Source organism: Eurosta solidaginis, chromosome 1 (genome assembly GCF_040869045.1).
Source record: "Eurosta solidaginis isolate ZX-2024a chromosome 1, ASM4086904v1, whole genome shotgun sequence".
NCBI lineage: Eukaryota > Metazoa > Arthropoda > Insecta > Diptera > Tephritidae > Eurosta > Eurosta solidaginis.
This window is the reverse complement of record NC_090319.1, coordinates 260258776-260364728: the sequence shown is the minus strand read 5'-3', so window position 1 is coordinate 260364728 and position 105953 is coordinate 260258776. Positions and strand designations below refer to the sequence as shown.

Sequence of the window (105953 nt, the reverse complement as noted above, 5' to 3'; positions counted from 1 at the left end):
TTAACTATTGTAAGAAGGCTATTTAAAAATGCAATATTTTACCGAATTGAATTAATTAATAAAATTTAGAACGTTTTATAATGTACGTGATTAGTAATCTTTTTAAAAGCAAACAATTAAAATAGAACAAAATTTATAATGAAATTATAATTATTCAAACGTATAAATTTTAAACGGAATTCATACTACCAAATTAAAAGTGAAAATTTTAGCAAAAAATCAAAAGACAATTTATTTCTCCTACAATTTAAAATAAATCCTATAGTACAACAAAATCTCTATATAAATTGCCAAATAAGACTAAATATAAAATAAAGAAATACTAATTAAATCAAGAAATTGTGTCATGTGCTTTTCATGAAGATTATTATAACCAATTTAAACAAAACTTTAAACGCCGAGAGAATACTTGATGCAAAATTTACCAGTAACATTTGGGCTATTTTAAAATCATCAACTTACAACAATCAACATTTCTTTAATTACAAAAAGAATTTGGAGTATCATACAATACAATTATTATTATTAACAGCAATCAAATTTTTGTGGACACATTTACAACAATCAATTTTTAAAAATTTGGAGTTCGCAGCAAGTGTTAAACATTGTTTATTTATTTATATTCATTCATTTTTTCAGATTATATCTTTTATATTTTCAAATTAAATAATTAAATTTTTAAAGATTTAATTTGAAACAATATTTTCATTCTTTAAACCATTCAAATAATTTATTTACTTTATAATTGATTTTGTTTTAAATAATACTAAATTAAAATTACTATTAAATTAAATTAATGTTTATATATTTAATATATTTTCAACATTTTAAACAATAATCAGTTTATTATTTATATTAATTATGTACACTCTTTCTCCAGTTTATATTGAAAAGTATATATTTATCATTTATAAAAATGAGAAATTTTGCAACAACAGACATATAAACTTCACAATACAAGTTAATTCATATTTAACCAACCTCATTTTCAATTAAAGAAAAAAAACAAAAAAAACAACAATCAATAATCAATAATCAATTTTAAAAAATCTCAAAAGATTTCTTAAAACAATTTTTATTGACATATGTCAATGCTTTCATATTGAAATTAAAATCCTATGACAATTTCATATCAATCTCAAACGAATAACGGAATCAAATTTTCCTTCCTTATCAACAACTTGGACATACATTATGCAGAGTACAATTATATATTGAACATATATTCTGCATAATACAAGTTTTTAATTTTTGAGTAATTGTGCACACAAAGTTGCCATCTACTATTACCCAACCTAATTCTAGATTCTTCAATCACAACATGATAAATAACAATATTTCACAAACAGCATAGCAATAACACAACCAAATATTAGTATACATAAATTATTAATACAATAAGTAAACAATAACAACAACTAAAAATAAGCTATCAAGTACATCAAATCATCAAAAGATTGGGTACTTACATCAATACTAACATAAACTTTTAACGCAATTAACACATAATTCAAATGTTCTTCAAACTACAACACAAAATTTTTACAGTACTTAATATACACTGTAAATTAACATCCAAAAAAATTTTTTTTCGTTTCACTGGAGGGGGAGTAAATGTGGAGTTATCTACTTTACTTAGATATACTATATTTTTATAAATTATTTTTGAATTAATTTATTTTGAATAATATTTCAAAACGAAAATTTTCTTCTCAGTGTTTATAAAATTTCAATATGAGTATTAATATTTTAATATAAAAAATTAATAAAATTTTAAAAAATATAGTTTTATTCTAAACTATACTCACTAGTTTTGTTTGGAATAGTGGTCTTGTTTTCTTATGGTAGAAATTGTGTTTGTATTTTGAAATTCCGATAAAGTTTCGTAATTTTTTCTAGCTTGGAATACAAGACAAAATAAAGTTGTGTCATATAGGCATTAACGATCAGAGACAGAAACCTATCTAAGGCCTGGCTTACATATAACAAGGTCATCTTCATTTTCGTACTTAACTCCTAATCATTAGTCGGAAATTATTAACAAATTTTAAGGATGCTCATCAGAGAACGTATAACTATAGAGATCCACCAACAGAACGAATGGTGGGAAACAGTAAACCATCAAATCGGGGATAGTGTTACATAGCCGACTGTTGGGGTAAGGCGGATGTGGCATGTGGTATGCTGGCAAGCCCCTGCTCGCCGGATGGGGTGAGTTTTTGCTCACCAGCCTTACCTATAGTTAAATAAACAAAAAGGTGAGTTCATGCCTGAAATGTTATGTTAATAAAGGAGAGCAAAAGGAAAAGGTTAGGTGGAGTCATCCCTTCCCTTCTGCGTAATACCTCGACACAGCCTTGTCTGTCCGTTACGGATGTTCCCAGCGGGTCTAGTCTGTCACATTCGCCTTACATTCACATCCCCTATATTGTACTCGTGCAACACCCACACCAATTGAGTGTCTTAGCCTGACGTCTTTAGGGTAAACTTAGCCCATGAAAATCAAAATAACCAAAAAAATCCAATGATACTATCTATTATTAATAGCTTATCATCAGGGTTAGGATTTTGGGGCATTTGCCTATTGTGTCTGTTTGGTCCTATCTGTAAATGAAATCAAGAATTACGCGTTTGACATCTTTTTTATTAAAAATATAAATTTTTATTTTGCCTTGTTTGTGCCTTTTTTTTTATTTTATCGCCTTTTTCCGCCTTTTCTGGGTGTTTTTCCTTTTTCTTGCCTTTTTATATTCAAAGCCTGGCAAAGTACCTTGGAAATATATGAGGTAAAAATTATAATAGCTGTGTTTTTTTACATCTATAGACGTTTACGCTTAAACTTTATATGGACTGCTAATCGTGAAATTTTAAATACACCTCTGAAATTGCTGCGCATAAAATATGTACTACTAAATTTCAATACGCATTATACAGAGACGTAACTGAAATATATTTCACCTTCTACACTAATTATATGTATTCTATGCGTGTATGCTATTCATTGCAACTGATTCAGCTATGTGTTATACATTATGGTCACCAGAGGTTTGTGTCTCCGATTTTAGGTACACCCTATTCTGTAGCTAATTATTTAACCACTGCCGCTAGATGGGTCTTCTAAGCATTATCTAAGCGAGGATAAGCGTTTTTTTACGCGCAAACGTAAACGTGTACGCTTGTAAAAAAGACACCGCTAATATCACGTACTCGTACTATTAGAAAAATTTCTTATCATACTAAAAACATATAACCATATTACTTTGTTACCGTTTGGCACAGCTTTTATGTTTTAAAACACTGGTCTCTACCAATCAGCTAATTGCTATTTCTTCTTCAGCAGCTGTTTTTTTGTAGATAAAACTTGATCTTTTCAAATTCGTGCGTTAATTATGTATGTGAGTTAAATATTTGCGATAATTTAAAGTGCTTAAAGCAGATTCTGTGAAAATCTGCGGCTATATAAAAGAATTTGGGGAATACATACTTTCGACTGACGGAAAGATTCTCATTTGTTCATGCTGTGGAATAAGAGTAAATCACTACAAAAACATCATATTCAACAACATCTTTCAAACGGAAAAACACAAAAAGCGGCGACATTGAAACTAGCCCCGAAGGCACAACCTATAACTTCATTTTTAAATAATGCCACATCGAACGAGTTTTCAGAGATTTCACCAAAATAATGGTAGCTTACGATATACCTTCAATAAAAGCCAATCATAGAGTTCAGATCGTTTATGGAAAAATATGTCCAGAAAAAATTTCGTGATCAATCTAATATGCGGAAGCACTATTTACAATAAATTTATGAAAATGTGTTGGAAGAAATACGGTCGCATATTGGAGACAGCAGCATTTTAGTGTCAATTGATGAGACTACGGTCAAAGCAGACAGATTCGTTTGCAATGTCATTGTCGGTCCTTTACGGCAAGATGTCTGAGGCTTTCTTCTAACATCGGAGGTAATACAAAAAGTAAACGCTTCGGAAATTGCTAAACTCTTTGATGATGCCTTAAAAATTCTATGGCCAGAAAAAGTAAAACGTGGATGTCGAGAGGATGTTTAGTTCATTCAAAACAATGCTTCGCGATAATCGCATGAGATTTTAAAATGCACTTATTGGCACTGTGCTACTATGATAGCAAGGGCAAAAAATCACAGTCAAACTCTGTATATATTTTTAATTATATTGTCACGGATATTAGCATCACTAAATTATCCCATCACTAAGGCGATGCTAAGGCCATGCCAAGCAGTATTTACGTTAATAATTAAATCAAGTATACACATATATAAGGCAGCCCAGAGAGATGTCACACACAGATGCATTTACTTATATGCCTATGTGCGCGCGAGAGACTGTAAACTACAAACATTCACATCAATAATTCAATCTTTATGTATCTACATAAACGAATAAATAATTGCGTCTACACATATGTACGTATACGAGCAGCGGAGCGGCAATGCACAAACACATGCATATATCTTATCTCAGTGGTCACAAGAGAGGGCAATAATTTGTGCACGTAGTTGTGGCTGGCAATTTTGTAGCCGAAACAACTAGTAACTTCTGGAAATCGAAGAGCCTAGAAGTATGCAGCGTAAACTATAAAAGCGGTGCAGGCGAGTAAGAAGTAATTCAGTTTGATTTGAGTTGTCAAGCAGTTGCGATTAAGACGATATCTAGCGAGCAATAGCAGTATTATTTTGAATAGTAGAGTTTCATTGAGCTATCAATCAGTGTGGTTATTAAGCAAGCTATTCGTTGCACAGTTTGAGTGTATTGTGAAGTACTTTAATAAAGGCCATTTTGCATTATTACAAATTGGAGTTATTTATTCAACAGTTTAGTGATTCGAACTTAGCAGAGGATTGCAAATAAGAGGATTTGCAAGCAAATTCGTTACAATTGGTGTCAGAAGAGGAATTGTTGAATAAATTCTAGAGGACAACAAGGACATGGCAAAGTTAAGTGAATTGAAGATCCCGCAACTGAAGAAGGAGTTGGAGAGCCGTGGATTGAATACAAGCGGCGTTAAACTCGAACTTCAGGCACGGCTACGAGAAGCAATGGAAGCAGAAGGAATTGATGTGGAAGAGCATGTCTTTCATCTTGATGGCGAGGAGACAACAAAAATTGAAGAGAAGAACGAAACATCGCAGACGGTTACCAGTACAGACTTGAACCTGATTTTAGCTGCAATATCTGCTCAAACATCGACAGTGTCATCTCAACTGGCGGAACAGAAGACATATATGGCATCACAACTAGAATCGCAGGAGACACTTTTAACATCCAAGATGGAAGCACAAGAGGCACGTATAACAGAAATGTCATCACAAATATCCACAAATATGTCATCACAGCTGGAAGAACAAAAGACATATATGGCAACCCAACTGAAAGAACAAGAGACACGCATAACAGTACAACTAGAAGCACAAGAGGCGCGTATATCATCAAAACTCGAAGCGCGCATGGACGAAAAAATAATGCAGTTTGAACAAAAATTCGAGGCAGAGGTGGATGCGTTGAGAGGTCGTATACAGGAATTGCAACTTAATCGGCCGGCTGCTTCAGCGAGTAATACAAAGGTAAAAACTCCATCTTTTGACGGTTCTGTTCCTTTCCAGGTCTTCAAGCTTCAGTTTGAGAAGACCGCAGCAGTGAACAACTGGAATGCGGAAGATAAAGTTGCTGCATTGTTCGTGGCATTGAAGGGGCCAGCAGCGGAAATCCTACAGACGATTCCCGAAGGAGAGCGGAACAATTATGAAGCATTGATGGCTGCTGTAGAACGACGTTATGGAAGCGAGCATAGAAAACAGATATTCCAAATTGAGTTGCAAAACCGCTACCAAAAAGCAAATGAGACATTGCAGGAGTTTGCTTCAGATGTTGAAAGGTTGGCTCATCTCGCAAATGCGGACGCACCCGTGGAATACACCGAGAGGGTAAAAATCCAGAGTTTTATAAATGGCATACGAGACGTGGAAACGAAGCGAGCTACATACGCGAACCCAAAACTGACATTTGCTGAAACGGTATCACATGCATTGACTCAGGAAACTGCCTCCCTATTAAGTAAACCAGCATATAAGGCTCATCGTGTAGAAGTAGAAAGGCCAGAATGGGTAGACACAATTTTGGAAGCACTGAAGGGATCACAACAGAAAAATGCCGGAGTTATTAAATGTTTCAAGTGCGGCAACCCAGGTCATATTGCACGACATTGCAGCACCGGTCCCAATAGCTCCAACAATGTGGGTGGCCGTAAACGCAGAGCTGAAGGAGATGAGCAAATCTCCAAGTCCACTCAATCGTTAAACTAAAGCGAGTCAGCCGCAAGGGGCGACAGCTGGCTCCCTCAATTGAATGCCCCATAATCTCTATCTCACAAATTGGAAGAAGGTCAAACAATCTTACTGTCGGAGGACATGTGGATGGAAAGGAACGTTTACTGACTGTAGATACGGGTGCATCTCATTCCATCATTCGAGCGGATTTAGTCAACAAGAAGATAACACCATTGCATGGAGCAAGATTGCGTACAGCCACTGGAGAAGACAGCACGGTTCTAGGAGAAGTATCATGTGAAGTCGCAATTGGGAACGTCACGGTAGTACACAATTTTATAGTGGCAGAGATTGTTGATGAAATCATAATTGGAGTGGACTTCTTAATCGACCAGGGCATCAAGATCGACATGCAAAGCAAGACGATGCGATATAAGAACATGGATGTACCACTTAATTTCGGCTACGAGAGAGGCTACAGCAGTAAACGAGTGCTGGTGGAAGAGAGTCAGCGAATACCACCAAAATCCGAAGCAGTCATCTGGGCAAAGGTTGATGGAGATTGTGGGACAAACAAATTGTGGGTTGTCGAAGCAGCAAACAAATCAGCACTGAACATACTTGTAGGAAAAACCCTGGCTATGACAAAACAAGATGGACGTGTTCCGGTAAGAGTACTCAATGAGTTCAATTCACCACTCAAACTGACTAAAGGAGCTATTTTGGGAAGATGCCAAGAGGCTGAAGTAGTTATTAACTGTGAACAGCTCCAGGAACACATTTCAGCTAGTAATACTAATCTTTCAAATGACATCACGGCATGGACGCAGGGGCTGGAGGAAGCATATCAGAGTAAGGCAAAACAACTGCTCCTAAAGTACGCGAACATATTTGACCAGGATGGTTCTAAACCAGGCCGCACCAACGTTGTGAAACATCAAATTGACACTGGAGATGCGAGGCCGATCCGTCAAGCTCCACGTAGTGTTCCACTGGCGAAGCGGCAAGTTGTGAGTCAAATTATACAAGAAATGAGCGACAGCGGCGTCATCGAACCATCAGCTAGTCCCTGGAGCTCACCGGTAGTACTTGTAAAGAAGAAGGATGGAAAAATGAGGTTTTGCGTGGACTACCGGAAGTTGAATGACGTTACGAAAAAGGATAGCTACCCATTGCCAAGAATTGACGACACTCTGGACTCGCTCTCTGGTACGAAATGGTTTTCCACACTGGACTTGAAAAGCGGCTACTGGCAAGTGGAGGTAAAGGAGGAAGACAAAGAGAAAACAGCCTTCAGCGTCGGAGATGGTCTTTGGCAATTTACAGTGATGCCTTTTGGACTTTGTAATGCACCAGCTACTTTTGAGAGACTCATGGACCAGGTACTGAAAGGACTACATTGGAAAACATGCTTGGTGTACCTGGACGACATCATCGTATTGGGCAAGAACTTTGATGAACATCTTAAGAACTTGGAGGAAGTTTTCCAGAGAATAGCTGGCGCTGGTCTGAAGTTAAGTCCCAAAAAGTGTGCGCTGTTTAAAAAGGAAGTCAATTATTTGGGTCACAAGGTAACGACAGAGGGTATCTGCACTGCGAACGAAAAAATAGAGGCTGTAAAGGATTGGCCAAGACCACAGAACCTACATGAATTGAGAAGTTTTCTTGGGCTGTGCACATATTACCGCCGATTTGTACCAAATTTTTCCAGCGTAGCCCATAGCCTCCATGAGCTTACAAGAAAAAACAAAGCTTTTGAATGGAAGAAGGAGCAAGAAGTGGCTTTCCAAACATTGAAGGAGCGTTTGTGCACTGCCCCAATGTTAGCATATCCGATTCCAGGAGCAACATTTATTCTGGATACAGATGCGAGTGGATATGCTATAGGAGGCGTTTTATCACAACTGGTCGATGGACAGGAGAAGGTAGTTGCATATTACAGCCGTTCGATTGGAAAACCAGAGAGGAACTACTGTGTTACGCGGAGAGAGCTGTTGGCATTGGTAGACTGCATTAAACATTTTCACAAATACCTCTACGGCCAGCGATTCCGTGTCAGGACAGATCACGCAGCGTTGAAATGGCTTCTGCAGTTCCGTAATCCGGAAGGACAATTGGCACGGTGGATCGAGCGACTACAAAGCTACGACTTTTCCATTGAGCATCGAAAAGGTAGTACCCATGGAAATGCTGATGCAATGTCACGAAGACCATGTAGTTTGGAATGCAAGCACTGTTCAAAAGCCGAGGCTAAAGAAGACATTATAGATGTCCGGCTAATGAATATAACATGTACAGATGAATGGGACAAGGAACAGCTAAGAAAGTGCCAGCTAGAAGATGCAGATCTGTCACGTGTTATGCAAGGGCTCGAACGAAATGAAAGACCAAACAGAGAAGAGATGTCAGCAGAGAGTCCCATTGCGAAGTCATATTGGGCACAGTGGAACAGTTTAGAATTAATATCCGGTTGCCTTCATCGAGTATGGGAGAGTGAGGATGGTAAATACAAGAATAAACTGATAGTTGTTCCCAGAAAGAGGATTCCTGATGTGCTCAGCGAGCTGCATAATGGTCCAAGCGGAGGTCATCTTGGAATCACGAAGACGCTCGAGAAGATTAAACAGAGATTCTATTGGGTTGGTTGCCGTCAGTCGGTCACTGAGTGGATTGCGAACTGCGAGGTTTGCAGCAGAGCGAAAGGGCCCAGAACACGAAGTCATGGCCAGATGAAGCAATATAACTCAGGTGCGCCATTTGAAAGGATCGCTATGGATGTTGCCGGTCCATTTCCTACTAGCAACGGCGGAAACAAATATGTACTGGTAGTTATGGATTATTTCAGCAAATGGCCAGAGGTATACCCAATCCCAAATCAAGAAGCGGAAACGGTAGCAGAAGTGTTTATAAACAATTGGGTTGCAAGGTATGGTGTACCAATGGAGTTACATTCTGACCAAGGCAGGAATTTCGAATCAGCTGTGTTCCAGGAAATGTGTAAGTCATTGGGCATTCGAAAAACACGGACAACTGCATTGCATCCTCAATCCGATGGTATGGTAGAACGATTCAATAGAACATTGGAGGAGCACTTAAGGAAAGTAGTGGACAAGTACCATAAAGAATGGGATACCCGCATACCATTATTCTTGATGGCTTACCGATCAGCAGTGCATGAGACAACGGGCCAAACCCCTGCAAAAGTAATTTTTGGCAATGACCTTAGACTGCCAGCTGATTTGAAGTTTGGGATAGATGCCAATGCGGAGAGAAATGTCAGGAAATCCACTAGTGATTTGGAAGAAGAGCTAAGAGAAATACATGGTCTAATAAGGCAACGAACAAAGATTATGAGTGACAAGATGAAAGCCAGATACGATAAAGCAATTAATTCAGAAGGTTTTCAGGAAGGAGATTTGGTGCTGTTATACAACCCACAACGTAAAAAAGGTTTGTCCCCGAAATTGCAGTGTAATTGGGAAGGCCCATACAAAGTTGTAAAACGGATCAACGATGTAGTGTACCGCATACAGACCATCGGTAAACCACGAACCAAAATGAAGGTGGTCCATTTGGAAAGGCTAGCAACATTTAGATCGAAAGATTTGTCTGATCGGGACGATCAGACTTAGGTGGAGGGCAGTGTCACGGATATTAGCATCACTAAATTATCCCATCACTAAGGCGATGCTAAGGCCATGCCAAGCAGTATTTACGTTAATAATTAAATCAAGTATACACATATATAAGGCAGCCCAGAGAGATGTCACACACAGATGCATTTACTTATATGCCTATGTGCGCGCGAGAGACTGTAAACTACAAACATTCACATCAATAATTCAATCTTTATGTATCTACATAAACGAATAAATAATTGCGTCTACACATATGTACGTATACGAGCAGCGGAGCGGCAATGCACAAACACATGCATATATCTTATCTCAGTGGTCACAAGAGAGGGCAATAATTTGTGCACGTAGTTGTGGCTGGCAATTTTGTAGCCGAAACAACTAGTAACTTCTGGAAATCGAAGAGCCTAGAAGTATGCAGCGTAAACTATAAAAGCGGTGCAGGCGAGTAAGAAGTAATTCAGTTTGATTTGAGTTGTCAAGCAGTTGCGATTAAGACGATATCTAGCGAGCAATAGCAGTATTATTTTGAATAGTAGAGTTTCATTGAGCTATCAATCAGTGTGGTTATTAAGCAAGCTATTCGTTGCACAGTTTGAGTGTATTGTGAAGTACTTTAATAAAGGCCATTTTGCATTATTACAAATTGGAGTTATTTATTCAACAGTTTAGTGATTCGAACTTAGCAGAGGATTGCAAATAAGAGGATTTGCAAGCAAATTCGTTACAATATTTAACTGTACGTAAAGGTGTGTATTTAAAAAAATGAAAAATAAATGCCTTTTTTGCCATTTTTGAAAACTCATTTTGCCTATTTTCAAAATTTTCTGCCTTTAAATCCTAACCCTGCTTATCATATATATTTTTCTAATTGCTGTTTTTTTATGTACGGGTCTTTTTCGCTCTTATTTGGAATCCAAATCTTTTTTTGGTCGTAGTGCTTTTGTTAAGCTATATTTTATTAAAATAATTTGTTAAAAATAAACGATTGTGAGCACACAAAGAAATTTATTTGTACTATGGCACTATTGTGAATATTTTCATTGCATTACAGGCAGTTGCTACCCTACGCTAGATGGCAGCGCAAGCTATATGTTTTAATTGGTTGCGCAAGATGCGCACGGGTCCGGCTCGTTTAATTAAATACAAAGGGAAAAAAATATAAAAGCAAAAAAGGAATTGATTTCCGTGAAAAGTCTCTTAAAAATTCCGAGAATGTATATAAAAATCGATTAAAAATAAATAGGTTACTTACTAATTGAAAGGGAAGAATTCATTGGAAACTTCAAAAAAAAATATAATCCAAATATATAATAATATAATAGCCGTGTTTTTTTCTTTACAAGCGTATACGTTTACGTTTGCGCGTAAAAAACGCTTATCCTCGCTTAGATAATGCTTAGGAGACCCAGTGGTTAAATAACTAGCTACAGAACAGGGTGTACCTAAAATCGGAGACACAAACCTCTGGTGGCCATAGTGTATAACATATAGCTGAATCAGTTGCGATGAATAGCGGACACGCAGCATTTTAAGAAATGATACATAGAATTAGTGTAGAAGTGGAACATAGACACATATTTCAGTTACATCTGAGTATAATGCCTATTGAAATTTAGTAGTGCTAATTTTATGCGCAGCAATTTCCAAGGTGTATTTAAAGTTTGACGCTTAGCAGCCCATATAAAGTTTAAGAGTAAACGTCTATAGATGTAAGAAAAAAACACAGCTAATATAATAATAAGCCATTGCAAACGCAACGGGCATTTAGAAAGTAAATAAAAAGAACAAGTAAGGAAGGCTAAGTTCGGGTGTAACCGAACATTACATACTCAGTTGAGAGCTGTGGAGACAAAGTAAGGGAAAATCACCATGTTGTAAAAAGAACCTAGGGTAACCCTGGAATGTGTTTGTATGACATGTGTATCAAATGGAAGGTATTAAAGAGTATTTTAAGAGGAAGTGGGCCATAGCTCTATAGATGGACGCCATTTAGGGATATCGCCATAAAGGTAGACCAGGCCTGCCTCTAGAATTTGTTTGTACGATATGGGTATCAAATGAAATGTGTTAATGATAATTTTAAAAGGGAGTGGGCCTAAGTTCTATAGGTGGACGCCTTTTCGAGATATCGCCATAAAGGTGGACCAGGGGTGACTCTAGAATTTATTTTGTACGATATGGGTATCAAATGAAAGGTATTAATGAGTATTTTAAAAGGGCGTGGGCCTCAGTTCTATAGATGGACGCCTTTTCGAGATATCGCCATAAAGATGGACCAGGGGTGACTCCAGAATTTGTTTGTACCATATGGGTATCAAATGAAAGGATGAGTATTTTAAAAGGGATTGGGCCTTAGTTCTATAGGTGGACGCCTTTTCGGAATATCGTTATAAAAGTGGACCGGGGTTGACTCTAGAATGCGTTTGTACAATATGGGTATCAAACGAAAGGGGTTAATAAGTGGTTTAAAAGGGAGTGGGCCTTAGTTCTATGGGTGGACGCCCTTTTCGGATATCGCCATAAACGTGGACCAGGGGTGACTCTAGAATGCGTTTGTACAATATGGGTATCAAATGAAAGGTGTTAATGAGTATTTTAAAAGGGCGTGGGCCTTAGTTCTATAGGTGGACGCCTTTTCGAGATATCGCCATAAAGGTGGAACAGGGGTGACTCTAGAATTTGTTTGTACGATATGGGTATGAAATGAAAGGTGTTAATGAGTATTTTAAAAAGGAGTGGGCCTTAGTTCTATATGTGGACGCCTTTTCGAGATATCGCCATAAAAGTGGACCAGGGGTGACTCTAGAATGTGTTTGTACGATATGGGTATCAAATTAAAGGTATTAATGAGGGTTTTAAAAGGGAGTGGCCCTTAGTTGTATATGTGAAGGCGTTTTCGAGATATCGACCAAAATGTGGACCAGGGTGATCCAGAACATCATCTGTCGGGTACCGCTAATTTATTTATATATGTAATACCACGAACAGTATTCCTTCCAAGATTCCAAGTGCTTTTGATTTCGCCCTGCAAAACTTTTTCATTTTCTTCTACTTAATATGGTAGGTGTCACACCCATTTTACCAAGTTTTTTTCTAAAGTTATATTTTGCGTCAATAGACCAATACAATTACCATGTTTCATCCCTTTTTTCGTATTTGGTATATAATTATGGAATTTTTTTCATTTTTCGTAATTTTCGATATCGAAAAAGTGGGCGTGGTCATAGTCGGATTTCGTCCATTTTTTACACCAATACAAAGTGAGTTCAGATAAGTACGTGAACTGAGTTTAGTAAAGATATATCGATTTTTGCTCAAGTTATCGTGTTAACGGCCGAGCGTAAGGACAGACGGTCGACTGTGTATAAAAACTGGGCGTGACTTCAACCGATTTCGCCCTTTTTCACAGAAAACAGTTATCGTCCTAGAGTCTAAGCCTCTACCAAATTTCACAAGGATTGGTAAATTTGTGTTCGACTTATGGCATTAAAAGTATCCTAGACAAATTAAATGAAAAAGGGCGGAGCCGCCCCCATTTTGAAATTTTCTTTTATTTTTGTATTTTGTTGCAACATATCATTAATGGAGTTGAATGTTGACATAATTTACTTATATACTGTAAAGATATTAACTTTTCTTTTAAAATTTTAATTAAAAAATTTTTTTTTTTAAAACTGGGCGTGGTCGTTTTCCGATTTTGCTAATTTTTATTAAGCAGACATATAGTAATAAGAGTAACGTTCCTGCCAAATTTCGTCATAATATCTTCAACGACTGCCAAATTACAGCTTGCAAAACTTCTAAATTACCTTCCTTTAAAAGTGGGCGTTGCCACGCCCATTGTCCAAAATTTTTCACTATTTTTCTATTCTGTGTCATAAGTTCAACTCACCTACCAAGTTTCATCGTTTAATCCGTATTTGGTAATGAATTATCGCACTTTTTGGATTTTTCGAAATTTTCGATATCGAAAAAGTGAGCGTGGTTATTGTCCGATATCGTTCATTTTAAATAGCGATCTGAGATGAGTGCCCAGGAACCTACATACCAAATTTCATCAAGATACCTCAAAATTTACTCAAGTTATCGTGTTAACGGGCAGACGGACGGACGGATGGACGGACGGACATGGCTCAATCGAATTTTTTTTCGATACTTATGATTTTGATATATGGAAGTCTATATCTATCTCGATTCCTTTATACCTGTACAACCAACCGTTATCCAATCAAAGTTAATATACTCTGTGAGCTCTGCTCAACTGAGTATAAAAATATGTAAGCAAAAGTTTAATTGAATAAGTGAATTCAATTATCAGACCGCCGCTGTAGCCCACTGATCCATTAGCCTCTACTGGAAAAGAGGATAAATGTAACAAGAGCTATTAAAAAAATTGATGCCTAATGTTTTCTGAGAGGGACATTTTTAATTGTCTCACATTTATCCATGCCGTGTAGGCACCTTGTGCAACTGCGAATTAAATACAGTCGGAAAAATAAACACAAATACCCCACGAAAATGTATAGAAGACATTTTATGCACATATCGCCCAAAAAAACCAGCGACTACCTAGAAGAAAACATTTAGCAACTAGCTACAAGTAACGAGTGAGGTATCTTATTATGGAAAGCGGGTAATTAAACCTTTTAAAATTAATTTTAACAAATTTTATAATCGACAATTTTATACACATTTATTGAAAAGCAAGGTTTTAACCAAGGATTACATTGAAAAACTTATAGACCTTAGATGGACGAGGCAAGCTGCAGTTCGGATGCAGTCAAATTAGGTGAAATTATGCGAACGTGAGTCCCATAGATACTACCCAATACTCCTGGGAATCCTGTTTTAGAGTAAAATGCGATTTTTGAAGCGCTTTGCTCCTTTGCAGTCATTTGGGTTTTAATACACTTCACACAAAGCGTAGCCTTCCTTTCTCACCACTTTCACTCATAGACGGAATACGACGGACATTGTTACGGTCTGCTGCTACGGTCTACGGCTACGATCCACTTGGGAGCGTGTTCGCGCGAACACACATAGCGATGTGGCGAAAGTTGCGATAAAAAGATATCGAAAAAACAAGAAAAAGACAGACCGGCGATCACTACGGAAAAAATCGGCCCCTTTTAAGATTGAGTTTCCGCCGTATACACATAAGGAAAGAAAAAAAATTGGTAAGGGAAACTAAATCAAGAAAAATCGCCGAGTTGCCGGCCAAATCGACACCAAATTAGATGATGGTGGTAAAACGTATTCACCGATGGTGTTTTTAAATGATTATTGGGACTTACAACGTGAACATTTTCCCATCAATGAAACAACGCCAGAATTAGATCTGCATTTTAACCTATCAACCATTAGGCATGTTCAAGTGGCAATTGTATGCAAGAAGGAAATTGGGTGGTAATATATCTTAACCTAGGAGGACACTACCACCGGCATAAAGGCCAGCACGAAGCTTTATCGCCACCTGGGTATTTTGTTCACCTCGGACCACCGCGCCAACCACCACCAACGGTGCCTACTATTACCACGGGCATCACCATCGGTAGTACCTCCCCCAACTCCTTCATAAGCGCAACCACGAGCGCAACAACCATCAGACGTACCGCCACACCAGTTGCAACGCACGTAGCGGGGCCACGTACATAGGCTTGAGGCCATTAAGGTTAACACCAACAACAGGCGGTTCCACCGACCCCAAGACTAGCGCACCTTTATTAACTGCGCTCATACCGGCAATAATACCAGCCGCAACCTTACTAGCCGCGCTCATACCGGCAATAACACTACTAGCGCATCTTTATTAACTGCGTCCATACCGGCAATAACACTACTAGCGCATCTTTATTAACTGCGTCCATACCGGCACTAACACTACTAGCGCAACCCCTACCAACTACGACCAGATTGGGCTACAATAAACCTGCTACAATGACAATCACAGGACAGCGAATATAGGCCTGCGGGCATTCCAATTGCGATAACGAACATCAGCGGTTAAAGCGGTGAGTTCGTTCCACTACTGAACTAAAATTATGTATTTGTAGCCTTAACCTTTTTTTTTAAATTATATTTTTGACTCCGCAACATTATATAATGTTAATGTAACCACAACTAAATTAAAAGTGAATTGTTTATATAAAACACAAAGACCAATGTGCTAAATACCTTTGCACTGTAAATAGGATTGCAATTTGGTAGAAAAATGGAAAAATGAATTCCCTGTAGTTAAAGGCACTAATATTAAAAAAGCATAAAAACAACTCAAGATTGATAGTAATGTAAAGTTTATGGCCTATAACTAAAAACCACGAAGATCAATTTAACGTAACTATTTAGTGTTGCAAAAAAGGGTATAAAGCTAATTAAAAGAAAAAAACCCCTATTCGAGTATATATCTATGTAATGTTTAAGTCATAGTAAATTGCTTTTTTTCTACAAGAAAAATTTTAACCAACAAACAAACAAAGCATATTTTAATGGTCATGTGTGTGCAATTTATACTGCCTGTGAAACAAATAAAAAGGTGTTTCAGGTATTAAAATCTGCTTTGCGTTGTGGTAAAATTTTACTAATACATTTTTTTTATTGATGCCATCGTGGCGAATATGATTTTGGAGTGAGCAAAAGTGTTGATATTGTTTCGGTAAGGAATAAAGTTTTATTGGTAATTCAAGCTCAGTTGCATTATCAGTAAAATGCATTAACTCTATATTAAGAGACGCAAATAACAAGTAATGCGGGTTGGCTTGCGCTAGCAAAACAAAACTTTTTGTTGTATACATTTTTTTTTGGGTGACTTAGTCGAACTAAACCCGAAACAATACCAACCCTAACTCTTACTTGGAAAACAGTTTACGTTTCACTTGAACAAGTAAAACGATTTCAGTAATTGTACTATAAGTTTAAAAGGTTCATGTTTTACCTGAACAGGTGAATGACTTCGGTAATTTTTCCATGAAGCTAAAAGCTTACGTTTTGCTTGAGCTTGTGAAACAATATTTTTTGAGGGGTGGAATTTACCCCAAGTTTAGTCCTAGTTGCGTTTATGACTAATTTCTCAGCGCATAGTACATATTACTGTCATTATACTATGTGTAATACCGAATTGATGTTTAGTTAAACTCAAAGTAATTTTAATACAACAACTATTAATTTTGTAAGGGGGCCCCAATTAGCAGAGTTGTATCCAAACTGTACAGCCCTAAGATAGATTTGTAAAAAAAAAAAAAAAAAAAAAAGAGGAGAAAAAAGGGCATTTGACCAAAGTTCTACAAAAAAAAATTTTCTTTCATTACATATATAGTATATTTTTATTTTAGTACATATATAGCCTTTTTGATTGCTATAAAATTTTTTCAAAAAAATTTGTTTATAAGCTTAAATAGGTTCCAAAACCCTTGTAGTAAGAAGTAAGAGAAAACAAAAGAGAAATCTATGTTAGTAGTAATAATGAGCATTGAATAAATTTGTTAACAATATGGGAGTGCTGACTTCCTTACTTGTTTAGAAGGCACTTAGGGCACACAGGTAAGGGGCCACCGAAATACAGGTGCGTCGGTGGCCATGGTTATTGAGGATGGGACAAGCACCGGGCGTCGCAACACCACCCGCGGCGCCCCCTATATATATTCGGCCCTTTATGTTTATTTTCCCTTTGGTTATTTTATTTTAATTTCAGCAGTTTTTTTTGAATTTGGGTTTTAGAGTTAGTAACCGGTCATGTCCGGTTCGGTAATTTTTTTTTTTTTGCGCCAGTTTTTTTTTGAATTTTAGATTTTTGAATTTTTTTGGAATGTCTAACGGTCTGTCCGTGGCATCCGGTTCGACCGGATGTCGTTTTAGCTTGAATTTATAAGCGTTTTGAGTTGTCTCTGCGCTTCTGTCAGGTTTTTTGAATTTGACAGCTGGTAGTTTTGAATAGGCATGATATGACCATTTTCTCTATTTATGGCGCAGGAACAGTAAGGTTGGCAAGGACCCGCCCCAGCCGACAATGACTAGCCACTGTGCACCAACACATCATGCCGACCGCCTTCCTTACTGCTTCCCTTGTAAATGCGTTTCCATAACAGATGGCGCCCAACGTGGTTCCTGAGGCGTCGGGTACGAGGGTCACTCCTGGTCAAACTGTGAGGTTGACCATCCCACCAGTCCGGGGTGAGCAGCCGCAGGAGCAGCCACCTGCGTTGCGGTGGGATGGTTGGACGGATCAGGGTGTCCGGAATGATCATCGTCTCCGGTAGCTGAGGGATCCACGAGACTTTACGTCAGTCTCCGGATTTTTTTTTATTATTTCACCCAGTGAGGCAGTGCTAAACGCACTTGATTTTTTTGTAAGTGGGGTTTTGTGTTTCCGGAATGTTGTCCGTTAGTCGGTTTGGTAATAATATGTCCGCTAACTTGGGTTTCAATTTTTTTTTAATGTTAAAATTTTTTTTTCTTTCAATAAATTTTTTTTATGCCGAATTTGTTTTGTTTTGTGTTGTCTGGAGTGTGTGTATGTGTTGATAGGACCCCAGCTAATCCCACGTCTCAGGTGGCAACGTACAATGCCACCTGGATTGTGACGGGTTGAGCTGGGATTCATAGTGGCACTCCTTCCTGTCCCACCAGACTGGGGGAGCGGTTCCGAAACCGCTCCACCCATTGCGGCGGAGGCAGGAGGGGTGTCCAGCGAGAATGGACGGGAGGCCTCAACACCCCCAACCAGTCCCAGGGGCAAGCCCCTGGAGACTGCCCCTGCGTTGCGGCTGGACGTGTTGAGACCAACCCGTGTGTGCCTGGAGTGACCCTAGTGACCCCAACCAGTCTCGGAGGGGGGCCTTAAGACCCCCTCGCACTGCGGTTGGGAGCACTAGGGACAAGTATGAATGAGTCTATGTAATTTTTTTCTCGCCTGTAGCCCGAGTGCCTTCGGGAAGGGATGCCAGCATTCCCATTGATTGCACGACACATTTGAATTGCTTCGTCGCTTTTGTTTTTTTCAGCTTTTGAAAGTTTTACTTATTTTTTTGTTGTGTATAAATTTATATACCCAAACCTTTTTTTGAATTCTTAACTGCCTTACGTGGCAAAAGTTTTTTGACCTATAACTGACCTTTTTTTCTTTAATATGTCGCGCGACCAGTCGTTCGGGCAACCGGGCCGGAATACCCCGTTTGGGAGTGCAGGGAATTACCGGGGAAACCAGAACCGGGGCAGTAAAAATAGAAGGGCCTTCTCTCAGGCCAGGCGTCCCTTGGTGGTGCACACCCCAGTAGGCGGACAATATGGAGACCCCGCGTTAATAAACATGGGCTTGGACCTGAATGACCCTCGCGAGAAACTGGACGGACCTGTAAGCACCAGTCACGTGAACGCGCACGATATCTCGGGGCTAATGCCCAATGTGCAGATCTACGCACCAGAAGGAGCTGGTGCTTTACCACCAAATCAGGAGATTGGAAATTTCAGAGACGCTACAAGTGATCGGGCGAATACCTTAGGAATGCAGGACGAAGCCATTCGTGGAGGCTCGTGGGTGGACGTGCTACACCAACTGTTCCAGGCTTCGCAGGAGGAAATGCGGAGAGAGATGGGCTCAATTAGAGCCAATATGGCCCAGCTCAACGCCGCTATCGAATCCACGCAGCAAGCGAATCAGCAAAATAGGAACGCAAGTAGGATGGACCGTAACCCATTTCCAACGGGAGTACCACCAATGTACCCGACTCCAAGCAGTAAAACCGCAGGAGTGGAAAATCTCATTTGACGGCACTGGGAGCGTAGCCGATTTCCTCTTCAAACTGAACACCTTGTGTGAGCGCACACAATGCCCTGACGAACAAATAATGGCTAGTTTCCACCTGTTTCTTTCCGGGCGGGCCGAAGAATGGTACTGGCTGTTCACAAAACAAAACCCTAATGCGACATATGCCTTTTTGTGCTACTCATTGAAAAGAGAGTTTGGCACTTTGAAAACTGACCACGAGATCATGATGGAGATCTCCATGCGAAAGCAGAAAGCAAGTGAGTGCTATGACGTGTTTCACACGGACATAATCTCCTTGAACGCGCGCTTAAGAGAGCCAATGTCGGAGCTTCTACTGATTGACATAATAAAAAGAAACGTCAGCAGTAGCCTTAAGCTGATGCTTTTCAACGCAGATGTAAGGAACCTTCATGATCTACGGGATGTAGCACGCAGAGGTGAACAAGTGCTGAAAGAAAGCAAGCTGTTGGGAGCTACTTACCCAGGACGGCATGTAAACGAAGCACGCGTGACAACCCCGGACATGAGGATGGAAAACGAAGACGGCGAGACGGATCCGCAGATAGAGGCGCTGGAATATCGACGCAGCAGAAGACCGGACTATTCGGGACCCCAATGCTGGAATTGCCAGGGAATGGGGCACTCCTATATATATTGTGAGGAACCCATAAAAAATCCTTTTTGTTTCAAATGTGGGTATAAGGGGGTATTTACTCCTAAATGCCCTAGGGACCATCGTAGGCAGGGAAACCAGTACCCGAGCGAGAAGATGGGGGAACCTCGTTCGGCTTCATAGCTCCCACACCAGCCGGTGCTCGAGGCGTCGTCCCAGGCACCGAACCAGAGGGCGAACCTCTGCATGGAGATGGTGAGCTTCCGAGGTGCAGTAGTACCCTGGCGGAAGAACCCTCAAACGTAATAATAACCTTCCCTGACAGTACTGACAATTCGAATAGTTCTGAAGCCGAGAGTCAAACGTCTTCATCCGTGATGGGCGAGCCGATTAGAATTCTGCGACACCAGCATAGGGATGTCGCTTGCCAAACGCAACTTTCACCAAACCTAGAAGAAAGGGAACATAGGTATAAACAAATAAGACATACCATTTTTGAACAATATCCGGTATCGGACAATATTTTGAAGTGTAGGAAGAGATACCACAAGAGAGTACAGGAGCGTAGACTGCTGCAAGCCACCACGTTAACGCTTACCGAGGATGAAAGGCCTTTAATTAAGGCTAAAATTAAAGACAGTTTCCTTGTAGGGTTGTTGGACTCGGGAGCCAACGTCTCCATCTTAGGGAAAAATGGAGTAGAATTCTTAGAGGATAACGGCTTCGAATATCAGCCCTTACACGCGTTCGTATATACCGCGGGCGGCAACAAGCAAAAAATTTTAGACTCTGTATCCCTACCAGTCACCTTCAAAAATATCAGAAAGGTTATTCGTTTTTATCTTGTTCCCTCATTGCTCCAAGAAGCTTAATTCGAGGTAGATTTTTGGAGAGCATTTGCGTTAGCTCCCGAAATATTCCCAAACGTAGAGTGTTTAGAGGTTAGACTTGAGAAGGAAGAAGAACTTAACCTGCACGAATTGTCACCAACAAAAAAATTAGAATTGCAAAAGGTCATCGAGACGTTCCCTTCGTACGAGAAGTTAGGCCTAGGACAAACCAAATTAGTGGAGCATCACATCGACACCGATGATGCTGTACCTATAAAAAGCAAACATTTCCCTCTTTCGCCACCGAGGCAAGCCGAAGCTTTTAGAGAACTAGACAGGTTACTCGAATTAGGAGTTATAGAAGAATCCAACTCCCCGTGGTGTAGTCCTGTAGTACTGGTCCGGAAACCAGGTAAAGTTAGGCTGTGCATAGATTCGAGGAAGGTCAACGCGGTGACTAAGAAGGACTCGCACCCCCTGCCTCATATCAACGGCTTATTGAGCAGACTGAAAGATACGCATTTTATTAGTGGCATTGATCTGAAGGACGCGTTCTTCCAGATCAAATTGACAGAGTCCTCTAAGGAAAAAACAGCATTCGCAGTTCCGGGGAGGCCTCTGTACCACTTCAAAGTAATGCCATTTGGTCTGTGCAACGGACCGCAGACTATGAGTAGGCTGATGGACAAGGCAATCCCTTCGCGTCTGCGAGAGAACGTCTTTGTCTACCTGGACGATCTGATGGTATGTAGCACTAATTTTGAGGATCACCTGAAATTGCTAGCGGAAGTGGCCCACTGTTTGAGAGGCGCAGGGCTGACAATCAACGTGGAAAAAAGTAAATTTTGTCAGAAGGAAATACGCTACTTAGGATACTTGATAGGCAGCGGGTGTCTGAAAGTGGATCCGGGAAAAGTAGAAGCAATGCAAAACTTCCCGATCCCTAAATCCCCTCGGCAAGTGCGTATGTTTGTGGGCATGGCGAATTGGTACAGGGCATTTATTACCAATTTTGCTGACTTGGCAGGTCCCTTGACCGACTGTCTTCGTAAGTCAGCAGGCCCGTTCAAGCTTACCTCTGGAGCTATAGAGGCCTTCGAAAAGCTAAAAGTAGCTTTGAGTTCCGCCCCTGTTTTGGCCCAACCAGACTTTTCAAGGGAATTCGTAATACAATGCGACGCTTCCAAAGTAGGTGTTGGCGGAGTGTGTTCCAGGTCGATGATGAGGGCGCTGAGCATCCAATCGCATTCGTGTCGAAAAAGCTGAATAATGCTCAACGCAATTATACAGTAACCGAGCTGGAATGTCTTGCAGCCATAATCAGCGTGAAGCGCTTCCGACCCTATGTCGAAGGATTACCTTTTCAGATTATTACGGACCACTCCAGTCTCAAGTGGTTGATGACACAGAAAGACTTAAGCGGGAGGTTAGCGAGATGGTCGCTCTTACTGCAAAGATACGATTTTAAAATGGAACATCGTAAGGGCGCCCTGAATGTAGTACCAGATGCGCTGTCGCGGTTTGATGCCGATGAGTTGTCTTTCAATACCACACCCGGGGAAATAGACTTAGTCTCTCCCGAATTTAGCAGCAACGAATATTTAGACTTAATTCGGACCGTCACCGAAAACGAGGAATCACTTCCGGATTTGCGAGTTGTGGACGGTGTAATTTTCAAAAGAGTTAAGTTTCGTAAGCGGATGGAAGGGGAAGAAGACTCGCTGTGGCGTTTATGGTTGCCAAAAGGGTTGACTAAGGAAGCAGTGAGATTAGCACATGACGCTAACAGGAGTTACCATGGCGGATGGCAGAAAACCTTAGAACGTGTTAGGCAGAAGTACTTCTGGCCGCAGCAGGCTAAGGACGTCAGGGACTACGTCCAGCGTTGCGACACCTGCAAAACGATAAAACCCACCAATCAGCAGTCGAGACCACCTATAGGGAGTACCTTTGAATCCGAAAGGCCATTTCAGCGGTTATATTGCGACTTTCTAGGGCCGTATCCGAGATCTAAGCGGCGAAATCAATTTCTTTTCATAGTACTAGACCATTTTTCAAAATACGTTTGGCTAAAGCCCATGCAGAGAGCCACCACTGTTAACGTTATAAATTACTTCGCTTCAGAAATTTTTCCGGCTGTAGGGGTCCCTGAGTTTATTCACAGTGACAATGGCAAACAGTTTATATCGAAGGAAATGAACCAATTTTTTGCAAATTACGGGGTGACGCACGTGAGGACGGGGTTATATTCTCCCCAAGCAAACGCATCCAAGCGCGTTAATAGAGAGATTGTTTCGAAGATTAGGATTTTCCTGAAAGATAAACCTGACCATACCGATTGGGATAAGCATATACCCGAAATCTTATCAGTTTTGAGGAGTGATTTTCATACGGCGATTCAGTGTTCTCCGTACTTTGCATTATATGGCCAAAATATGGTCCAACATGCCCCAACGTACAACATTTTAGGGAAACTCAGCAGCCTTCGGGAAGACCAGGTTACGGTAGTAAGCAGAACTGACAAGTTGACTAATATCCGTGAGCAAATCCGTAAAAATTTAGATCAAGCTAAGGATAGGGGAGTAACCACCTATACCAAGCGCTCTAGACAAGTCAACTACAAGGCAGGTCAGGAAGTTTTCCGAAGAAACTTTGCCTTAAGTAACTTTAAACAGGGCATTAACGCCAAATTACTACCCAAATACCTGAAGTGTCGCGTGCTTCGAAAAATAGGCAATGCATTGTATGATCTTGAGGACCTAAACGGGAAATTGAAAGGTCGCTTCCATGCTTCGGATATTCGTCCGCAATGAACCAACAAGGGCGTTTCTTTTGCCAATTTACAATTTGATTTTTTTTCTATACCCACCAATTGGACCTTTTTTTTTGTCTGGGCGTTTTGGCGGTCGGGGACATCTCGCCCAGTATTCTCCCCGAGCACTGACCTAATAGGATGTTCACGCGCGTACTCACCGAGGACGGTGAACACCCTGGCAGTCCACACTTAGGTCGGACTAGCCTTTCGGAGTTTTGACGAGTTCTCCATATCAAAATGTCTACACTTTTTTTTATTTTGCATTCCTGTGGGAGCGAAACCCACTAGGAATCATCTTTCGGAGTTTTGACGAGTTCTCCATAACAAATGTCTAATTGCCGCAAAGCCCTTTTAACTAGGAAACAGAAATATTCCCAACTTAAATTTTTTTTGATAGACCTATGTTGCCCGGCTGGCTTCGTAGTAGGACTTTGAGACTCTTATCTCAGAGGTGAGTCGTGCCCCACGTTGCTTGTCGTCGGAGATCCCTGTCAATAGCTTCCCACAGATGATCCGGTTTCCTGTTCGCTTCATCGTCAGGTCTTCAAAGCGAAGCAGGTTTGTTACGGTCTGCTGCTACGGTCTACGGCTACGATCCACTTGGGAGCGTGTTCGCGCGAACACACCTAGCGATGTGGCGAAAGTTGCGATAAAAAGATATCGAAAAAACAAGAAAAAGACAGACCGGCGATCACTACGGAAAAAATCGGCCCCTTTTAAAGGGCAAATTAATGGTGACTTATAACCATAAAGCCATAACCATATAAAACAGCTGATCGAACCTGCCTTATGGAAATCAATGTAATCGATTAATGGTGCCATACCATAACGCTAACGCCATAACCATACCATAGCCAACCAATTGGTTTTTGGTTTCTCGCCATATCCATAACCTAAAAATATTTGAGGTGGTGAATTTAATAACTTTTTGTAGATTTTATAAATTGTTTTGGATACGTTATGACTAAGAAACTTATTTTTTCTGGAATATGTTTGTAATTTTTTGCGATTTCGTCATTTTTAAGAAATTTTCACGACTTTTAAGTTAAGGCACCATTAATCCATTGGAGATGGTTATGGATATGGGTATGGTTACGACTATGGCGTTAGGGTTAAGGAAGTTTAATTCACACTATAGATCGGCACGTTTGTTGACAAAACAATCAAGCAGCAGCAAAACTAGTGGCGCTGTATGCAAAACTGCTGCACATATGTTTTTTGGAAACAAAATTTGCCCTATCTAAACATGGTCTAACGGATCACTATGTGTCCGTTTTCTTTGCCGCCATTTTTATTAGTAATTTTTTTTATGTTTGTCACATGGTGGAAACATGCGGATGATCGCCGAAATTCAGCGGAATATTTTTTTACCATGATTTGACATTTAAACTTTCTGCGAAGTACCATTTGGACATTAGTCCATCGAACTACAAAAACAATGTCATGGCATTTTTATTTATGTTTGTATTACGTTATCCTACTTCCACCTTGTGTGGTTGCGCCATGGCTTGACATTTGAATAGCTGCTAAGCTACTGGCATAATTTGTCATTCTATTTCATCGCTTTCTTTTCAACAAACTTTCGCAGTGCGTAAGGTTTTGGTTTCTCGTACTTCATTTTGCACGTGTAGGTTTCGTACAAAATTATTAAATCATTTTATCTTCACAAAGAAGCCCAATAACACATAAAACATGGAGCGCGAAGAATTCTACGGTAGGAAACGTTAAACATTTTTGAAACTCGCCAGCTCTCTAAAATAATTGAATTAACCGCAGCTTCCATTATCTTATAACTTAATTAAATTTTCATTTGTATCTTAGGAGTGACGCTAAATGAAAAAGAACCTCTGGCACAATTCGAAATGGAGGAACCTCACACACAAGCCGAAGATCAAAAATTGGTGATCAAACAGATATGCTTGGGTGCTGAAGCAAAAGAGGGAGAATTCAATGTAGTACAGGTGAGTGCACGTTTAATGAGTACATTCCTAGGGCACGGGCAAGAAGAATGAGCAAATGTAGAAAATGTGCTGCTTATTTCGCGTGTGTATATAGCAGTGGTGCATTCGAGAGCTTCGGGACTATTAGGCGGGACAGAGATTCAGCAGTCTATCACTTAGCTTGTCCTTCAAGCAAAAAACACCTCATGCGTTAATTCTATGCTTTAACATTCATGTAAACCTATACTACTACAAAAAAAGTAATGTTTCGAAGCTCTACCGGCGTTCTGCACTACTGGTGTATAGTATCATCCCGGTGATCTTCAATTGTTGGTATGTAAAAATGCGATATAAATGTATCGTATACAAATAACGATATTTGTTTGCATTGAAAGGAAAATAACCGAACGCGGGTTTACAATATACTAAGCTAATTTCCACAAACATTTTCAATATTCCTTTATATAGTACAGTGCTACAAGAAAATATTTAAATCATTTGTTCAATTCAATATGCTTTCGAACCTTTTTTTTTTTGTTTTAGGTCATAACAGTCTTTTCCAAACATAAAATACCAAAACCAGTTTGCATTGCGACAGAAATTGATTAGTACATATCTATTCTAAATTATTTTCCTTTTTGAACTACTCAAATAGAGAAAAACTGCAAGCGTCATAACGCACTTTATATAAAAATATTTTTATTTGCAATAAAATAGTAATTAGATTATTTATTATTTTTCAGGAGAGCCATTCAAAGAGTTAACACCCAAATTAAGCGCATATAAAGGCAGATTTTAATTTGTTAGCACGTGCTTAATTTTTAACGGATTCCAAAGGTTTTTTATATAACATAGATCATGATATTGAGTACGTTTATATGTTATTAACAGATTCGGTACGCTCCGGTAACACAGCACCATTAAGGTGCTAGCCCGACCATCTCGGGAACGATTTATATGGCCACATTAAACCTTCAGGCCATCCCTCCCTCCCCACCATCAAGTTCCATGAGGAGCGTGGGGTCGCCAGAGCCTCGTCTGTTAGTGAAACAGGATTCGCCGCGGATAGGTGAGGTTGACAATTGGGTTTGTAGAAGCTGTATATTGCGCTGGAAACCTGAGGGGTTGCGCTACACAGCTTCTTGAATCTGGTATTTTAGTCGCCTCTTAGGACAGGCATACCTGCCGCGGGTATATTCTGACACCCTAACACGCTGGGGGTTAGGCAGGTGTCATTTGATTGTATGCCCAATTCCTACATATGGCTGTTGATTCTTCAATGTCCTGTAAGAATAACTGTTAGAATTCTTAGGTTGTTTTTCGAAAGGCCTATGATTGCCCTTTAGCGGATTTTCCTATCGAGTGTTGAACTCCCTACTCTATGTTATTGGATTGATCTGATATAACAGCCCTTGAACTAGAAAACCCTTTTTGAATATCAGCTCTATTAAAAATTTACTACAACAGTGTTTTTGTTTTGGCTTAGTACGGTACGTCCCGGTAGCAAGCACCATTAAGGTATAAGCCAGACTATCTCGGGAGGGATTTGATATGACCACATTGGGCCGTCTAGGCCATCATCCGCCGCCCCCTTCCATGAGGAACTTGGGGTAGGCTGCTAAAGAAACAGGCTTCGCTACGGGTAGATGAGGGTTATAACCAATATAGACATTTTCAACCTCTTCATATATGTAAGCACATGCAGATCGAATTTTGAAATACACGAACCTTTTCGTTGTCTATGTACTGATTTCAATAAGCACTGCAAAACATTGTGACTCACTCGTAATAAAAAAGAAATCTGCTGACTACCTTAAATACGCAATGATTTGGGTGGGTGGCTTGAAAGCACGTACTTGCCAACATACCAGACAACGCAGCCCTGCACTAATAATCAGTTCCCGTGGCTCGGCATCACAGTCCATCCCGACAACTGATTTAATAATATATATACATACTTTATAATATAAATTTTGTTCACCTTGTAGCACCTTGCATCTGTATAGTAAATCCGTAACTATATTTAGTCTGATTAATTTTTAAATTTGTAGACTAAATAAATAAATTGCGCTGGCATATCCTTCAAAGGGTTACACAGCCCCTTGAATCAATAGCGTGTTTTAGGCGCCTCCGTCGAAAAGCATACCTGCCCCTTAAGCCGCTGAGGGTTACAACCAAATTATCGCCTGTTTTTGTGAGAACAAAAAAATCAAACCACGTCTATCGAAGAAAACTTGATGTTGAGATGTATGGCATATCGAAACAGTTTTTGATTAATTTGTCAGTCCTATCTCGTGCATCGTGTTAGGGTTTTTGAGGGCTTCGGTTTGATTGTAGATGTGTTGCATGGAGGCTACGATAGGTTGAACTGGCGGATTCTCCGTAAGATTTTGACATAGACTGAGTGTGTCCAGAGTGTTCCCGGAAGTTGGACCAAACTGAAGCGCTCTATCTTGTAGCAATCACACATAGATATCATCTAACAGAAGTTAAAGGAAATTTGCAGTTTCAATAGGGTTGGACAAAGAGAGTTGGGTGTTAGAGGAGTGGGCTCTACATTGCAGTTGAAGACTTCCATGATGTTAAAAGGTAGCTCCGCCTCTTCAAATACCTACAAGAAAGTTTTAGGAGCTACCATACTTGATGCTTTCAGATCAGAAAACTGTATCATTCTTAGTTGAAAAGAGCCTTTAAGTCTTACTTACATTCTATCCCACCCATTTTGGTTGGGGCATCTACCGAAACTTCTCAATATTTCAAAGGGATTTTATGGATAGGGGCAGTCGTTTGCTTTATATGAAGTCGATGCTCTTCAAAACTACCTCCTCCTGCTACATACTCTCGGAAAATTTAGGGAGGGGAACCAATTTGCTTAAATTCAATGAAATGGATATAAAAGAGGCGAACAGCTAAAGACAACAACCACTGGGTTATATCAGAGGAAAATAACGTAATACAGTATTAGGTCAAGGAACTTGCTGAGGACTAAGCCGAATGATTATGAGGTCTCAAACTTTAATCTATTCGACGTATCTGTAGTGAGAGTATCTACGTGTTGTTGTTGTAGCGAAAAAGCCACTCCATGAAGGCTTTTTGAGTGCTATCAATGTTGATGGTCCTTTGCCGGCTGCAGATCCGGAACGTTCCAGTAACAACCACCATTAAGGTACTAGCCCGACCACTTCGGAAACGACTTAGTATGACCAAAAAAACCTTCTAGGCGATCCCGCCCTCCCACACCCTAGATCTATGAGGAACTTGGGTTGACATATCCTCGACTGTTAAAGAAACAGGATTTGCCACGGGTAGATTAGCAGCACTCTTGTAAGCTTTCGGAGTGTTTTTCCCGTTACTTCAATAACAATTAACTCTGTCCATACACGATTACTACAGTGGAACTTTTTTTATATTAAATTTGTATAGTTAGTTGCCATTCAAGCAATAAAAGTTCATAAATTTCTGTTATCAAAATCCAATATTTTATGCAGGTCGAGGCAAGACTAAACCATAAGGAAACATTGAAAATCCCAATAGCCGTCCTTAAAGCTGGTGAAACAAGAGCATTACGTCCAAATGTTGAATTCCTCAATACTTCAGTTACATTCAAATTAATTCAAGGTACTGGCCCCGTACATATGTATGGACAAAATTTATATGGTCAAATTTCGATGGATGAGACTGGCGAACAAGGTTGGTATGATGGTGAAATGGATGAGGAAGAAGAGGAGGATGATGATGATTATGAAGATGGGTCACCGCCACCACCACAAACGAATGGTAAAAATAGCAGTAAAAGGAAATAAAAACGGAATAAAATATAATAACTAAAAACACACAAAGTACATAACAAAATCAAATGTTTTGAGAGAAAAACTTATATTTTGTGCACCTAAGCTAAGAGAAAATGACCATGTAGGTATTTCTACAGATAAATAATTTTAAAATAACAAAAAAATTAGTTGTTAAAATTTTTGCGAAATGATTTATAGAAAAACAATCCTTGCTCCGAAAAATGTCCATCCACAATGATGTGATATATATACATACATATATATGTGGGGTTCAAAAGGATTAACTCGCTCTTTTTCTTTAAAAATACATCCAATTGTTTATATTTCGTTTATTTTGGTCTGGGCCCACTGCTTTGGATGGTTTAGCATCACCGATGACATCCTCAACCTCTCTGGCGGTGATGGTAATTGGTGACGCGCTGAATTTATGTTTATGTGCGTGTCTGTTGGCCCTCCGTCTATCTTTGTCTCCGTCTATATTGTCGGCAGAAAGCGCTCGCGCATTTTTTCGCATCCGACAGCACTTTATCGCCAAAGGCGATGGAAACTTTGTCATTGTGCCTAGACGGATTCGATAGGGACTTTACGGTGGACCAAAGTTTACCTACACCGGCAGAGAGGTTACAACCGCTTAGGTGCTCCTCCCATTTCGCCCGCTTGTGTTCATCCACAAGCAATCTGATGCGTTGGTTTATATCCCTTATTTGGGGGCGCCGGGACCGAGCTGTCTTATAAGGTCACATTCTCTCGCTAAACTTGCGGCCTCCGCCGGGAAGTGGGGCCGAATTTCGGGAATTCTACCGGCGGGAATGAAACGAGCCGAGGCGGATTCAATGACCTTGCGGAAAGCACGCTCTTCTTGGTGGGCATCAGTTGGGTTAGGGAGGGCAGCAAAGCGGAGACGGTAGGAGGTTTAGTGCGGTTAAAGTCCCACACTGACTATGAGTCTTTCGATGCTTCCTCGTAAAAAAAATCTTTGCTTGCTTACGGCGCGGGTGTTCAAGCCGATGACATAAATGTGGTCAGTAATTGCACTCTTTTTAAATGGTTTTATTTTATAGAATATTGTTCCATTTGTTAAGTTTTGCAGCTTATATCAGCGTCAGCATCAAATTAAAGAAATCACACGATAGGGGTTACCCTGTGTTAAACCCCGTTAAGTTTCGAACGTCTCGGAGAGGTCACTGCCAATTCCAAGCTGGTGACGTTGCTCAACTTCAACATTCAAACCAAATTCAGACATAGCGGCATATAGTTAAGCAGCTCCTTTTTGTAATGCCTAGGGCGCCTTTAAAATTAAAGAAGAGGTGATGTGTGTCAATTCTGTTTTCGTGGGGTTTTTTCCAAAAAATGGCGCTTAGTGAAATTCTGTTCGATGGTAGATTTACGAGGTCTGAATCCGCACATAAGGTCCAATCAGCCAATTCGGTTTCGGCGTTTTGATGTTTTAGTAAATACACTGAATAAGTATTACATTAAAGAAAAAAAATATATATACTGTATTTACAATTTCCATTTATTTTTCCTTTTTTTATATAGTAATATAGAAATTCTATTTAGTAAGAGATTTTCATTCAAAACGTAAACTTTTGTTGTTTTCTTTCGCTAGAGAACTTGGTTTCTCATCGCATTTACCACTAACTCTTATGCTCTAAATGCAAGACTATGTCATGATACAATTAAATTAATAATAATTAAAAAAATAGACAAAATTCAAATAATAAAAGATATTTTCGTAATACTTTTTTTGAACACGATTTACAAAATGTTTTCTTCTTTACATACATTTGTATGTATATACAATATACATATTAAATATAGCCTTGACTAATAAGTATTTGTATCATATTAACACATATGTACATATATATACATATATAAATATATATATATATATATATTATTTTTTTTTTTGATATCTCATTATACCTGAAGACAATTTAGCTACCGAAATTTTAATTATGAGATAATAATGTAACCAAACACAGTTGCAGTCAGCATAATAGGACAGGCTTTTTTCTAATAGCTGTGTAGTATCAAATTTGAAATATTCACAAAATGTATGTTTTTTTAAAGACAGAATGAATGATGGTCTTAACCGCACTATTTCGCACCAACGTTTCCAGGTTTTAACGCTGACTAATTTTATTATCAATTTCAGTTGCACTTAGGGTGTGTTCGAGCTGCAGTTGTTGCAGCAGTGTTAGTTTTTATGACAGGGCATCACGTTATTCGCCAAAGTTTGAGCAGTAAGTAAGTTTTATTTATAAATAAAAGCTCTTTCGCGCGTTCGTTGAATGAAATGTTGACAATCTATTGATCATCATTACCAAATCAAACGCAACATAAAAATGTTCACTGAGATCTTGCAGGGAGCTGTTGTTGTTGTAGCTGTAAAGTCACCCCGAAGGTTTTGTGGAGTGTTATCAATACTGGTGGCCCTTTGCCGGATATAAATCCGGTGCGTACCGGAAACAAGCACCATTAAGGTACAAGCCCGAGGGAACGATTTAATATGACCACACTGAAGCTTCTAGGCCATCCCGACTCAGTCCCGAGTTCCATGAGGAACATTCGGTTCGCAGACCCTGGCCTACTAAAGAAACATTATTCGCCCGGGTTAGTTGAGGTTGACAATTGGGTTTGAGAAGCTAAAAACTGCGCTGGAAACCCCTTAAAAGGATTGCGCTACAAAAAGGTTGTCACTATAGATGAACTGGAGGATTCCATGGTGGAACAAGCAGCTGAGTCTTCTTAGAAGAAAGGTAAAATAAATGTTTAAGATGGAAAAGTTCGCGGAAAGCGAAGTGTGCAGGGACGAGTAAAGAGGTATGTTGAAGATCTTAAAGGGCGAAATCCGAAGGGCGAAGAGAGCTTCATAGAAAAACTTCTTGGCGGGCATCGAGTGCTGCAGGGAAACAGAGAAAAGTCTTAGCTGGGGGAAATATAGTCCAGGGAGTCATAAAGAAATAGAACGGGAAGTGGTCGGAAGAGTCCCTTGAAGCGCTTCATTTCCCATAGGGAGATGATGCAGAAGAGCCAGCAGACAACACTCACACTTATCACGGAGCGGGTAGTGCCGGGCTTGGTGACCGATAGCAAGGTAGAATGGGCGGTAAAGACTTTCTAATGCTGGGGTGTACGTGGGGTCCAACACTCTCTCTATCTCTGTTAATGGATATTTACAGCGATTGTAAATCTTTTCCTGTACTATGGAGTCCTTGTTTGTACATACATATATAAATGCTCAGCATAACGGGAGCCCTGAAAACAACCTGGACGGCTGTACTGTATGCCGTTCTGCACATTTCACCTGCAGACGAAGAAGATAGCGTTAACAACTGTAACGAAGCTGCTCAATGCCTCGGGGCACAGAGCACAGACCAAACATCAAATACTGAACGAACAGACTACCTTATTTTATATTTTCTCTTCGAAATGGCGTTTAGAGCCATAATACAAGACAGTAATGGAAGTATTAGGGTCTGCGGAATACTGCGCTGATCCGGAAATAAACATATCTAACAAGCTGCCAGATCACGGTAGTGTTTTTGAGGGGGAAGCAGTAGCCGTAACCAAAGCAGTAGAAACACTGAAAGTAAATAGCTTAAACAGCAGCGGTTTCAACTTTAATATTGACAGCCAAGCAGCAATTAAAGCAATAATCTCTCATAGCAGAACATCTAAAAGTGTGTTAGATGGTAAGAAATCCATCGGGATAGAGCGAAGCATACATCTATATTTGGTCGCTGGGCATATGGGAATAGATGGAAATGAAAAAGCGGATGAGCTAGCTAAACAGGGCTACATCCCTCGAAGCTTGTACCGTAGAAGTCCCAATCAGATTGGGCGAGAGTTGCATATGTTAGACCAAGCAGGAAAGGCGTGAGACCAAGCGCGCGGCTGCAAAGTGTCAAAGAGATCATGTGTAGGTCTTACAACCTTAGACTAACAAAGTGAATCGTATCATTAAAAATAAGGAACTGTAGGGTCATGATGGTTATTCTGACCGGACACTGCCTTCTGGCGTCACATGCCATTAAATTAGAGGGCCTATTACGGTACACAACTCAACTTTGTTGGGTTGTAATTAAAACAACTCAACTTTCAGACAACTCAACTCCTGTTTGGTATTACGAATTACAACTTATTTCAGTTGAAGTTGAATTGGTGCTGCCAAGCTAAGAAAGTGATGATTTGACAGATAAATGAACAGCTGATCAATTTGTGGCAGAAATTTAAGCATTTTCAAATGTGATTTTTTTATTAATGTTATATGAAATCTATTTTAAACTGGCGAAAATGTTGGTGATTGACATGTCGCGAATACGGAAACATTCGCGTGATCATTCCAATCCCTTGGAACTACCAAGCACCAAGTAAGAAAATGTTTAAGTGACAAATAATGAGCTTCATATGAAGTTATTTTGCAGATTGGAAAAGAAGCATTTTACTCAGTACTAAACAAAATTAAGAACCATTTCCGCATACGCGTTCGTATTTTAAAATTATGCGCCACACTCCGATTCCTTGCTGACGGCAGCTATCAAATATGCTGTGGAAATGATTTTGGTGTTGGACTGGTATTAGATATAATTGAGGAGCGTATTTGTGCGAAGTAAATTAAAACCCTAACAGAAAAAACTGTATTTTACTCAAATAGGATTCCCAGGAGTAGTGATTAGTATCAATGGGACTCGCATAATTTCACCTATTTTGGCTGCATCCAAACTGCGACCAGCCTCGTCCAACTATGGAATGTCACTACATAAAGTCAAAAAGTTATTCAATGTAATTCGTTTAAACGTTGGTTTCTGTACAAAATTGTTGATTATTGTTTGATTAAAAAAGGTTTAACTACCGGCTTTAAATTTTTTGTTTTTTTTTGGTAACGTTTTATAAGCCCGTGCACCATCTAACTCTTATCAAAGGTGGTATCAAAAGACGGGTTTCCATCTCCGTTTTTAGGATTCGAAAGCGAAAATTAAAAATTTTATTTCTTTCGAAAGATATTTACAAAGACCCACAAAATGGCCCGAGAGGGTCCGAAATATGAGGCCCGGTCCACAGTTTTTTTTGCACAGAACATCTTTCTGCGTTGGCAGCCTTTGGCCGCGATTCGTAAAAATAATCCTGGTTGGGTCCAACACCTTTCTGCATTGCTGTATACAAAAAATCTGGCAAAATACAACAACCACATGAAATTAGATTTTATTAGAATTAATGTTTGTGGTAATTCTTTACGACAGCATGACACTGCTAATACGTGTCCAAAAATATCGAGAGAGGTATTAAACGACGCGTCTTGACATCAGTATTAATAATCCGAAGGCGGAAAATACAAATTTTAACCCGTTCAAAAGATATTAAACACAAACCGAAAAAAGACAACAACATTACAACAACCACATGAAAATCGCCAACTTCAACTGAAAATATCTCCGGACAGAGATAAAATGTTTATTTTCCGCTTTCGGATTATTGTTCTCGAGATTAATAGCGTCTTTTGGCACCTCTCTCGATATTTTTGGACGCGTATTAGCAGTGTCATGCTGTCGTAAAGAATTACAATTTTTGTTTTCGGATTCTTAAATCGGAGGTCGAAACGTGTCTTTTGATACCAACTTTGAAAATTGTTGTTAAAAATTAGGTGGTGAACCGTCTTCTAAAACGTAACATTTTTTCAAAACAACTGCAAAATTGTGTGAGACAACTGCTAGTAAGCAGTTGTAAGATTTTGACGTCTTTGACAACTACACCAACACAAGGTTGTAAACGGCAATGCCACAAAAAGTTGTAAGGCTAGACAACTCAACCGAAATTTTTTTTGACAGGTTGAGTTGTAATCTGTAATACCAAATTGCGAAATTTCAACCCAACCAGAGTTGAGTTGTAAACGGTAATAGGGGCATATGCCTTGTCAGTGATAGGAGACGATCGAGCACGTTTTGTGTACGTGCCGTGTGCTGTTGTTGTTGTTGTTGTAGTAGTAGTGCTTCGCCCCACCTTACAGCCGTGCCGTGTGTTCGACTCCAGTTATTAGGAGTGGCACAGTTATCAGATCTAGCTTATTCAGTCTATGTGAGGGCCTTACGGACCGACCAGTGCAACCTAACCTAACCTAAAAAGCACTTCAGCAGTTCTGCTATTATTATTTAACGGGTCGAACACAGCCTTAATTCAGCAGTCCATATCGAAATGGCATATAGCCTGACGACTAGCTCTTGTTGTATAATAAATAGTGCGTAGCTTTATCGCACGAAGAGGATCGCCCAGAACATTTTTTAGCGATAACGGGACTAACCTAAGGCAACTGAAAAAGAGCTTCGTAATGCCTTGTCCCAAGTAAATTTTGAAGATTTAACAGCCGAATTCATCAGCTGTACCAACGCCTGGACATTTATTCCTCCAGCTGGACATTTATTCCTCCGCATATGGGAGGAGCCTGGGACCGTCTCATTCGTTCAATTAAGACCGTTCTGTACCACATAGTAACACCCGAAGCAAAGCTAACCGACGAAAAGTTATCTAATCTGCTGATCGAAGTAGAGCAAATTGATAATAGTCGACCACTCACTTATCTCTCGGTAGAGACCGCAGAGCAAAAGGCCCTAACGCCAAATCATTTTTTGTTGGGCTCATCTTCCGGACCTAAGCCAGTAGGCGAATGCAATCCCACTAATCAATATGTGCGCGCATCATGGAGACACTCACAATATCTCGCTGAACAATTCTGGAAAAGATGGGTTGTAGAAGTACTACCACTACTCACTAGAAAAACTAAATGGCATGAAAAAGTGAACCATATCAACGTTGGTGACGTGGTCGTGATTGTCGTTTCAACCATACCAGCAAGAGATGCTCAAGTAAGAAGCGCTGTTATCAAGACAAGTCCAGAACAGTACCATCGACCCGTTACGAAGATAGCAGTACTGGATGTGCGAGGTGACGGCTTTCAAGATCGTTAGGTATTCCCACTTCATGGGAGATACCGGGGAAGAATCTTAGAAACTCCGCCACCAATAATTTTAATCCCAAAAATGTTAACGTAATATAAGCATACATTTGGTTTTATTCGTCTCTATTGGCAACCCTCGCTCATATCAGAATGTAAACTTGTTCGAATTGTTGGGAAAAAACCAAATGTAAGTAGGTATTTTAATTCAAACTCTTCAATATGTAACAATTTTCTTCTTTAATTTATTTAATTAATATATTAAAGATTTAAAAGCCTTCGGCTATTTTATACGATGAAAAATACGCTGTGCTAAACAATTGGTTGGATCGCCAACAAGGACGTTTAAAAAACAAATTCCGCTCTGTAATAGAAAATTCGGAGGTAAGGAATTTTCAAACAGCTAGCAAAGATATGGCGGTATTAAAAACGTTATAAAAGATCGTAACCACACTGTGTGTACTGGAGGAGCTAAGCAAAGTTTTTAAACCACTAGAAATTTAATCCATGAATTATCGGAATCGACGTACTGCACAAATGAGCTACAAAGAATTCAAAACGAGAAGACTTCTTCCAGAAGCCTTTATACCTGTAGACTAGATATATGTACATCAGTTTTGCATTTCTCAAACTATAGCACTACGTTTGGAAATTTAAGGATTTACTCAAATCGTTCCCACTACAAACTTTTTATTTCGATTGGCGATAGTACTTTAAAAAAAATGACTTTTGCACAATTCTTTAAAAAATTAAAAAAAAAAAAACAAATAGGATTAGTTTGATTTTTTTTCGTGCTACGCATACGATATTGAATAACTTTTTCACATAAAATGTATTATTTTTTAAGAAATGGCTTTATTCAAGCAACACTAAAAAGAAAAAACATCGCATCTTTCACAACACCCTACCCTAGAAATGGGAATTTAAAAGAAAGGAAACCAAATCTGAAAAAAAGCGAGTTTAAATTATTTGGAGCATTGTGCTTCTTATCATTGCATTGGAACCCAAGCAAAAAGTATAGGACGTTTGAAAACAACGAGATAGCATGCTTCAAAAATTCAGAGGTAAGGCATTTTCGAACTGGCAGCCAAGGCAGTCGTTACACTGTTAGCAATTCTTGCGATGATATTTGGCCAGCGCCGAGTTTTGTGGTCGAGAAGAATACTGTGCGAATTTTGTTGCAAATTTCTGCATAGTTTTTTTTTTTAATCAGCAATTAAAAATTTTGGGATTGTTTTGGGAAATTAACTGTTTATCCGAAAGTAAGCGTCCGAACGGGACAATTTTTTAGATAAGATTCCAAAGACATTCACGTACAGAGTAAAACTATTTTTTGTGCAAAAATTGTTTTTGTTTTTGGTTTCCAATAAATTTTCTATAAACAATTTATTAAGTTAATTTAGTGACCTTTAATAATGTATCTGTGAGTTAAGCTGGCTCGAGGTCAGGTGTAATAAAACACTAGAAGTTCTTGTATAACCGATATATTTCGATTACCTTCGGTAATCGTCCTCAGGGTAACTATTAACAATAAAAAACAACATGAAAATTATAATCAAACAATATATCACAAATAACAATAATTTTTCTAATTACATACATTTATTTCACTTTTTCACTGTCTGACGTGGAGTATTATACTGTTTATTTTTTGTCAACAAGTGTCTGTACGACTGTGCAGTATTATCAATATCTGTTTTGTAGTTAATTCGTATGTTTGAAGGTGTGTTAACGATATGTAACATTTCTAATGTGTACCTCTTCTTCCATTTATCTTCTTTCTCAATAACTGAAGCGTCGTCGAAGTTCGGACTGTGATAACTGCTGGCACAGTGGGCCATGAGAGCTGTTTTATGGTTCTTAGTAGAATAACACTGTTTGTAATCAGATTTGTGTTGTGACAGTCGAGTTTTTAATTTTGCTTTGGTTGTGCCCACATAAATCTTATTGCACGATTCTTTATCATTACCTTTGCAAGGAATTTTATATACAACATCGCTTTTTTCGGTGTTTGGTATTTTTGATTTTGTTTTATTGAAAATATGTTTTAGAGTGTTTATTGGTTTATGGGCAATTTTTGTTTCTTCGCTATTATAGCAATCTGATTTGGCAAGTCGCTCTGATAAACCAGGTACGTAAATAACAGATTTAAATGTTTTTGGGGTTTTTGGTATAATATCTCGGTTTGTTGATCCCGTTCTTCTTATTAAACTTTTTACAATATTCTCTGGAAAATCATTATTTCTTAATAGTAATTTAATTTCTTCTATAGTTTCTTTGTGGTAAGTGTCGTCCGATATTTGTAGCATTCGTCTTATACAGCCCGTTGCTGTATTGATAATCATCGTCTTTGGGTGTTTGGAGTTAAAATTGATGATGCGTCCTGATGATATTGATTTCTTATACCACTTCAATTTAATTTTATTGCCTTCTCTTATTACAAGTGAGTCCAGGTATGGTAATTTTCCATCTTCGAATTCCATAGTAAATTTTATATGTCGATCAAAGGAGTTTAATACGTCAAGTGTGTTTTGTACCTCGGTTTCTTTTACTATCGCAAAAATGTCATCAACATATTTTGCTACAGATCTTGGCTTTTGTATTAGCTTTTCAATGCTATTTTCCAACAACTTTTCCATTAATATGTCTGCTATGATAGGTGAGGTCGGTGATCCCATTGGTAATCCTTGGAGTTGAGTATATATCTTGTCATTAAATTTAAAATATCTATTTTCCTCAATGCAGAACTTTACTATTTCCATAAACATTTTTCTATGTATTTTAGTGTACTCTTCTATTATTGTCCATTTTTCTCTTATTACGTCAAGTGCAAGTTGTGTAGGTATGCTAGGGAACAGTGATACAACATCGAAGGAAATAAGTTTTTCATCGTCACAAATAAATGTATTGTTTATCTTTTCTTTAAAATCAATGGTATTTTTTACGTTGTAGCTCGAATTTAATGTTAATTTCTTTAAAATGTTTGAAATATATGTACAAAGGCCGTAGGATGGCGATGTTATAGTTGAACATATGGGCCTGAGAGGTGTACCTTCTTTATGAATTTTAGGTAGCCCGTAAATCCTCGGTGGTAATGCCGTTGTTGTAATCATCTTGTTCCTCTCAGGCTTTGAAATAAGTCCCATTTTAAACAATCCGTCAACTAAAAGATTATTTTTAGTTTGAATTCTAGACGTAGGATCTTGCCTTTGTACTCTGTACATGGTCAAGTTGTTAAGTATATCGTTCATTTTATTGTTGTAATCGTTAATTTCCATTGCTACTGTTTTATTGCCTTTGTCAGATGTTAGAATTCTAATATTGTCATTTTGCCTAAGAAATTTACGTGTTCGTTCCACTGTGTCCACTATTGCACGATCTATTGCACTTGGTTTGCTTTTTGCTCTATATTCTTTTATTAATAGAGACAACTTTGTGCGAGCTTCTTCTTGCTGCTCTTTGATTTTGTGTGTTTGTATGAGCTCTTCCCCATCCGCGATATATTTAAATATAGGAAAACTCTTGTTTTCAATTGGTAGCGCGAATTTTGGACCCTTAGCTAAGAGCGATTTTATGTCCGATGGGAAATCCACTTTCGTTTTGTTTATAAAGCAATCTTGTTTATTGTCGCCTAAAATGTTGCTGTACTCATTTTTTAGTCTCTCATATTTACTCTCTTGTTTTTTCTTTAATGTTGCTGTTAGCCCGCTAGTTACATATTTTTCACTCTTCAAAAATTCTTCAAAATCATGCGTGTTTAATCGTTTCTCAAGATATTTTGTAATTCCCTCCAACTGTTGTTGTTGTCTTGTTAGTAATGTGTGCTTGTGTTTAATCAGCAAATTTAGTATTTTTGTATGGTAGTTAAATGTATGTGTATCTAAGATGCTATCAATATCTCTGTTTATGTCGTGGTCAAATACAATTAATTTATTAAATATAGTTGCATTTTTTATAAAATTGGGGATTAATCTAGATTTTCTGCACTTTAATAGGAATTTTATACTCGATTTAGTTTTTACCAGTTTCTTTGATATATATTGGAACTTGTTTATCGTTGTTTTTGAGTTGCTGTTGTTGTTTTTTATTTCCGCATATCCCATTTTGTTATTTTGCTTTACGGCGTTCCTTCCGTCTTTGTATTAAGTTAATTTAGTGACCTTTAATAATGTATCTGTGATTTAAGCTGGCTCGAGGTCAGGTGTAATAAAACACTAGAAGTTCTTGTATAACCGATATATTTCGATTACCTTCGGTAATCGTCCTCAGGGTAACTATTAACAATAAAAAACAACATGAAAATTATAATCAAACAATATATCACAAATAACAATAATTTTTCTAATTACATACATTTATTTCACTTTTTCACTGTCTGACGTGGAGTATTATACTGTTTATTTTTTGTCAACAAGTGTCTGTACGACTGTGCAGTATTATCAATATCTGTTTTGTAGTTAATTCGTATGTTTGAAGGTGTGTTAACGATATGTAACATTTCTAATGTGTACCTCTTCTTCCATTTATCTTCTTTCTCAATAACTGAAGCGTCGTCGAAGTTCGGACTGTGATAACTGCTGGCACAGTGGGCCATGAGAGCTGTTTTATGGTTCTTAGTAGAATAACATTGTTTGTAATCAGATTTGTGTTGTGACAGTCGAGTTTTTAATTTTGCTTTGGTTGTGCCCACATAAATCTTATTGCACGATACCTTGCAAAGGTAATGATAAAGAATCGTGCAATAAGATTTATGTGGGCATAACCAAAGCAAAATTAAAAACTCGACTGTCACAACACAAATCTGATTACAAACAATGTTATTCTACTAAGAACCATAAAACAGCTCTCATGGCCCACTGTGCCAGCAGTTATCACAGTCCGAACTTCGACGACGCTTCAGTTATTGAGAAAGAAGATAAATGGAAGAAGAGGTACACATTAGAAATGTTACATATCGTTAACACACCTTCAAACATACGAATTAACTACAAAACAGATATTGATAATACTGCACAGTCGTACAGACACTTGTTGACAAAAAATAAACAGTATAATACTCCACGTCAGACAGTGAAAAAGTGAAATAAATGTATGTAATTAGAAAAATTATTGTTATTTGTGATATATTGTTTGATTATAATTTTCATGTTGTTTTTTATTGTTAATAGTTACCCTGAGGACGATTACCGAAGGTAATCGAAATATATCGGTTATACAAGAACTTCTAGTGTTTTATTACACCTGACCTCGAGCCAGCTTAACTCACAGATACATTATTAAAGGTCACTAAATTAACTTAATACAAATACGGAAGGCACGCCGTAAAGCAAAATAACAAAATGGGATATGCGGAAATAAAAAACAACAACAGCAACTCAAAAACAACGATAAACAAGTTCCAATATATATCAAAGAAACTGGTAAAAACTAAATCGAGTATAAAATTCCTATTAAAGTGCAGAAAATCTAGATTAATCCCCAATTTTATAAAAAATGCAACTAAATTTAATAAATTAATTTTATTTGACCACGACATAAACAGAGATATTGATAGCATCTTAGATACACATACATTTAACTACCATACAAAAATACTAAATTTGCTGATTAAACACAAGCACACATTACTAACAAGACAACAACAACAGTTGGAGGGAATTACAAAATATCTTGAGAAACGATTAAACACGCATGATTTTGAAGAATTTTTGAAGAGTGAAAAATATGTAACTAGCGGGCTAACAGCAACATTAAAGAAAAAACAAGAGAGTAAATATGAGAGACTAAAAAATGAGTACAGCAACATTTTAGGCGACAATAAACAAGATTGCTTTATAAACAAAACGAAAGTGGATTTCCCATCGGACATAAAATCGCTCTTAGCTAAGGGTCCAAAATTCGCGCTACCAATTGAAAACAAGAGTTTTCCTATATTTAAATATATCGCGGATGGGGAAGAGCTCATACAAACACACAAAATCAAAGAGCAGCAAGAAGAAGCTCGCACAAAGTTTTCTCTATTAATAAAAGAATATAGAGCAAAAAGCAAACCAAGTGCAATAGATCGTGCAATAGTGGACACAGTGGAACGAACACGTAAATTTTTTAGGCAAAATGACAATATTAGAATTCTAACCTCTGACAAAGGCAATAAAACAGTAGCAATGGAAAGTAACGATTACAACAATAAAATGAACGATATACTTAACAACTTGACCATGTACAGAGTACAAAAGCAAGATCCTACGTCTAGACTTCAAACTAAAAATAATCTTTTAGTTGACGGATTGTTTAAAATGGGACTTATTTCAAAGCCTGAGAGGAACAAGATGATTACAACAACGGCATTACCACCGAGGATTTACGGGCTACCTAAAATTCATAAAGAAGGTACACCTCTCAGGCCCATATGTTCAACTATAACATCGCCATCCTACGGCCTTTGTACATATATTTCAAACATTTTAAAGAAATTAACATTAAATTCGAGCTACAACGTAAAAAATACCATTGATTTTAAAGAAAAGATAAACAATACATTTATTTGTGACGATGAAAAACTTATTTCCTTCGATGTTGTATCACTGTTCCCTAGCATACCCACACAACTTGCACTTGACGTAATAAGAGAAAAATGGACAATAATAGAAGAGTACACTAAAATACCTAGAAAAATGTTTATGGAAATAGTAAAGTTCTGCATTGAGGAAAATAGATATTTTAAATTTAATGACAAGATATATACTCAACTCTAAGGATTACCAATGGGATCACCGACCTCACCTATCATAGCAGACATATTAATGGAAGTTGTTGGAAAATAGCATTGAAAAGCTAATACAAAAGCCAAGATCTGTAGCAAAATATGTTGATGACATTTTTGCGATAGTAAAAGAAACCGAGGTACAAAACACACTTGACGTATTAAACTCCTTTGATCGACATATAAAATTTACTATGGAATTCGAAGAAGATGGAAAATTACCATACCTGGACTCACTTGTAATAACAGAAGGCAATAAAATTAAATTGAAGTGGTATAAGAAATCAATATCATCAGGACGCATCATCAATTTTAACTCCAAACACCCAAAGACGATGATTATCAATACAGCAACGGGCTGTATAAGACGAATGCTACAAATATCGGACGACACTTACCACAAAGAAACTATAGAAGAAATTAAATTAATATTAAGAAATAATGATTTTCCAGAGAATATTGTAAAAAGTTTAATAAGAAGAACGGGATCAACAAACCGAGATATTATACCAAAAACATTTAAATCTGTTATTTACGTACCTGGTTTATCAGAGCGACTTGCCAAATCAGATTGCTATAATAGCGAAGAAACAAAAATTGCCCATAAACCAATAAACATTCTAAAACATATTTTCAATAAAACAAAATCAAAAATACCAAACACCGAAAAAAGCGATGTTGTATATAAAATTCCTTGCAAAGGTAATGATAAAGAATCGTGCAATAAGATTTATGTGGGCACAACCAAAGCAAAATTAAAAACTCGACTGTCACAACACAAATCTGATTACAAACAATGTTATTCTACTAAGAACCATAAAACAGCTCTCATGGCCCACTGTGCCAGCAGTTATCACAGTCCGAACTTCGACGACGCTTCAGTTATTGAGAAAGAAGATAAATGGAAGAAGAGATACACATTAGAAATGTTACATATCGTTAACACACCTTCAAACATACGAATTAACTACAAAACAGATATTGATAATACTGCACAGTCGTACAGACACTTGTTGACAAAAAATAAACAGTATAATACTCCACGTCAGACAGTGAAAAAGTGAAATAAATGTATGTAATTAGAAAAATTATTGTTATTTGTGATATATTGTTTGATTATAATTTTCATGTTGTTTTTTATTGTTAATAGTTACCCTGAGGACGATTACCGAAGGTAATCGAAATATATCGGTTATACAAGAACTTCTAGTGTTTTATTACACCTGACCTCGAGCCAGCTTAACTCACAGATATAAACAATTTAATATTTAAACAATTTCTGCGGCTTGCAGACGGAAATTTTAATGAACAGCTTATGTAAAAACCATTTCAGGATAATCCACGAAAAAAATGCTTGAGATCTGATATAGTTTGAAAACATTGCTTTGTTTTATGAAGCCATTAGTACTAAAAAATATGTTTCCAATAAGGCAAAAAATAAAAATAGTTATTAATAATTATTTTGTTGGCATTGATATTAAATACGAGCATATTGGTGAACAAAAGGCCGAATTCAAATCACTGCTGAACCCTTTTCAAAAAAAGAACCATAATACAGTGTACACAAATTTAGTTGGAATAAGTGCTGAAAATATTAAACTTAGCGAGCTAGCCGGACAGTCCGTGGGTCGAACGTGTTGAAAATATTTATACAACGGAAAATTACATTCATCTCCTAATGTAAATACTAGTCATAAATTCCACTGTTAACGGCTCGCAAAATATTGTGGAAGCCCCTACGGACGACAACTAATCAATTAACTATTACTGGGTATAAGAGATCGTTGCCATACTGTGTTATATATAAGATTGTAAATTATGACTTCAAATTTTAGCTGAATTCGCGTAATTCTCACAAACTATTTTTACTTGCAAGATGCTATTTTCTGACTGTAACTGTATTTTAAATACTAAGTTTAATCACATATTTGAAATGATGAAGGTGTTAACGAGTGTTGCAACATTACGACATGTCGAGTAGTATCAACACTATTTTTTTTAACAAATGTATCTTAGCAGAACTTAAAATATTCAACATAAATACATACATATAAACAATTAACAATTAAGTACAAATACCTTTAGTCAAAGCTCTACGCTATTTACATGTACAATATGTTTGTTTGTGTGTGTGTTTGTTTGGTTTTATGAGCCTGTGTGCGTTTCATCTGTGAGCCCTATTGTCATATTGGTGTTTGTTTGATAACTTGGCAATCATCATCATATGGCAATGTTTGTTGAGTTTGGAACAAAACTCATTTTTTTCTTTTTTCAACAAAATCTTTTTTTCGCCCTCGCTTAACATGCGCCCACGATTTCTACATTCGCGTCACAGATATGTTTTGACGCGGCACTCTGTAAGCAATAATAAATAAGTTTACATATTCAAACTATTTAAGTTACGTGTCTCTTAATAAATTAGTAAGGTATTTTTGTATGTACATATGTATGTTAATTGCTTTCGCATGCAGGCGGCGGTGGCGCATGCGCATGTGCACACACGCACTTGATGTGTATAACACGTCGGCCGTCGCTGGGATGTATTAATTCGATTCGTCGACTCCATTCTAATTGTTCCTTATCATAACGTCGCTTTTTTCGATCGAAATATGAAATCACACAGCTCGCAGGTATCCAAAATATGGATGTGACAAGTACAACAGCCACTGAAAAATTTTAAAATTTCAAACTTGATTATATATTCGAAATCATTTCTTAAATCGGTTTACATGGCTTTCGCTCTACAATTAATTTAAGTCTTTCTTAAATTAACGAAAACTTATTGAAAAAATTTGTTTTTTGCTGCTATTTTCGTATTCACAACATTGACATATTTCACTATTCGACAAAAAATTATTTTTTTCTTTATATTGAACCAAACCAGTTATTTTGTAGAGACTGATCCATTAGTGTGACCGCAAGTTATATGGACATTTTTTTTTTTCGTATTTTCACTTGGCAAACCACTTATATTTATTCCAAATTAGAAAAAAATTGTATATAAAAATTGTAGATCGTTTGCATAATTATTGGGCGTGCCTTGAGCCCACAAAGTTAGCTAAAAATGCGATTTTTCTCACTATGGATCGCTTTAATTGTTCTTAACTTCAGTAATATTTATTTTATAGAAAAACTTCATTCAAAAATATTCTAGGGACATATCTGTTGAACAATGTTGCTCTGTATTAGTTTTCTTTAACATTAATATTTAATTCAGAAAAAAACCAAATTAAAAAATAACAGCGAAATTTTCACATATCTCGCATTCTTTGCGTGATGATTATTTATTTTATTAAATGGTGTAATTATAAAAAATTTTGTAATACAATCTCCTTCGTGCTCATAGGAAATGGTTTTTGATAGTTTTTGACTGCTTGCAATATATATTCTTTTTGTTCCTCGTCTTTTGTGAGCATTGGGTTGTAGTCTTGCATCAATTTCACCGCTCGTTCAGCTGTATCGTTTACCACGTGAATGTCATTAACAATTTGAAGAGCAGTTTTAAAATTAATATACGCAGGCCATAAAATTGGGTCATTTTTCTAAAATGCTGTATTGATTTAAAGCGAAGAAAAACATTGTTTGGCTTAGAAGAAATGAACTGATCCATTCCGCCTTCAATAACATGCATAACATTTAAATTTTGAACTGAGGCGCGTTTTACGTCTTTATCTAAAGTCTCACGACTCAATGCCTTCATCATCTCTTTTTTTGACTCAACAGAAACACTGTTATCAAAAAATGCTAAAGCCACACATTCAGGACTCAAGTACCATGAGTGGTTTTTAAATTTTTGTAATGCAACTTGAGATATATCAGCATCAATTTTTTTTAAAAGAATCCAGTTTTTTCAAAAGCTGGAAATCTTTGTATGGTGCTTGTGCAACAGAAGGGGCGGAGAACCACATCTCAACGTATATTTAAACAATAAAAATACATATATTACGTAAAGCTTTCTTATCTTTTACTGACAAATCAAATTCACGTCGAAATATAAAAATATTTTAAAGCAGTATATAGCTTTGCCATCCATCTCGCGTGGTGGACAGCCCCAGGGGCGCGAATAGGTGGAGTCTCGCCAAGAAATATTAGTGTTAGCTCAACAAACTCCCTGTAATCATCTCTTGGCTGTTTAGTTTCGATCGCATCGTTCACAAATTCAATTAGTTTACCTTTATCTACTGTTAAATATTTTTTGACATCATTATCTTCCATTCCAGACTGATAAATTGCTCAAACATTTTAACATTTGGGCTTTCGGTTTTGCTCATCTTAACTTCAAAGGCGCGCTTTAATACGACTTCCAAAATGTGGTGACGGCAAGTTAGCCAAACTAGCTGCTTTTGAAGACTGTGTTCAATAGTCGTACATGTTCTATTAAAACGACCTGTATTTACGGCAGTTGTGTCGAACACCAAGGCTTTTATATGATCTTGAAGTCCCCATTCAAATAAAGCTTTACAAACAGCAGACGCCTGCTCTCTGCCAGTTCCACTTTTAAGTGCGGGCACTTCAAGTAGTTGCTCCGTACGCCCGCATGAAATCATGATTGGAAGTCTGTCAACTTTTTCATTCCCAGTAAGAGCTGGTAACAGCTTTCCGTCCCAGTGCAAACAAATTGCGCCAAGTTCGTTCTTGTTGAAACGTTCCTTTATATTTTTGAACTGTTCTGCTCGTATTTTTTCCCTTGCATTATGTGTAGACGTTTTATTTATAATACAGTTTTGTACTTCAAGACCGACTGCTTCCACCACAGATATAATTAAATGCACGGCTTTGGCATTACAGCTTCTGCTCCCAAAACCTGCTAAAAAGGAATTAAGTGTTCTGGTTACAGTTTTGTTAGGAACCCTGTGTGTTTCAATTATTTCTCATCTTCGTTTTATATAGTTTCATTCTCACGTTTTACTTATAATTTATAACCTTGAACTTACCTCATAGCTAGCAGCAGTTCAGCTGTTTCATCTCAATAAAGAGAGTAGAAATAAATATATGTTATACTATATTAAAAATAATATACAATGTCTTCTTACTAGAAGCAGCTAATGCACGATCATTCTGTTCTTCCCGTTTTAAATGATTTTGCTGACGTTCTTCCATTCTTTCTTCACTTACTGCTGTTTTGTAATCGATGCCATACATAAACCCCGGTCTACCTTTCTTGCTTTGGTTCTCCAAAAATAATTTGTCCTCTAAATTTTTAATAAGTTCCAGTGCATTTGCACTTGCTATATCAAATAAGTCATCTAACTTCGGCGTCCACGCCTCTTCTCTTTCTCTTTGCGTTTCCGATTTAATTTTAGAATTTTTATTCACTTTCCTCTATGCATTATATAAATCTTCAAGTTTTGTTATGCAGTGTTGCTTGGTTCTAGTGGGGATTCGAGCTTTATCCCAAAAAATATTCACTTCTTCGATGTCTAATTTAGCACTCTCACGTAAATTTAATTATACTGATCTCAGAATGAGATCGAAATATCGACCAAATAAAATTGAAATATAAAAATTTAAACTGTGTTTCAATTTTTTAAACTGCCTCGAGCTCATCAAAATTTAATAAATTATAATTTTTGAAGGCAAATAAAAATATTTAAAAAAAAAATAATACCTACATAACTTCTTTGTTAGAAGGTAGTTTTCACCCACTTAAGGAAGGCGAAAAATAGCTTAACAAATGAATTTTTTCACGCAAAATTCTTGATGACATGTCTAATTACTTTCAATGCACGACAATAAGTGAAATATAGTCGTCGTTAAGTAACAACAAAAATAATATTCTGCTCTGCTACTCAGTAAGAACTAACGGTAAACTGTTGCACTAATTTCGCTGTTATTTTTTAATTTGGTTTTTCTGGATTAAATATTAATGTTAAAGAAAACTAATACAAAGCAACATTGTTCATCAGATATGTCCCTAGAATATTTGTGAATAAAGTTTTTCTATAAAATAAATATTGCTGAAGTTAAGAACAATTAAAGCGAGCCATGGTGAGAAAAATAGCATTTTAACAAACTTTGTGGGCTCAAGGCACGCCCAATAATTAATTTTTTTTTTTTTTATATAATTTTTTTCTAATTTGGAATAAATCTAAGGAGTTTGCCAAGTGAAAATACGAAAAAAAATAACGGTTACTGATCCATAAACAAAGAAAAAATTTCCCGGTTTTTTGAAGTTACCCTCCAAAATAGATATTGACTTTCGAACTTCGAAAATGGGCCCTTTTTAACACGTATTATTTATTTATTTGATTTAAAAAGTAAAAATGTAGGGATTTCCTGCTTTGTTTGCTTATTTGAATTGTATAAATTTTTAGGCAAAGTCCGCCCATTTATTATTTGAACTTGACAATTTTGTTTTCTTTTTAATGCAAATTTCATACAGAGGGCTAACGAAATAATTAGTCAAGTTTTCTACATTAAAGCCCTTATTTAACTCAGTCTTCCATACAAGATACAAATTCGTAATTATCTCAGTAGTGATAGTTTATTAAATGCCTAAAAGAGTAAAAAATCTAGTCGGATTTGGTTGGTGTTTCGGATTTTATTACGAATGTAATTAACAATAGAAATCAAAAAAATTTAAAGTCTTATTTCCCCAGCATTTGCAACAAAGAATGATGGCATGGCTTTTTTAAGAATTGGCACATATTTGGTTAGGTGCAACATATATGAATAGTTGCGCATGCATTTTGATTGTCTTAAAAGCGAGGCTTGACCGTTTCATTTCTTTGAAGCGAAGCCGAAACCGTTATTTTTATTTTAAAAGAGCGAGACTGAAGCCAATACAAATTCTAGAACCGGTTTGATTCGGTTTTAGAAAAAATTATCCACATTTTTGCTATGAACAAAGTTATGTTCGAAATCATTTAATTTGAACTTGGCGCAAGCATCTGTAACGGCGATTGCCACTGTCTTAAGCGCTGTTCAAGTATCGATGTATGTAACTCGATTATGTATGTATGTATATTAGGCCGGGTCGATTTGTGGGGAGGCAAAAAATCGCCCATTGCTCTGCGAAAATCATATTCTAGGGATCAAAATACGGAACTTTGCCGAAGGAACCATACCTCTAAAACGAATTCTGATGTCCCCCCCCCCCTTTTTTTCTTTTTGGAGTTTATTTTTCTCTTTAGAAATTTATTTAGTAGAACATATGTAAATGAAAAAATGAATTTAACTTAGTAATAGCGTTAAATTAGCGTTTTTACAACCCCCTTTTAAAACCAAGGCATCACTGTGATGCATTTGCATGTCGTAAACATAGTTGTGTGGGTTTTTTATTCAACCGTTTTAAAAAATGAAGGTATCACTGTGACACAATTGCAGATCGTAAAATTGCTTGTGTTGTTTTTTTTAAGCCACCACAAGACACAGCATGTAGAATTGAAATTGCCCCTACCCAAAAGTTCGAGCCAAAGGGAGGGGGGGGGGGGGGGGGGTGGCATCAGAATTCGTTTTAGAGGTATGGTTCCTTCGGCAAAGTTTCTTATTTTGATCCCTAGAATACGATTTTCACAGAGCAATGAGCAATTTTTAAAACGACCCGCCCTAATATATATCCAGATATATCAATTATTCCCTATGTGTATAGTTATTGATTTCTGCATTTGAAAGATCAGCAAATACAATATTACAATACTACAGCCATGATGAATATAAAAATAAATAAATGTAAAGCGCGATAACCTCCGAAGAGATTTTAGGCCGGGCTTCTCCTCCAATTTGCGTCGTTTCGTACTGCTTTACGTTTTTCCTACAAATTGGCGGGACGGGACCTACTTGTTTAATGCTGAACGGCATCTGCAAGGTAGATGAGTTTTCACTGAGAAGCTTTTCATGGCAGAAACACACTCGGAGTGCTTGTCAAACACTGCCGAGAGGCGACCGCGATTAGAAAAATTTTCTTCTAATTGAAAAAACTTGTTTCTAAAATCTTGATGTTGCTTTTCCCGGGGCGTGAACCCAGGATCTTGCTTTAAAGTTAAAGAGGAAACGGTTCTTATCCGCTTTAACTATTTTTTGTAAGCAGACATTTATTTTGGGCTGCTGACTGATGTTCGTTAATGAAGTAAAAGGCTCAGTGTGAACAGAAAAAATTATTTCACTAAACGAAATTGTGATTCCATTAAGTTTCTGTGTGAAATTGGTATAAGCTTATATAACAGGTGTTACATGTTACTGATGCCCGAGAACCCATTCTAACAAAACCTGGTTTTCGATTCCCAGATCATTTAGGACTCCAATGCTTTCACCTCAAATTCCGCGAAATTTTGAGCCTAGAGGTCATTCCATCACGTAGTTGTATTACGGGATTTCCCATGAATTTTTTTATTACTTTCATATGAAATATTTTAAAATCTTAGCGCAGCAAGTTTGCGTCTTTCTTTATGAGAATATAAGGAAGGGAAGACTTCTCATCGTATATGCCAATACATACCAGTTTACGTAAATCCGCCTTTACTTCCTTTCTGTGGATCAATCGTTTGAAAAAGTGGTAATAAATACTGGGTTTACTTACTGACGATATTGTCCTTCAAGAAACGCAGAACGCGATTTATATTTATCTCCTCAATAATATCCCAAAAGCGTTCTACTACATCTTGGATTGTTTTCTCACACACACCCTATACACAAAAAATAATAGCTAATTTATTAAATTCATAATTATTATTGAGCAAAAATAGCTTATCAGTAATATACCTTATTACAGAATCCCTGTATACATGGAGTACCATCTGGCAGCATGTCAGGCGGCTCTACTGGAAAACAAGTTTCGTTTATGCTCATGCGGCAGCAACTGGAATATCAGATACAAAAATAAATAATTAGAATATTATGTATGTGTATAATTGATATATGTATGTAGGCGTGTTTGCTTTCTTACCGTTTACACGCATCCTGTATGATATCGCACATACAGCTTTGTAATCCCTGCGTCTCGCAATATGGAATACATTTGCCATTGCGACATTGGCCACGCTCTTGGCATATTGTGCCATCAGCCATTGGTGGAGATTTCGGGCACTCAGCATGTGTGCCCGAACAGCGTGCCTCCTGTTCACAGGTGGCATATTGTGCGTCACGACAATTCATACCAGCGGGCATGAATTGACAATTTTGGCAGCATGGCGAATTTTTATCGCTACACATAGCGCCTTGATTACGACGCAGTTTGCAATTCTTATCACAGCAAGCGTCATTGTCTTCTGTGCCCAATAAGCCCGCATCGCATTGCTCATCACCTTCGACGCGTAAATTCCCACAAAAGGATTCTTCAGGTTCGGAAAAGCAACGACCCGATTTGGCTTGTAATACTTTGCGTATTGAACGTAGCGAACACGGTGAAAATTTCTATTTAAACAATCAAATAAAATAATATGTTAGGGTAAACACGAAATAGATGTGAAAACGAAGGTAACAGCAAACATTATTAACGGTAAAAGTCTAGAACAGGGGTCGACTACTAATACGCGGCCAAAAATATCGAGAGAAAAACGCGTATTGACCTCGACAACAATAATCCGGCGGAAAAGAAAAATTATATCTCTGTCCGAAGATATTTGCAGTTGAAGTTGGCAATTTTCATGTGGTTGTTGTAATGTTGTTGTGCACTGAAAAAATGTGTGTGCAAAGGGATTTTGCACGCATTTAACTTTGATCCCACCCCATTGGTGGACCGGACAAGGTAATTTTTTATTAACGCAAATATACTATATATACTATAGATCCCACCCCGGTTTCGGAGGGACCCGGAGTCATTTTTCGGTTTTTCGTTAATATCTTTTAAACGACTTTCCGACTTCGGATTATTGTTGTCGATGTCAATACTCGTCTTTTGAAACCGCTCTCGATATATTTGGACGCGTATTAGCTGTCGACCCCTGTTCTAGACTCTTACCTTATTAGCATATTTTATCAGTTATTTTCTTATTTTATTTATTATACTCAGCGTGCTTTGCACACGGAGTAACTTTGATTGGATAACCGTTGGTTGTACAGGTATACAGGAATCGAGAAAGATATAGACTTGCATATATCAAAATCATCAGTATCGAAAATTTGATTGAGCCATGTCCGTCCGTCTGTCCGTTAACACGATAACTTGAGTAAATATTGAGATATATCCACCGAATTTGGTACACAAGCTTACCTGGACCCAGAATAGATTTGTGTTGAAAATGAGCGAAATCGGATGATAACCACGCCCACTTTTTATATATATAACATTTTGGAAAACACAAAAAACCTGGTTATTTAGTAAATAGTACACCTAGATTACAGTACACCACAATTTTATTTAGTACACCAAAATTTTAACATTTTTTTTAATGGGCGTGGCACCGCCCCTTTTATGACTAAGCAATTTTCTATGTTTCGGGAGCCATAGCTCGAAGAAAAATTTACATATCGTAACAAAATTGGGTACACATATTTTCCTTATAGCAGAAAATATTTCTAGTAAAAATGGACGGAATCAGTTAAAGACCACGGCAGTTTAGATATAAAACAAGTTTAAAAGGGTCGTAGACTGGAATAATAAGCTATAACTTGCAAAAAATAGTTTTGAATCAATGATATTTCACTTATCAAGTTTTATTGTAAGAGGAAATGTGGAGACATTTTTTTTAAACGGGCGGTGCCACGTGTTATGTAGAAAAGTAATTTATCTGAAATGAAATGTACAATTGAAGCTCACGCTGAGTGTATAATGTTCGGTTACACCCGAACTTAGACACCTTTACTTTTTTTCGCTTGTTTTAGAACGAATTTATTGTTTAAAGGAAACTGTGCGAACCAATTTGGATCTATTAATGCACCGACCGGGCTACAAGAGTGTTCGTAGATCGTTCTTCGTATTAAGTATAGTATATATATAGATTATTTCTTTCCTTTCTGTCTCTTTTCCTCCTCCACCTCCACCTTCATATGCCATATCAAATTGCCTTTAATCAAAAGCAGTGCAAAGATTATAACCAAACTTTTTTATAACTCTGGTGCTAAATTATTATAAGTCCTCGAGTTTCAAAGACTGCTCTCGTACGTTACTGCGCATACTTCGCAGACGTGCTAAAGGTATAAATATCATACACATCAACGAGCAAAGCCTCTATAGAAAACTTGATGAGTTAAGATATCTCTGCGAGGCCTCCGATACAGATATTATCTGCATCTTGGAAACCTGGTTTTCTGCAGGCCATAACGATGAGATAGTGAAACTAAATGGCTATCCGCTTTTCAGAGCTGAGAGAAGTGGTCATGGTGGTGGTGTCGCTATATATGTGAAAAGTAGCTTGTCCTGTAAATTATGTTGTAGTTCTTGTACCGGGATTCTGTAGACTTTGTGTTCGTTGATGTTTTTTCTGCAAAGGGTGATATCTCCTTGTCGGATGTGCATATAGACGTAATCGCCAAGAAAGTTTTGCTGGCTTTACTGATTTGCTACAACCTCTACTCTGAAATTACGAAAATATTGTCCTAGCAGGAGACTTCAACAGCAACCTGCTCGTAAATTCTAGTCTTAAGCTAAGTATGGAGTCTCTGGGACTCTTCCCTGCTAACATTACCGTACCAACACATTTTACTAACACTTGTTCCTCGCTGCTAGACTTTTTTATAAACGACTCATAGAAAGTACTTCTTTACGACCAGCTGTCTATAGAGAAGCTTAATGTTGCCTACAATAACATTGCTAGATACGTTTACGGGCTGAATTGACTTGATCACGTTTCCTGTTATTCTGAAAAGTTGTTAGACATTTCTTTTGACAACCTTTTAAAGGTTAGAGCACTTATTACCTTACACAAGATAATCTACACGAAGGAACCTTATTACCTATATCGAAGGCTTCAATTTCTTCATTCTACGAGGACAATGGTTCTTGCACATGTTAAATACCGTGTGCTAATATCTGAACGACAATTCTTAGTTACTTCGATCCGTCTTTGGAACTCTCTTCCAGCTAGAATAAGACAAATAAGTAATGCACTGCATTTCAAAAATGATTTAATCTTGTTTTATAACTGACTCACCTCTCCCTCTTCAACTGACTCTCTTTACTGATCTTCTATCCATTTTTCTCGCCACCTTCCTATTTTCTCTGAGGATAGAACCTAATAATTATTACCGTACTACCATTACAACTTCTCCTTTATTCTTATTTCTGTTCTGCGTCCCTGGGCTAAGCTCTATAAATTTATAGAGTTTTAGTTATTGAAATATTATTGAATTTTCGCTTTTGTTCTCTATTACTGTTCTGACTAGCACTATAAAATAATTTTGCCAAATTTTTGTGCTAGGAAAATTTAATAAAATACAAATATAAACACAATTTCTAAAATGTTTTCGAACAAATTCGAAAATTGTTTAAAAATCTTAATGAAAATCGCGAAATTTTCATTTAGATTTTCACTCTTTAAGGGGTTCCACTCGTTGTCATGAAAAGATTTTCAATCATGATTTTTTCTACGCATAACGTTTATTTTAATTGAACAAAAGCACATTTATTAGAAGATGTAATAAGGTAATTGTACAATTATTCTCAATCGCTTTTAATGAAAAATGGTAGAAACACGTCCGTCGTACAAAAACACACTTTGTTCCGGTGAGCAAGATAAGTTGGCAACGGCATATTTGAAATTGAAAATATGAAGAGGTTTTGATGAATAAACTCAAAACCGACTTCGTGAACGAAGGAGACAACATAGAACAGTACTCGTAGCGCTAGACCTATCAAAAGCTCTTGATACGGTCAACCATGGCACGTTACTGCAAGACTTGGAAGGGTCTACCCTTCCCCCATGTCTTAAAAGGTGGATCGCAAATTATCTGGGTGGTCGGCAGGCATCGGTGCAATTCAGAAACGAAATATCAAAGCCAAGAAGAATTAAACAAGGGGTGCCTCAGGGTGGTGTCCTATCCCCACTTTTGTTTAATTTTTACATATCAAAACTACCTTCGCCACCAGAAGGAGTTACTATCGTTTCTTACGCCGATGACTGCACAATAATGGCCACAGGCCCGGGCCCAAAGATCGATGAGCTTTGCAACAGAATAAACGGCTACCTCCCTCATCTCTTCAGTTTTTTCGCCTCGCGAAACCTGGCATTATCACCGACTAAATCATCCGCGACCCTATTTACAACTTGGACGTCCCAAATGTCGACCATTTTGAACATCCACGTCGATGGCACTAAGCTACCGAATGTCAAAATCTTGGGTGTGACGTTTGATCAGGATGTACATTTTGGTGAGCACGCAGACGCAAATGTTCCGAAAATCCAGAGCCGTAATAAAATCCTCGAATCCCTTGTTGGCAGTACTTGGGTAAAAGACAAAGAAACGCTCATTACCACATACAAAGCAATTGGCCAGCCGTTTGCGTGCTACGCGTCCCCTATATGGTCGCCAAGCCTAAAAACTACCCACTGGAAGAAGCTACAGGCCTGCCAAAATACTGCGCTCAGAACCGCCACGGGCTGTCTTCTTATGTCCCCAGAACACCATCTACATAATGAGGCGAGAATACTCCCCATCAGGGAGAGAAATGAGATGCTAACCAAACAGTTCCTGTTGAATACCCAGAAACCTGGGCATCCCAACAGACATCTGATTGATGAGCCAGCACCGCCTAGGGACTTAAGGAGTCATCTCCGTAAGCATTTTAAGGAAATACGGCACCTGAGAACTCAGCCGTATGAAGCAAAAAAAACAAGCAGGTCCTTGGTGAACTCCACAAACAGGCGTCGGACCTTTATGCCGGGAATTGCCCGGTGAATCCAGTACTCGGGGAACAGTACCCAAAACTTGCGGAAGAGGAACGCATACTCCCCAGGGAAACGCGAGTCACTCTGGCTCAACTTCGTTCTGGATACTGTAACAGGTTAAACTCTTACATATCCATAATCAACCCCGACATACAAAATGTATGCCCCGCTTGCAATGTGTCCGCACATGACACCAACCATTTAATTGTAATGTGGAACCAACGCCTCTTACACCCCTCTCATTATGGTCCACCCCTGTCGAAACAGCAAGTTTCCTTGGACTCCCGTTAGAGGATATTGATGACAATTTCTGATCGGTTGCAGCTATTAGGTGGGGCGAAACATTGCTACAACAACAACAACGAGACACACTGACCAGAGTATGGCCGTCCTAAAAAAATTCTTTTCCGGCAGATGCAGCAAACCGCATTGGGTTCGATACTTTCCCGGAGCAAGAGAATATGGAACAGTCCTGCTGCAAAGAGCTGCTGGGAGGATGACAATTTGTGAGAGGAACGCAACAAATTAAATGGGGTTACACTGAAATGGCAGTCCTTGGTCGGGAAAAATCCCGAGTCGCTCCGGTACATAGAACCGAAGGCCTTGGGAAGCGTCTCCCTCCTCACACTCACCCCCTACTGCCCATGATTTTTTGTACCTGTAAAGGCGTCTCGCCACCATGGTGTGCTGGTAGCGTGCTCCGCCTACCACACCGTATGCCCTGGGTTCACACCCCGGGCAAAGCAACATCAAAATTTTAGAAATAAGGTTTTTCAATTAGAAGAAAATTTTTCTAAGCGGGGTCGCCCCTCGGTAGTGTTTGGCAAGCGCTTCGAGTGTATTTTTGCCATGAAAAGCTCTCAGTGAAAACTCATCTGCCTTGCAGATACCGTTCGGAGTCGGCATAAAACATTTCGGTCCCGTCCGGCCAATTTGTAGGGAAAATCAAGAGGAGCACGACGCAAATTGGAAGAGAAGCTCGGCCTTAGATCTCTTCGGACGTTATCGCGCCTTACATTTATTTTTTATTTTAAAGGCGTCTCGCCTCTCTCGCGTTAGCGTTCACACACTGTTCTTGTTGCAGGCAGCGTCCTTTCTTTCGGCTGCAATGGGGCATTCTCCATCGCACTACTTGTTTTTCCATGGTCGCTGGTAATCAATTTTTTCGGTAGTGCCAAGTGCTTTAGGTATATACTCCCACCTGGCCTATATACCGTCGGGTTGACTTGTGCTCCCAGAGCAGAAAAATCTTCATGTAAATTCAGATACTTTTATTTAGAATTTTATTTTTTATACACAGCTGAGCAGAGCACACAGAGTATATTAATTTTGTTCGCATAACGTTACCCCGTAACGGCATAAAATAATCGAGATAGATATAGACTTCTATATATCAAAATGATCTGGGCCAAAAAAGAAATTCATTTAGCCATGTCCGTCCCTCCGTCTGTCCGTAAGTAAATTTTGAGAAAATTTGGCATGTAAGTTCCTGGGCACACATCCTAGATCGCTATTTAAAATGAACGAAATCGGACTATAACCACGCTCACCTTTTCGACATCGAAAATTTCCAAAAACCGAAAAAGTGCGGTAATTCATTACCAAAGAGGGGTAACGCGATGAAACTTCGTAGGTGGGTTGACCTTATGACGCAGAATAGAAAATTAGTAAAATTTTAGACAATGGGTGTGGCACCGCCCACTTTTAGAAGGTAATTTAAAAGTTTTGCAAGCTGTAATTTGGCAGCTGAGTATATAATGTTCGGTTACACCTGACTTTAGCCTTCCTTACTTGTTATTTCTGACAAAGTACAAATTTGAAGTTTTTCAAAAGATTTTGAAACTTTTGTTTGTGTTTTCCAGATTTTACCGACACATATTTAACAATAGTTTAAGTTCAAATTTTATCGAAAACTTTTCGAAATTGAGGTACAAACTTTTTATTAGAGATATTTTTTAACTAACAAAAATTCAAAAAATGACTGATAAAATTTGCAAATTATTTTTGTTGTTACCTTTTTGAGTTGGCTGTGTATGTCTGAATGAATGTAAATTAATTTTTTAACAGAATACTTTACCTTATTATTAACATCATACCCACTCACAGAATAGGTATACATGAGAAAACTACCACCTTGTGAGGCACTTGGCGAACACTCTGGTATATCGGGATCATGCTCGGATCCCCAATTGTGACCAAACTCGTGCGCAGTCACTAAATCCGCTTCGCGTGTAATTACACGTTGTCCATAGTGATTGCGCGAACTGCTTAACCCCGAGTTTAAATATAATGTGTAGCCATTTTTGAAATACTCTGTTGAAGAGAAATTTTAAAAATAATATGAAAAATTGCATTTTAATTGCTACGACATTTCATTTAAGTTCGCAAATTACTCGTAATCATGGAAACCTCGTAACAAAAAACGTGTCTCAAATATGATCACGAAATTTTGCACAGTTTCGCAAAATTTGCGAATTTGAATGAGTTGCCTTATTTTTTTTATAGAAAAAAAAAACTTTGAAACCAGAAAAACTAGGAAAAACATTAGAAAATTAGAATCATATTCAAAAAAGTAATTAAATTTAAAAACCAAAAATTAGAACTAGGGCAATTCACAAGATTGTCGTATTGATGTAAAATTTTAAGATTTGTGTTGTTTCCATTGTTTCGAATATAAAATTTGATTAAACCATAGCGCATACAGCGGATAGAATACCTTTTGAATTGCCTAATTAACTATTCGATCTACGCCGAACATTATTATATTATACCCAGCTGTGTTTAGAAATTAAACTATAAATCTCTCACCTACTTCATAACTTCACCTCGTCAACTACTCTAATTTTCCAATTTCAATAATACGACCGCCACTGTAACTTCAAATACACATTAAACCATTTTCGCGTTCCATTGGACAGTGCTCCAGATCCCAACAGATATATAATATGCAAATACAACCAGAAATTGATCCATACGGAACATTGTTGTTGCATTTGTATGTTATATTTTGATCGGCATCTGGATCAATGTCCATTGGAAGGCGGGGCATACTACAGTCAATATTGCCGTTTTGTGGAAAATTCCCCAAATTTGGGTAATTTCGAACGTTTGTATGGTAAGTTTGGAAAACGTTGTATCCATAAAAAGTTTCGCAATTAATTTTATAATTTCATTTGTTCGTGTACATCCGGTCGGTAAAAATTGTTTTAAATTTTAGCAGTGAAGTCACTACCACAATTTTGGTAGAGCAAACCATTTTTGGTAAATTTTCCCTTCTACCTCTTTTTTTGAAAATCTTTCACAATTTTATTTGCCAACATGTTTATATCAAACAATGTCTGAAATTTTCATTACGCTGCTTCTATCACCTCAGAAGTTACTGCTCAAAAAGCACCCTGAAAACAGTCTACCACTCATTATTTTACTCTAAATTCCTATATGGTATCATTTGCTGGGGAGGTGCTAGCCTAAACAAGATCCAACCTTTATTAATATTGCAGTGTGCTATTCGCAAAATATGCAATCTAAATCGGACGCATCCCTCAAGAGGGCTCTTTAAGAGTTTACAGATTCTTCCAGTAAGAGACCTTTATTATTTCAAAGTCTTACAATTTTTTTTATTAGGTGTGGTTACCTGGAAAGCATGACATCGGAAATTTATAGTCTGAGGATAAACTCGCACAACACCGTAATAGTACCTTCTTGGAGAACCACACTTTATAGCAGGTTTTATACCAACTTGTCGCGTAAGCTATTTAACGCGCTACCTGCCGGCATTCGAGCCATAAGAAATATGAATAAATTTTTAAAGAATGTGAAATCCTTCTTTTTAGAACAATCATACGACGAAATAGAAGTTTTGCTGCGGACCAATACTTAATATTTGTATGCTCAAGTTCTTTCTATAAACCTTAAAAATGTTACCCACGTACCTGATGTACATTTTTTATTTTTAAGTTTTTTTTCCTTCTTTTTTACTTTGAATTTTAATTTGAGTTTTACAATTTATTTAACTTTTTGAAGCCACCCCACTGTATTTTTTTAACTAGTAGATATTGGCATTTAGCGCTATGTTAAGCTTAACTTATAAAATGCCTTAACTTTTCTTATACCTATAGTATTTTTATATTCGTTGTAATATTGTTTTTTATTTTGTATTTTGGAATATTATTCACTATGTACATAGGTGTAAGCAAAATGATTGAGAAAATTTAATTGAATTGAATTGAATTTCCGGAAGAGACTATTTTCGCAAATACGAGTTTCATAAAATTAGTTTTGTCACCCGAAAATTATTTAATGTTGAATTTTATATTGAAAAAACCATATTTTGCAGATCTCGGTTAACATTTTTCGGGTACAATGAAAATCATTCGACTTTATCAGAACCAAATCGTCTTTCAAATCTCTGCCCCGTTTTTATCGCCGAATTTTTTTGAAATATACCACCAAGTTGGTTTTTGGCAGCAATGTATTATAACAACAACTTCGTTGACAGAGTTTATTAACAGAGTCTCTGAGATATGTACGTCGTTTTTAACAAAACTTTAGAGCTTTCGGCGGCCACCGTGGTGTGATGGTAGCGTGCTCCGCCTGCCGTATGCCCTGGGTTCGCCCCCCGGGCAAAGCAACATCAAAATTTTAGAAATAAGGTTTTTAAATTAGAAGAAAAATTTTCTTAGCGGGGTCGCCCCTCGGCAGTGTTTGGCAAGCGCTCCGGGTGTATTTCTGCCATGAAAAGCTCTCAGTGAAAACTCATCTGCCTTGCAGATGCTGTTCGGAGTCGGCATAAAACATGTAGGTCCCTTGCGGCCAATTTGTAGGGAAAATCAAGAGGAGCACGACGCAAATTGGAAGAGCAGCTCGGCCTTAGATCTCTTCGGAGGTTATCGCGCCTTACATTATACATTTAGAACTTTGACTACAGCTTATATTGAATGTTATGTGAAAGCTCCTCCACATGTTTAAAAAATACAAGGCGCTATATACCTCCGAAAAGAATTCAGGCCGAGCTTCTCCTCGAATTTGCGTAGCGCTCCTTTTTTAATTTTTCCAAAAAAAGGTGGGACAGGACCAACATATTTTACGCCGACTCCGATCTGAATCTGCAAGGCAGATGATTTTTGGCTGAGAAGCTTTCCAGAGCAGAAATACAATCGCAGTGTTTGCCAAATCACTGCCGAGGGGAGGCCCCGCTTAGAAAACTTTGAATTGAGAAACTGAATTTCATCGCATTTGGCCTGCACATGCAATTCACATGAGTTTTTGGCGTTTTCTTACTTAAAGAAGGCCGGCGAGAAAACTATGGCTAAACGACGTATCAAACAAAATCTTAAGTGTTGGACCGGACTTATAAATAGCAATTTGATATTTTTTTGGAAGTACGCATTTGAGGCCAGTGTAAATGTAATATAAGTGCCAAAATTATCATTTTATTTTTGGGTTTTTTGAAAATGTGTTATGGGGAATTTGTATTTGGTTTTTGGGATATCGAGAGAATTTTATTCATTAATTGAGAGGACAAGCCATCAATGTACCGAAATGACTCGAGTTCTACCCGACAAAGGCTATAAAAGTATTGTAGTGTTTTCGTTTATAACAACAGCTGGGTATAACATCACTTTCAAACGTCATTGGCAATAAATTAAATATATTCTATGTATATTAGAGTGATTTTTTAGCAGTTTGGTTCCTTTTTAGTCTACGCGGCAGCTGGAAAGCTCAAAAAATATTAACATTGAATTTTTTAAATATTTCTTTTAGAATTCGTTTATACATTTCTGCATTACACATTTACATTATACATTTGCAGAACTTTCCTTTCTTTAAAATTTGTAAGACTTTGGAACAACTCAGTTTATCAGTAAACATTTAAGCAACATTTAGGGTCGAGCTCAGTTTAACCTTAAAAAGACCGGCGGCATTTTCGTGACATCAAAATTACGATTTGCGGCTTTTTATGACATAGTGAGCATATCTGTTTAGACAAAATACAGCGCCAGGATGTCACATCTCTCAACGGGCTGAGATTGACTAGCTTCGCCGACGCTCGAAATTTGGTCGCTTGCAATACTGGTTCCACAAAAACAGATTGATCACGTCGTGACAGACTCGATGGGAGTCCGAGGATACTAGAAGATTCAATAGGGTTGTACCAAAGGGATGTTACTGTCTTAGGTTCCACATTACAATTGAATGCAGGACACATGACGTATGTCGGGGTTTATTTTCAACAATTCTTTGTTTTATAAGGTTTAGGGCTCTTTCTTATGCTTATTTGGGTTAAACGGCTAAGTAGGCTGGTGCCGGATCTTATCATAGTGCTTACGGAGATATTTCCTTGCCTCTCTTGGAGACGGGGTTAGATCAGCATTTCATTATGTAACGATCAAGTCCTAGTGTTGTTGTTATTGTAGCCAAAAATCCTGGCCGCGTAGGTTTTGGGGAGGTGGTATTGAAGTGTCCTCTGCGGGATATATATACGGCACGTTGCAGTATCAAGCACCATTAAGGTACAAACCCGACCTTCTCGGGAACTTGCCGAATGACGTTGAGTGGCCTCGTAAGGATTGCAAACGACTATTCAAAGCAAACGAGCATGTACAGGTAAACCAGCATTTTCAGCGATAACAATATATTTGGATTGAGTAGACAATTGTAAAGTAAAATTCTCTCGACGAACAAAAATAGCTCGCAGTCAAGCACCGCGCCGAAAGATGGGATGACCCTTGGAGTTGTCAAGAGCATAGGCTTTACGCAAGTATGAACATAATGCAAGAAATAAAAGCCCAAAGACTTCGTTAAACTAGCCCCTAGCTTCAATATACATATAAAAGTTTCAGCATAAACTAGCTGCGATAGAAGACACTACCAACCGATAAGGTAGCCATCCGCTTCCCAAGGCAACCGGTTCTATGTACAGGAGCTACTTGGTACATTTCCCGACCAAGGGCCGTCATTTCAGTGTAACCCCATTTAATTTATGCTACAACAACAACATATCCTACAAATTCAAATAAGTCCAAAAATCACCCTAATATATATACATCTTTATATGTGTATGTACACACCTTCTCAAAATAATAGGTACACAGCAGTACTTCAATTTCAAAACAAGAAAAATCCATTTCTTTAAATCAATATTATGAAAGTAAACACACACTTTTATCCTTGTCCTATTTATTAATGAAAATAAGCAAACTTCACATTAAAGTAACGAAAAACATATTGGTTATTATTTAAAAACATTATTTGGCCGAAATTAACCTGCTCATAAAAATAGGTACAATTTTGATGAGATAGTATGTATAAAAAAATATATATGAAACAAAACTTTTCTTTTACACATTTAACATTGCTTAGTTAATAACCAGTATATCCACCTTCATTCTGAACTATTTTACCCATTCTTTTGACCATATTATTGATTAAAGTATAATTGGTTTTTGTTGGAGAAAGTTTGACCTGCCAATTTCTTTCTTAAATCTCCCCACATGTTTTCAATCGGATTTAAGTCCGGGGATTGACTAGGCCACTTCAAAACACTAGCATCATGGTCCTCAAAGGATTCCTTTTAAGACATCAAAGGTGATAGCAGCAGAAATAGGCAACGTAGTTAGTGCACAAACTGTTAACATCCGCTTACACAAGGCTAATCTACCCGGATGAATAGCCAGAAAAGTTCCACTAATGCCAGGGAAAAATATAAAATCAAGGTTAACATTTGCAAACGAGCTTTTGGATTAGTCAGGACCTGAAGGATCGAAAATGTGGAGAAATATACTCTGGAACGACGACACAAAAATAAATTTGTTTGGAAATGATGCGGAAAGATATGTACGTCGCCTAAAAGGAAACGAGTTCCGCTTCCGTTTCACAAAAAAACTGTCAAACATAGAGGTGGAAATGTTATGGAATGATGGTGTTTTTCTTGGTATGGGGTAGATCCTATACGCAGAACAACCAATAAATTGACAGCTGTGGATTACAAGGACATACTAGAAAATGCCATGCTACCCTATGCTCAGGTAAACATTGCCATTACGCTGGGTGTATGAGGAAGACAACGACACAAAACATACATCTAAGCTGGTCAAGAAATCCTTTGAGGACCATGATGTTAATGTTTTGAAGTGGCCTAGTCAATCCCCGGACTTAAATCCAATTGAAAACCTGCGGGGAGATTTAAGAAAGAAATTGGCAGGTCAAACTTTCTCCAACAAAAACCCAGTTATGGGAATGTGTTCAAAAAACTTGGTTTGATATAACCGTAGAAACCTGCCAGACTTTAATCAAAAGAACTGGTAAAGTAGTTCAGAATGAAGGTGGATATACTGGTTATTAACTGAGTAATGTTAAATGTGTAAAAGAAAAGTTTTGTTTCATATATTTTTTTTTATACTTACTATCTCATCAAAATTGTACCTATTTTTATGAGCAGGTTAATTTTGGCCAAATAATGTTTTTAAATAATAACTAATATGTTTTTCGTTACTTTAATGTGAAGTTTGCTTATTTTCATTAATAAATAGGACAAGGATAAAAGTGTGTTTTATTTGCATAATATTGATTTAATAAAATGGATTTATCTTGTTTTGAAATTGAAGGACTGCTGTGTAACTATTATTTTGAGCAGGTGTGTATGTATAAATTAAATTTTGCTTAAAGAAATAAAAAAAATATCTTTAACTTTAAAATGAAATTATTAAAAAAAAAATTTTTCCAAAGTTTAGTTAATTAACCTGGTGTACAAATTCCACCAACGGAATTTCGACGTGGAGAACCCACATAAGCCAAGCCTAGTATACCTCCTTCAAATTTAAGATCAGTAAATAGATGTGCTAAGCAAAAATCTTTATGACTATATTCCCGCGAAAACACCTACAGAATATCCATACATGATGTACATATAAGTGATTTAATAAGATGAGAAGAAAGAGCAGAGAAAGCATATACAATGAGATTTTTACCACTAAAGTAAATAATTCAAATCTACAATTAGCTAAAGTCTACATTAATGCATTGTGTATACACTCATGTATTGTATTGTATTTTATTGTAGCAAAGGAAAAATTAAATGCACTTACTTCTAATAAATTGCGCACATCCCACTTTTCGCGTATCATATTGTAATGTGCTTCACCACCGCGTAAACGCGTTGGTTCCGAGTGCACAACAATTTTCTTTATCACGAAACCCATGCCTTTAAATCCTTCCTGATCCTATACAATAAAGTAGATAGAATTAAATGTTCAGTAAATTCAATTATTCAATACATTATAAAAATTGTTATGCTTACTGTTCTGTCTTGCCAAACGGTGTCGTTATATATTTTGTGAACACGATCTATCAGACTTATCTGCATATAAAATAGCGAACAATTTAATAGTTTCAACTTAAAGTTGATTTTAATTTATTAGATCATACCAAATAATTTATTGTTGTTTTGGTGTTTCCGCCTCCCATTTCTTGAAAGAAGCGATAATCAGCAACTAACAAAAGTGGACAACGAGTTTTTGTTGGCGTATATTCATACTGATCCGCTTGTCGTTTTCTTCTTTTATGTGCATTATTTTTGCTGTTGCTATATTTTAAGCGCTCTTGGCTATATGGCAGTTGACTATCGAAGTATTCTGCATCATCTTCGTCATTATCATTTTCTAATTCTGCGGGGAGAAAATTATAAGAAATTCACAGTAATTTTATTTATCTTATCTATTCGCACCTAAACCCTCCTTAATATAGCCGCATGTTTTGGGCGCTACACCAACACTATTACTATTTTTATTCCCATTCAATTTCACATCAGACGTTCTATACGCCACCATGGTTTTCCCCGCTGAAGTTGGTATATGTCGCCAGGAAGGCTTTTGAAACAAAAAAATAAAAATGCATGCATTCAACACTGTTAAAAATATTAACATTTATATTTATTTACCTCAACGTGATATGTTTCGTCCGGTAGATTTATGGACATGGTCATCAAACCATCATCGAAATGCGCTCGCACAGACGATTCTAATTCACCGAACACGCGTCCAGTGTAAAAACTATCATGATCTAAAATAAAAAAAATTATATTAACAAGTCCAGCGGCGGGTTTGTTTTGAGAGTGCCCACTCACCTAAATGCACCACCGTCTCATTTCCGTCTCCATCCACAGTATACGCCTTAAATTTACTGTGTAATACTTCCCGATGCGGATGAAGTATAAGGCGAAAATTTTTACCTAACGTCTTGAATTCAACCTCTTTTATCACGTTATAGGGGTGTGAGCTGTGTTTAATACCCCGCTTAATAATTTTGTGTCTGCAATCTTCGCTTTTGAGTATCTCATAATATCGCAGGGTTCTGTGAAGTGTGGCTACAAAATATATTCATTATTTTTTGTGTTTATTGATATCCACCGTCTTCACTTACATGCATTTTGGAGAAAAATTATTAATAAAATTACTAATAAAGCACAATTTTTATGAAAACCTCTAAAAACTGTTGTCATTTTCACTAATTTTCGCACAATATTGATTTTTTGCGCAAATACCTTCGTTGCCATATTTTCACTTGAGGTGTATAAAGTGTGAAAATAAGATACGGCAGCACTTGCATAACTCTACACAAAATATTAGATTAGCGTAAGTGGCAAAGTTTTAAGACCCACCATACGACAATTGTATTTTGGTTAACTTGAATGTAAACAATCGAACCGAAAGCTAAATTGACAAAAGGAACCGAAGTACACATAAACATAGGACTTGGTATAAATGTCAAAACAAAAGCAAATCAGCTGCGACGGCACATACAGAATAGAGTGGTGGCTAAAAAGTGAGGACAGAGGCATATTTTTTTAAAGAAAACACACAAGCTGTTCAAAAACCGCGAGTACCCATAAATAGTGTAAGGAATACTCCTTTAGGAGTATAGGAGTGTTCCAAAACTAATCTGTATTCATACAGAAAATGTGCTCCAATTAACATTGCGATGTCCTAGGAGAGGAGTAGTTGGTCCCACTCTCGCTTTGTTTGTGAGTATCCCATAGAGTATATACGTGAGAGTACTTTCCAAAGTACTTTCACTGTAGTACTCCATGGAGCACCCACAGAGGATCATATGCCAAAGTACTAAAGAGGAATTGTGTCGGAAAGAGTTATCAAAGTGAATTTAATTTAAAATGAAAGTAAATGAAGAGGGGCAATACAACTTTTATATTTTATACTACGAATATTCTTATGTTATTTAGCATTTGAGTGAATAAAGAAACTAATATTTCTCTATACAAGTTAAATTACTAAAAGTTATTTAGTTGAAAAAAATGTTTTTTTTGGGAGCTATGGCTCCTATATTACTCAATGTCAGAACTAACTTTTACAAATATTTTCTTACAACCATTGTTTACTATATAGTTTGGCAGCTTAATTCGAGGTTATGTTGCGAATAGAGTGGAAGTCACTCGCAGGCCGTGAAAGTAGGCACTCGAATGGAGTGGAATGAAGAACAGTAGGAAGACCAGAGTATTGGATCGTTCATTGCATCAATATTAAAGATAAATTTAGAAAAAATAATTAAATACTTGAGTATAAGCAAACATTTTCTTTCAATTACTGCAATTAAGGTGTCCTAGATGCTATATATTCCAAAATTATAACATTTTATGTCTGTTTAAAAATATAACTTCAATTTCCCTAAGATTTCCGTAATACGGCCATTAGTGATGTTTGTGTGTGTACAAATTTTGAGCGATCAGCTGTTAGTTGCGCTACTTGGTAAAGTTTACAATGCTTACAACTAACTTATTTTGTCGCCGCTCTACCGACTGCGCTGCTGTTGCCGCTTTGTGAATTCGCTGACGATGCGCTTCCCACCTTTGCTGCATTCCATGGCGTGCGTCGTGCTAACAGCTCACAAGGCCCCCCCCCCCCCCCCCCTGAAAGTCAAACGGCCGATTTTGAGGTGCTGGGTTTTTGAAATATTTGATTTAGCCCCTCTACTGCAGCCTCTGTCAGTTCGATGGGCTGCTGCTGGTTGACCTTTTTGAGGGGTAATCTTGAACTTGTAATGGATATCATAATGATTATAGCTACCAGTGTGGTACTGATATTAGTAGCATAGTTGATATGATTTGCAGATTTTGTGTATTCTTTTGTTTCGTATTATTTATGTTTATCTGCTTTAGCATTTGTAGGGACAATATTTGTTCGGTTCTATTTGATTCTGAAAATGGCTGGAGTACAGCGGGTAGGGGCTTGCTTACGCGCTTTTCTATATTGGAAAATTTTTTCCCGTTGATTATAATTGTAGCGTTGTTGTAGTGTATTATAAATGTGCCGTTAAGGGATGTAGTTTCTTCGTTTATTACGATTTCTCCTTTAAAGTCGTTCAAAAATAGGATGTCTGGTGAGAGTGCTTCAACTTCCGGTATATGTTGACTGTTGGTCACTGTGCAGTCCGGCAAGCGGCTGTTTAGGAGATTACTTATATAATAGTCCCTACTTAAATCTAACAAATTATTTTTTGAACATATTTGAATTGAGTTGTATTGTTTACATTCTTTTTGTATGCCATAAAGGTTTCTTTCACAGGTAAGTATTGATTCGAAATTTATTTTATTAATCTTATTGTTTTTCTTTATTGCTCTAATTTCTATTGTTTTACAAGTTTGTTCTTCTACCGTGGGGAGACTTATGATATAAATGATAATTTTGCCATTTGTTGCTATTTTAATTTGTGAAAACTCTAAAGCTTCATCCAAATTTATAAACGGAATATTATCTTTTTCGAAAATCTGTTTGGCAATGTCTACTTCTTCACTTGACATAATATATGAGTTTACTATATTGGCTTTAGCCCAATGAATTGCATATGCTATATTTATGATTTCTTCCTTCAAAATTTCTAATTTGTATTTCAATTTCAAAAATGCTTCCATTTCCCTGCGTTTGTCATTTTGCAATTCATTGGTAATATTGTTTGTAATATTTGTAATTTCATTTATCTTTTTTATTGTTAGTTTGTTAATAATAACCTGATTATTATTATTTTCAAGGACGTTATTTAATTTATTCAAAACTATTTCGTGATCCTCGTGGTCTGGATTTCCTGCGATCCATTACCACGCACTACCTATGAAATTTAGTGACCTTTTCGATCTTCCTTCTATTTTTAGATTATTTAGATGAGCCTTAATTTGTGATATGAGAAGGGGTAAGAAGGGATAATTCGGATTTTTATAGAGTTCTTCTGCTTGTGTTTTCAGTTCTATATGCTCCAGGATTTCGTTGTATTTATCAATGTCGATTTCGTGTATTATTCTAAATGTTCCGGTCTGTAGTTTGGCCGTTCCTTTTTCTATTGTTACAAGTTGGGAGTTAGAGTAGTCGAGTATTTGTACCTCTGCTAGGCAGAGCGGTATGAAAAATCTGCAAAGAAGAAGTTTTACACATCGTTTAATTAGTTGCGTATCCTACTTTTGTGTACTATTTGTCCTTTTTCGGTAATTACTGTACTATTTCGATCCTCCTTAACTATTTCCTTAGTATATGGCTTACTTAATTTAGTCCCTAACCTCCTGTTTTTCTTGACGTAAATGATTTGACCTGGTAAATATGATTTTACGTTATGTTTCTTTCTGTTGTGGTATTCTATGTCCTTTCTCTGTTTAAGTGCCAGTTTCTCTAAGTTACTTTGCCTACCTCTTTCTATATCTTCTGTAGCAAACGTAACGTTTCTACCGAAATATAAATCTACTGGCCTCTTTTTAGTCACAGAATGGATAGTATGATTGTATTCCGACACAGCTCTTTCTAGGAGCTCGTCAAAGTTCCTGTGTCCTCCATTCTCTTTGAGGCAACGCATTATTTCCACCAGAGTAGAATGGAACCTTTCTACTTGCCCGTTTGCCTGGCTTTTGTATGGTGGTGTTGTAAAAACTTCTATTCCCAACTCGTCCGTCATCATAAATTTAATTGAACTAGAATTCAATGAAGGTTCGGTGTCGATTACAATCAGTTTTGGCACTCCGAAATAGAAAATCAAGTCTCTTGAAGGACCTCTCACGTCCACTATTGCCCTGCTTGAAAGCTTCCTTGTTTGTGCGTATTTCGTAAATTTGTCCAGGGCAGTACTAATTACTTTACCTTCTGTTAAAAAAAATGTCTATGTGTACCGTGTGTCCGGGATATGTGGGTAATGGCGTCTTGCCAATTTTGGGTTGGTTGGGATGGCGTTCGTATTCGTTTTCTTTGCAAGTTGTGCAATTAGTTACAATTCTTTTTATTTTGCTGAACATTCCTGGGAAATAGCTTTTTTCCAGAATCTGTACTTTGTTTTCAACTGCATTTCTGTGTGCGCGTTTATGGATGTCTAAAATGGTGTTTTCATGGTCCTGTTCGTTGGTGATGTCGTCAACTAATTTTTGGGTATAGCGTATCTTATAGTTACTAAAATGTAGTGGACAGATGTTTTGGATCATGCCCATTATCCTTTCATCTGTGTTGATTCCGTTGATGACGGAGGGGTTAAGGTATCGTTTTAGGTGCGTAGTGAGAATTTGATCGTCATATTGGGGTTCTGTAATTATGTGACGATGGATTGTTGGAAATATTATTTTAAATTGATATGAAGATGTTTCGTCTTGCTTGAAGAATATTTGATTTTTATAAACGTTTATTGGGGCCTCTGTACATGGTATGAGGTTATGGCTTGAGCTCTCGTCACCGTGGATTGTGGGAGTGAGGGAATTTATTTGGGGAGGTATCCTTGATAAGGCGTCTGCGACCACGTTGGAGTACCCTGGTTTATACTTCAGTTCGTAATTATATTTCTCCAGGATTGCTTTCCATCGTTTCATTTTGCTATTCGTATTCCTTGTACTTAAAGCATATGTAAGCGGTTGGTGGTCGGTAAATATATTTACTTTTCTTGACCCGTACAAGTAGTTCCTTAAGGAGCTTAAGGACCATATAATGGCCAGCATCTCCTTCTCATTGGTTGCATAAGATTCTTCGGTTTTGTTGAGGGTCCTAGATATATATGTTACGGCTTTTTTATTTTGTGATAGTACGGCACCTATTGCGAAGTCGGATGCGTCCGTGGTCAGTTCGAAGTCCTTTTCAAAATTCGGATGGGACAGAACGATGTCCGGTGAAGTAAGCGTGTTTTTTATTTTGTCGAATGCATTTAATGCTTCCTGATCTAGGGTAATGAATTGCTTCCTTGATGCGTTTTTGGAAATATTTCCAAATTCGCCTCGCAAAATGGCCGTAAGTGGCTTAGCGATCTTGGCAAAGTCCTGAATAAATCTTCTATAATAGCCTGCCATACCAAGGAACGAACGAAGTTCCTTCAGATTTTTAGGAGGAGGCATATTAACTATGGCTTCTACCTTTTTGGGGTTTGTTTTTATTCCTTCCGGAGTAACAACGTACCCCAGGAATTCTACTTCCTGTTTAGCAAACTCACACTTGTCTAGCTGTATTTTCATGTTTGCTCTCTCTAGGGTTCTGAACACTAATTCAATATTTTTTAAGTGCTCCTCTTCGTTTTTCCCAAGATGTAGACGAACATCTTACACCGATATGTTGCCGGAGGAAATTAACCAATTCCCCGTTGAAATGTGGAAGGGGCATTCTTAAGCCCAAATGGCAATCGGAGAAATTCGTACTTTCCGTTGTTCACGGAAAATGCCGTTTTCTCGATATCGGACTCACGAAGTGGAATCTGATGAAATCCGCTTTTAAGATCAACAACGGTAAATAGTGAATTATTTCCGAGGTTGGCAAGAACCTCATTTATTTCTGGTATAGGGTACTTATCGGGGATTGTAACTGAATTGAGCTTTCGATAGTCGATCACCATCCGGTATTTCTTTTTACCAGAGGCGTCCAACTTTTTGTCGACTATCCAGACTGGTGAGTTATAGGGAGATTTTGATCTCCTAATTATCCCGTTGTCTAGGAGTTCCTCTATTTGCCTTTCTATTTCCTCTTTAAGCGCCATTGGATAAGGATAAGGCTTGGAATATACGGGTGTGTCGCTGGTAGTGCGGATTTCGCCCTTCACTAAAGTAGTATATGTTAGTTTTTCGTCGGGATCCGAGAACAGATTGGGACATTTCCCAATTATGCCATTAATTTTTGATTGAATTTCGGCAGAAAGATGTGGTATTTTTATTCCTACATTATTCACTTCTTGTGACACCCTTTGTTTTAGGGGGATAACTATATTTTCGAAAATTGTCATCAAATTTTTACCATGAAAGGAGTTTAATGTTGGTAAAATGAAAAATTTAATTTTGCCTATGCCGTGTCCGAAAATATCCACGTACGTTTGGTGAGTGATCTCTATGTCTCCTGCGACAGAGTTAACTTTAAAAGTATGCTCATTAGGAATCGGATTTCTTATCCTAGAGGATTGTATGTAATTTTTATTCGAGCCGGTATCTATCAAAAGTCTAGTCCATCTCCGCTCCTCGCAATGAACTCGTAATAGGGGAGTGAAGATGGAGTTAGTCTAAAAAATGAATAGTATCTAGTTCGGTGCAATCCTGCTCGTTCAGTGCCGGATTGTTATTTGTGATTAAATTAAGGTTACTTTTTGGTACGTGGTCTAGTTGATTTTCATTTCCATAATTATTTAGGACGGGATTATCCTCGTAGATTTGGTGAGGATCTGCCTGATCGTAGTATTCATCCGGTTTAGTGTAGTCCGTATTGGCGTAAAAAGTTCTTTGCATTTTATTTGGTGCGTGAGGATGTTGGGTAGAAGGGGGACGCTTCTGCGCAAAATTGTTTTGGTTATTCTGCGGCCAGTTTTGATAGTTGACCTTCCTGGAATGTATGGACTGGTCTACATCCATGGGTACTGGTGGTTTTGGTGGTAGATTGTTTCTGTTATTATTGGAGTAATTATTTTGATTGTTGTATCCTGTTGGGTTCGAACGGAAATTTGGGTTATACTGGGGATAATTGGTTTGGCCGTAGTATCCCGTGCGGAATCCTTGGCCATATCCGGGGTAATTGTAGTTGCTAGGACGATTTGTCTGTGGAATGAATGGATTATTTGGGTACCTATTTGGTTGTCGATTAAACTGTTGCGACCTCGGTGCAAAACTAGGTTTTGGTGATACGGAATAAGTCAGCTCGGGATAGAAGGGTCTGTTATTGTTATAATTTGTGGTATTTCGTGGAGGTCGTGGCGGTCCGTTGTTAATTGATCTATTCACAGTGTTCGCGTGGTTCATTCGGAAGGACATGTTATCAAGTTTTTGACACAGGTGCAATGCCTGTGGCAGGGTGGTTGGCTCACGGATACTGAGGAGACGGGGTAAGTCTCCATTAAGCCCGCGAATAAACGTATCCAGAGCTTTCTCTCTGTAGGAGTTTGTCATGGCTCTGATGGACTCTTCGCCCAAGTAGAGACAGGAAATTTTGTCAATGATTAGTGAAAGATGTTGATAGACCTTCTGATAGAAGGTAGAAATATCATTGTGGCGCTGGGCCAGTATGGTCATTTGGTATTCTAAAGTACCAATATCTCTCTTGTCGGAATAGTGCATCATAAGGCACTTTCTAATATGCGTCCAATCTAGTGGAGTACTATAGGATTCGAGAGCCGTGTCGGCATCGCCGACAATTTTTTGTCTGATTGTATGTAGTATGGCGAAATATTTAGGTGTGTCTTTCAAAGATTCATATGCTTTTAGTATTCTGTCGACACTTTTTCTCCAGGAGCTAAATTCCCCTGTTCGTCCTTAGAATTCTCTCAGGCATTTTACCATATCTGGTACCCTATCTAGATCGTTTATATTTTGCGCATTTAATGTAACATTATGGTCTGGTGGCAAATCATTAAGGGAAGTCCTATTCATTCTATCTAACGCTTCTATAGCTGCTGATTCTACTGCCGTCGTATTAGCGACGGGGGGATTTCCCTGACGAGTATTTCCGTATTCCAACCTAAGCTGGTTCAATTGATCAACTAGTTCCTCCGCGGATCCTGGCATTTTCCTAAAGATTTTTTTTTATATTTGATTGCTAATTTCTTTTAGTTCTTCTTTTATTTCACAAGGCCCAACTCAGTTTACTTTTTACAATGATTTCTGTATAATATTTTCTTTAGATTTTATGGATTTGTTTCCTAATTTCTTGTTAATTTTTCTTTTGTTTCACAAAAAGCAATTAAAGTTACTTTTCACAATAATTTCCTTTTCTTTTTTGTTTCACAAGCGCAACTCAATTTACTTTCTCGCAATGATTTCTGTGTAAATTTTTATCTTAGATTTAATAGATTTGTATGCTAATTTCTCTTTTAATTTTTCCTTTCTTTCACAAAGCGCAATTAGATCTACTTTTCATAATAATTCCCTTTTCTCTTTTTTTTAATTGTTATTATTATTTTTGTTTCCAATTATTTATTTATTACTATTTAATCTTACGCTAGTATCATGTCCAACGCTGGATGTGGGGTTTTCGCCGCTTCGGTGTTCGTCCTTTTCCCTCCTGGTACTTGGGTACCTCGGTCGTACTGCTTATTCCACTTCCCGGTGCCGCTGTAGACGCGTGGCCTTACTTGTTATTTTTCAGGCACTTTTAACGTTTTTTTTTATATACGTCACTCGCGTGGCCTTACTTTTTGGTTTTCAGGCACTACTACTTTCTGACACTCGCGCTGGTCCTGCTCGGGCGCCAGTTAAATTACTAAAAGTTATTTAGTTGAAAAAAAAATGTTTTTATTGGGAGCTATGGCTCCTTTATTACTCAATGTCAGAATTAGAACTAACTTTTACAAATATTATTTTCTTACAACTAACTTATTTTGTCGCCGCTCTACCGACTGCGCTGCTGTTGCCGCTTTGTGAATTCGCTGACGATGCGCTTCCCACCGCTTGCTGCATTCCTACTTATTTTCGTGATGTTATGACTTGGTTGAAATTGTTGACGATGCATTTCCCACCGCTTGCTGCATTCTTAATTATTTTCGTGGTGTTATGTTTCGCTATGGAAATTTGTTTACCAGCTTGTGCAACAAGTGTCTTCTTGCTTTACTATTTGGCGTGCGTCGTGCTAACATACATACTATAGTATATATACATAAAACCAGTGCGCGGTTGCATTTTAGCAGAGTTGCCATAGTAAAATTTTATTATCAGTTATTTGCATGCAATATTTTACTTTTGGCAACTCTATTCGATCGTCATCGTGTCGTGATCGCGGTCGTTAAAAGACGAGCAATGATCGGCTGATAGTGGTCCGCAAACGCATTTCAAAGGAGTATTGCTAGATTATAAACTTTTTTTATTTGATTTGATACGTCAACTTCCGGCGCAGAACGATTTTGACATTTGTCAAACGAATTTACAAAAACGAAGTACATAGAATTTTTAGGGGGACTCATGTAACCGTATAAATGCCTTATAAAGTGTGTAAACGTATAAATTTATCTAGTGCGTAAACGAGCTGTCAAATTTTTTATGAAAAATCATATACACAACTTGCATAAATTTACGCGCACATTTCATTGTGTAAACGCGGTAAACTCAAAGGAATGCAACCTTGCAGACATTACAGCCGGCATTTTCACCAGAAATCTCCAAAATCAGCAAGTAAAGGCGTTTTAGTTTTGATTTTTTACTTAATTTTGGTATTTTTTAATTTGTATAACAATCAAAAAAATTTGTTGGCAATAATACAGCTGAAAAACAATCAAGTTTATCAAGAGTATTACTAGGTGCGTTCATATAACCGCGTGTGTAAATGGATATAATTTTACACCTTATAAGTTTATATGCTATCATGAGTCCCCCTTTTATATATGTTTGTAGGTATATGTAACCATTCTGCCACCTTGTATCGTTTCGCTATGGAGTACTCCAACATGAAGAAAATGGAACACGTAATCCAACAAATTTTGCAGGGAGCTATTCGCAACCCATAACTAAAGGCCGCGGCACAATTAAATTTTTCATATAGATGCGTTTAACACAAGCTTATGCATTCCAATAACATGGCCACAATCAACCAAGATGTTGCGTTTGTAAATATGAAGGAACTTCAGCCTTGGCAATTGAAGTTTATTACGCCTTGCCCCTTCACATACAATATTTCGCGAAGCACTGTTATAAACATACTCCCTATACAACAAAAATATTTGGTAACATATTTTGTGTTGTTATTGTTGTAGCAATTTTCGCCCCTCCTAATAGCTGCGACCGATCACAAATTGTCATCAATATCCTCTAACGGGAGTCCAAGGAAACTTGCTGTTTCAACAGGGGTGGACCATAATGAAAGGGGTTTTAGAGGCGTTGGTTCCACATTACAGTTAAAGAGATGGTTGGTGTCATGTGGGGACACATTGCAAGCGGGGCATACATTTTGTATGTCGGGGTTGATTCTGGATATGTAAGAGTTTAACCTGTTACAGTATCCAGAACGAAGTTGAGCCAGAGTTACTCGCGTTTCCCTGGGGAGTATGCGTTCCTCTTCCGCAAGTTTTGGGTACTGTTCCCCGAGTACTAGATTCACCCGGCAATTCCCGGCATAAAGGTCCGACGCCTGTTTGTGGAGTTCACCAAGGATCTGCTTGTGTTTTTTTGCTTCATACGACTGAGTTCTCAGGTGCCGTATTTCCTCAAAATGCTTACGGAGATGACTCCTTAAGTCCCTAGGCGGTACTGGCTCATCAATCAGATGTCTGTTGGGATGCCCAGGTTTCTGGGTATTTAACAGGAAATGTTTGATTAGCATCTCATTTCTCTCCCTGATGCGGAGTATTCTCGCTCATTATGTAGATGTTGTTCTGGGGACATAAGAAGACAGCCCGTGGCGGTTCTGAGCGCAGTATTTTGGCAGGCCTGTAGCTTCTTCCAGTGGGTAGTTTTTAGGCTTGGCGACCATATAGGGGACGCGTAGCACGCAAACGGCTGGCCAATTGCTTTTTATGTAGTAATGAGCGTTTCTTTGCCTTTTCCCCAAGTACTGCCAGCAAGGGATTTGAAGAGTTTATTACGGCTCTGGATTTTCGGAACCATTGCGGCTGCGTGCTCACCAAAATGTAGATCCTGATCAAACGTCACACCCAAGATTTTGGGGTGTAGGACAGTCGGTAACGTAGTGCCATCGACGTGGATGTTCAAAATGGTCGATATTTGGGACGTCCAGGTTGTAAATAGGGTCGCGGATGATTTAGTCGGTGATAATGCCAGGTTTCGCGAGGCGAAAAAAAACTGGAGAGATCAGGGAGGTAGCCGTTTGTTTTGTTGCAAAGCTCATCGATCTTTGGGCCCGGGCCTGTGGCCATTATTGTGCAGTCATCGGAGTAAGAAACGATAGTAACTCCTTCTGGTGGCGAAGGTAGTTTTGATATGTAAAAATTAAACAAAAGTGGGGATAGGACACCCCTTTTTTAATTCTTCTTGGCTTTGATATTTCGTTTCTGAATTGCACCGATGCCTGCCGACCACCCAGATAATTTGCGATCCACCTTTTAAAACATGGGGGAAGGGTAGACCCTTCCAAGTCTTGCAGTACGTGCCATGGTTGACCGTATCAAGAGCTTTTGATAGATCTAGCGCTACGAGTACTGTTCTATGGTGGGGCTTCTGATTTAAACCACAATTTATCTGGGAATTAAACAGGGGGTGCCACAGGGTGGTGTCCTATCCCCACTTTTGTTTAATTTCTACTTATCTAAGCTACCTTCGCCACCAGAAGAAGTTACGAAATGATATCGGTTCGTTGGTTAAGCATGCCTGGTTTACTTTTTTGCGTTTTCTTTTCTGGCTAAAATGTTACGCTTTTTGTACGCCGCGCAAGGGTTGTTGTTCTATTCTGAAAAACAGGCAACGCCTTTACGGGGTATTTCGTTCTTTTGTGAAAATTGTTGCCTGCTTTTACCCTGTATAAAATGACGGTGTGGCAGTGCAACTCTGTGAAACTTTCAATTCGCTCTTAAGTTCCACATATAAGCGCCGTATGCAGATCAAAAGTAAATGCTCAAGAAATCTTTTGAATTATTTCTTTTGCCTTCAAATAGGAGTAGGCAAGAATTTTTGACATTTGACGATGCATGGTGAATAACAATAGTATAAGAAGAAGAGTTGCAAAATATAGAGAAAGAAATTAATTGAATGAAATAAATAAGAAGTGGGTGCGTTTTTTAAATAAATTAATTAAAACTAAAGAAAAACAAAATAAAATAGATACCTCTACATTGAAGAGGAAGTTAGCTGACAATTTGAAGACATGAGCACTTGGTAAGTTCAGTGATATTCTTTATATTGCGAAAGTGCTAAAAGTATTTGTATTTTGCGTGTCCAACTTCTCCCTTCGTGGCCAGGAGTTTCGGAATGAAAAAATAAGAAGGCTCAAACTCCGACTAAGTAATCCTGTGCCAAGTTTATTAAGAAAATTACACCAGCTATTCTTGTTTCGCGATAAGTGACAAATTTCAAGCCTTTCGCCACCAGTTTTAACAACTCTGTGGAAATTGCTCCTTCCTTTGCTGCCAAATACGATTGCCGATAGAAATACTTTACGGGTCGTAACGTTGTCATACATTCGCATAACATGACCTAGTCAACGAAGCCTCTGTGCTTTTTATTCGCTTCACAATGTTTATATCTACGAAAAGCTGGTATAGCTTAACATTGAACTTCTTTAATACCCTCGACTGGAATCTCCTATGCTTTATCATGCACCTATGCACTATGATTATCACTGACCAATTTCTCGACCACCCTGTTCACATCGCGGGACAAGCAGATGTTGGAACAACTATTCATATCGATAGTACCATGCTCCCGGCAATCAGCCACTCAAAGATCTTAGGCGTGCTTCAACGCACATGTAACCGCAATTGTCTAAAAAGGCTGAAGTTGAATTGAATGTAGAACTCTCTACTTGGACGATAAGAAGGCTTGCTAGGGTCAGGACTTCATGGGTGCATTGCACAAACAAAAACCGTATGTATCAAAAAAAATATTACGAAGCGTTTACGGTTTGCAAAGGAAATGCTTAGCAAATATCAACTATACTGAAACAGAGTTCTCTGGCGTGAAGAATTTGAGTAACATTGTTTGCGAGGCGTCCTCCAAGCAAAGCTTTAAATCCCAGGTATAGTTTAAAAACGATGAAACGCGGTGGGGAGCACTTTCTTGGTGTGGTGTGGGCCCCTTTGTGTGAATTCAAGGGATAATGGACCAACTGATGCTGGAGAATGTAATGAAACCATATTATTGTGAGAATATGGCAGTCCACTACATTTTCCACACAGTGACAGTGACCCAAAGTACACTTCACGGTTAGTGAAGCATTGGCTTTCGGATCAAATTATTGATGTTTTGAGCTGGCCCCCGCAAAGTTCTGATCTGAACCCAATTGAGAACTTCTGGACAATAGTGAAGAGAGACAAAAATTCGCGAAATAGCCAGGATTTTTTTCAACTGGTGCAGCAAAAATGGCATGTCATATTTGTTCAAACATGCCAGCAGTTGGTAAGAAATATACCTAAAACTTTAAAAATGTTATCAAAAATAGAGATTATCCTACAAAGTATAAACGGTTATGTTGATTTGGTCAAATTTTTTGAAGATATCTTTAAGTTTTTGTCGTTGTCGTTTCTAATTATGTAGCCAAACTGAAATCGGTGCTTTTTGTATTTAGTTCATTTTCACGAATATTGTATTAATGGTGAAGACCATTTACTGTTGAGCTCAAAGATAACATGTTTCATTATTATTACTCAATAATAGTTTTGAGGTGGCGAAATAAATTTCAAAAACATATTTTTCAAATTATATGTTCCAAACTCGTTTCTAATTATAAGGCCACCAATGTACATAAATTTCAAAAAGGCCAAGTGGGACCTCTTTACTGCATTCACGGAAACATCCTTCGCTGATCTCCCCATTCCCACTGATGCCTGAGAAGGTGAACGTGCTTTCCGCAAAATCATCGATTCAGCCTCCCCATTAGTGTTCAGTTTTTACATCTCTAAAATCCCTTCACCCCCAGAATGAGTAACGATCGTTTCCTACGCCGACGATCGCTCTGTACTGGCAGCGGGACCAGGCCCGCCAGTATATGAGCTTTGCTCAACAGTTATCTCCCATGTGCCTTTAGTTTCTTCGCCTCGCGCAACCTGAAACTCTCCCCTCACTCTCTCCAAAATGCCGCGCTGAGAACTGCCACGGGATGTCCCCTCATGACGCCTGACTGGATCATAACAGATAGACGTCCTAAGGTATTGTCCTTACTTCGATGTCGGAAAGTACCTGCTCGACAGTTTTACTGCGTCGTCCCCTATTGAGGTTTTGTTTATCTTTGCGGGGAATAGATGTTTGCTCTGTTTAGTCCGTACATCCACTCATAGAAATGAAGCTTCTCGGATTAAACAGGGATATGATGAAATAGCAGCAAGGTCATTCCGGTACATAGACCCAGCTCTTGTGTACTAAAGTTTACTGCCAACTCCACAAATTTTTTTCTTCCGTTATGTTACAGGAATGATTTCCTTATCATTTTAAATACAGGGGTCTTTATGGCGGGCGCGGAGCTTGCTCTTATGGAAGGTGCAAGGAGCAGCAAAAAAGTTCCAAGCTGTCGCTTAAGTCCGTACCTCCGAGAAAGAGATGAAAAGGGTAGGTTCGAAACCGACTTCGAAAACCTAAAAAGCTCACCTTCCCTTTTCCAAGAGAATTTCGGGATGACTCCCGCTACCTTTGAGAAGCTTTATGAAATTTTACTACCGTTCCTGATGCGTAAACGAAATACAAGACCGGATGATTTCATCAGCGAGAAAGCTAAACTAGCAATGGTTTTGGAGTAAGTGTGCTCAAATCAGAAAATTTTCTTAAAAATAATTAATAATTGAATTTAATAGGTACTTTGCAAGTGGAGATTTATGTCGACACATAGCTTCTTGCTATAGAATAAGCAAGCAGCATTTTGGCAGTATAGTGTCGCATGTTTCGCAAGCTATTTGCAAAGCTTTAAAATGCCAAGTAGCGGAATGCAATGAGGAACAGCTGTTGCCAAAGGCTACAAAGAAAAATGGAATTTTCCTAATTGCATCGGAGCTATCGATGGCAAACATATTCAAATTAGAGCGCCACCGAAAAGTGGTAGTATTTTCTATAACTACAAGGCAAGTTAAAGACAAATGAACATACAAGCTAAACACAAATAAACGTACATACATAATTCGGTTATGGCAAGCACAACAGTCTGTGAGTTGTTAGAACGACGGATATGAGTAGCCATTAACTCGCATACTCTAAAATTGGCATAAATACTCGTTGTATATGTTATACTCGTATATTGTAAATCGGACTTCATGCAATCCCACACGCATTTGCCTTCACCGACCGCCAACCGGTTTCGAACGTATCGGAATTGGAAACGCAATCCAAAACGGGTTGAATGCAAATTTGTGGGGAATTGCATTAGGCCCGTCCCACATAGAATGCTTTGCTTAGAGCTTGACTTTGGTATTTATTATTTATATATTAATAAATCTTTATAACTGACAAACTATGTGTGAATTGTTTTGGTGCTCGCAGGTGTATGTACGTAATTCCTATGTTGATCAACTTGAATAACAAATGTTTTATTTTCCAAACAGGGATTTCATTCAATTGTTCTTTTGGCTTCTTGCGATGTGTCGTATAAGTTTACGCACATAGATATGGGCGCTTACGGCAGTGAAGGCGACTCGAACATTTTTAAGAATTCGACATTTGGTTCGAAGGTACTAAGTGATCAATTACCATTTCCTGCCGACACCCTAATAGATGGAAAGAAAGTGCCGCATTTCATCGTAGCGGACGATGCCTTCCCGCTTGGTAAGAGAATAATCAAGCCATTTGCTCAAAAAACGCTCACAACAGAAGAGCGGATATTTAACTACCGCCTCAGCCGAGCTCGAAGATGCATTGAGAATGCTGTCGGTATATTAAGTACAAAATGGCTTTGTTTGCGCAAAATATTATTTTGTTCTCCTGATCGTGCCCAAGAAATAGTGTCAGCATGCTGTTTGCTACACAATTTCCTCTTAAACGAGGTTCGAGAAGAGTACTGTCCAGATACATTTTCTGGGTATGAAACCAACAATGGCGAGTGGGTTATAGGAGAAGCCGAAAATTGGGATAGTGATCGAAACGAAACAAGATTTTATCGCGGAAGATCGTCTGATTATGGAAAGTATGTGCGTAACGTTTTAAAAGAATACGTGAATTCAGCACAGGGAGCCGTTCCGTGGCAAAATGTTGCGGCTTTTGTATAAGCATAATTTTATTTGTAGGAGTAGTTACACGCGAGATTGTTATACTGATAAATAATTATGTGATTAATAAGTAAATTTACATATTTAAAGGTATTATGAAATTATGATTACTGTAATCGTATGTGCAATCAATTACACACGTAATCCTTATCTCCCAGCGCTGATATGTATGTATGCACATTTGCAAGCACGTTTAAATATGCATTCATATACGCTTGAATATGTAAATTAACTTATAAATCTCATAATTCATCATCAGTATAAATTTTTTCAGTATTTTATTGCTTCCCAATAAATTGTTTAAAAAAAAACCTACCCAGAAAAAATTTACTCAATATTAAAATATAACAGATATACCAAAAAGAGCATTACAGTAGAATGGAAAACTATAAAAGCATTCAACGTAACGCAGATGGCACAGAACGAAAATGGCACAGCGCCGAAACCGCCTTGTCTCCAAACCAAATTGACAAGGGATGAAGGAAAATCGTTCCAAAACAACTCAAATTCTTACCCTGTCGGAAAGACCAACATTAGAAAAGGATAAAAATGGAATTATTTGCAATTTTTCTTTTGTTTTTATATAATTTTCATTAATAACATAATTTATGTAAAAAACCGCATAAATACTGGCGACCAAGAAAATAGAATCAACCTCAGATTTTTAAGAGCTTTTTGAGTATGCAGTTTTGTAGTCCGATTGCAATCATCAGCACCTGAAGGTAATAGTTGTTTTTTGGAACTTTGTGGGCCGTTCTAAACTTAAAGTAGATTCAATTTTCTAGGTCACTAGTGCAGCTGCTCTCAAAATACCTGCATAAAAACATAAATTTAAATAAATTAGTAAATGAATTCATAACATAATTTTCGCGTTTACATTTATTAACTTATCAATATTACGAACTTTACACTGCCGATCAACTGAATAGTTTCAAAATTAAAAATGGTTTTATTCGAAACTTATATTTATTTATGAGTTTTCAATAATTTTCATTTAAAGTATAGCGGAATATAACAGATATATGATATAAATAAAAATTTCAAAACTTACACAGAGTTCAGAAAAGTTAATCAGAGTTTGAAAGCCCGTCATCAAATTAGAATTACCACAAAACTTGTACGGAAAAAAAACGCAACAAACTCATAAATAAATATAAGACTAAAACCATTTTAAATTTTTATCCTATCCTGTTGATTGATAGTTTATGAAGGTATATAAAAACTTAAAGTAGAGAACTATTTTTATGATTCCCCGGCTGAGTGGAGGTTTTCCCTATCTTTACTACCGATTCCAAAGCGCTTCAAAAACTATTTCAAAATTTTATTGAAGAACTCTCTAAGAATTTTTTTCGGAAACGGCAAATCTCGATAAAAGATATTTTCAACTGAGATAGAGCTTTGTTGATACAACTTCTAACATTGGGCATTCTTGAAAAAAAGTTTGGAAGAAGACGCTCTTCAAAAGTTTGCATTTTAGGTACGCTTTTGTGGCATTTTCGAATCGGCATTCCAAATAAATTGTTGTTCCACTCAGCCGTCGACATATGAAAATAGTTCTTTAGTTTGAACTGGCTTATGAATTAATAGGTCTAGGAAGACTTTTCTCTTTCCGCGCCAACTTTTTGTAACAGCGTGTACATAAAGTTGCAGCATGCTTCATCAGCTAGCTTCTTCGGAAGCTGCTTCAGTAGAAATTCGAAGCCTGCAAAAGCTTCCTTAAATGGAGACTCCGACTCCGATTCCCGCAACTTCAACGCATTGCCTTGTTTTTCCAAAAGGTCATCGAACTTCTGCCATATTTCCTGATTTTGGGGCTGGCTAGCTAAACAGGAACGTTTCGGTGGTGTGGGAGTCTTTGAATAAACAATAATTAGCAAATCAGTATTGGTATTATCTAAAATCGTAGCAATTATAAATGCTTGTGCCCCTACCTCTACCCTCACGTCTATCACTGACACTAAACCTACATCTACCCCTCCTCTAATACTACCCCTTCCTTTAACCATATCTCTACTTCTACCCCTTTCTCTTTACCTACCTCTGCTCTTGTTGTTGTTGTAGCGGTGCTTCGCCCCGTTCAATCAGGTTGTCATCGCATTTTTTTCTTACAAATGCAGCAGTACCAATCCCGTGGACCGGGGTTAGCCTCAATGCCTTCCCGGAGCAGGAGGGTAAGGAGCAGTCCCGTTGCGAGGTGCTGCTCCATTGATGACAACTTTTGAGTGTTGTGTACTGGGTTATACCATGACGACAGCCCTTGGTCAGGAAAAAAAAATTCCGAGTAACTCCGGTAGCTGAGAACCTGCTGAATTGGGAGTTGCCTACCTCTATCTCCGCCCCTACATCTACCTGTAAACCTACCTCTCCCTCTATCACTGCTCCTATCTCTACCCCTGCTTAGCATCCCATCCACCGCATGTTGTTGTTATTCGCCCCCGTTCATGCAAAACCACCACCACTTATGGGTTTTCATCAAGATCATCAATCATAGTTCAAGGAAAACAGCTGTTTCGACAGGGTTGGGCCATAGAGAGTGAGTCGTTAGATCTGTTGGTCCACATCGCAATAAAAAAGTGGTTTGTCATGTGGGGACTCATCGCAGGCTACACACATATCGGACATGTCCAGGTTGATTCTGGATAAGTAGGCGTTTGTTCTACTACAGTATACAGAACGAAGTTGAATCAGAAAGATGCGCGCCTCCCTCGGTAGTAGGCTACCGTTTGCCGTTCCGGATAACTCCACCAATAACGATGTTCACCGGGCGCAACTCCTCCAATTTTTTGTATCATGGATAAGCTTGCGAGTCTCGAATGTTTCAATTTGTCAAACGGCGGTGGAGGCACAAGTTGACGGGCTTCCTTCATATACTTGCGGAGATGTTTTGTCACGTTTCTGGGAGGCGGAGCAGTGTCTAATAATTGTCGACCTGGATATCCGGGTTGATGACAATTCATTAGATGCTGTTTAGTGAACATTTCATTGCGCTCTTTGATGATTATCGTCTTTGCAGTTGCAGTTTTGGGTGCGGTATTTTGACAGGCGACTACATTGGCTAATTGCCTTATATGTACTCAGCAACGTTTCTTTGCCTTTACCCCAGATGCTGCCAGCAAGGGACTTGAGAATTTTGTTGCGACTTTGTACTTTAGAGGCGACTGCGGTGTCATGTTCGTGGAAGCAGAGGCCACCATCGAATGTCACACCAAGGATCTTGCGTTGGGTGACTGTCGGTAACCTAGTACCGTCGATGTATATATCTAGTTCGTCATTAATCTGCTTATTCCCCGTCGTGAATAGGGTTTCTGAAGATTTGGTTGTCTGCATAGGATACTATTGTAACTACTTCTCTTCTTAGATGTTGCGTTCCTAAATTGAAGAACCCACCGCATTTTTCATCTCGGCACCAATAGCTATTTATTTATAATATAGAAGATACATACGTATGTATATACATAACTTACATATTCATATTGAGAACCAGGGCGTTTTGATGTACTCGCTTCCTCATTTTGGGAATCATCACTGGTAGTGAAAGTTCTGCAAAGAAAAGGAAATTGAATATGATTACTTAAAATTTAATGATATTGTGTGTATATGTACCTTCTCTTTTGGGATACATTTGGCAGGAAGGACATCTCCTCCGCAAACTCCCAATCGATATCCTCATTAAAATATGGCTCACTGAGCTGCTCCCCACCGGCACTTCCACTCTTAAATTTGTTCGTTGCCTTCGCCCGGTAGCGGTAGCTTTCCCTCAAGCTCACACACGCAGCTTTGCACTCTTCCACTGAATAAAAATACTATAAGTTTTCAAATTGGTATGAATATACAACGTGTTATACATACTTACCCGATTTACCAAGCGTAGAACCTATTTCATTCCACGCCTGATCCACTGCATTTTTATGTGAATACAGCGGATCGCCGATATTCCAAATCCGATCTTTTGATCTAACGACTGAAATAATGTTGCGCTTTTCCTCGCTGGAAAAGTGCAATATGCGCTTCTGACGCTTGGAGGCTTTTGTGGTGTTTTCCATTCCTGAGTCAGTCGATAGTATTTTTGAAAGTCCAAATGTCACTTTTTCTTCAAGAAATAATGCACAACCATTTATTTCTTGGCAAAGAAAGAGTTTACGTGTACACTTTTTCTAAAAAAATCTTTAGAAAATAGTAGTAGAAAATGTATGAAATTTCTTCAGAGCTGCGTACTGCAAAAGAAAATTTCACTCATAAAATTTTTCTTGAGCATTTCTTGGCTGTCATTTTATATGGAATTTTTGGTTTTCTTAAGAGCTGCATACGGCCCTATACTCTGTTCATATGAGTACCCAGATTGCGTATTCACGAGTTCAAAATTGCTACGTTTTGCGCAAGTACGTCACAGTTGACTGTTTAAGTGAATGAAAGAAAGAGAGAAAAAAACAAGAGCTAAAGAAAATGACGTAAGAATAGCCCATAAAAAGAACTGACCTAATGTTTACATGTGCAATGCGCAGTCTTCTAGTGTGATTTGTGATATGAGTGAATATGGTGAGTTGAAATGTTCTTTGTATGCACTATCATGCCAACCTAATAAATCCGAATTGCGTTTTTTTAGCGCACGCAAACAACCGGCGTTTTTTGCCCGAACCCAAATAAGTAGAGTTGGGTCGTTTTGTTCTGAACTTGTTCAATTGACCGGGTCTTTGAACTGAACAAGTGAACTAGATCTTCGATTTCGGTTCTATTTGTTCTTTTAGTTCATTTGTTCTTTTAGTTCGTTTTATCTAATGTTATTCTTTCCATTGTTTACTGTATAGTTTGGCAGCTTAAGTAGAGGTTATGTTGCGAATAGAGTGGAAGGCAGTGGACTAGGCAGTCGAATGTCATATAATGAAGGAATGGTGTTCGGAGATTTTCCAAAGTTAAAAAAAAAAAATGATAAAAGCTTTAATATAAATAAAACTATTGTTTTAATAACAAGAAAAACGCCATATATATTCTGTATACATAAATTTGTAAGGATTATCTCACTTTAAAATTTGAATTAAATAATCTAAAGTTTTTTTTGAAACTGAGTCGAGAACTGTGCGTGTGAATGTGCGAATTTTCACCGATCAGCTGTTAGTTGCGCTACTTGGTAAAATTTACAATGATTCTTTCTCTCATCTCGTTTGCGAACATACATACGTAAATTCATACATACTGTCGATGATGCCACTTACCCTAAAGATATGTGTGGTCAACTTTGTGTGTGGTACTGCTACAACAATATATGTATGTACTATTTATGAAAAACATGTTTTGTAAAAAACTAATTATTACATTTATTAAACTTAAAAAGTTCATATTTACAATTTGTGTCTGTACTCTTTCAATTTCCTGGATCTTCCGAAATTTGTAACTTTTTTTTTGAAGTTAATTATACATTAGGCCGGGTCGATTTGTGTGGAGGCAAAAAAATCGCCCATTGCTCTGTGAAAATCATATTCTAGGGATCAAAATAAGAAACTTTGCCGAAGGAATCATACCTCTAAAACGAATTCTGATATCCCCCCCCCCCCTTTGGGTCGTAGGGGCAAATTTTAAAAATTCCCACTTTGAAATGCCTGTTTTTTTTTTTAAAAAAGCTATTAGAAATTAGCGTTTTTATAACCCCCTTTTAAAACCAAGGCATCACTGTGATGCATTTGCATGTCATAAACATAGTTGTGTGGGTTTTTTATTCAACCGTTTTAAAAAATGAAGGTATCACTGTGACACAATTGCAGATCGTAAAATTGCTTGTGTTGTTTTTTTTAAGCCACCACAAGACACAGCAGGTAGAATTGAAATTGCCCCTACCCAAAAGTTCGACCCAAGGTAGGGGACATCAGAATTCGTTTTAGAGGTATGGTTCCTTCGGCAAAGTTTCTTGAGTTTTGATCCCTAGAATACGATTTTCACAGAGCAATGAGCGATTTTTAAATCGACCCGCCCTATTATACATATATATATATATATTAACTTATTTATTCATAACACATTTAAATATACCTACACAAAGCATTGCTGCATACACACCTTCATCTATACTTGTTGGCTTTTTCCGCGGGGCAAGCAGCAGTGAACAAATTTGCTTGAAAAAAAAGAACAAATGAACAAAAAGAACAACTTGTTCGTTCATCAGAAAAAGAACGAAAGATTCGAATCTCTGAAATGAGCGAAAAAGCACAACTCTACAAATAAGCATGCGTTGCGACAATGTAAAGCACATTGTAAATTTTACCAAGTAGCGCAACTAACAGATGATCGGTGAAAATTCGCACATTCACACGAACAGTTCTCGACTCAGTTTCAAAACAAAACTTTAGATTATTTAACTCAAATTTTAAAGTGAGATAATCCTTACGAATTTTTGTATATAGAATATATAAGGCGTTTTTGTTGTTATTAAAACAATAGTTTTATTTTTATTAAAGCTTTTATCATTTTTTTTTAACTTTGAAAAAACTCCGAACACCATTCCTTCATTTTATGACATTGGACTGCCTAGTCCACTGCCTTCCACTCTATTCGCAACATAACCTCTATTTAAGTTGCCAAACTATATAGTAAACAATGGTAAAGCATGTGTGCAAACGTCAAATCTAAATGTCACGCAGAACAAAAATTGGAAATCGAGTTAGGTTTTCACGCAGCAAATTCAATTTGGGTTGCTCTCATACAAGTTGTATGTGCATGAGGCATTTTTGACAAAATATGACTTGCGTGCGTTTATATTAGGTTGGCATGTAAATGTTGACAATTTTCTGGGGAGTAACTCTATTAAGGCTTTACCATTTACTTAGGCAACAATTTATTTCAGAAAAGAAAACGCTATTAGACGCATTATTGAATTTTACTACTCATCGCAGTTTAAGTTTTTAATTTTATTCAATGCTTAAAGTAATATAAGTTCGTACTGGTCCTGTGTATCCCTTTTGTATTGGCATTAGGCTGCACTGATATGCTGAAAAAAACAGTCTGTAATGGCTTTCGTAGCAAGGCATTTGTTTTTCTACTCCTACTTTTCCAAAACGGGTAAACATTTTACCCTCTTCGGACCGTTGAAAATACATCCCTACCGTTTCAGATAGCGTACATTTTCTATCTCTTTTTATTTACTTCACCTGGTGATTCCACCATGTACTTCACCTGGTTATACCACCATGACAGCAGTGTTGTATTTAGTTTGTGTCGACATTCAAAATGAACAGCAATTCATATTAAAAATTATTGAAAATTATCAATGTTTACCAGCTTTATGGAATGTAAATCTTTTATTATTATTTAATAAAATTTTTATTAATTTTTTTATTATTTAATAAAAATGCTGTAAATAAATCATCATCCGATGACGACATATTCACGTCCGAACGCTACGGTTTCACAATGCAAATATTGATTGATGGCTTTTGATTTGATAGTCGCGGGACAAGCGTCAAATACCCGACACGCACACATACAAAAATTCAGTCAATCTCGTTGTAAATCGCAGGAGGCCTTTATCTTTAGCTTGGCAACGCTGCCTTTAAGCTGGAGACATTGGTGCTTTATCGGTAACCGTATCGGTAACCTTTTAACAGCTGATTCGACCAACCTTATGAGAATCAATGCAATCGATTATTGGTGCCGCTAAGTTCGTAACCGTATCGTAGCCAACCAATTGGGTTTTGGTTCACCGTCGTAACGATAAACAGCTGATTACGTTAGGAATACGGATACAGCGATACGACATACGGCACCAATGACTCCGGCTTTAATAAACCTACTTTCAAAAATAGATGGCGCTGCTTGGCCTTTAGCATGGATTTCATGCGTGGCGAAGACGGAGGATACGCTGCCCCTTCTGTAGAGCCAGAAACCGAGTTTTCCGACACACGACACACTACATCTACAGATAACTTAAAAATAATTGCAATTTCTACAAATATATACTTTTGTTACGATGTAAGCTTAATTTACATTTTGCATGAAATCGATTTGAAGAATTGCATAGGATCTTACTTGATTGCATGAATTTTGGTCAAGCAGCCGGTCTCGGTATCTTAAGTTTACCTTTTTAGCTCGAAAATGTTTATCACTTCTTAAATTAAGCGTTTATAAATATATATGTATAGCTTTTGTTTATATACGAAAGTACCCCGTTATCCATCTTTATAAATAACCGGATGAGTCACCACAAATTACGTGCAAGTCTGTAAGATTTATAGGATCATCATATCTTTTAAGTATAATTTTTCTAGTCGCACAGCTCAGAAGCTCAAAACGTTGAAAAAACTGGCAGCATGATTGCATGCATTTATTATAATTATTTATTACGGCTCTGGATTTTCGGAACCATTGCGGCTGCGTGCTCACCAAAATGTAGATCCTGATCAAACGTCACACCCAAGATTTTGGGGTGTAGGACAGTCGGCAGCGTAGTGCCATCGACGTGGATGTTCAAAATGGGCGACATTTGGGACGTCCAGGTTGTAAATAGGGTCGCGTATGATTTAGTCGGTGATAATGCCAGGTTTCGCGAGGCGAAAAAAACTGGAGAGATCAGGGAGGTAGCCGTTTATTTTGTTGCAAAGCTCATCGATCTTTAGGCCCGGGCCTGTGGCCATTATTGTGCAGTCATCGGCGTAAGAAACGATAGTAACTCCTTCTGGTGGCGAAGGTAGTTTTGATATGTAAAAATTTAACAAAAGTGGGGATAGGACACCACCCTGAGGCACCCCTTGTTTAATTCTTCTTGGCTTTGATATTTCGTTTCTGAATTGCACCGATGCCTGACGACCACCCAGATAATTTGCGCTCCATCTTTTAAGACATGGTAGACCCTTCCAAGTCTTGCAGTAACGTGCCATGGTTGACCGTATCAAAAGCTTTTGATAGGTCTAGCGCTACGAGTACTGTGTCATAGCTTTGTAGTCGCTCGATCCACCGTACCAATTGTCCTTCCGGATTACGAAACTGCAGAAGCGATTTTAACGCTGCGTGATCTGTCCTGACACGGAATCGCTGGCCATAGAGGTATTTGTGAAAGTGTTTAATGCACTCTACCAATGCCAACAGCTCTCTCCGCGTAACGCAGTAGTTCATATCTGGTTTTCCAATCGAACGGCTGTAATATGCAACAACCTTCTCCTGTACGTCGACCAGTTGTGATAAAACGCCTCCTATAGCATATCCACTCGCATCTGTGTCTAGAATAAATGTTGCTCCTGGAATCGGATATGCTAACATTGGGGCAGTGCACAACCGCTCCTTCAATGTTTGGAAAGCTACTTCTTGCTCCTTCTTCCATTCAAAAGCTTTATCTTTTCTTGTAAGCTCATGGAGGCTATGGGCTACGCTGGAAAAATTTGGTACAAATCGGCGGTAATATGTGCACAGCCCGAGGAAACTTCTCAATTCATGTAGGTTCTGTGGTCTTGGCCAATCCTTTACAGCCTCTATCTTTTCGTTTGCAGTGCAGATGGCCTTTGTCGTCACCTTGTGACCCATTTACTTCCTTTTTAAACAGCGCACACTTTTTGGGACTGAACTTCAGACCAGCGCCAGCTATTCTCTGGAAAACTTCCTCCAAGTTCTTAAGATGTTCATCAAAGTTCTTGCCAAATACGATGATGTCGTCCAGGTACGCCAAGCATGTTTTCCAATGTAGACCTTTCAGTACCTGGTCTATGAGTCTCTCAAAAGTAGCTGGTGCATTACAAAGTCCAAAAGGCATCACTGTAAATTGCCAAAGACCATCACCGACACTGATGGCTGTTTTCTCTTTGTCTTCCTCCTTCACCTCCACTTGCCAGTAGCCGATTTTCAAGTCCAGTGTGAAAAACCATTTCGTACCAGATAGCGACTCCAGAGTATCGTCAATTCTTGACAATGGGTAGCTATCCTTTTTAGTAACGTCGTTCAACGTTCGATAGTCCATGCAAAACCTCATTTTTCCATCCTTCTTCTTCGGAAGCACCACAGGTGAGCTTCATGGACTAGCTGATTGTTCGATGACGCCGCTGTCGCTCATTTCTTGTACCATTTGACTCACAACTTCCCGCTTCGCCTGTGGAACACTACTAGGAGCTTGACGTATCGGCCTCGCGTCTCCAGTGTCAATTTGATGTTTCACAACATTGGTGCGGCCTGGTTTGGAACCATCCTGGTCAAATATGTTCGCGTACTTTGGGAGCAGTTGTTTTGCTTTACTCTGGTAGGCTTCCTCTAGCCCCTGCATCCATGCCGTGATGTCATTTGAAAGATCAGTATTACTAGATGAAACGTGTTCCCGGAGCTGTTCACAGTTAATAACTACTTCAGCCTCTTGGCATCTTCCCAAAACAGCTCCTTTGGTCAGTTTGAGTGGTGACTTGAACTCATTGAGTACTCTTACCGGAATACGTCCATCTTGTTTTGTCATAGCCAGGGTTTTTCCTACAAGTATGTTCAGTGCTGATTTGTTTGCTGCTTCGACAACCCACAATTTGTTTGTCCCACAATCTCCATCAACCTTTGCCCAGATGACTTTCGGATTTTGGTGGTATTTGCTGACTCTCTTCCACCAGCACTCGTTTACTGCTGTAGCCTCTCTCATAGCTGAAATTAAGTGACACATCCATGTTCTTATATCGCATCGTCTTGCTTTGCATATCGATCTTGATGCCTTGGTTGATTAAGAAGTCCACTCCAATTATGATTTCATCAACAATATCTGCCACTATAAAATTGTGTAGTACCGTGACGTTCCTAATTGCTACTTCACATTCTACTTCTCCAATTACCTGGGTGTCCTCCCCCGTGGCTGTACGTAATCTTGCTCCAAGCAATGGTCTTATCTTTTTGTTGACTAAATCCGCTCGAATGATGGAATGAGATGCATCCGTATCTACAGTCAGTAAACGTTCCTTTCCATCCACATGTCTTCCAATAGTAAGATTGCTCGATCTTCTTCCAACCTGCGAGATTGAGATTATGGGGCATTCAATTGCGGGAGCCAGCTGTCGCCCCTCGCGGCTGACTCGATTTAGTTTAACGATTGAGTGCTCTTGGAGATTTGCTCATCTCCTTCTGCTCTGCGTTTACGACCACCCACATTGTTGGAACTGTTAGGGTTGGTGTTGCAATAACGCGCAATATGCCCTGGGTTGCCGCACTGGAAACATTTCATAACTTCAGAGTTTTTCTGTTGTGATCCCTTCAGTGCTTCCAAAATTGTGTCCACCCAATCTGGTCTTTCCACCTCCACACGATGGGCTTTGTACGCTGGCTTACTCAAAAGTGACGCTGTTTCCTCAGCAAATGTTTGCTTTGGGCTTGCGTATGTAGCTCGCTTTGTTTCGACGTCCCGTATGCGGTTTATAAAGCTCTGAATCTTTACCCTTTCAGTGTATTCCACGGGTCCGTCCGCATTTGCAAGATGAGCCAATCTTTCAACATCCGAAGCAAACTCCTGCAAAGTCTCATTTGCTTTTTGGTAACGGTTTTGCAACTCAATTTGGAATATCTGTTTTCTATGCTCGCTTCCATAACGTCTCTCGACAGCGGCCATCAATACTTCATAGTTGTTCCGCTCTCCTTCGGGAATCGTCTGTAGGATTTCGGCTGCTGGCCCCTTCAATGCTACGAATAGAGCTGCAACTTTGTCTTCAGCATTCCAGTTGTTCTTTGCTGCGGTATTCTAAAACTGTAGCTTAAAGACAGAACAGAACCGTCAAACGATGGTGTTTTTACCTTTGGATTGCTTGCTGAAACTGCTGGGCGATTTAATTGCAATTGCTCCATACGACCTTTTAAATCCTCGACTTCTGCCTGAAATTGAGCGATTTTTGTATCCTGTGCTTCTAGCTTTGATGATATACGGACTTCCTGCTCTTCAAGTTGTATAGATATCTGCGATGATATCTGTGCTGAAATTTGCGCCGACATTTCGGATATTCGTGCCTCTTGTGCTTCAATCTTCGCTGTTATTTCAGATGACATTTCTGCAATACGTGTCTCCTGTGATTCCATCTTGGATGCCATATATGTCTTCTGTTCTTCCATCTTGGACGTTATGCGTGTCTCCTGCGATTCCAGTTGTGATGCAATTGATGTTACTGTCGATGTTTGTGCAGATATTGCAGCCAAAATCATGTTCAAGTCTGTGCTCGTGACTGTCTGCGTAACTGTCTCTTCCATTTTTGTTGTTTCCTCGCCATCAAGATGAAAGACATACCCTTCCACGTCAATTCCTTCTAATTCCATTGCCTATCGTAGTCGTTCCTGAAGTTCTAGTTTAATGCCGGTTGTATTCGGCTCTCCAACTCCTTCTTCAGTTGCTGGGTCTTCAATTCGCTTAACTTTGGCATGTCCAAGTTGTATTCGAAGTCTTCGGAATTTATTCAACAATTCCTCTTCTGACACCAATTGTAACGTATTTACTTGCCATTTCCCTTATTTGCAATCTTCTGCTAACGTTCGAATCACTAAACTGTTGAATAAATAACTCCAATATTGAATAATGGAAAAATGGCCTTTATTAAAGTACTTCACAATAACACTTATACTTTGCAACGAATAGCTTGCTTAATTAAACCAAACTGATTGATAGCTCATATGAAACTGATTAATCGCCTCCACTGTTGTCGCCCTTTTATACTGTCCGACCTCCTCGTTGCATATTTCTAGGATTTCTAATTCCAGAACTTACTAGTTAGTTATAGATTTCTCAGCTACAACTACAGATGTATAATTTTTATAGCTTATCTCATACCCCAAGCGCTTGTATGTGTAAGCGACACTTCCACAATCACAATTGCATACCTTTAGGAGCATTTCAGATAAGATATATGCATGTGCTTGTGCATGAACACTCCAACTGTTTGTCTGAGACGATATTTTCAGGAATTCGTTCCCAATTTGATTGCGAGTGATACATTTATTTGACCTGATGCATAAAGTTCCTCTGTGCCTATTTGGATTACCATGTACGTTCATGGATTAGTAACATGAAATACAGATACAAAATATTTTATCTTATTGGAAGGGTTTTGCAATATTCTAATAAACTTTTTTTTGAAGGTGTTTAAGTTTTCACAATTTTTAACATTATTAGGTAGTTCATTAAAACATTTCAGGCCTTGTGCATTTCTGTTTTGAGAAGAGGTAATCTAAAATTATTATTTTCCCTGATTATGTAAGAATGGGTTTCATTCACATAAACAAGTTTTTCACTTAGGTAGGCTGGTAATTTACCATGCTTGATATAAAATACAAATTTCATACTATGGTAAAATATCAACTGTTTCACACTCAACCAGTTTAGTGCATCAATCATACTCTTTTTGGAAGTGTCGTACCACTTTCAATATAAATCTCATAACTTTGTTTTGCATAATTTGTAACCTGTCTACTTGTGTTTCATTGGCAATAAAGAATATTGTAGGGCAATATAAGAAGTGCGGTTCTATGATGGATCTATAAACTTTCAACTTATATTTCTTACTAATAAGTTTACATGATCTCTTCCAAAATCCAATTTTTTTGCCCATTTTGGCAACAATATAATCAATATGATCCGTAAACCTCAGTTTATTGTCAATCAGGATCCCTAAGTACTTAAATATTTTGACATCCTCAATGCTCGTATTCATTATTTTTAGATCTAAATTAAGTGATTATTTATTGTTCGTCCTAGATAAAACCATCAACTTAGTTTCGTTAACGTTAAGCGTGAGTTTATTAATGCAAAGCCATCTATACAATGAGTCCAAATCTTCTTGAATTTTTCTCCTTGCTATTGAAATGTCCGTTTCATTTACTTCAAGTAGCGCATCATCTGCAAACAACCTGATTTTACTATATTTCAGTGCTGATGATATATCGTTTATGTAAATGTTGAACAGGATTGGTGCTTATACCGACCCTTGTGGTAAACCTATGTCCACTTGTGCCTCGGATAAGACTCCTGACTCGATGGTTGTTCTTTGTTTCCGGTCTGATAAGAAGCTTCTAAACCACTGCAATTCATTTTCCTTAATACCAATTTTTTGTAGTTTATCGAGCATTATATTCCTATCAATTGTGCCGAACGCTCTTTTCAGGTCAATCAAAACTCCTACTATATGTTTTTTTAGGCTCAGCTCTTCCTTCCAGCTAGATATGACGCAATTTAATGCCGTCTTGTAAGAGTGCCTTTCTCGGAAACCGGATTGTTCCTTTATAAGGATTTTATTATTTTCTAAGTAATTAAGCAGTTGATTTTTTATTACAATGTCCAGAATTTTTTATATGTTCGGCAATATATTTATCGGCCTTAGTTCGCCTGCCATTATTGAATCTTTTACTTTCCTAATTGGTACTATTGTCGAAATTTTCCACATGTCTGGCACTATTCCACTAGTCATGGATTTGTTTATAGCGGTTGCATAGAAGAAACCCATGTACGATACCGAATCGTTAATTGCGCCTTCTGAAAGTAAATTTTTCCCCCAAGCAAAATATATTTTCACCTTTATATTTAAATTAAATATAATTGAATCTCACAAGAAAGGCACTTTATTAATGCTGGGGCATCACCTGTAACTACTTTGCTAGTTTCACCAATTTTAGTGCTTAACAGACTAAGCACACAGACTTAATAATGTTTATTCTATTAACGAGCTCCAAATACACGTCCGTTCGCACGCAATTCACCCGTAAAATGGGAAAATGATTGCTAACTTATCATAAATCGAATAATAAGTCGAAAAAATGTGTTATTGACAAAACACTTTAATAATATCGTGTTGAAGATAATTTCATTACCTTTAATTTGGTATATATATATCTTTATATTGGAAGGTATAACTTGATTATTTAGGGGGAAAAACAAAGGTGTCATATGAGTTCAATTATTTTTATCGATGTAGGTATATATATGATGTTATTTATGTATGTATGGGTTTATGTATTGTATTAACTAATTGCAAAAATACATAATGTATAACATTGCTAATTTTTTATTGCTAAAATATACATCAAAGGTAAACTATTTAAAATTTTGCATTCGTGAACGAGCTGATATTACCTTATAACTCTTATGTTTATTGTTATGTATTTTCTTGGCAACTCTAGAATAAAGCTTTTAATAAATGTAAAAAGCCCGTTTTTATCAAAAGTGGAATTTAATTGTGCGTGATACATTGATAACTTAAACTTATTAAAATTTTTTAAAATCTTGGGTTGTAACGAAAGTGGTCCATTAACAAGAGATGCACTAGCAGCTCTTCAGTAGTGAGGTTTGGTGCCTTATGAAGGTACATATTTATGTCAGATGGCCATGAAATGAAATTGGTCGAGTGCGCCCAGAACATTGACGGGTTTGTTTGGAGGTGAGTTTTTATTTTAGTTTTCTTGTTGCCGGTGTCGGATCGGTTAAGGGTAATTTTTTTAAAGGTGTTCTACGCAGAATTACTGTGCACGGCGTAGCCGGTGTTGGATCGGCTAAGGGTTATTTTTTTTAGGTGCGGCCGAAGGCCGCCTACGCAGAAGGGTGTACTACGCAGAAGGACATCACCGCGGCGGTAGGCCGCCTATGCAGAAAGGTGTTCTACGTAGAATTACTATGCATGACGCAGCCGGTGTTGGATCGGCTAAGGGTGTTCTACGCAGAATTACTGTGCATGGCGTAGCCAGTTTTGGATCGGCTAAGGGCTATTTTTAATAATAATTTGTAGATTAAGTACACTAGGTTATAAGAAAGCTAATTTATTATATATGTTTAAAATTTGTAGACTAAGTTAACTAGGTTAAAAGGAAGCTGTGTTTAATATGGGAATAGATAAGACTAGTTTTAGATAGTTTTGGTTAAGCCTTTTTTGAAAAAAAATTATATTTAAAAAATTTCCACCAAAAAAGAGCTTTTTAAAATTTTTGGTAAATAAAGACTAGAAAAATTAAAGATATATATACATCAGATGAAAGGTATTTTTAAAAGTTATTTTTCGACTTTTAATTTTTGAAATCCATCCACTAGTTTCGGAGATATTTTGATTTGAAAAATTCATAATTTCGCCTTTTGACATGGAATTACCCCAAACCTTTCATTTGCACCAAACAATAAATATACTGTAGGAATCAGCATAAAAATCTCTATAAAGTCTGATTTTTTATTTATTTTTTTAAATATGTATGTATTCTGGCACTTGTTCCAAAACTTCATTTGATGAGCAATATCATTATATTTATTTATATCACTATATTTATTTCACTAACAAGTTTATTTTTATTTCACTTATTTTATAACCTTTATGGACGTGCGTAAAAAAAACAGAGTTGCAAGTTTGACCCTTGATATCGTGTAGTTGACGAACGACGTAAAGCTACACGATAAACGGCAACGTAAGATTCAGAATACCATGAGCACACGATATCGTCCAAGCAGGTCAAGTTTGGCTTAGAAGAGAAAAACAATAAAATACTTTAATCGTTCTTCTGTGACTTGAATATCGCGATGAAACGAAATCTAAACAAAAAAAAGGACGTGTGGCACTCGGGGACTGCCGCGGTAAAGCTATTGCATATTATCAACTTATGCAATTATAATATTTATGCAACATTTTGTTTTCTTTGATATTAATTCAAGTTAAATTTCATTTTAACTTTAACATTCACTTTAACTTTATTTTTAACTTTATTTTTAACTTTAACTTTAACATTCACTTTAACTTTAACTTTAACTGTAACTTTAAATTTAACATTAACTTTAACTTTAACCTTAACTTTAACTTTGACTTTAACTGTAACTTTAACTTTAACCTTAACTTTGACTTTGACTTTAACTTTAACTTTCATTTTAACTTTAACTTTAACTTTATTTTTAACTTTAACTTTCTCTTTAACTTTAACATTCACTTTAACTTTAACTTTAACTATAACTTTAACTTTAACTTTAACTTTAACATTCATTTTAACTTTAACTTTAACCTTAACTTTAACTTTAACTTTAACATTCATTTTAACTTTAACTTTAACTTTAACCTTAACTTTAACTTTAACTTTAATTTTAACTTTAACTTTAACTTTAACTTTAACTTTAACCTTAACTTTAACTTTAACCTTAACTTTAACTTTAACCTTAACTTTAACTTTAACTTTAACTTTCACTTTAACTTTAACTTTAACTTTAACTTTAACCTTAACTTTTACTTTAACTTTAACATTCATCTTAACTTTAACTTTAACTTTAACCTTAACTTTAACTTTCACTTTATTTTTAACTTTAACTTTAACCTTAACCTTAACTTTAACTTTAACTTTCACTTTAACTTTAACATTCATTTTAACTTTAACTTTAACTATAACTTTAACTTTAACTTTAACTTTAACCTTAACCTTAACTTTAACTTTAACTTTCACTTTAACTTTAACATTCATTTTAACTTTAACTTTAACTATAACTTTAACCTTAACTTTAACTTTAACTTTCACTTTAATTTTAACTTTATTTTTAGCTTTAATTTTAACATTCATTTTAACTTTAACTTTAACCTTAACTTTAACTTTAACTTCAACTTTAATTTTAACTTTAACATTAACTTTAACTTTAACTTTATTTTTAACTTTAACTTTAACATTCACTTTAACTTTAACTTTAACTTCAACTTTAACATTCATTTTAACTTTAACTTTAACCTTAACTTTAACTTTAACTTCAACTTTAACTTTAACTTTAATTTTAACTTTAACATTAACTTTCACTTTAACTTTAATTTTAACTTTAATTTTAACTTTAACTTTAATTTTAACTTTAACTTTAACTTTATTTTTAACTTTAACTTTAACATTCACTTTAACTTTAAATTTCACTTTAACTTTAACTTTATTTTTAACTTTAATTTTAACATTCACTTTAACTTTAACTTTAACTTCAACTTTAACTTTAATTTTAACTTTAACTTTGACTTTAACTTTAACTTTAACTTCAACTTTAACTTTAACTTTAATTTTAACTTTAACTTTAACTTTAACTTTAACTTCAACTTCAACTTTAACTTTAATTTTAACTTTAACATTAACTTTAACTTTAACTTTAGCTTTAACTTTAACTTTAATTTTAACTTTAACTTTAACTTTGACTGTAACTTCAACTTTAACTTTAATTTTAACCTTAATTTTAACTTTAACTTTCACTTTAACTTCATTTTTAACTTTAATTTTCGCTTTAACTTTAACATTCACTTTAACTTTATGATCCGGGGGGGGCGTGAGCTTAGCACCTGCTAACAAGCCAACCTAATATAAACGCACGCAAGTCATTTTCTGTCAAAAATGTCTCATGCACATTCAACTTGTATGAGAGCAACTCAAATTGAATTTGCTGCGTGAAAACCGAACTCGATTTCCAATTTTTGTTCTGCGTGACATTTAGATTTGACGTTTGCACACATGCTTTACATTGTCGCAACGCATGCTTATTTGGGTTAGGGCAAAAAACGCCGGTTGTTTGTGTGCGCTAAAAAAACGCAGTGCGGCTTTATTAGGTTGGCTTGTAAGCGACCATATATGTATACGATAAGCAATGGCTACTTCGTGAAAATCAACGAAAGCTCTTTTAGTTTGATTTCGATGGTTGTACGGTAAGGAAGTGTTGCACGCGCGCTTAAAACAGAGTACCAAAGAGTGCGTCTGACACGTGTTGACGGTTCAAGCATTGAAATCAAACTAAATAAATTATTGATTTTGCTTTCGTGCTCGCTACGCTCGTGTTTACTAGCACATAAAGCTGGAGACATTGGTGCTTTATCAGTAACCGTATCGGTAACCTTTTAACAGCTGATTCGACCAACCTTATGAGAATCAATGCAATCGATTATTGGTGCCGCTAAGGTCGTAACCGTATCGTAGCCAACCAATTGGGTTTTGGTTTACCGTCGTAACGATAAACAGCTGATTACGTTAGGGATACGGATACAGCGATACGACATACGGCACCAATGACTCCGGCTTTAGGCCTGGCCACATTCAACACGGCGGATACAGACCACAGCTACAGCAAAGCAAAACTTGACCACAATCGTAGCCATGCATTGGCTACTTGGTTACAATGGCAACCACAGCTACAGTGGCAGCGCTGTTTCGAACAGCTGATGTATTTTAACATTTCATTGGCAAAACAAGCGTCCCGCCAAGTTGGTTGAAATTCTGCAAATAAAATTAAAAAGCCAGCTACATGAATTAATGGAAATAAAATAACTCGTTCTGTATACTGTATAAATCTGATATATTTCTACGATCATCCTACAATCAACAAATTCATTATACTCTTAATAGCAAGCTGGAAAAATTTGGTAAAAATCGGCGGTAATATGTGCACAGCCCGAGGAAACTTCTCAATTCATGTAGGTTCTGTGGTCTTGGCCAATCCTTTACAGCCTCTATCTTTTCGTTTGCAGTGCAGATGGCCTTTGTCGTCACCTTGTGACCCATTTACTTCCTTTTTAAACAGCGCACACTTTTTGGGACTGAACTTCAGACCAGCGCCAGCTATTCTCTGGAAAACTTCCTCCAAGTTCTTAAGATGTTCATCAAAGTTCTTGCCAAATACGATGATGTCGTCCAGGTACACCAAGCATGTTTTCCAATGTAGGCCTTTCAGTACCTGGTCTATGAGTCTCTCAAAAGTAGCTGGTGCATTACAAAGTCCAAAAGGCATCACTGTAAATTGCCAAAGACCATCACCGACACTGATGGCTGTTTTCTCTTTGTCTTCCTCCTTCACCTCCACTTGCCAGTAGCCGATTTTCAAGTCCAGTGTGAAAAACCATTTCGTACCAGATAGCGACTCCAGAGTATCGTCAATTCTTGACAATGGGTAGCTATCCTTTTTAGTAACGTCGTTCAACGTTCGATAATCCATGCAAAACCTCATTTTTTTATCCTTCTTCTTCGGAAGCACCACAGGTGAGCTTCATGGACTAGCTGATTGTTCGATGACGCCGCTGTCGCTCATTTCTTGTACCATTTGACTCACAACTTCCCGCTTCGCCTGTGGAACACTACTAGGAGCTTGACGTATCGGCCTCGCGTCTCCAGTGTCAATTTGATGTTTCACAACATTGGTGCGGCCTGGTTTGGAACCATCCTGGTCAAATATGTTCGCGTACTTTGGGAGCAGTTGTTTTGCTTTACTCTGGTAGGCTTCCTCTAGCCCCTGCATCCATGCCGTGATGTCATTTGAAAGATCAGTATTACTAGATGAAACGTGTTCCCGGAGCTGTTCACAGTTAATAACTACTTCAGCCTCTTGGCATCTTCCCAAAACAGCTCCTTTGGTCAGTTTGAGTGGTGACTTGAACTCATTGAGTACTCTTACCGGAATACGTCCATCTTGTTTTGTCATAGCCAGGGTTTTTCCTACAAGTATGTTCAGTGTTGATTTGTTTGCTGCTTCGACAACCCACAATTTGTTTGTCCCACAATCTCCATCAACCTTTGCCCAGATGACTTTCGGATTTTGGTGGTATTTGCTGACTCTCTTCCACCAGCACTCGTTTACTGCTGTAGCCTCTCTCATAGCTGAAATTAAGTGACACATCCATGTTCTTATATCGCATCGTCTTGCTTTGCATATCGATCTTGATGCCTTGGTTGATTAAGAAGTCCACTCCAATTATGATTTCATCAACAATATCTGCCACTATAAAATTGTGTAGTACCGTGACGTTCCTAATTGCTACTTCACATTCTACTTCTCCAATTACCTGGGTGTCCTCCCCCGTAGCTGTACGTAATCTTGCTCCAAGCAATGGTCTTATCTTTTTGTTGACTAAATCCGCTCGAATGATGGAATGAGATGCATCCGTATCTACAGTCAGTAAACGTTCCTTTCCATCCACATGTCTTCCAATAGTAAGATTGCTCGATCTTCTTCCAACCTGCGAGATAGAGATTATGGGGCATTCAATTGCGGGAGCCAGCTGTCGCCCCTCGCGGCTGACTCGATTTAGTTTAACGATTGAGTGCTCTTGGAGATTTGCTCATCTCCTTCTGCTCTGCGTTTACGACCACCCACATTGTTGGAACTGTTAGGGTTGGTGTTGCAATAAAGCGCAATATGCCCTGGGTTGCCGCACTGGAAACATTTCATAACTTCAGAGTTTTTCTGTTGTGATCCCTTCAGTGCTTCCAAAATTGTGTCCACCCAATCTGGCCTTTCCACCTCCACACGATGGGCTTTGTACGCTGGCTTACTCAAAAGTGACGCTGTTTCCTCAGCAAATGTTTGCTTTGGGCTTGCGTATGTAGCTCGCTTTGTTTCGACGTCCCGTATGCGGTTTATAAAGCTCTGAATCTTTACCCTTTCAGTGTATTCCACGGGTCCGTCCGCATTTGCAAGATGAGCCAATCTTTCAACATCCGAATCAAACTCCTGCAAAGTCTCATTTGCTTTTTGGTAACGGTTTTGCAACTCAATTTGGAATATCTGTTTTCTATGCTCGCTTCCATAACGTCTCTCGACAGCGGCCATCAATACTTCATAGTTGTTCCGCTCTCCTTCGGGAATCGTCTGTAGGATTTCGGCTGCTGGCCCCTTCAATGCTACGAATAGAGCTGCAACTTTGTCTTCAGCATTCCAGTTGTTCTTTGCTGCGGTATTCTAAAACTGTAGCTTAAAGACAGAACAGAACCGTCAAACGATGGTGTTTTTACCTTTGGATTGCTTGCTGAAACTGCTGGGCGATTTAATTGCAATTGCTCCATACGACCTTTTAAATCCTCGACTTCTGCCTGAAATTGAGCGATTTTTGTATCCTGTGCTTCTAGCTTTGATGATATACGGACTTCCTGCTCTTCAAGTTGTATAGATATCTGCGATGATATCTGTGCTGAAATTTGCGCCGACATTTCGGATATTCGTGCCTCTTGTGCTTCAATCTTCGCTGTTATTTCAGATGACATTTCTGCAATACGTGTCTCCTGTGATTCCATCTTGGATGCCATATATGTCTTCTGTTCTTCCATCTTGGACGTTATGCGTGTCTCCTGCGATTCCAGTTGTGATGCAATTTGCGACGACATTGATGTTACTGTCGATGTTTGTGCAGATATTGCAGCCAAAATCATGTTCAAGTCTGTGCTCGTGACTGTCTGCGTAACTGTCTCTTCCATTTTGGTTGTTTCCTCGCCATCAAGATGAAAGACATACTCTTCCACGTCAATTCCTTCTAATTCCATTGCCTATCGTAGTCGTTCCTGAAGTTCTAGTTTAATGCCGGTTGTATTCGGCTCTCCAACTCCTTCTTCAGTTGCTGGGTCTTCAATTCGCTTAACTTTGGCATGTCCAAGTTGTATTCGAAGTCTTCGGAATTTATTCAACAATTCCTCTTCTGACACCAATTGTAACGTATTTACTTGCCATTTCCCTTATTTGCAATCTTCTGCTAACGTTCGAATCACTAAACTGTTGAATAAATAACTCCAATATTGAATAATGGAAAAATGGCCTTTATTAAAGTACTTCACAATAACACTTATACTTTGCAACGAATAGCTT

The 105953-nt window shown here is 37.7% G+C and overlaps 4 protein-coding genes and 1 pseudogene across 5 annotated transcripts; 2 read left to right on the top strand and 3 right to left on the bottom strand.

Moving 5' to 3' along the window:
- Nucleotides 1-25506: 25506 nt before the first annotated feature.
- Nph (Nucleophosmin) lies at nt 25507-29971 on the top strand. The gene is made up of 3 exons (XM_067760576.1): nt 25507-25674; nt 25782-25921; nt 29389-29971. The coding sequence occupies exons 1-3, from the start codon at nt 25653-25655 to the stop codon at nt 29701-29703; spliced, it is 477 nt and encodes a 158-aa protein (XP_067616677.1). The 5' UTR covers nt 25507-25652; the 3' UTR covers nt 29704-29971.
- An 8731-nt stretch (nt 29972-38702) lies between these two features.
- Nucleotides 38703-41032, bottom strand: LOC137240413 (uncharacterized). Its single transcript, XM_067766645.1, has 3 exons — nt 41000-41032; nt 39088-40920; nt 38703-38765 (listed from the first exon to the last, which is right to left on the bottom strand). Exons 2-3 carry the CDS (start codon nt 40747-40749, stop codon nt 38703-38705), a joined length of 1725 nt encoding a protein of 574 aa, XP_067622746.1. The 5' UTR covers nt 40750-40920; nt 41000-41032.
- A 3495-nt stretch (nt 41033-44527) lies between these two features.
- Nucleotides 44528-67714, bottom strand: Tace (ADAM 17-like protease Tace). 2 transcript variants are annotated; one of them, XM_067760575.1, is made up of 13 exons: nt 67592-67714; nt 67296-67535; nt 67110-67231; nt 66897-67038; nt 66599-66837; nt 66471-66530; nt 66259-66393; nt 65914-66052; nt 59250-59485; nt 52294-52760; nt 52110-52206; nt 51928-52033; nt 44528-46075 (listed from the first exon to the last, which is right to left on the bottom strand). In XM_067760575.1, the coding sequence occupies exons 1-13, from the start codon at nt 67668-67670 to the stop codon at nt 45861-45863; spliced, it is 2277 nt and encodes a 758-aa protein (XP_067616676.1). In that variant the 5' UTR covers nt 67671-67714; the 3' UTR covers nt 44528-45860. The 2 variants fall into 2 exon arrangements, with proteins under 2 accessions (XP_067616676.1, XP_067616675.1); XM_067760574.1 differs by lacking the exons at nt 44528-46075; nt 51928-52033; nt 52110-52206; nt 52294-52760; nt 65914-66052 and having other exon boundaries at nt 59323-59485.
- An 11550-nt stretch (nt 67715-79264) lies between these two features.
- LOC137242458 (putative nuclease HARBI1) lies at nt 79265-84304 on the top strand (annotated as a pseudogene).
- LOC137242451 (uncharacterized) lies at nt 84008-87756 on the bottom strand. The gene is made up of 4 exons (XM_067769735.1): nt 87300-87756; nt 87050-87236; nt 86911-86986; nt 84008-85299 (listed from the first exon to the last, which is right to left on the bottom strand). The coding sequence occupies exons 1-4, from the start codon at nt 87487-87489 to the stop codon at nt 85036-85038; spliced, it is 717 nt and encodes a 238-aa protein (XP_067625836.1). The 5' UTR covers nt 87490-87756; the 3' UTR covers nt 84008-85035.
- Nucleotides 87757-105953: the final 18197 nt, after the last annotated feature.

Coding starts and splice junctions, on each gene's coding strand:
- Nph (XM_067760576.1), top strand. CDS start 25,653: ATGGAGCGCGAAGAATTCTACG. Junction 25,675..25,781: donor GGAGCGCGAAGAATTCTACG/GTAGGAAACGTT, acceptor TTTGTATCTTAG/GAGTGACGCTAAATGAAAAA. Junction 25,922..29,388: donor GAGAATTCAATGTAGTACAG/GTGAGTGCACGT, acceptor TATTTTATGCAG/GTCGAGGCAAGACTAAACCA.
- LOC137240413 (XM_067766645.1), bottom strand. CDS start 40,749: ATGGGATATGCGGAAATAAAAAACAACAACAGCAACTCAAAAACAACG. Junction 38,766..39,087: donor TACCATACCTGGACTCACTT/GTAATAAGAGAA, acceptor CTGGTTTATCAG/AGCGACTTGCCAAATCAGAT.
- Tace (XM_067760575.1), bottom strand. CDS start 67,670: ATGACAACAGTTTTTAGAGGTTTTCATAAAAATTGTGCTTTATTAGTA. Junction 67,232..67,295: donor TGAGACGGTGGTGCATTTAG/GTGAGTGGGCAC, acceptor TTTTTATTTTAG/ATCATGATAGTTTTTACACT. Junction 66,394..66,470: donor CCGTTTGGCAAGACAGAACA/GTAAGCATAACA, acceptor TTTATTGTATAG/GATCAGGAAGGATTTAAAGG.
- LOC137242451 (XM_067769735.1), bottom strand. CDS start 87,489: ATGGAAAACACCACAAAAGCCTCCAAGCGTCAGAAGCGCATATTGCAC. Junction 86,987..87,049: donor AATGTATCCCAAAAGAGAAG/GTACATATACAC, acceptor TTTTCTTTGCAG/AACTTTCACTACCAGTGATG. Junction 85,300..86,910: donor CTGGTTCTCAATATGAATAT/GTAAGTTATGTA, acceptor GTTTATTCAAAG/ACTCCCACACCACCGAAACG.